Source organism: Oncorhynchus kisutch, linkage group LG7 (assembly GCF_002021735.2).
Source record: "Oncorhynchus kisutch isolate 150728-3 linkage group LG7, Okis_V2, whole genome shotgun sequence".
Taxonomy (NCBI): Eukaryota; Metazoa; Chordata; class Actinopteri; order Salmoniformes; family Salmonidae; genus Oncorhynchus; species Oncorhynchus kisutch.
The window spans coordinates 35,369,493-35,497,950 of record NC_034180.2 but is presented as its reverse complement, the minus strand read 5'-3'; the positions used below and the strand labels follow the sequence as shown (position 1 = coordinate 35,497,950).

At 42.4% G+C, this 128,458-nt stretch overlaps 4 protein-coding genes and 1 long non-coding RNA gene across 16 annotated transcripts; 2 read left to right on the top strand and 3 right to left on the bottom strand.

The window, feature by feature from the left end:
• Nucleotides 1-5,106: 5,106 nt before the first annotated feature.
• On the top strand, nucleotides 5,107-7,864 carry LOC109894538 (uncharacterized). The gene is made up of 3 exons (XR_002255883.2): nucleotides 5,107-5,183; nucleotides 6,294-6,427; nucleotides 6,546-7,864. It is a non-coding gene; the product is annotated as an uncharacterized LOC109894538 (long non-coding RNA).
• LOC109894537 (inverted formin-2) lies at nucleotides 7,495-37,116 on the bottom strand. Of its 10 annotated transcripts, none has more exons than XM_020488096.2 (23): nucleotides 36,905-37,116; nucleotides 28,444-28,855; nucleotides 22,149-22,264; nucleotides 21,484-21,643; nucleotides 18,794-18,827; nucleotides 18,413-18,554; nucleotides 18,155-18,287; nucleotides 17,413-17,979; nucleotides 17,124-17,266; nucleotides 16,944-17,005; nucleotides 16,758-16,860; nucleotides 16,567-16,652; nucleotides 16,254-16,354; nucleotides 15,340-15,410; nucleotides 14,365-14,472; nucleotides 14,153-14,223; nucleotides 13,926-14,046; nucleotides 13,628-13,792; nucleotides 13,366-13,468; nucleotides 13,092-13,244; nucleotides 9,042-9,827; nucleotides 8,703-8,762; nucleotides 7,495-7,875 (listed from the first exon to the last, which is right to left on the bottom strand). In XM_020488096.2, exons 2-22 carry the CDS (start codon nucleotides 28,838-28,840, stop codon nucleotides 8,704-8,706), a joined length of 3,681 nt encoding a protein of 1,226 aa, XP_020343685.1. In that variant the 5' UTR covers nucleotides 28,841-28,855; nucleotides 36,905-37,116; the 3' UTR covers nucleotides 7,495-7,875; nucleotide 8,703. The 10 variants fall into 10 exon arrangements, 8 of the variants coding, with proteins under 8 accessions (XP_020343685.1, XP_031684868.1, XP_031684867.1 ...); XR_004210642.1 differs by having other exon boundaries at nucleotides 7,648-7,875; nucleotides 13,148-13,244; nucleotides 36,905-37,106; XM_031829008.1 differs by lacking the exon at nucleotides 8,703-8,762 and having other exon boundaries at nucleotides 36,905-37,103.
• An 11,859-nt stretch (nucleotides 37,117-48,975) lies between these two features.
• LOC109894534 (dnaJ homolog subfamily C member 17) lies at nucleotides 48,976-104,893 on the top strand. Of its 2 annotated transcripts, XM_020488092.2 has the most exons (11): nucleotides 48,976-49,202; nucleotides 67,638-67,707; nucleotides 72,288-72,346; nucleotides 72,449-72,536; nucleotides 72,717-72,793; nucleotides 74,676-74,802; nucleotides 78,000-78,049; nucleotides 80,619-80,696; nucleotides 83,379-83,459; nucleotides 84,142-84,279; nucleotides 104,504-104,893. In XM_020488092.2, exons 1-11 carry the CDS (start codon nucleotides 49,119-49,121, stop codon nucleotides 104,621-104,623), a joined length of 972 nt encoding a protein of 323 aa, XP_020343681.1. In that variant the 5' UTR covers nucleotides 48,976-49,118; the 3' UTR covers nucleotides 104,624-104,893. The 2 variants fall into 2 exon arrangements, with proteins under 2 accessions (XP_020343681.1, XP_031684865.1); XM_031829005.1 differs by lacking the exon at nucleotides 80,619-80,696 and having other exon boundaries at nucleotides 49,003-49,202.
• LOC109894535 (cdc42 effector protein 3-like) lies at nucleotides 92,079-96,303 on the bottom strand. 2 transcript variants are annotated; one of them, XM_020488094.2, is made up of 3 exons: nucleotides 96,031-96,303; nucleotides 95,793-95,920; nucleotides 92,079-93,493 (listed from the first exon to the last, which is right to left on the bottom strand). In XM_020488094.2, exon 3 carries the CDS (start codon nucleotides 93,412-93,414, stop codon nucleotides 92,800-92,802), a length of 615 nt encoding a protein of 204 aa, XP_020343683.1. In that variant the 5' UTR covers nucleotides 93,415-93,493; nucleotides 95,793-95,920; nucleotides 96,031-96,303; the 3' UTR covers nucleotides 92,079-92,799. The 2 variants fall into 2 exon arrangements, with proteins under 2 accessions (XP_020343683.1, XP_031684866.1); XM_031829006.1 differs by having other exon boundaries at nucleotides 95,793-96,303.
• Nucleotides 104,894-106,957: 2,064 nt separating the features above from the next.
• gchfr (GTP cyclohydrolase I feedback regulator) lies at nucleotides 106,958-109,433 on the bottom strand. Its single transcript, XM_020488095.2, has 3 exons — nucleotides 109,246-109,433; nucleotides 108,358-108,452; nucleotides 106,958-107,994 (listed from the first exon to the last, which is right to left on the bottom strand). Exons 1-3 carry the CDS (start codon nucleotides 109,279-109,281, stop codon nucleotides 107,865-107,867), a joined length of 261 nt encoding a protein of 86 aa, XP_020343684.1. The 5' UTR covers nucleotides 109,282-109,433; the 3' UTR covers nucleotides 106,958-107,864.
• Nucleotides 109,434-128,458: the final 19,025 nt, after the last annotated feature.

Sequence of the window (128,458 nt, the reverse complement as noted above, 5' to 3'; positions counted from 1 at the left end):
ATTCTGGTTAGAGACAGTTTGCAGTGTTCTGTGAAGGGAGTAGTACACAGCTTTGTACCAGATCTTCAGTTTCTTGGCAATGTCTCGCATGGAATAGCCTTCATTTCTCAGAACAAGAACAGACTGACGAGTTTCAGAAGAAAGTTCTTTGTTTCTGGCCATTTTGAGCCTGTAATCGAACCCATAAATGCTGATGCTCCAGATACTCAACTATAGATTTTTTAAATAAAAAAATATAAATATATATACTTCACCTTTATTTAACCAGGTAAGCTTGTTGAGAACAAGTTCTCATTTACAACTGCGACCTGGCCAAGATAACGCAAAGCAGTGCGACAGAAACAACAACACAGAGTTACACATGGAATAAACAAGCGTACAGTCAATAACACAATAGAAAAAAAGAAAGTCTATATACAGTGTGTGCAAACGGCATGAGGAGGTAAGGCAATAAATAGGCCATAGTAGCAAAGTAATTACAATTTAGCAGATTAACACTGGAGCGATAGATGAGCAGATGATGGTGTGTAAGTGGTGATACTGGTGTGCAAAAGAGCAGCAAAGTAAATAAAAAACAATATGGGGATGAGGTAGGTAGATTGGGTGGGCTAATTACAGATGGACTATGTACAGCTGTAGCGATCGGTTAGCTGCTCAGATAGCTGATGTTTAAAGTTAGTGAGGGAAATGTAAGTCTCTAGCTTCAGCGATTTTTGCAATTCGTTGTGGTCACTAGCAGCAGAGAACTGGAAGGAAAGGTGGCCCAAGGAGGTGTTGGCTTTGGGGATGACCAGTGAGATATACCTGCTGGAGCGCGTGCTACGGGTGGGTGTTGTTATCGTGACCAGTGACCTGAGATAAGGCGGAGCTTTACCTAGCATAGAATTATAGATGACCTGGAGCCAGTGGGTCTGGTGACGAATATGTAGCGAGGGCCAGCCAACTAGAGCAGACTAGAGCATACAGGTCACAGTGGTGGGTGGTATAAGGCGCTTTGGAAAACAAAACGGATGGCACTGTGATAGACTACATCCAATTTGCGGAGTAGAGTATTGGAAGCTATTTTGTAGATGACATCGCCGAAGTCGAGGATCGGTAGGACAGTCAGTTTTACTAAGGTAAGTTTGGCGGCGTGAGTGAAGGAGGCTTTGTTGCGAAATAGAAGGCCGATTCTAGATTTGATTTTGGATTGGAGATGGTCGATATGAGTCTGGAAGGAGAGTTTACAGTCTAGCCAGACACCTAGGTATTTGTCCACATATTCTAGTCTAAAGAAGGCCAGTTTTATTGCTTCAGAATATGTAATGTTCGTCGTGGGTTGAAGAAGGTGAGGACCAATGCGCAGCGTGGTAGGTGTCCATATTGTATTTAATACAAATACTGAACACTCGAACAATAAACCGACAAAAAAACTAACAGTCCAGAACAGTGCAGCAAAACACAGAACATAAAATAATCACCCACAAATCAAGGGTGAAAACAGGCTGCCTAAGTATGGTTCTCAATCAGGGACAACGTTTGACAGCTGCCTCTGATTGAGAACCATATCAGGCCAAACACAGAAATACCAAATTATAGAAAAAAGAACATAGACTGCCCACCCCAACTCACGCCCTGACCATACTAAAACAAAGACAAAACAAAGAAACTAAGGTCAGAACGTGACAGAATAACAATTTTCAGCTGTGCTAACATAATTGCAAAAGGGTTTTCTAATGACCAACTAGCCTTTTAAAAAGATCAACTTGGATTAGCTAACACAGCGTGCCATTGGAACACAGGAGTGATAGTTGCTGATAATGGGCCTCTGTATGCCTATGTAGATATTCCATTTTAAAAAATCAGCCGTTTCCAGCTACAATAGTAATTTACAACACTAACAATGTCTACACTGTATTCTGATCAATTTCATGTCATATAAATGGACAAAAAAAATGTATTTTCTTTCAAAAACAAGGACATTTCTAAGTGACCCAAACTTTTGAACGGTAGTGTATATATAGTACCAGTCAAACGTTTGGACACACCTACTTAATCCACAATATGAATTAACACATATGGAATCATGTAGTAACCAACAAATCAAAATATATGTTAGTAGCCATCCTTTAAAAGCCACCCTTTGCCTTGATGACAGCTTTGCACACTCTTGGCATTCTCTCAACCAGCATAACCTGGAATGCTTTCCCAATAGTCTTGAAGGAGTTCCCACATATGCTGAGCACTTTTTGGCTGCTTTCTTTCACTCTGCGGTCCAACTCATCCCAAACCAGGTCACTCCATCACTCTCCTTCTTGTCAAATAGCCCTTACACAGCCTGCAGGTGTGTTGGGTCATTGTCCTGTTGAAAACAAATGATAGTCCCACTAAGCGCAAACCAGATTGGAATGGTGTATCGCTGCAGAATGCTGTGGTAGCCATGCTGGTTAAGTGTGCCTTGAATTCTAAATAAATCACTGACAGTGTCACCAGCAAAGCACCCCCACACCTCCTCCTCCGTGCTTCACGGTGGGAACTACACATGCGGAGATCATCCGTTCACCTATTCTGCGTCTCACAAAGACACAATGGTTGGAACTACAAATCTCAAATTTGGACTCCTCAGACCAAAGGACAGACTTCCACCAGTCTAATGTCCATTGCTCATGTTTCTTGGCCCAAGCAAGTCCCTTCTTCTTATTGGTGTCCTTTAGTAGTGGTTTCTTTGCAGCAATTCGGCAATGAAGGCCTTATTCACACAATCTCCTCTGAACAGTTGATGTTGAGATGTGTCTGTTACTTGAACTCTGTGAAGCATTTGTTTGTGCTGAAAGTTCTTGCCATAATATGGACTTGGTATTTTACCAAATAGGGCTATCTTCTGTGTACCACCCCTACCTTGTCACAACACAACTGATTGTCTCAAATGCATTAAGAAAAAACGAAATTCCACAAATGACATCTTAACAAGACACACCTGTTAATTGAAATGCATTCCATGTGACTACCTCATGAAGCTGATTGAGAGAATGCTGAGAGTGTGCAAAGCTGTCATCAAGGCAAAGGGTGGCTACTTTGAAGAATCTCAACTATAACAAATATTTTTTAACACTTTTTTGGTTACTACATGATTCCATATGTGTTCTTTCATAGTTCTGTTGTCTTCACTATTATTCTTCAGTGTAGAAAAGAGTAAAAATAAATACATTTAGAATTTTAAATAAAAAAATTAGTAGGTGTGTCCAAACTTTTTACTGGTACTGTATATATTATTTTGCATTCCCTCACTAAGCTAACTACCTTCACAACCAATAGGACATAGATGAACAGCCTTTGGTAAGTGTCCTTTTGTGTTGTCATTTCACATTTGGAAGGTGCATGAAACTATTAGCATGACTTTATCATTTCTAGCACAGCCAGCTATCTAGCTAGCAAGCTATATGAATGATGAACTGAAATTAGCTACTCTTGAAGGGATCACTATTGTAGCTAGTTATGAATAGCGATAACTTGATAATAATGGCAAAGTTGTTTCCTACAAAACATTTGCCTACTTTAGCAATGTCATCATATGTCCATGCCCCTATAGTGTAATTTAGATGAAACAGTCATTAGCCTCCGTCTATCACGACTTTTGGGCACCACTATGGCGCCGCCGGCAGAGGGCGGCTTGAAAACGTTCATAACAATGGCATGACGTACCCAGTGACGGGAGTGCAAGCTATGAAAATACTTTTATGAAAACCACATTTTCGTACCCCACAAAAAGAAATTGAACTGTATTTTAAGACGGTTAAAAGCTCTACTAACAAAAGCGCTGTTAGAATTTTAAGTCCCATACATATACTTACAATTCTAACAGCTTTTCTGTTAGTAGAGCATTTAACCGTCTTAAAATACAGTGCAATTTATTTTTGTATTGTACGAAAATGTGGTTTTCTGTTTGTAAATGTAAATTTGTGTATATGAAATTTGGCCAAAAGAATAATGAAATGAATTACATAAAAATGTTTCAGCTTTCAGATTTCTATTGTATGTAAAGAATCCAAACAGTACATCTCTCCATAATAGTGTAAAATCTTCATAAAAGTGTTCAATTATAAACCTACTGATGTCTTGCCACAGTTGTCTTACATGCAATGAAATGTAATGAAACAGCAGGGAGCTCGATCTTCGAGCTGGAGGTCCGGCGCGCTATCGACTGTGCGGTAAGAGCATGCTCGAACGGCAGAGTCGATTTCCGCGCTTATAAACCCAGGGTCGTTACACTACTCCCTCCTTTCAAAGAGCGCGCTAGCTTGCGACTCTACGTCTTACAGGAACTCGCTCACCGGACCAGCACACGCACTGTCGTGGATGCGAGGTCCGATCACTTCTGACACCAATGTAATGGAACAGCAGGGAGCAGGTCTCGAGCCCGAGGTCCGGCGCTATCGATTGTGCCGCAAAAGAATGCTCGAACGGCAGAGTCGATTTCCACGGTTATAAACCCAGGGTCGTTACAATACAATGGCAAAAAAGATGCAACATTACAAAATGTTACATTACAAAAGGAGCAATTTGAGTTGTTTTCCTTAAATTTCTTCATATAGTGGTTGGCAGGATAATAATTATGAATAATTTAAAAGGAAACTTCCTTAATTTGGTTAACATGTAGGTATGTGTGGCAACATCCAAACTTTTTCCAACAGATATTATCAATAAATCCATTCCAATAAGGCACAACATCCTGCTGAAACAAGGTTCGTATCGCTCTGTTGTTGAATGGACCAAATGAGAAACAAATCTTTCCTACTGATGAGTCAACAGGGTCAATAGAAGGTAGGCTCTGAGGGTCAGGTTTTGACACGTTCCTGAATAACATAGCAACACCTGAGGGAATGGCATCTAAAACAATTGCAAAATCTTTAGGTGTTACAGGGACCTTGTAAAGTGATAAGATAGACAAATGTTGCTATTTTGCCCAGCTCTCAAACTGTGTGTCTGTCTGTAGGAGTTCCTACTGGAGGAGTGGTTGCAGTGTTGCCAACTAATTTTCAGGGTAAGTTGCTAGAGGCAGGTTGATTTGTTGCTAAAAGTTGCTAAATGACGTTGTGATGTCATTGCGTGATAACGTACATTTGCGTCATTACGTAGAATATACATTAACGTTACTCAAATTGACTGGCCATCTCGGCGAAAAATGTGATTTGACATTTGTTCAGGTACAGACTCCCACTATTTTCAGTACTTCTGGCTGTGCATTTTTGATTGATGTAAGTTCTGACCAAGATCAAACATTCGTGACCAACTATATTAATAATTGGGTTTGGCTCGTAGAAACCCGTACTATTGCTGCAGTCAGGCAACAATGACTTGCAATTTGCTGCTGGCCTGCTGCTGCCTGTGCACGAGCTAAGCGCCTGCTGCTGACGTCAATCACAACGCACTTTTGCACACAGGCATGTGTGTTGTGACTGAGTGTTTGACAGAGAAGATCGTTTTGTGTCATTTAGAGGTAAAATGCGTGCATTTCAGCGTTTGAGACACTTTTCAAAAGTTGCTAAAAGTTTAAACAAAAATTTTAAAGTAGCTAAATATTTTGCTAGGTGCTGTTTGAAAAAAGAAAGTTGACAGGGTAGTCTGAAAAGTTGCTAAATCTAGCAACAAAATTGCTAAGTTGGCATCACAGAGCCTTGGAGGGCAACTTTACTGGAGCACATGTGGGTGCTCATTGTCATTGAGTTAATCTAATGCAGGTGATACAAGTAGGTGTCACATGTTAGCTAATATGCCTGTGCAAGCTAGCTAGCTGGAACATATGGATTTACAGTACTAACTCATATTTCATTAATGTACACGGTTCACTGTGACCCAAGAGAACACGCCAGACTAAGAATTTTCAAAAGAGGTGGAGGCCGGTGGGAGGATCTATAGGAGGACATGCTCATTTTAATGCTGAAATGGTATGGAGTCATACATGGTTTACATATATTTGGTGTTTTTGATACCATTCCAGCCATTACAATGAGGCCATTCTCCTATACCTCCTCCCACCAGCCACCACTGTGCTAAAGTTAAGATCATAATGAATACTATATGGACAGAGTCGACCTGATCCTAGATCAGCACTCCTACTCTGATGGTAAATTATCTCACTCATCCTTTCTATAACTTTTTGACCCCCTGTTCTATGATTAGTAGATGTGGGTGAGTGGACATACATCTGGGACTAGCCTAGCCACAGATGTTCTTCTCAACTATTGGCAAGGAGTAATTTGACACCTAATCACCATTAAATATGCTTTATTCTGCATTCAACACTTCGATTGCAGAAGAGCTGAGCACCTATCAGATCCTCTGCTGTCCTTCACCCCTTGGTGCAGTCTGCTGACCATCGCTGGGGCCAGGAAAAAGTCTGTCAACCGAAGTAGGAGCCAAGTGTATCACCATGCAACACTCTACCGAGGTAGACTGCTTTGAGTAGCAACTGACGCAGGCATGCAGAGACACACTCAAATTCGACTTGACATTATCTTGACAGAACTTTACTCAGATACCCCCACTCTATTTAATCTCCACCCTAGGTTCCGGGTGATCTCCCATCTTCTTCATAGTGGCCTCGGCTGGACTCCACTGGTCAGCTGGAAACCCACCGCATAACCTCTATCCAGGTGAATCAAGAGCTTCACCAGAGACGGAAGAGGAAGCGAGACATCCTGGCCTTCCTACGTCACCGCCTTATCTGCTTGTTGCCCTAGCACAGTGTTTCCCTACTCCAGTCCTCCATCAGTATACATTTTTATTGTAGCCCCAGACAAGCACATCTGATTCAACTTGTAAACTAATCATCAAGCCTTTGAGTTGAATGAGGTGTGTTTGTCTGGGGGCTACAATGAAAATGTGTGCGGTTAGGGGTACTTGAAGACCGGAGTTGGTAAACATTGAGGGAGTTCTATTAACCTGAGCCACAGTGCACTGGTCTATGACCCATGGCGTGAAAGGGACAAATCTGTGAGGGAGGAGTGCCCTTCTCAAATCTAACAGTAATTTGTGCCACTCTCATGTTGTCGACAAGGCAGCATGGTGCATCTTTCAGAAATATTTTTTCCCTTAAAATGTTAGAATTTTCAAACTAGTTTTCATTGTGATTGCAGATAATGCGTTTTTATCAAAAGCAATCACTTTCACATGTGAAAACACGGACCTACTCATTACTCCATGTGCTTAGTCTAGCCTACAGTAGGCAATCTCTTTTAACCCGCTGCAAACTGCTCCCAGTGGGGAAACCCGGGCCAATAATCAAATTCCTGCTCACATTTTAAGCCCTAACAGAGGTGCTCGACCCTAAACACATGTGGACTGACTACAGGTTATAAAGAAGCAGAGGGCATGAACTGCAAGGCGAAAGACAGACCATAGTTAAAGGGATACTTTGGGATTTTGGCAATGTGGCCTTTTATGTACTTCCCCAGAGTCAGATGAACTCAGCTGTTCAAATAATCCATAATGTAAAAATAAGGGAATTTTATATTATTTTCAACATATCATTCATTTATTTCAAAAGTGACAGTAGGTTTGCTGGGATTGTGGCTGTGCAGAGACCACAGACAGTAGTAGCCTAATGGAACATAACAGGCTGCATGGGAACGTGTTCATGACTCAGCTTCTTGGTCGGCTACAAATCAACCTTGCCAGGGAACAATGGCAGCTTTTCAGTTGATTTCAATATTTTTAAGAACTCTAAATCATCCAAAGGAAGAAAGAACATGTCGATATCATCTTGGAGGAATCAATTTAGTCCAATATAACGTAGACCTAGTCCATTGCAATGTGCACAAACCATGTATGGGAGAAGAAGAAAAAAATATCATCTCAACAATTCCTTCCCTCTTGACTTCCTCTTCCGGGAATCGCCTAGGGAGAGGACAGACTGAAATTAATAGATTGAAGGAATAAAAATGACATACCAATGACTTTAAAATAGTATGGCGATAATATCCCGACATTTGTAGTTACGATTGCATTTGATGGATCAGAAAGAGGCTTGGCAGGGGTGAGAATGGACTTTTATTATGTTTCTTATGCCATTTCATTTCCAAAATAATCATATAGTGCTACTGGTTGCATCAATCTCTAGATCATTAAAGCGCTAAATTAATTTAAATTAAAACATCTTTCAGCAAAGACAGACTTACAAAACGACACAGTTTACAGGAAGCACAAAAAAAAGTAGTTGTGTTAGTAGGTTAAATAATCCATTTAGCTGTTTAGGTTGTTGTGAGGTTGGGCAGTTCAACAACATATGGGTACGGAGGTACAGGAAACAAAGACAAACTCCTTCAAAAAGATTACACACAGAGCAGAAATGCTAAGCAAGTTCTTCCTACTGAGGTATGACATTGAAGTGTACTTGGATATAAATGATAAATGTTCAACTGTGGCGTTTGAGGTGTCAGGTTGATCTTAAGACTTGTCAAGATATAAGATTCAGGCTGACAAAAGGGCATAAAGTAGCAGCCAAAATGCCAGACAAAGTGGTTTATCTTGAATCATTACAATTTGTTTACCAGGGATTTTAAAGATTTTTACTGAAGAGGACAGTGTTAACAGGACAAGACAATCAGATTAAACCAGATCCTGGTTAGACTGTTTGTTAATTGAAATTATGGCTTGGTGCTGATGGGTTGAATAAAAATGTCCCTCTTGCACCAGTTAGTTTTCCATCCAGTCGTTTGACCTACCTCACTGCAACACACACCCCTTTTTACATTTAGGGTGTCGCTTTCCAGTGTTACCTTGTGCTTTAGAGAGAGTCAAAGAAAAAACAAAACACGAAAAACAAACTATTTGATCATGAAAGGACTCAATAAGATGTAAATGGGAATCTTTTAAGATCGTTTTCCAAAAACAGTACATTCATGCTAAAACTTAACTTTTAAAAACAGCACCAAATGATCAGACACTATATATAAAGTAAAATGCAATAAAACCACATAAAAAAAGGGGAAAACATCTCCCTTTCATACACGTCAGGAGACCACAGTTCCAAACATCTTTATTAGAATGAATTAATACATTACCTTCATTACTCTTATTTTTGTTTCTTCTAAAGAGCTTCTGCTGTTTTTTATCCTCTGGTGTTAGGGGTCCCGACTCAAAAGAAGGCAGAGCTTCGGATACCGATGAGAGCAGATCTTTAGAGTCCACTCCAATGCTTTGCACCGCACTGACCAAACACTTGTTGCCATTGGTGTCTGTGTTGCCATTGGTGTCTTGTTGTCCGTTAGTTACACCCATATCCTGTGCCACCATCTTCACCACCATGTCATCCCCAGTCTCAACTGGTTTAAGAGTCTTTACCATCATGCTGCTGCTCTCACCTTCAACGTCATCTTGGCCAATGGTTTTTCCCATCAGCTTGCGCTCTATAATCATGTCCATATCAGCGACAGCCAGTGTGCAGGCTCCATTAATTTGACCCTCTCCATTGCTCTGTGAGCACTCAGGCATCAATTCCTCCGTCACCAGGCCACTGTTGACATTCTGGTTGATTTCAGGCAGGTCTGTAAATAACACCCCAACACTTGGGGTGTTATTTAGGACATCCATTCCTAGTATTGCCGGAGGTAGCAAATTGTCTGTGGGGAGGCTTCGCAGAGGCTCCCCTCCATCCTGGGATTCAGCTGGGAGCTGGTTAGTCTTTGACAAAGCTGTTTTTTGGGGGTATATTTCTTTGGGTATGCTGGGTAATCCGTTCACTCCTTCTCTTGGTGCCCTCTCCTCTGCCTGGGGTTGGGTGGGAATGGGAGTGCTGGAGACTGAGACAGAGGCTTCGACATCTTCTTTTACAGGCTTGACACTTGATCCTGCAAGTGAGAGGTTCTGTTAATGCTTGAAGAGAGGAAGAGCAGGTCTACTGTACCAGGCATTCCTAACATTCCATCATTCTTAATTAAGCAGGCAATGTTTAAATCTGGCAAGTGCTGTTAAATAAAATACACAAAGAAGCACAACCAAGCACACATTCTTGATGAAATTAAGCAGGTGTAATTGGTAATGGCTTCAATAAAGCTCAAATGTAAGCACAGAGGATTATTTAAAAAGTAAGAGAGCAATAACTCTTAGCAAAGATGTTTCTTTAATTTACAATTTGTAGAAACTTTTTAGAATAGAAAGGTTCAGAACTTTTGTGAAACATCACAGAGTTGAAAAATATGAATCAAAACTAGATGGTGGTCAGAGAGAGTGGAGGGGCTGAATGTTGCTGAAGGGATTAAAAACAAAAACTATTGTAAAATATACACTGTCTGTAAAATGTATATAGTATGTACATGCTGGAAGTAGAAGCCTAAGTGGTGTTGTCCATTAGTTTACTCCAATTAGGGGAGGTATGGTAGGGTTAAGGGAAAATATATGGGAGACTGGAAATGAAGCAGACAATTACATTGATGGAAGCCACAATATTAAAGCTAATATACAGTACCAGTCAAAAGTTGACACTCATTCAAGGGCTTCTTTATTTGTACTATTTTCTACATTGTAGAATACTGAAAACAAACTATGAAATAACACATATGGAATCATGTAGTAACCCAAAGAAAGTGTTGAACAAATCAAAATATATTTTATATTTGCAATTCTTCAAAATAGCCACCCTTTGCCATGATGGCATTCTCGCAACCAGATTCATGAGGTAGTCACCTGGAACACGTTTCAATTAACAGGTGTGCCTTAAATTTGTGGAATTGTTTTCCTTCTTAATGCGTTTGAGGCAATCAGTTGTGTTGGTGACAAGGTATTGGTGGTATACAGAAGACAGCACTATTTGGTAAAAGGCCAAGTCCATATTATGGCAAGAACAGTTCAAATAAGCAAAGAAACGACAGTCCATTACTTTAATACATGAAGGTCAGTCAATGCGGAAAATTGCAGTCGCAGAAACCATCAAGCGATATGATGAAACTGGCTCTCATGAGGACCGCCACAGGAGAGGAAGACTCAGAGTAACCTCTGCTGTAGAGGATAAGGTCATTAAAAGTTAACGGCACCTCAGATTGCAGCCCAAATAAATGCTTCATGAAGTTCAAGTAACAGACAGCAACTGTTCAGAGGAGACTGTGTTAATCAGGCCTTCATGGTCAAATAAACTACTAAAAGGACCAATAAGAAGGGACTTGCTTGGGCCAAGAAACATGAGCAATGGACATTAGACTGGTGGAAATATGTCCTTTGGTCTGAGGAGTCCAAATTTGAGATTTGTGGTTCCAACTGCCTTATCTTTGTGAGACGTAGAGTAGAGTAGGTGAAGTAGGATGATCTCCGCATGTGTGGTTCCCACCGTGAAGTATGCAGAAGGAGGGGTGTGGAGGTGCTTTGCTGGTGACACGGTCAGTGATTTATTTAGAATTCAAGGCACACTTAACCAGCATGGCTACCACAGCATTCTGCAGCGGTACGCCATCCCATCTGGTTTGCGCTTAGTGGGACTATCATTTGTTTTTCAACAGGACAATGACCCAACACAACTCCAGGCTGTGTAAAGGGCTATTTGACCAAGGAGGAGTGTGATGGAGTGCTGCATCAAATGACCTGGCCTCCACAATCACCTGACCTCAACCCAATTGAGATGGTTTGGGATGAGTTGGACCACAGAGTGAAGAAAAAGAAGCTAACACGTGTTCAGCATATGTGGGAACTCCTTCAAGACCGTTGGAAAAGCATTCCAGGTGAAGCTGGTTGAGAGAATGCCAAGAGTGTGCAAAGCTGTCAAGGCAAATCTGTCAGTTCGCTGGTCATCTGAGACATTCTCATCAATGATAAGATGACAAACTACAGTGGAAAGTCTACACAGAGTTATCGGATTCACATAGAATTGTGGTTCGATTTAAATGTTTGAATATGGGATGGGATGAAAATGTGATTTTAGCTTCTAAAATGTGAGATTTGGGTTTTCATAAGGTAGGGCTCTGCTCAATCAGTGGAAGGCCCATGTGAAGGGACATGGGCTATAAAACTTTTCAAACACGCCCTCCTCTCCCTTCCTATATAGGCCCTTGACCACAATATAACCTCCTGTTCCGAGGACGTGAGGACGACGGTCCTATGTCAGAATGGTTCAGATAATAACTACAGAACGAAGCCAACATCAACGTGAGCTTTGGTTGCGAATGGTATGAACTTTGAACTCTTATTCACTACAGAAGTGATACCTCCTAGCCGTTGAGTTAACAGCAGATGCAAACGAGGGTTAGGAAGGAACAGACAGAGTATCCCGTTTATCACACAACGACGTAACTACAACGTAACCAATTGACCACCAGAGACATTCTTCAAAGGACAAAGGACTCGGTTTGGCAACACGGCCTTCCATCTACCACCAACCTACCGAAGCGCAGCTCAGAGTAAATATTTATTGCATTTTCCTTTTCCAAATGGGCGGTAATTTAGAATGCATAAAATACTGTATTTACAATAGCACAGCTTCGGCCTTTGTTCCTCAGTCTTCCCGCTCCTTCACTCAAACCCAGCCCCTTTTCTTTTGTGTAACAAGCTGTCATATCTGTTCCGCCCACCAGGGACGTTTTCCTTTATGACGTATTTGTAATCAAGTTATGATTTAATTATGTGTAATTAGTTAGGTATTCAGTAAATAAATAATTAAACCCAATTTTGTATTGCTGATTCAACTTGTTAGCCAGGGTTTGTGCATAACCAAGAATTTACAACTTTCAGATCAAACTGAATTAAGATGACGATTAATATTGACTGCTATTGATGTAAAATATTACTAGGTCTTTAAGAGTTTATTCAGAAGATAACAGCTCTATAATTATTATTTTGTGGTGCCCGACTCTCTAGTTAATTACATTTACATGATTAGCTCAATCAGGTAATATTCATTACGGAGAAATTACTTTATAGAATAGCATGTCATATCACTTAATCCGCCATAGCCAAAGACACGACAGATGTCTTCACTATTATTCTACAATGTAGAAATTAGTAAAAATAAAGAATTGAATGGTGTTTCCAAACTTTTGACTGGTACTATATATCGGCGAAGCCTGGTTATGTTTCAGTATAGGAGTGAAGCTGGAGACAGGACAGGGTCAGAGTCGTCTTGTCCTTACCAGGCTGGCCCGTATCCCTATTCATTGCACAAGAGAGGGGGCTATCCGTTTCGCACCTGGGCCGGGTCTTCCTGAGATGAAAGCCTTTCCGGATATCATTAAGGAGGTGGTCGATAATACATCCATCGTCCTGTGGTGGGGGTCCTTTCCGGACTGGTGACAGAGGATAGAGAGATGTATTAAGATACCACATGGCAGGCTACTCTATCGTCTTAGTGAAAATACAAAACAGACTCCTGACAGACAGGAGATATGGACCATCAGAAGAACTCACTTATTTTTCCGTTCTCCCCCTTCTGTCTCTTGGATTCCTCCTCCTCAAGCTGCTTCTTCCTTTTCTCCGCCTTCACAGCCTGCTCTTTTCTGCTCTTGTTTTCCTGTGCATAGAACATACATAGAACATTGAGAAATACGATTTGAGGCAACTTCATAACCAAACCTCTGTTTTCAATGTACTAGTGATGGAAATCAGTATGCATTATCAACATTTATCAAAACTTGTGGAATTCCGTCTATTAGTGATGTGCTCCTCTGACCTTTAAGGCTTTGATGAAAAGCCCCCTGAAGGTCTTAATGGTGCCGAAGAGCTCTTCCAGGGAGAGTTGGTTTGCATCCTCACACAGGTAGAGTGCCAGGTCACCCTTCTTCCTCACAATCTCTGTAAACCGCTTTTCCAAATTCAGGCAGGCCTCCAGGTTTTCCTTGGGGAGGGAAACAAGGTTGAACCCTTGCCTTTTAAAGAACACTAGTGTATAGTTGACCTCTAAAATAGTTTTTTTTTTAAGTCATTTTTGGGAGGCAACCACAATAGAATACAATTTACTGGTTTCATACCTCAATGACCTTTTCGAACTGCTCCTTTACATCGTCCACAGAGTTGGTGACTTTCTTTGCCGCTTCTTTCAGTCGTTTTACTAAGGCACTGGCTTCTGCCTGAATGGAGTCAAGGTTGACTCTGATGGATAAAAGGCAATATTTATAAATGTTTTAATGTAATATAAATCATTTGTTTATCAATTGCAGAGCTCATAACAATTGTTTGAATAACAAGGGTTTTATACCCAGCTGCCTTTTCACAAATCTCAATGTCGTCAGGAAGGTTCAACAGCTCTGGGTGGTTCAGCTCTGTCTCCTGTAAACAAGTCATGAGTTTATTTATGATTTTGATTTCATTGTCCATGTGAAGTATGTTTGGTTTCTGTGAGGAGAACTGACCAAAGTTGTTTTTATCCTCAGAAAAGCACTAAAGCGCTATTATTTATGATAGGGTTACCTCCAGAATGTGATGGAGCAGGGTAATGCGGCTCTTGTTGGCCTTAGTCTCAGTCAGCTTCAGCAGAGAGCTGATCTTAAAGCCCTCAGCGTTCCCTGTGTGGCTTCCCTGTGAGCAAGCAGAGAGTCAGGAGTTAGAGCTTTTCAGACTGCATAAGTGTCGCATGTTTACGGGTGAGTGGAATGTCATCATCCTTCATCGGTGGGGTTTAACGATTGTTGACATTCAATATTAATGGTACATTACCACCACCAACTGGACTGGAGTATAAATCCATTATACTTTGTGATGCAAAAAGAGGAAAGAGGGAAAAAAAAAAAAATTAGCCTGCCAACTAACCCTACATTCATTAAAAACCCACCACCCTATTTGATCGATGGTCTGGGAGAACGGGACACTCCCATTCAACACTCCCTGTAACTCTTCTGCAGTAAAGTACTTCTCTGCAGCTGCTACAACAAAACCAATTTTTTGTGATTTACGTTCCACTTCAGCTTTACAGTTGATAACCATGGCAATGAACACCAAAAAGCCAGCCTTACTTGAAGCACATTTAATTCGTAGACCTATCATTCTGTACTGGCAAAAGTCTACTACCCACTGGGAGCCTCTTATCATCCCTCAACATTGACCCATCTTCCTCTACTTTCTTCACTGCCTCAGGATACAAACGCCTTCAGTACGTACAACTGACTGACAACCTCAACCGGTCTCTCTCGCACCGGACACTTCTGATCCTCAGCAACATGGGCACCTCTATAGTGAACACATACCTTTTTTTCACCAATACTACACATTCCTTAGTCCCATGCCCTCCTGCACACATCTAGGAATCTCCCTACCAACTGCAAAATGACCATAAACTTGGCACCTGAAACACTTGTGGGTTCGGCACGAAAGCTATTACAGGCTAACTGATATCCTAACATTACTTTGTCAGGTAGGAATGCCATCCTTTGGAGAGTCCTTACTTACATAGTTGAGGAAGTTTCCCACATCAAGGATGAGCCTGCAGAAACTAGGCATGAGAGTGCTCATTCTGAGACCTGGGGAGATTTTCTTTTTAATGAAACATTCTACGCAAAAAAATGCTCTTTTAGACATTTTGAAAAACCAACACTTGAATAGTTTAAACATTTCCAGCACAATTTGTTCTACATAGAACAGCATATAATAGTTACCACTCTTGACAGTTCTAACAAACACAATTATTCATAATAAATCTTACTGTGTCCTCTGCTAGCTTACAAAAATATGCAATGGATTCATAAGGAAATCATTGTAACATGAGTTTCAGTGGTGTAAAGTACTTAAGTAAAAACACTTTAAAGTACTACTTAAGTAATTTTTTGGGTTCTGTATTTTACTACTTATATTTGACAACTTTTACTTCACTACATTACTAAAGAAAATAATGTACTTTTTATTCCATACATTTTCCCTGACACCCAAAAGTACTTGGTACATTTTGAATGCTTAGCAGGACAGAAAAATTGTCCAATTGACGCACTTATCAAGAGAACATCCCTGGTCATCCCTACTGCCTCTAATCTGGCGGACTCACTTAACACATGTTTTGTTTGTAAATTATGTCTGAGTGTTGGAGTGTGCCCCTGGCTATCCATACATTTCTAAAAACTGTACCGCCTGGTTTGCTTAATATAAGGAATGTTTTACTATAGATCCTTACGTATATCTTAGAAATGAAATGTACTTTTTATACTTAAGTATATTTAAAACCAAATACTTTTTCTTTAGTAGTTTTTTACTAGGTGACTTTCACATTAGTCATTCTCTATAAAAAAGGTATCTTTACTTTTACTCAAGTATGATTATTGGGTACTTTTTCCACCACTGCTGTTTATACAGGAAAGTTGGTGTTGACTTACACTGGCATGCTGATTCAACCACGTCTGCTTTGGGCTTGAGCATGTCCAGTACTGAGGTGGTCTCCTCACACAGCAACATACAGTCTATCCTCAGCTGGTAACTGTGGGTAGACACGAGAGCGAGGATACGAAGTAGGGATGGTATGGCAGGGAAGAGAGATACCATTGGGAATTAAGAAAGACAAGTCATGGAAGTGCCAAACAAAAACAGACACTAGATTCCGTTAACTATCACAGCCAGAGATTCTTCTCTACATCCAGTTTCCAGTGAGGTGCCAGGAATTATGAAAATGAGAAAAGGAACAGCAGTTACCATGGTACAGCCAGGAGAGAGATGTAGAATCGGTCTACATTGGCCAACTTTAATTTTTCTCCCAGGAAGGATTTCAGGTTATCTATCTAAATTGAGACAGAAAAGGGAGGCTCTTTAGTCAGACCACCATGTTTGCTGTATTAATAAAGGTGATTTGCAAACATTGTGAAAGTCTCTGGTACCTACAGTACCTCATGTTTCTCAGGTAAGAGTTTAATAAGCTGCTTCAAGACCTCCACATCGAACTTAGAGCGATCCCCACTCTGAATCAACACCACAAACTCATCATGAGAGCTAGATAGAGAAGCATGGAGAAAAAAAAGGAGGCTCAATGGGGTATCAACATTGATATCAATACCGACTTAATGACAAATTACCATTTGAATTGCTTGAGAAATATGTTCAAATTCAAGTTCTTCTTTGCGTCAATAAAGGAGATCTGTAGAGAGAAGAGGGGAATAGACATTTTGTTAGGGAGGTTGTTTTAGGATTCATAATGAGCCATGTTTCTGGTGTGCTCCAGATACGAGAGCTGTAATGAGTGTTGACCAGTGCACCTCTTTAGGCTCCTTTTTGACAGGAGCAGCTGCCCCCTTGTCTTTGTGTTCGGTCACTGGGAGACAGAACAGCTGTTCAATGCTGGAGTAGTTGGGCTCCAGAGGAGCGTCTTTCTGAGCTGAAGTCCACATGGAATGACCATCTGTGTGTATGTTAAAGGAGGGACAGAATAACCACAACACATCTGGAATTACCTCACAAAAAAGTATCCAACCAGACAATCTTTTCCCATCCTCTGTAAACACAGGGGAGGATCATTAAAGAGAGATGCCAAGGTTTTCCACTCACCAGTGACAGCTCTGAGTTTCTGCCAGTTGAGCTTCTTCATCCTCAAGGTGGGGCAACGGCCTGCCTTGGAGGCAGCAGCAGAGGCACACCCCAGGGACTGGCTACTCTGGGCCACCACAATGCCCCCTATGCCAGGGGGAGGTGGTGGTGGAGGAGGCAGGCCTGGCATACCGGGCAAGGGTGGGGGTGGTGGAGGTCCTCCACTGCCCATTCCTGGTGGGGGTGGAGGAGGGGGAGGGCACCCTGGGGGCACCTGCATCCCTGGTAGAGGAGTTGGTGGTGGGGGTACTCTACCTCCAATGTGTTGTAATGGTGGAGTGGGGGGTGGAGGAGGGGGAGGTGGGCACTGAAGGGGACCTGGTCCCATCAAATTGGGATATAGGAAAGGTGGAGAGGACACTTTTGTGGAGCATTTGGTCAGTCTTTCTTGGTCGTCGTCCACCATGTCGGTCTGAACAGCCTTATCAATCTTCTTGGGTGGCAGACCATCCACAGCATCGACACCAGCTGTCCTGCGCTTGGAGAACACCAGGCGTTGCATAATAATCTCACAAGAGTCCATATGAGCTGGAGCACAGAAATCACACACAAACACTCAAATCTACTGAATTTTGTTGACATGTAACCAAGACAAACATTTTTCCTACGCACGCTGTTCACCCAGACTGCAGTCCTTTGCCCATAACTCTCTTAGAGGTCAGCTTATTGAACTATTGAATGTGTCAGGAGCGTGATGACTCACAGTCTTGATCCAGCAGAATGGCCCGGTTAGTGATAGCCTCCAAGGCTTGCCAGATGTCAGCCCTCTCGGGCCCCAGCAGCAGCAGGGCTTGTAGGATGGACAGCAGCTGGCGGGACGATGGAGAGCTGCTCACCTTGAGGTTGAACAACACACAACCAAACCTTATTTTGAGTGCACTTATAATTTTGTTGTTTGCGGAACTAGCCATGAGTAGGTGACATGCAGTGTTATGGCAGTGCAGCTGACAGCTGTGCTCACTTTGTTGAAGAGGGTGATGAACACCTCCTGGTGACTGCTCATGTCTATGCCTCCATAGACCCTCAGCAGCTCCTCCTCATCCTCAGACATGGCCTCTTCAAACGCCTCACACTGAATGATCAAGTCCTCATCCTCCTCATCTCTGTCTCACACACACACACACACAATTAAAAAGGGCCTATTGAACAAGTAGCCTGTTTACAATGTTTGTTTCCCACTTGCACATCAAATCAACAAAATGATTGACAAATGTGCAGGTAACAAAGGTTTTGTTTAACATTTCACTCAAACTATATTGTACTTGACCAATGCATGGGCATTTCTTATCTGCACATGACAAAAAAGTCACAATGAAACGAGGAAGTAAGTCAAGGCACTCACCTAAATTTGGGCAGTATATCAAGTAATTGTAATCCTATAAAACAGAAACACTGCATTTAATAAAGACAGTCACAAAAACAACGATCCAACTCCCAATTGATCAGTTTCCTACTTTGTAGTAGGTTATTAAAAAGTTGGAACACTGTGAAATATGATCTGGAATCAGCGAGTGAAGTCGATTGCAGGTGAGCGATTAGGACATAATTATGGTGTGTTCAAGACAACTCGGAAATCTTCGACCTCAGACTTCAGTGCGTTCAAGACAACTGGGAACTCGAGTTGGATGACCAGCGTTCAAAACTATTTTTCCCAGTCAGAGCTTGTTTTTTCCAACCCACTAAAGTCGAAAGTCTGATATTTCTGAGTTCCGAGTTCCCAGTTGTTTTGAGCGTGGCATACACATCGAAAACTCAGACATCATATCAGAGCTTTGACTTCTGCTGCATTCATAACCAAGTGGAAAGTGGGAATTTACCAGTTGGATGCATTCAGGTGGTTGAATTCATTGAGAAACACTGAATGGCAAACAAGCTGTGTAAACCATAAACTAAAAGTACAGCTATCATGCTTGTAAACAAATTATAGTGTTAAAAAATCATATTAATAGATTGCATTTTATAAATAATGTTTTGTTGCTGCATTTAACTGCTGCATTTAACTGCCAGAGGTCATTTCCTTATTAGGTGACGTCAGAGGTCAGCATCTGGGAGAAGTGGGAACTCAGGATGATAGATGAGTTTCCCACCAGTAATTACCAGTTGGAGGTCCGTTCAAAGGAATTTTCCCAGTCGTATGTGGTAAATTCCCCTTCCCACTTGGTTACTAATGCAGCATTCTCCTACCTGAAGATCAATGACTTCTCAATTTCTCTCTATGAGCTCGCTTTTTTTGAGTTCCCAGTTGTTTTGAATGCATCAAAAATCTATTTGCAGTAGAGTGGTGATGTGGAACAACTTTGAATAGGCTACATTTACAGAATTATTTGAAAAAAAAAAAAAATGTATTTCACATTTACCGTGAATAGCAAAATCACAAAGAAAGGGAATGGCGACTTGACTTCAGACAAGCTTTTGTTAGACTGCCGCCAATAGGCCATTATAAAAAGGTAGGCATAAATCAAAGCCTGTTCATAGAGAATAGCCTACTTAGCCCAATATAATGGTGCTCTCAAGACAACTGGGAATTAAAAAAAAAAAAAGGTTAAATCATGGCGTAAGTGATCTTTAGGTTAACGCTCTAGAAAGATGCTCAAGTTTCTGACATGGAATTTCGAGTTGGATGACCATTCGGAGCTAGTTTTTTCCCTGAGTTCCCAGTTGTCTTGAACGCACTGAAGTCAGAAGTCGGAGATTTCCAAGTTTTGAGTGGTGAGTTCTGAGTGGTTTTGAATGCGGCATTAGACCGCTTTGGAATGATCTTAGACTTCTTCTTATTAATTAAATAAATAATCAGAGGTCTAATATTGAGATAGACAATACTGTAACCTGTCAAGAACCATAATATTATGCATAGCATAAGTTTATCAAGTTTATCAAAATGTGATATGCCTACTATGCCAATATTTCTTCAACAATTTCAGCACACAAATCTACAGCATACTGTAGCTAGGCCTAATCTTGATTTCCCCTTCATTAAAACACATATTTTTCACAAAAAAAAAAAGATTAATGTAACACCATCTATGCCAGACACAAATGCATAATTGTATCCCTGAATATGAGGTTTGCACAAGATTCAGGTGTTTGGGGACAAGATAGGGGACAGATTGAGGACAGGCATATACAGTAGCTAGAAGGACCTAGTGACATACACTACATGACAAAAAGAATGTGGACAACTGCTTGTCGAACATCTCACTCCAAAATCATGGGCATTAATATGGAGTTGGTCCCCACTTTGCTGCTATAACAGCCTCCACTCTTCTGGGAAGGCATTCCACTCGATATTGGAACATTGCTGTGGGGACTTGCTACCATTCAGCCACAAGAGCATTAGTGAGGTCGGGCACTGATGTTGGGAGATTAGGCCTGGCTCACAGTCGGCATTCTAATTCATCCCAAAGGTTTTCGATGAGGTTGAGGTCAGGGCTCTGTGCAGGCCAGTCAAGTTCTGCCACACTGTTCTCGACAAGCCATTTCTGTATGGACCTCACTTTGTGCATGGGGCATTGTCATGCTGAAACAGGAAAATGTTTTTCCCAAACTGTTGCCACAAAGTTGGAAGCACGGAATCGTCTTGAATGTCATTGTATGCTGTAGCGTTCAGATTTCCCATCACTGGAACTAAGGGGCCTAGCCCGAACCATTGAAGAGGAGTAGGACAACATTACACAGGCCACAATAAACACCCTGATCAACTCTATGTGAAGGAGATTTGTCGCGCTGCATGAGGCAAATGGCGGTCACACCAGATACTGACTGGTTTTCTGATCCACGCCGGTACCTTTTTTAAAGTTATCTGTAACCAAGAGATGCATATACGTGTTCCCAGTCATGTGAAATCCTTCGATTAGGGCCTAATGAATATATTTCAATTATAACTCAGTAAAATCTTTTAAATGGTTGCATGTTGCGTTTTATAGTTTTGTTCAGTATACATTTTGTCATTAACAATGTGCCACTGTGTGACCTTGCAGATGAACTGAATCTCTGCCAAGTGGCTGAGTAGTGAAGATAAACAATGCGCTGTACCAATAAATTCCTTGCGGATCTTGTCTCTCTGTTGCAGGTCGTCTGTCCCAAAGATGATGGCGTTGATGACACTGAGGAGGGTGACCATGTAGGGCATGTTGTCTGTGGCCTGCAGCTCGTTCATGATCACACTGAAGCGATACAGCTGGGTCTTCACACCCTACGGGACAAATGAACACATTAGACATACTGTATATCATTCACTCACACTGTGTGAGGACAGCCCCACCCCCCACCCCATACACGGAATGGTTTAATATTGATCAGAAAGTAACATTAATCAATGTATTGACAACTATGGATGTAACTAGATAACAGAATTAAGTTACTTAGGCAGTCTAACATCTGTACACTAGAAGACATTTCTGGGGGCTAAGTCATATGGTTATTCAGTAATGTTTGGAATTAATAAAAATTACTTTAATTATCCTATTTAATGATATTTTTTTGAGCTGAAATAGCATGTAACATTTTTTTTTGTCATATCTGATTTCTGTCAGCTTTCATCAAAATCACACATACTGTTATGTGTACTTTCCCCCCAGTATTTTTCTCTCATTATCCTTCCTAAATCACAATCAGGCAACGTATCCTGTAGATGAATGGTATATATTTCCATAGCCTCTATCCATTAGTGAAAGCTTGTCTGGCTGTATGACACTTGCCTTGTAATGGTCCAGGGCATCCAGGGCCAGACGGTACCCATCAGAGGAGAACATGCTCAGGGCAGCAAGCAGCTCAAACACTTGCTTCTTCACCATGGTATTGGACGTGTCCAAGGCTGTGGTAAGACATTGTCACAGTCAGTGTACACATAGGGTGTATTCATAATGTTGACCGTGTTGCAAAACATTTTGTCTGTTGCAAAACCGAAATGGAACGGAAAATGTTTTTCATTGAAAGTTTCTATTGGACAAATTCAGGTAGGTCCCTCCCTGTTTTGTTCCGTTTGCTCTGTTTGGTTCTGTTTGGTTTGATTTCAGTTGCAAGATGTAATGAATACAACCATGGTTATGGTCCTCATATTACATCCTGCCTCTATCTTTCTCACTTGTCTGGTGACCTCTAGAATGTTATGGCTTAATTTAAGGAAACGTGACGTGAACTTTGCCACTTTTCTGAAAACATTTTGTGTTTGTGATAAGTGTGTCAGTGTATGTGAAGATGTTGCAATGCACTGTCTCTCCACACAGTGTCTCACTCCATACACTTTGTCTGACATAATAGCCTATATCTGACCTGAATTGTTCCATGTTGCCATTGTACTCCTAAATCTACAACTGAATAAAAATGTTATGTATGTGCATTTATGCTCACTATGGCCTTTACATTATATATACAGTACCAGTTAAATGTTTGGACACACCTACTCATTCAATTCTTTATTTGTACTATTTTCTACATTGTAGAATAGTATTGAAGACATGAACACTATGAAATAACACAAATGGAATCATGTAGTAACCAAAAAAGTGTTAAACAAATAAAAATATATTTTATATTTGAGATTCTTCAAAGTAGCCACCCGTTGCCTTGTTCCAGGTAGTCACCTGGAATGTGTTTCAATTAACAGGTGTGCCTTGTTAAAAGTTAATTTGTGGAATTTCTTACCTCCTTAATGCGTTTGAGCCAATCAGTTCTGTTGTGACAAGGTAGGGGTGATATACAGAATATAGCCCTATTTGGTAAAAGACCAAGTCCATATTTTTGCAAGAACAGCTCAACTAAGCAAAAAGAAACGACAGTCCATCCTTACTTTAAGACAAGAACTTTTAAAAGTTTCTTCAAGTGCAGTCGCAAAAACCATCAAGCGCTATGATGAAACTGGCTCTCATGAGGACCGTCACATGAAAGGAAGACCCAGAGTTACCTCTGCTGCAGAGGATAAGTTCATTAGAGTAACCAGCCTCAGAAATTGCAGCCCAAATAAATGCTTCACAGAGTTCAAATATCAGACATCTCAACATCAACTATTTAGAGGAGAATGCATGAATCAGGCCTTCATGGTCAAATTGCTGCAAAGAAACCACTACTAAAGGACACAAATAATAATAAGAGACTTGCTGGGGCCAAGAAACATGAGCAATGGACATTAGACCAGTGGAAATCTGTCCTTTGGTCTGAGGAGGCCAAATTTGAGATTTTTGGTTCCAACCGCTGTGAGACGCAGAGTAGGTGAACGAACCTTGCTGTTAACACTGTTGGTAATTTATTTAGAATTCAAGGCACACTTAACCAGCATGGCTCCCACAGCATTCTCCAGCGATACGCCATCCCATCTGGTTTGCGCTTAGTGGGACTATCATTTGTTTTTAAATAGCACAATGACCCAACACACCTCCAGGCTGTGTGAGGGCTATTTGACCAAGAAGGAGAGCGATGGAGTTCTGCATCAGATGACTTGGCCTCCACAATCAACCAACCTCAACCCAATTGAGATGGTTTGGGATGAGTTGGACCACAGAGTGAAGGAAAAGCAGCCAACTAGTGCTCAGCAGATGTGGGAACTCCTTCAAGACTGTTGGAAAAGCATTCCAGGTGAAGCTGGTTGAGAGAATGCCAAGCGTGTGCAAACCTGGTTGGCATACCAGTGGAAGTATACCAAATTTTTTTTGATATACTCAGAGGACCAATATTAGCAAGTTTTAACCACTCCTATATAAACAACAGATTATCGGACACGCAACAAGAACGTCTGATTTCATTATTACTGAAACAGGATCCAAGTGGTATATATAAAGATCCAGTCCATTTAAAAAATTGGAGGTCTCTTAAACTTCAGTGTTGTGATGGAAAAATTCTAGCTAAATGCTTGGCACATAGAATTTAAAAGGTTTTTGTCAGATATTATTCATTCTAATCAGACAGATTTTTTACATGGACGATACATTGGAGATCATTTAAGACGAGTACTGGAAACAATAGAATACTATGGATTATCTGGGAAACCAGGCATGGTTTTGTCACTCCCTGACCTTAGAGATCCTTTTTATGTCTCTATTTTGGTTTGGTCAGGGCATGAGTTGGGGTGGGCATTCTATGTTTTGTGTTCTATGTTTTCTATTTCTGTGTGTTTGGCTGAGTGTGGTTCTCAATCAGAGGCAGCTGTCTATCGTTGTATCTGATTGAGAACCATACTTAGGTAGCCTTTCCCACCTGTGTTTTGTGGGTAGTTGTTTTCTGTTTTGTGTCTTTCTGCACCTGACAGGACTGTTTTGGTTTTCGTTCATTCTCTTTGTTATTTTAGTTATTTCAGTGTTCAGTTCAAATAAAAGTATGAACATGTACCACACTGCGCTTTGGTCCACACCTTCTTCCACAGATGATCGTTACAGAACTACCCACCACCAAAGGACCAAGCAGTGTGGCCAGGAGAGGCAGCCCCAATAATTTATTTTGGGGGGGCACATGGGACGGTCGGCGGAGCAGAGGATGGAACCAGAGCCAGTCAGGGTGAAATTGGAGGTGAGCGACGACAGCAAAGCAGAAACAGTGAAGGAGTTGATGGGGAGATTGGAGGAGAGAGGAATGAGAGAGTTGCTGTGTTGGTGCATGAGGCACGACATCCGCCCGATGGAGCATGTCCTCGATTTGATGTCACCTGAGTCAGCTCTCCATTCTCGTCCTGAGGTGCGTGCTAGCCGTCTGGTGAAGACTGTGCCAGCCCCAAGCACCAGGCCTCCTGTGCTCCTCCCCAGCCCTGCACGTCTTGTGCCAGCTTGGCGCTACAGATGTCCAGCACCTGGTGCTCTACATTCCAGCTCCCCACATCTGCCAGACTAGGGTGAGGATCCAGCCAGGAGGATGGTGCCAGCCCTGCTCTCCAGACCTCCAGTACGTGTCCTCGGGCCAGGATATCCCCCGCCGGCTCTAGGTACGGTTTCCCCAGTTCGCCAGGAGATCCCAATGCAGCCTGTTCCAGCTCCCCGCACGTGCCGGGCTAGAGTGGGCATTCAGCCTGGAGGAGTGGTGTCAAGGCTACGCACCAGATCTCCGGTGCTACCCCACAGCCCGGTCTGTCCTGTGCCTCCTCCACGGACCAGCCCTCCTGTCCGGAGCTGCCAGAGTCGCCCTCCTGTCCGGAGCTGCCACGCTGCACTTTGGTCCACACCTTCTTCCACAGATGATAGTTACAGGTTTTCATAGCTGATTTTGAAAAGGCTTTTGATAAAGTACGACTTGAGTTTATATATACAGTTGAAGTCGGAAGTATACATACACTTATGTTGGAGTCATTAAAACTTGTTTTTCAACCACGTTCGAGAAGTGCAAATCAATCTCAGAACAACAGCAAAGGACCTTGTGAAGATGCTGGAGGAAACAGGTACAAAAGTATCTATATCCACAGTAAAACGAGTCCTATATCGACATAAACTGAAAGGCTGCTCAGCAAGGAATAAGCCACTCCAAAACTCCCATTAAAAAAAGCCAGACTACGGTTTGCAATTGCACATGGGGACAAACATCGTACTTTTTAGAGAAATGTCCTCTGGTCTGATGAAACAAAAATAGAACTATTTGGCCATAATAACCATCTGGAGGAAAAATGGGGATGCTTGCAAGCCAAATAACCCCATTCCAACCGTGAAGCGCGGGGCTGGCAGCATCATGTTGTGGGGGTGCTTTGCTGCAGGAGGGACTGGTGCACTTCACAAAATAGATGGCATCATGAGGGAGGACAAGTATGTGGATATATTGAAGCAACATCTCAAGACATCACTCAGGAAGTTCAAGTTTGGTCACAAATGGGTCTTCCAAATGGACATTGACCCCAAGCATACTTCCAAAGTTGTGGCAAAATGGCTTAAGGACAACAAAGTCAATGTATTGGAGTGGCCATCACAAAGCCCTGACCTCAATAGAACATTTGTGGGCAGAACTGAAAAAGCGCATGTGAGCAAGGAGGTCTACAAACCTGACTCAGTTACACCAGCTCTGTCAGGAGGAATGGGCCAAAATTCACCCAACTTATTGTGGGAAGCTTGTGGAATGCTACCCGTAACGTTTCACCCAAGTTAAACAATTTAAAGGCAATGCTCCTAAATACTAATTGAGTGTATGTAAACTTCTGACTCACTGGGAATGTGATGAAAGAAATAAAAGCTAAAATAAATCATTCTCTACTATTATTCTGACATTTCACATTAAAATAAAGTGGTGATCCTAACTGACAGAAGACAGGGAATTTTTACTCTGATTAAATGTCAGGAATTGTGAAAAACTGAGTTTAAATGTATTTGTCTAAGGTGTATTTAAACTTCTGACTTCAACTGTATATGTGTAAATGTCTGAATGCTTATGTGTCTATATATACATAAATATATATTTTAAAATGTATATGGTGGATAGGAAATGATGCAGACAATTACATTGATGGAAGCAACAATCTATCAGCAATATTAAAGCTGATCCACCCCCTAATTTTTTTTTATACAAATAACAAAAAAAGAGTGCAAACCTGTCATCAAGGCTAAGGGTGGCTACTTTGAAGAATCTCAAATATAAACTGTATTTTCATTTGTTTAACACTTTTTTGGTTACTACACGAATCCATGTGTGTTATTTCATAGTTTTGATGTCTTCACTACTATTCTACAATGTAGAAAATAGTAAAATAAAGAAAAACCTTGAGTGAGTAGGTGTGTCCAAACGTTTGACTGGTACGGTATATACACTACTGTTCAAAAGTTTACTTGTTTTTGAAAGAAAAGCATTTTTTTTTGTCCATTTAAATAACATTGAATTGATCAGATATACAGTGTAGATATAATTAATGTTGTAAATTACTTATGTTGCTCGAAATGGCATATTTTTAATGGAATATCTACATAGGCGTACAGAGGCCCATTAATAGCAACTATCACTCCTGTGTTCCAATGGCACGTTGTGTTAGCTAATCTAATTTTAAAAGGCTAATTGATCATTAGAAACCCTTTTGCAATTATGTTAGCACAGCTGAAAACTGTTATTATGATTAAATAAGCAATAAAACTGGCCTTCTTTAGACTAGTTACGTATCTGGAGCATCAGCATTTGTGGGTTCGATTACAGGCTCAAAATGGCCAGAAACAAAAAATAATAATCTGAAACTCGTCAGTCTGTTCTTGTTCTGAGAAATGAAGGCTATTTCATGCGAGAAATTGCCAAGAAACTGAAGATCTCGTACAACGCTGTGTCCTACTGAGCAAGAGGACAAGTACATTAGAGTGTCTAGTTTGAGAAACAGACGCCTCACACGTCCTTAACTCGCAGATTCATTAAATAGTACCCGCAAAACACCAGTCTCAATGTCAACAGTGAAGAGCCGACTCCGGGATGCTGGCCTTCTAGGCAGAGTTGCAAAGAAAAAGCCATATCTCAGACTGGCCAATAAAAAGAAAATATCAAGATGGGCAAAATAACAGACACTGGTCACCAGATCTCAACCCTATCGATCTGTTGTGGCAGCAGCTTGACCGTATGGTAGGTAAGAAGTTCCCATCAAGCCAATCCAACTTGTGGGAGGTGATTCAGGAAGCATGGGGTGAAATCTCTTCAGGTTACCTCAACAACTTGATAACGAGAATGCCAAAAGTCTTCAAGGCTGTAATTGCTGTAAATGGAGGATTCTTTGACAAAGCAAAGTTGGAAGGACACAATTATTATTTCAATTAAAAATGGTTATTTATAACCTTGTCAACATCTTGACTATATTTCCTTTCATTTTGCAACTCATTTTATGTATGTTTTCATAGAAAACAAGGACATTTCTAAGTGACACCAAAATTTTGAACTAACACAACGTGCCATGTATACTGTATATATATTTTTGTTTTGTGCACACATACTTGATATCCTGTTTCATAAGCCCATACGGGCTGGGCACCAATTGGTGTACGAGGCGGAAATAAAATAATTAAATCATCAGTGGAACACATTTTTAAACACTGCATTTCTCCTCATTCCTAGGTGATGTAGAACCTTGAGAGAGTTTGCGGATGTAGCCCTCATTCTCCACGATAAAGTGGATCCCAGCCGAGGAGTTCATGACGGCCCGGACACAGCTGACACAGGTAAGCTGCAGCAGGGCATCTGTGATGCGGGAGCAGCCCCTCCCAGATAGCCTGTCCAGGGCCTCCAGCAGCAGGTCCAGCCCACTCAGCTCCAGGAACTGGACCATCCAGGACTCCTCGCTGCCCTCCAGACGACGCTTCAGCCCAGAGTAGTTGACCACACTGGGCACCTGGAGCATGCGGATGCACAGCTCTGGGTCGGCACTCTCCAGGTTGGCCTCCAGCTGGGTGTCTGAGTCCTGGGAGGAGCCCAGATGGCCCCTCACCGCCGCCCACTTCCTCTTCCCATCCGTCTTCACTGACATGGTGATGGAGAGGGTCTGTGGACGGAAGTTAAGGTAGTTTAATTAATTAAGGGGGCAAGAGGTTCAGTTCAGCATCATAGTGAACATAAACCTGTTTACTATAAAGTGCTGAAAAGGGTGAAAAGTGAATTTTCTTTTGCCGTTCATAGTCAAACTGTTATTGGCATCGTTTTGTGCAAACAAGCCATTAACTATTTGACCTGCAGATGGACTTTTGCATAAATATGCAGGACAACTAGTCCCCATTAGAATTGTTTCAGGGCATTCCTGTCTAAAGGATGCAAGCCTTTATCACAACATAGCACATTCATAAGAAATGACAGCTCTGCACATTGTGGGACAAGTGAATGATATGTCAGCAGTCCTGTCGTCATTAGTCCTGCCAAACATCCAAACTTAATCCTGCAGTGAAAGGGAAGCGACTCGCTGTCAGCTAATCAACAGCAAACACAAAGACAGGCATGACAAAGACTGTGCATATTCATGGGAGATATTATTCTGTGTATATACTCTATTTTCAATTACATCCAACCGTAAACAAGGTTTTGAGTAATAGTATCACTGTGAAGAGAAAAATACCACCCAGGATATTAATAAGCTCATCTGATCTCAGACCGTGAGTGGCACATTTTGATCACACAAGTGACCTTTTCTGGGATAGCCCCAGAACACTGCTCCCTCACAGTACCATGCACCACTACCAGATACGCACAACATCTCTTGCAATGTGTAACCAGCAGAGGAGGCTGGTAAGAGGAGGATGGCTCATAATAATGAATAGAATGGAATTAATGGAACCAGGCGTTTGGTGTGTTTGAGACCATTCAATTTATTCCGTTCCAGCCATTACTATGAGCCCATCCTCCTCTTACCAGCCTCCTCTGCTGGTTACACATTGCAAGAGATGTGTGCCACCAGCCACCACTGGTAATCGGTGTATGCAAGCGCCCACACTGACTGGGTAGGGATTGAGTCTAAAAAAGGGCGAAATTCCCAGAAATACTTCATCTGTAGTTGCAAAGTGTGACGTGATGATCTAGCAATCTAATGAACATATTAGAGGTAGAATTTTCCTCCCAAAATGCCTTTAATTATATCACACTTGCCAAGACTAACCTAAAGAGATGGTATTGGAGAGGATAAATATAAACAATAAAATTGCAGCTCTGGATGCAGCTCTCCAACACATGGCCTTAGCTAAGGAATCTGGGCTATGTAAATAATGTTTCTGTGTTGAGTTTAATGTAAAAGGCTCTCGAACAATCTACGCAGAATAACAAAGGGGTAAAAACACTGGGTACGGATGATAAGATTCCACCACAGTGGGAATTTAGATGGAACTCAAGTCAACCCTGAAATGCAAGAAACTGTAAACTCCTACAAATTGGATTTCCATTCAGTTCTCAAGTTCCCTATAATTCAACAGGCAAAAAAAGGAGCTGTTCTATTCCAGACACGTTTGTGGCGTGGCTGATTCCACCCCCCGATTTGGGCTGCCAGTGTGACAATGTTACCATGGCAGCCAGGCCTTCTCCTCCTCCGTCAAAAAGCTCTGTTCATTAGCTACAGAATGGGTAGAATGTCTCCTGCTTCACTGGCTGCTTTCTGATATCTAATGATATTTATACTCAAGCATTTGAACACCTTACAAGGATCTACAATCTATTCAACTGTACAAAGTGATGTACAGTAGGGTCCATGGTAAATAGAAGGGTTGTTTCACCAATTCTGTGCCTTTTCAGTAGTTATATTTTACATTTTTTATTTCACCAAATGTTACCATTCTGTCATAAAACGCACATGTTCAATAAAAAAAAACGCATTTCAGTAAGTGCCTATTAAGTGCCAAATAAAGTAACAGAGTTGACGACTTAAATCATCCACAAATCCCCTTGTGACAGGGGGAATCGAAAAATGTATTATTGTTTTATTTTTATGCTGCTGCAGTGGATAGTGGCCATTTTACGGGCTCCTGACCAATTCTGCTATTTTGTTTTTAATGCTAATCTGACATTTTTTTGTACATAATGTCTCTGCCATCACTTCCTATGACCCAAAAGGCTTCTGGACATCAGAACAGTGATCACTAACCTCGATTTGGATGAAGATTTCTACTTCAACGAGTTGGCAGCTCTGGACGTTTACTCCAGACCAAGCTCTAATCCCCGGGACTCAAAAGAGGAGGCGGTAGCGAAAAAGAGGCAGGTGAGGCGGTCTCCTAACGAGATTAGTTCGGCAAACAAATAGACCGCCATTGACCTGTGTTCTGTTGTCGAATGTGCAGTCACTGGAGAACAAACTGGATGAACTCCGTTCGAGACAATCCTATCAACGGGACCTGAAGAACTGTAATATTATTTGTTTCTCTTGGCTGAACAAGGACATGGATAAAATATATCTTGCGGGTTTCTCCATGCATTGTCTAGACCAGACGGCAGCCTCGGGTAGGTAAGCATAATGGGTAGGGGTGTGTCTCTTTGTCAACAGCAGCTGGTGCACAATCTCTAATATTAAGGAAGCCTTGAGTTTTTGCTCGCCTGAGTTAGAATACCTCATTATAAGCTGCAGACCATATTACTCACCAATTTTTCGTAGCTGTCTATTTACCACCACAAACCGATGCTGGAACTAAGACCACACTCAACGAGCTGTATAGGATCATAAATAAACAAGAAAATGCACATCCAGAGGCGACGCTTCTCATGGCCGGTGATTTTAATGCAGGGAAACTGCAGGGAAATGCAGGGAAATAATTTTTACCAGCATGTCAGCATCACCTTTACTCCACACACAGAAATGCATAAAAGCCTCTCCCTCACCCTCCATATGGCGAATCTGACCATAACTATATCCTACTGATTCCTGCTTAAATTCAAAACAGGAAGTACCAGTGACACGCTCAATTCGGAAGTGGTCCGATGAAGCGGATGCTAAGCCACAGGACTGTTTCACTAGCACAGACTGGAATATGTTCCGGGATTCATCCAATAACATTGAGGAGTTTACCACATCAGTCACCTGCTTCATTAATGAGTGCATCGACGACATCTTGCCCACAGTGACCATACGTACATATCCAAAACTGAAGCCATGAATAACAGGCAACATCTGCACTGAGCTAAAGGCTAGAGCTTCCGCTTTCAAGCTGTGGGACATTAATCTCGATGCTTATAAGAAATCCCGCTACGACCTCCGCCGAGCCATAAAAACAGGCAATGTGTCAATAGAAGGCTAAGATCAAATCCTACTATGCCAGCTCTGACACTTGTCGGATATGGCAGGGCTCGCAAACTATCATGGATTACAATGGAAAACCCAGCCACGAGCTGCCCGGTGACATTAGCCTACCAGACGAGTTAAATACCTTCTATGCTCTCTGAGACAAGCAACACTGAACCATGCATGAGAGCACCAGCTGTTCCGTACGACTGTGTGATCTCACTCTCTGTAGCCAATGTGAGTAATACCTTTAAACAGGTTAACATTTACCACGGGGACAGATGGATTACCAGGATGCATACTCAAAGCATATGCTGGTCAGCTGGCAAGTGTCTTCACTGACATTTTCAAACTGTCCCTGATCCAGTCTGTAATACCTACATGTTTCGAGCAGACTACCATGGTTCATGTGCCCAAGAACACCAAGGTAACATGTCTAAATTATTATCGCCCTGTACCACTCACATCTGTAGCCACTGTTGGGTTATGAGAATATGAAATATACTTATTCGTGTCACTGAGGGAGTGCTTAGGTTTAGAGGGTCTACACCAGAAGTTAATGGTTATCTGTAGGAGGAAGGTATATAGTGTGTGCAATTAAGCTTGGAATGTGCTGAGTGCATGGAAGCGATCACATGTGGCAGGCATTGATAAGGGGAGAGAGCCATAGATTAGTGATGAAGGGGGGTTGAGGTCAGGTCAGGTCACATTAAGGGAGAAAGAAAAGTTTATGGCCCAGATTATTTAGTGTCCTGCAAAGTAGTAAAGATACAATGTTTGTGCAGATGTGTAGGAGGTGAAGGGTTAAATATCAGTGCTTGTGTGAAAATGTTTTTGCTAATGCAGCTGTATTAACCCTCTGGGATGAATAAACTTGGTCTAAAGCTTTCATAGTGCCCGTTGAGTTTTACTCTGAGAATTAGAACCTAACACCACGAAATGCTTTGAAAGTCTGATCATGGCTCACATCAACACCATCATCCCAGACACCCTGGACCCACTCCAATTTGCATAGCGCCCCAACAGATCTTTAGATGACACAATCTCTATTGCACTCCACACTACCCTCTCCAACCTGGAAAAAAGGAATACCTATGTGAGAATGTTGTTCATTGACTACAGCTCAGCGTTCAACATGACACTGCCCTACAAGCTCACTAAGCTCAGGACCCTGGGACTGAACATCTCCCTCTGCAACTGGATCCAGGACTTCCTGACGGGCCACCCCCAGGTGGTCAGGCTAAGCAACAACACATCCACCGCAATGACTCTCAACACGGGTGCCCCACAGGAGTGTATGCTTAGTCCCCTCCTGTACTCCCTGTTCACCCACGACTGCGTGGCTGCGTACGACACCAACACCATCATTAAGTTTGGATGAGAAAGCCTTTAGGGAAGGAGGTCTTCCATTCAGATTTATAGAATTGTCCATGTGGTCTATAATAAAGGACACTTTAATATAACAGATTTTTCAAATTCAATATTTGTGCACAATTTCTACTTAAAATATCAAATGAATGCAAAATAAACTAATTTCTTGGAATGACCCAGAATGATTTAGTCTATGTGAATTCCACAACATCAGTCATGAACACAGTCATGGAGACATCAGAAATCCATGAACATCATGTAGGGTTCCCTACATAATTCAGCAGGACTTTCCAACATGGGTCATGCAGTTTTCAGTAGGAATTAGGAAGGAAGGGCATTTCCTGAGACAGGAAACACAAGAAAAACATGCTGCCACAGCAAGATTTGGTGTTCCTCTTTTTAAAATGTTGTTCCTCACACAATGCTGACCTGATCTCAGTTAGAGAGAGAGAGAGCTTATGTTTATAAACATACATCTGGACCAGTTGTGGGTCATCTAGATAAAAAGGGAGAAAGGGGCATTCTTTTTTAGCTTGTTGCTTCTGCACATTCTTTATGCTCAGTGACAGCTCCCACATAGCCACACTCACATTGGCTTACTCACTGCAGGTCAGGAATACACTCATATGGTACTCAAGGGAAGCAGCCTACATTAAAACAACTCAACCCACTATTCTACTGTAAAAACTAAGTTCTATTATATAATAAAAGATTATCCCAATTGATTTCCTTGTAAGCACTCAGCTCATGCATACAGCGTAGATAAATCTGCCTCTATTTTCAAAGGAAAGATTCCAACAATCTATGAGTTTGTTCTTATCACTTTGAGTGCAGGTATTTTTTGTGTAAGCCAAACAGAAGAAAGTAAATAAACTACAACATGGCTGGGGTAAGAATTGAGCCACATGAAGCCCAGTGTTTATGGAATGTATCGTATTTGTTGTCACTGGAATGCCAGACTTGACCATGAGTGACAGACCCAGGTCATCTCAGAGCAAACATTGCTGCCTACAGTTAAGTTGACTGTAGTGTTTCCATAATGCAGACTTAATCCACTAGAAAAGCTAATTCAAAAATATATAACTCTAAAAGATCAAGATGGATTACCTGGGATTATCTCTATGTTGTTTGAGCATCTCCAATCAGCCTGCTCAACATAATTGTATCTGTGACTTATTTTCCCCCCCAAAAATAATGTGTTGGCGATGTCCATCTCCTCACTTGCACTACTAGGAGTAGTAATGAGAGATTTCACATCTGGTATTAATTTTCTAGAACTAGTAGCCTGTAATAAATGTATCACTATCTTCATTGATGTTGCGAATTTGAAGAGGTTGAATTTAAACCTTGTTCATGTTATTGACTTCAATGTTAAGACCTGTGAGTTCAGAGCAGATGTCTGAAAGGAGGAGTAACAATCGTCAAGAATTCTTGATGAGCTAATAGCGCAGGCGTTGTGTTGATAAAACTTTGGTAGCGTTTTCCTCAGGTTTCCTTGATTAAAGTCCCCAAGCTACAATAAATATTGTCTCAGGATATGCGGTTTCCAGTTTGCACAAAGTCCAGTGTAGTTTCTTGAGAGCCATCGTGGTGTCGGCGTGAGGGGAAAGATACACGGTTGTGACGATAACCCGAAGAGAATGATCTGTTATGGCAATGCATTACAGTGGGAATTTGAGATCTGCAGTAAAGCTATGTGAATACTATAGCAACCCACAGCTGTGAGGATGAGAGAGATTATAAGAATGCTGCTGACCTGCAAAATGACTAACCAAAATCTAAAACTGACCCTTTACCTAATTTTAACCAATACTAAAATGAAATGTTGGTTTGCAGGTCAGGAGTGTCCATATAGCCTTTTCCTTTGAGGGTATGCTGTGAGTCACATAGCCCTGAGTGGGCTGCTTTTGCTTAATGGCAATTACACATAGTGATATTTCAGTGCCCTCTCATCCTGATTCTCAGGACTGGCGCTATAGCTTTTTGGGGACCCTGAGATTTACTTGGAGGGTTCCCCACCTCGTGGAAAAACAGTGCCCCCCCTCTTGACATTTATTTCCTGCAATTATATACATAATTGCTCTGGGGTGTAGAGAAAATGTTTCAGATTTAGAACACATTTTCTGCAATTCTACACATGTTGCAATGAGGTGGAGAGAAGACTTTGCAATTACATAACACCTTTCATGCAAGTCTACTCATTTTGCCATGGGGCAGAGAGAGGAAAGGTGCAGTTGTATAGATAATTTCCTGCAATTCTACCAAATTTGCCATTTGGGGGAGATTTTTTCCCCTCCATTTTAAAGAAAATGTTCTGCAATTTCACACATTTTGTAATGACTTATGCCATGTTAATATGATATCTGAGTGGGAATGACGAAAAAAATCTATGTGGGCCCTTTGGAGGTCAGGGCCCCTGTGCACGTGCCCTGTGTGCCTGGTCGGTATTCGGCCATGATTACTACAAGTTTAGATATCTGGCTAGACTAATTACCAATCTTAAAACTGTTAGCTGACATGGCTGATTAATTCAGTGACTGGCATAACACGAGAGAAACTGCTGATGCACAAGGAAATGTAATTCTATATTTATTTATATTATTTTGGTCAGGGGCCCCCCTTATGCCTAGAACGGGCCATGCTGGTTATAATGATGGCGTTGAGCATGCCTTGCCTTGAACAATAAATTCATAGAGGTGCATACAACATTCCTGAGATCATGCTTGCATGAAAGGGCCACCAGAAGGTGATGTTAATAAGCAGAGCCTTATAAAAACAGGGCTAAGGTCTCCAACTAAATTTGGACAGTGTATCCCAACCTGGTTACTGTTAAACAGTGCAATGCACAAGCATGATTTTATTAGCTGGATGTGAATATGTTAAAAATGCATCATAGGCCATATGTAGACCACATCAGTCTGTGTTTCTGTCAAAAGGGACCAAAGGACTCCATTGATGTAACTTGACCTGCATCACCCACAAGCAGTCCTCGTGACTATGGGAAACATTAAGGAGATGTTTGACAATTTCCAAAATGCATTATGTCAGGATATTCACTCTTGTAATAATCTGTTAAAAATAAAAAAGGGATAATGGGGGATGTGATGTCCATTAGATGAATTGCCATCTGTTAAATATTTATCAATACAGGTAGGCTAGACTTATGTCAGTAATATTACTCTTTCGAACAGATGTGAAAATGTGTTTCTGTTTGATAATTAAGTGAAGTAAGTACTCTAGTGCTACGGATTCCAATGTTGTGGAACTGTCTTTATTTTGCGCTCTCGACGGCTCCCATTTTCATGGTGTCACTGGGAACATAACGGGAAAACCTATCACCGGCTTATAATGTCGAATTCAGATAATTTATCGTTAAAGAAATTCACTTCGTTGTCTGAAGTTCTCATAAATAGCCCACCGATGAGCTAAAAGACAATTCCCCTTAAATCGCGCGTTTCCAGCTGCGCTGCTTACCTGATCTTATGCCAAAATAACCACTTGAAGAATCGCGTCCTCCGATTGCGGACAGACAACGTATCTTTCCAGCTTCCAAGCGCCTTTTTTATTTCGTGCTTTACCAGGATACCTCTGTACAATGTATGTAGAGGTTAAGTGGAGAATGAGTGAGGATGGTTAGGGGAATTTCAGTTTGGTCGTGGACCTCATCGTGAGCACAATGCACAACTGGATGGCCCCTCCCACGCCCTGCTCTATTGTGTCATGGGGTTTTAAGATAGGCAGACCTCACACAAATGTAGAATGCTTGGTCATTGTTATTACACAAGTGGAATAGAGACAAAAACAACCTTATACCAACAATTATTATTATTACTTAGAAAATAACATAATATTGGTATACATTATCTGAGAACTCCAGAAAGCTTTGCATGCTTATTTTCATCTCTTCGAAGTTACTGAGATTTTATTTGATCTAAAAGTCTCACTAAACTTGGTCCAAGCTCACGTATGTTGCGGTGGAAGAAAGGCTAGATCAGGTGGCTGCCCTGCTCTTGCCCTTAGTTTGCCTCCTGCCCCTCCTATCACCTTGGGTACACTTTCCTGAAAACAATGACACTATACTTTGCTTAAAGCTATTTGTGGTGACATCAAAATGAGGGGTGTTGTTGAAAGCAAAGTCATCAGACATTGGATCATCTCGAACAAATCAGAGTATTTAAGCCAATTCCGATAAAATAAAATAAAACTTGTTATACCCATGTGTGTTCTGGCTCTGGCCCTGGCCCAACCCAACGGTTTCTGGGACTAGATGATCTAGAATGGTTTTCCATTCTAGAAATCGTTGGGGAGGTACTCAGATCCAGACTCATTGCAGAGAACAAACTAACATCTGTGGCGTGGCATAGCGTTTGGCCTAGTGTTTGGCCGGAGCAAGGAGTTCAGGTAGCAAGGCTAATGAATTTAAGGACTGACCATCCATACGATTAAAATACAAATGTCCACCATGTTTTAAAGCTATACAGCGGTTGTGTACCATTACATTGTTAACAAACAACAGTGTAAAAAAAAGCTTGTTTTGGGTTTGGATGGGGTATGACATTCGAACTAAAGTCATCAGTTCGATAAGTTCTATTCTTTAAGAATCAATGGGTATATATAATTAATTAAAAAGTCTGAAAATTGACATAGTTATTGCAGATGGACCCTTTAAAGATTAGAATATTCCAATGCAGTTAGCCAAAAAAAGATGACAAGATAGGTCACACATATTTCTTCCAGGGTTGCTATAAACCACATGAGGCTGGTGGCACCTTAATTGGGGAGGACGGGCTCGTGGTAATGGCTGGAGCGAAATAAGTGAAATGGTATTAAATACATCAAACACATGGATTCCATGTGTTTAATGCCATTCCATGTGCTTCATTCCAGACATTATTATGAGCCATCCTCCCTTTAGCAGCCTCCACTGCAATAAACAGATATCCCACATTTCTGGTTAGTCCATAACTTGTTTCCTGCTTGAGGCAGGGCACGTTTACAGCAACACAATCTCACACTCAATTTGTGTAAATATTTACAAAAATATTTCAGCAGATTTTGTGCGTTTCTGTTTGGCTTAATTCGTGTGAAAATACACACAATTTTGTGCGACTTAATTCGTAGAAAAATATATTTTGGGAGCAAACTTCAGAACAATCTTTTGAAAGTTTTTGGATCAATGCATTTTGGGCAATGGTGTTCTACACTGACTTTTTTGTGTCCCACATTTATTTATATAAAAAACAAAGATGTTAACAAGCCAATATTGTTAATGTCGTGGAAAATTCAAATCAAGTGAGAAAGACTTTTCATTTCTTCCTCGAAAACAATCCTGTCTCGGAGCTCTACGGACAATTCCTTCAACCTCATGGTTTGGTTTTTGCTCTGACAGTGCTGTGGGACATTATATAGACAGGTGTGTGCCTTTCCAAATCATGTCCAATCCATTGAATTTACCACAGGTGGACTCCAATCAAGTTGTAGAAACATCTCAAGGACGATCGATGGAAACAGGATGCACCTGAGATACATTTAGAGTCTCATAGCAAACGGTTTGAATACTTATGTAAATGAGGTATTTCTGTTTTTTTGTGTGTTTTTTAAATACATTTGCAAAAATGTATAAAAACCTGTGTTCCCTTTATCGTTATGGGGTAGGTAGATTGATGTGGGGGAAAAAAGGTGAATAAGGCTGTAAGGTAAAATAATTTGGAAAACGTCAAGGGGTCCGAATAATTTCCGAATGCACTATATATCAAATAACCTGACAATGATCCACATCATATGGGTAGACAAATAATGCAACTATTGCTAATCGAGGATGCAAACCAGTTATATGAATCACTGTTGATCCATCCTGTTTTGATCTGATGATATGGATGTAGGATTTTCTACGGCCTAGAATTGAGGCCTTTCACAGACATGAAGGATGAAGCTAAGCCACTCTTGGTTCTAATTGGCGAAGACTGAACTCAAGTGTTAGACTCTCCGATACCACATTGCCCAACATGCGGCTTGGAGGTTGTAAATAAAACCTTCTTTTTTAAAAAATGTTGTAAAACAAATTACCCCGTTTTCGCGGTATCCAATTGTTTAGTAGCTACTATCTTGTCTCATCGCTACAACTCCCGTACGGGCTCGGGAGAGACGAAGGTTGAAAGTCATGCGTCCTCCGATACACAACCCAACCAAGCCGCACTGCTTCTTAACACAGCGCGCATCCAACCGCCACAGGAGTCGCTGGTGCGCAATGGGACAAGGACGCGGGCGCGGACCCAGAGTCTCTGGTAGTACAGCGCCCTTAACCACTGCGCCAACCGGGAGGCCGTAAATAAACCCTTTTTAAGGTGATATAACTTGTATCATTATTATAGGGCTGTGAAACCCATTGCCGAATGGCCTTAGACCGAGCATTTCTTACTGGAAATTGCTGCTGACATTGAACATAGCTTACTTAGGGTTACGGTATTTAATTAATTTCAGACTCTCCTATACCACTATTCCCAACATCTTAGGTTGCAAATAAACCCTTTTAAGCTGATTTAACTTGTATCATTATTATAGGGCTGTGATATGTTATATGCTGTGATATGCATAAAAATGACTTCATAATAACATATTACATCAGTGTATCATCATTTATCTACCTACACCATATTTGGCAGGATATCAAAAAAACGTTAAAAACATTTTTCGCAGTTTTGCTGTTTGGATAGTTACTGCTCTTCGTTTTTCTAGGGCAGTATAGGCCTACACTACGAGCTGAATAATTAATTCATTTTAATGCATTCATAATCAAGGCAGATGGTCATATAGACTATGGTAGGCCTACAGTAAACAGTTAGGTTGAAAGAAAGACAGTGGGGCTCATCACAATACAATGCCTTAGGCTAGTGATGCCCAGCTCGCTACCTGGATAGACACGAACAGAGCCTCTTCCATTTAAATACACATGGTATGGAATCAGATCAAATCAACTTTAATTTGTCACGTGGTTTAGACCTTACCGTGAAATGCTTACTTACAATCCCTAAACCAACAATGCCGTTTTAAGAAAAATAAGTGTTAAGAAAATATTTACAAAATAAACTGAAGTGACATTAGGTACTATAGGTACTGTCATCCTAGGAAAGTTGGACTGGACTTTCAGTCCGTTAATACAAGACTGGGTTTTTAAACTATTCACTGGATGTTTCTAAGAATTACATGTTAAATTTGAAGAGCATCCCTTGGGATTTTGGGTCTGAAAGAAGACTGACAACATTTTCCCAAGTATGTTCTGAAGTGTTTGAGGGTGCATGTTTGGGTTCTGTTCCAGAAAATGAGAGGTTATTGAAATGACTCTACCATGTCAGGACTAGTTCCTATTACACTAGCCCATATTAGACTCCTCTTATCACCTCTCAGCCACTCAGGAAATGCTACAACAATGGGATTTACAGGAAAATGGATGCATTATTTTCCCCTGCAAGCCCACATCCGGATATACAAAAGTGAAACCAGAGCATATTATGCCATAATAAACCATATGAAATGTTCATGAATGTTCCCACTCTGTTCGAAATCAAATGTTATTTGTCACATGCGCCGTGTGTTAAGTGTTAAGAAAGTATTTACGGAAATAAACTGAAGTAAAAAATAAAAATATATAATTAACAAATAATTATGGAGCAACAATAAAATAACAATAGCGAGTCTATATATAGGGGGTACAAGTACAGAGTCAATGTGCGGGACATCGGTTAGTTGAGGTAATTGAGGTAATATGTATACTACCGCTAAAAAGTTTGGGGTCACTTAGAAATGTTCTTGTTTTTGAAAGAAAAGCACATTTCTCATTTTTCCCCCAATTTTTTGTCAGGCTTCTTTAAATAGTATCCGCAAAACACCCGTCTCAATGTCAACAGTGAAGAGGCAACTCCGGGATGCAGTTGCATGGTTTTCTAACTGCCTAAAAGGCCAAAGCTCGACAATCTCTGCCTCATTATAGCATGATCAACTGTATCAAAATGTCACAACCGTGTGCAGAGAAGGACCAAGGCGCAGCGAATGTTGAGTTCCACATCATTTATTAATAGTGAAACTTAACAAAAACAATAAACGATCAACGAACTGTGACTACAGCGGTGCTACATACACTTACACAAAATACAATATCCCACAAACACAGGTGGGAACAAACACTACTTAAATATGATCCCCAATTAGAGACAACGATTGCCAGCTGCCTCTAATTGGGAATCATACAAATCACCAACATAGAAACATGAAAACTAGAACACACACATAGAAATAATAAACTAGACTAACCCTCCAGTCACGCCCTGACCTATTCCACCATAGGAAATAAGGACTCTCTATGGTCAGGACGTGATGCAAAAGCCTTAGCGACATCAATAAAAAGAGACACAGTGCTGTTTTTTGTCAAGAGCTTCAGTGATATAATTTAAAACCTTCATGGCTGCTGTAATTGTGCTATGCTTCTTACTGAAGCCTGATTGGTACATTGATAAAATGGAGTAAGTATATAAAAACTGTTAGCTGTTCACTAACAAGAGTTTCAAGTTTTTTTTCGCCAGGGGTGAGTGCTTTGAGATTAGCCTATAATTATTTAAAAGAGTTGGATCCCCCTTTTTAAAAGAGGTAGGACAAATGCTGATTTTCAAATCTTTGGAATTTCATTACATTCCAGGGTTAGATTGAATAGACATTTCAGCTATGAAATCAACTGCCAGTTTTAAAAAGCAGGGATCAAGAAAATCAGTACCGGCAGGCTTTCTCTGATCTAAGGATTTCAGGGCTTTATGTACCTCCTGCACTGAGAATGGCAAAAAGCTAAACGTTTGACCAGCTCTCACTGGTTCATCCACGCAGGGTTGTACAGAGACAGAGGACACTGAATCAAACAGCCTACCAGATGATACAAAGTGCTCATTAAAACAATTCAGCATTTCAGTTTTGTCATATACAGAAACAGTTTTCTTCAATACACATGATGGTAATTAATTAACATTGCTGTTACCAGACAGACTTAATAGCCTTCCAAAACGTTATAGGGTCTTTCAGGTTATCAGTGGTAACAGACATAAAATATTCAGAATGGCCTTCCTGAGAAGAAAATAACACTTGTTTCGTAACTGCCTAAAAAGAAGCTAATCTGCATCAGAACATGATTTCCTTGCTTTAGCCCAGGCTAGACTACATTTATGAATACTACTATGGTGTTGAACGCGGAGCTGTAGTTATTATTTATTTTTTATTTTATTTCACCTTTATTTAACCAGGTAGGCAAGTTGAGAACAAGTTCTCATTTACAATTGCGACCTGGTCAAGATAAAGCAAAGCAGTTCGACACATACAACAACACAGAGTTACACATGGAGTAAAACAAACATACAGTCAATAATACAGTAGAAAAATAAGTCTATATACAATGTGAGCAAATGAGGTGAGATAAGGGAGGTAAAGGCAAAAAAAGGCCATGGTGGCAAAATAAATACAATAAAGCAAGTAAAACACTGGAATGGTAGATTTGCAGTGGAAGAATGTGCAAAGTAGAGATCGAAATAATGGGGTGCAAAGGAGCAAAATAAATAAATAAATAAATAAATACAGTAGGGGGAGAGGTAGTTTCAGAGATTTTTGTAGTTCGTTCCAGTCATTGGCAGCATAGAACTGGAAGGAGAGGCGGACTAAGGAAGAATTGGTTTTGGGGGTGATCAGAGAGAAATACCTGCTGGAGCGCGTGCTACAGGTGGGTGCTGCTATGGTGACCAGCGAACTGAGATAAGGAGGAACTTTACCTAGCAGGGTCTTGTAGATGACATGGAGCCAGTGGGTTTGGCGACGAGTATGAAGCGAGGGCTAGCCAACGAGAGCGTACAGGTCGCAGTGGTGGGTAGTATATGGGCCTTTGGTGAGAAAACGCATGGCACTGTGATAGACTGCACCGAATGTATTGAGTAGGGTATTGGAGCCTATTTTGTAAATGACATCGCCGTCATTTAGGCAGGTTACCTTGGTGTTCTTGGGCAAAGGGACTGGGGTTGCAAAGGGTCGGAAACTTTTTTCTATAATTTTTCAATACATTTTCCATGGGAAGTTAAGCCTGGGAATTTGGGTTATTTTACTTAAATTCATCAAAAACATTAGCTTATCACAGTGAACCTTTTTTTGTGGGATACACATAAGGCAATTCTAGGTCTTGTGGCATATTTTGGTTAAACTATATCCAATTAAAATTGGAATTGCAACCCTTTGCATGCACAGTGTATTCTTCCATCACATGTACAGCTGGTTCTCAATATCTTGCACACTAATGAGAAGCTATTGAGCCAACAACTACTACACTGTCTGAGCCAAGGACTACATGCTTTCTGGTAAGTTTTGATTACAATACTGGGTGGGGTGAATATATTTTATATGACATACATTCTTTTTTTTAACTAGTAAATAGTAGCCTAGAACAAAGTGTGTTTAAATCATTTCTAACATCTTAACAATTTCTACTAGTTCGTTTTTGCTACCATGTGGGTTTTTAGCTTGCTTGAGCCTGCTAACTGAGGAGTGTTAATTGAAATGTTTCCATACTGTCATGGATTTCCTCCTCCTCTTCCGAAGAGGAGAGGCGAGAAGGATCAGAGGACCAATATGCGGCGTGGTAAGTGTCCATGGTTCTTTTAATATGTAAACTTACACATGAACAACTGATACAACAAAACAAGACACGTGTGAAACCCTAAACAGCCCTGTCTGGTGCAAACACAGAGACAGGAACAATCACCCACAAACACACAGTGAAACCCAGGCTACCTAAGTATGATTCTCAATCAGAGACAACTAATGACACCTGCCTCTGATTGAGAACCATACTAGGCCGAAACATAGAAATACCCAAATTATAGAAAAACAAACATAGACTACCCACCCAACTCACGCCCTGACCATACTAAATAAATACAAAACAAAGGAAATAAAGGTCAGAACGTGACACATACATGTTCATTTTAAAACATTTCCCTTACAAAGGAGTTGTTTAATCTAACTTCTTAACTATTTATATGTACATGGAATAGTGTGTTGTTGTTTTTTACACATTTCTTTCTAATCTTTACAGGAAAATGCCACGGGCACTATCTGATGTGTGGAAACATGTCACTGCAGGTAATATAGAAGGAGAAGCTGTGTACATTTGCAAATACTGTGCCAAATCATATGTGAAGAATGCAATAAAGATGCAGAATCATCTGGCCAAGTGCATAAAGTTACCTCAGCGCTCACAACAAGCAACCTCTGACAAAAGTCCCTCTACTTCTATTCGAGGTGAAAATTATGAATCAGACACCTTATCGATAGCAACAGCTCATGGTCCTCCTGGAATCAGAAGTTTTGACTCAATGGAGGAACATAGTCATAGAAATGCTGATGAATGTCTTGCTCGAGTTGTGTATGCAACTGCTTCACCTCTGATGCGCACAGGCAATGTGCATTGGAAGAGATTTCTGAATTTTCTTCGCCCAGCATACACCTCTCCAACCAGACATGCTTTATCTACTCATTTGCTGGATGCAGAGTTCAACAGAGTTCAAGTGAAGGTCAGGCAAATCATATAGAAAGCAGACTGTATTGCAATCATCTCTGATTGGAGGTCGAATGTTCGTGGGCAAGGAATAATTAACTACATCATCTCCACCCCTCAACCAGCATTCTACAAGAGCACAGACACAAGGGATAACAGACACACCGGTCTCTACATTGCAGATGAGCTGAAGGCAGTCATCAATGACCTTGGACCACAGAAGGTATTTCCACTGGTGACATACAATGCTGCGAACATGAAGGCTGCTTGGTCTAAAGTGGAGGAGTCCTACCCTCACATCACATCTATTGTCTGTGCTGCTCATGCACTGCATCTGCTCCTCAAGGACATCATGACACTGAAAACAATGGATACACTTTACAAGAGAGGCAAGGAAATGGTTAGGTATGTGAAGGGTCATCAAGTTATAGCAGCAATCTACCTCACCAAGCAAAGTGAGAAGAATAAGAGCACCACATTGAAGCTGCCCAGCAACACCCGTTGAGGTGGTGTTGTCATCATGTTTGACAGTCTCCTGGAGGGGAAGGAGTCTCTCCAAGAAATGGCCATATCACAGTCTGCCGATATGGACAGCCCCATCAAGAGGATCCTCCTGGATGAGTTATTTTGGGAGAGAGTGGTAAGCAGCCTGAAACTCCTGAAACCTATAGCAGTAGCCATTGCATGGATTGAGGGAGAAAATGCCATCCTGTCTGATGTTCAGCAGAGGAAACTTCAGATCTGAAATACATCAAAAAGCATGAAGACTTCTGCCTTCAAGCACATACACGCCGCAGGGTACATGTTGGACCCCAAGTATGCTGGCAAGAGCATCCTGTCTGTTGCAGAGATCAGCAAGGCCTATGGTATAATCACTACCGTGTCCTGCAACCTTGGCCTGGATGAGGGCCAGGTTCTTGGCAGTTTGGCAAAGTACACTTCCAAGCAAGGGCTTTTGGATGGAGATGCAATATTGCAGTCGTGCCGACATATCTCATCAGCCATGCTTCCATCTTCCAAATCCCACCAACATCAGCCGCCTCAGAGCGCATCTGGTCCTTGTTTGGGAACACACACACCAAAGCATGCAACAGGCTGACCAATACAAAGAAGAAATTGGTGGCCATCTGGGCAAATTTGAGGCTTTGAGCCTGACAACGAGCCATTCTCAACAAGGTTGGAAAGTGACAGTGAAGATGAGGTTTCAGTCTGATGTTCAAGACGTGGACATTGAGGAGGTCCAGGGAGAAGACATGGAAGCCTGAGAGGAAGACAACCAAAGCTTTAGTTTCTAGGCTATCATTTTACAGATGTACAGTATTTTGAAAATGTTTTTGGGAGATGCGATGGATCTTTGGGGATCATTCAATATTCCCTCACTTTTGTTGTAAATCATCCATGTGAAGAGTTGACTTGTTTGATTAAAGTTCAATTCGTAACTAAATTGTTTTTAAACATTTCTATTGGAAGAATTTAATCATTTGCAATTATGTCTACTTATGATAAGGTAAAATGTTTATGTTTCTGTCTCCATATGATATGGTAAATATATACAATGCAAAAAACATCTACATTTAAATGGTATTAATATTAATTTGCATATATTTCCATTAATTCCCATACATTCCCGTTAAAGCCCATTTATTCCCGCTAATTCCCGTGAAAAGTTTCCACCTCTGAATATTCCTCAAAATGTGCAACCTTAACAGAGACTATGGTGGTCTGCTTGAAACATGTTGATATTACAGACTCGGTCAGGGACAGGTTGAAAATGTCAGTGAAGACACTTGCCAGTTGGTCAGCGCATGCTCGGAGTACACGTCCTTGTAATCCTTCTGGCCCTGTGGCCTTGTGAATGTTGGCCTGTTTAAAGGTCTTACTCACATCGGCTAAGTAGAGTGTGATCACACAGTTGTCCGGAACAGCTGATTCTCTCATGCATGCTTCAGTGTTGCTTGCCTCGAAGCAAGCATAGAAGATATTTAGCTCGTCTGGTCGGCTTGTGTCACTGGGTAGCTCGTGGCTGTGTTTCCCTTTGTGGTCCGTAATAGTTTGCAAGCCCTGCCACATTGGATGAGCGTCGGAGTCGGTGTATAACAATTCAATCTTAGTCCTGTATTGACGCTTTGCCTGTTTGATGGTTTGTTGGAGGGCATAGCGGGATTTCTTATAAGCGTCCAGGTTAGAGTCCTGCTCCTTGAAAGCGGCAGCTCTACCCTTTAGCTCAGTGCAGATGTTGCCTGTAATCCATGGCTCCTGGTTGTGGTATGTATGTACGGTCACTGTGTGGGGACGACGTCATCAATGCACTTATTGATGAAGCCAGTGACTGATGTGCTGTACTCCTCAATGCCATCTGAAGAATCTCAGAACTTATTCCAATCTGTGCTAGCAAAACAGGCCTGTAGCTTAGTATCTGCGTCATCTGACAACTTCCTTTTTGAGCGAGTCACTGATACTTCCTGCTTTAGTTTTTACCTGTAAGCAGGAATCAGGAGAGTAGAGTTATGGTCAGATTTGCCAAATGGAGGGCGAGGGAGAGCTTTGTACGCGTCTCTGTGTGTGGAGTAAATGTGGTCTAGAGTTTTTTCCCCCTCATGTTGCACATGCTGGTAGAAATGAGGTAAAACGGATTCAAGTTTTCCTGCAATAAAGTCCCCTGCCACTAGGAGCGCCACCTCTGGATGAGCATTTTCTTGTTTGCTTACGGCCTTATACAGCTTGTTAGTGCCATCTTAGTGCCAGCATTGGTTTGTGATGGTAAATATACAGCTACGAAAAATATAGATGAAAACTCTCTTGGTAAATAGTATGGTCTACTGCTTATCATGTGATACTCTACTTCAGGTGAGCAAAACCTTGGGACTTCCTTAATATTAGATTTCATGCACCAGCTATTATTTACAAATAAAATAATAGCTGGTGAAATATTCTGCTTTTACAAACTGTTATGCTGTTTTCAAATGAAACACAATACTTTGCTCTTGTTAAAGCTTTTAGAATGTATTAGTTTTTGCTAAGATTCTTGTCTTACCGGAGGCAACTGTTCTATCTTGCCGATGGATCGAAAACCCTGCCAGCTGTATGTTATCCATGTCGTCGTTCAGCCACGACTCGGTGAAACATAAGATATTACAGTTTTTAATATCCCATTAGTAGGATAGTCTTGATCGGAGCTCATTCATTGTGTTATCCATTTATTGCACGTTGGCTAATAGGACTGATGGTAGAGGGGGATTACTCACTTGCCGTCGGATACTTACTAGGCACCCCGACCTACGTCCCTGATATCTCCGTCTCTTCTTCATGCGAATGACGGGTGTCTGAAGAAAATCCTTCATGTCCGACTCGTTAAAGGAAAAAGTCTTTGTCCAGTACGAGGTGAGTAATCACTGTCCTGATATCCAGAAGCTATTTTCGGTCATAACAATTGGTGGCTTATTTTGTACAAAAAACACACACACACACACACAATAGCACAATTGGTTATGAGCCCGGAAAACATCAGCCATCTCTTCTGGGGCCATCATTCTGTTACCGTTGTTTTACAGTTTTTTCAAATGTATGTTAATATAATATATGCCATTTAGTAGACACTTTTATCCAATGCAATTTACAGTCATTTGGCAAACATTTCACATTCAGGTGGTCCCTGGAATCGAAACCAATATCCTGGCATTGCAAGAACCATCTTCTACCAACTACCATACTGTACCAGACTGACCAATATAATATTACTATAATGGCCAGTCTGGTACAGTTTACATATAACACATTTTTTCATTATTTTCAAACTTTCCACATAACAATGATATCTGAAACTGATCACATTAATGGCAGGAAAATTATTTGAATATAACAAACTAAAAAACATATAATCAAAATGCTTGCAAAGGTCAAAACCTACAATTATATTTCACAATTATCATGCGAGTCCGTAATAAATTGTTTAGTGCACTTTAACTACACCTCCCATGATGCATTGTTTTCAGGAAGTGGATGCGTCCGAGTTGAAAGTTCAAAACGTCCAACCCAAATGCTACAACAACAAACATCTTCAGGACGTTGATATTACGTTTATTTTGGCATTTTATTGTAATAAATAAAGATAAAATGACAGGAAATAAGGCGAAAGACCTTTTGCAGATGGACCTGTATGGTCTACTGGGTATAGAAGGCACAGCGACGGCGAAAGAGGTGAGTGATAGCTAGTTAACTTGCTAAGATTCTAACTACGCTAGCTAGCTAACGTAATTGAAAGTAAAACACGTAACTACACGTTCATCATTATACACAATGAGTAAAACGATAATTTGGCTATATACACGGGGTACCATTACCGAGTCGATGTACAAGGTATATATGGTCATAAAACTAGGAATAAAGTGACAGATAATGAACAGTAGTAGCAGTCAAAATAGTTAGTGCAAAAATGGGTCGGTCAATGCAGATAGTCTGGGGTAGCTGTTTGGTTAACTATTTAGCAGTTTTATGGCTTGGTGTAGAAGCTATTCAGAGTCCTGTTGGTTCTAGACTTGGTGCATCGGTACAACTTGCCCTGTGTGTTCTACGAGTAAAATATCTTCGCACGGCCACTAAGTGGCAGCATAGTACCATTCACAATTCTATGTTTTTTAAATGTAAATTTTTTTAAATTTTATTTTTCAATTCATTATACAAAAATCAACTTACAGTGCTACATAAAACATGTCTAACAAAACAAAACACAGGTATTAACAAGAAAATACTCAAACATACAAAAAATATCAATAATATAATACAAAAAAACTCAACTGTTTTAGTGCAATTGTATTCACTCTGAAAAAATCTTATTATAATGATTCAGGAAGATGTTATTCTTGTTGTTATTAACTAGGGTTAATGTTTTAATAAGATAATTAAATTCAATCAGAAAAATGTGTAATTTTGGTATAGAATTTTGGAATTTTTGTTTGTGTATGAAGTATTTGGCAACAAGAATATAAAAATAAATAAAAAATTCAGTGGTCTTGTTATCATTGCAATAGTAACATTATATCTTTCATGTCAAAAACATAGACAGTGTTCATAATGGTAAATATGGATTTTGCAATGTTTTCCCAAAATTCTGACACAAATTTACATCCAAAGAACAAGTGAGACAGATTCTCACCTTCTTTTTCACAGAAAACGCAGATATCATCAATAGCCACAAATTTGGATATCATGGAATTTCATAGATATATCTTATGTAAAATTTTGAAGTGCACTTCCGTAACTTTGTTTGGTATACAGTATTTGTAAGGCCTTAATCATGCATTTTTCCAGACAATATCGGGAATAAGCATGTTCCAGAAAAACTTTCCTCTCAGTGTAAATTGGTTTTGTGAATGAAGAATTTGTCTTATATATTTATTACAACAAGATCTCTCAAGTAAGCCCACGCCTTCCAATCTGAGTTCTGGATAAACTTTGATCATTCCCAAAATTAAGATGACTTTTCATAAGTGTAGTTAGACCACTGGGAACGGCGTTGATCACAGAAATAAACTCTCTGAAAGGTATTGGAAACTCTTTCAATGTTATAAATTGTTAATATGTGAGAATATTACCCTTGTTGTCGAAAATATCAAGAACAAAGTTAATATTCCTCTCATGCCAGCTGGGGTATAACAATGACTTATTCCTTCCAGTTATGTCTGAATTATTCCTCAAAAGAGCTTTATGTGGGGAAAGATTGTGCAGGAAACATATTTTCCAGGCCATTAAAGCTTGTTGGTGAAACCTAGCCAATTTAGCAGGTAATCTTTCAGGAATATAATTACATTTCAGTAAAACTTGAAGACCTCCCAATTTATTAAACACATTATTTGGAATGAAATACCATATTGAATCAGCATTGATCAAAAAATAATTCAACCAGTTTATCTTGAAAGTATTATTTATGTCAACAAAATCCAACCCTTCTAGACCGCCTCCAGCTCTTTTGTTAGAAAGGACAGATTTTTTTTAGTTTGAGACTTATTTTTCCAGATTAAGTCAAGAAAGGTCTTATTGATCTCTTTACAAGTAGCTGGATTTACACCTAACGATAATGAGGGGTACACAAAACGAGACGGTCCCTCTGCCTTGGACAGAAGTACTCTTCAAAGTATAGAAAGATCTCTTTGTAGCCAATTATTAAATATATTTTTAGTTCTCTTACATTTAGGAGAGAAATTCAAATGTTGTCTGACTAAGTGTTTTTTTGACAGATGTATTCCTAAATATTTAACAGTCCTTTACAGGAATATTTTCTATTTCTTTATCATCAGAGTCAAATAAACACAAGATTTCACATTTAGAAACATTCAGCATTAATCCTGATGCAATAGAAAATGCAGTTATAGCATTAAGGGCATGGGCGACCTTGTCTTTGTCTCTTAAAAACTTCTTAGGGCTGAGATCCCGTTAACGGGATCGATATGACAACAGCCAGTGAAAGTGCAGGGCGCCAAATTCAAACAACCATTTAAAGGTAATCTTGTTGTTTAATCCCACCACAATGTCCGATTTCAAATAGGCTTTAGGACCACAAACGATTATGTTATGTCAGAGCCAAGTCACAGAAAAACACAGCCATTTTCCAGCCAAAGAGGGGAGTCACAAAAATCAGAAATAGAGATAGAATTAACCTTTGATGATCTTCATCAGATGACACTCGTAGGACTTCATGTTACACAATACATGTATGTTTTGTTCGATAAAGTTCATATTTATATAAAATAAATTGCAGTATCCATTGGCTCATATGTTCAGTAGCTCCAAAAACATCTGGTGATTTTGCAGAGAGCCACATCAATTTACAGAAATACTCATTATAAATGTTGATGAAAATACAAGTGTTATATGGAACTTTAGATAAACTTCTCCTTAATGCAACCGCTGTGTCAGATTTCAAAAAAGCTTTACGGAAAAAGTAAACCATGCAATAATCTGAGTACGGCGCTCAGAGACGCAACAAGCCAAAAAGATATCCGCCATATTGTGCAGTCAACAGAAGTCAGAAATAACATTATAAATATTAACTTACCTTTGATGATCTTCATCAGAATGCACTCCAAGGAATCCCAGTTCCACAAGAAATGTTTGTTTTGTTCGATAATGTCCATCATTTACGTCCAAATAGCTACTTTTGTTAGCGCGCTTTGTTAAAAAATCCTAAGTCACGAAGCGCGTTCACTAGGAGCAAACGAAATGTCAAAAAGTTAGAAACATGTCAAACGATGTATAGAATCAATCTTTAGGATGTTTTTAACATACATCTTCAATAATGTTCCAACCGGAGAATTTCTTTGTCTTCAGAAATGCGATGGAATGGGAGCTACCTCTCACGTGAACGAGCGTCACGAGTTTGTGGCACTCTACCAGACCACTGACTCCAAGAGCCCTTATAAGCCGCCCCTCCTTTACAGTAGAAGCCTCAAACAAGTTTCTAAAGATGGTTGACATCTAGTGGAAGCCTTAGGAAATGCAACATGACCAAAAACCAAAATCAACCAACCTCAGATTTCCCACTTCCTGGTTAGATTTTTTCTCAGGTTTTTGCCTGCCATATGAGTTATGTTATACTCACAGACACCATTCAAACAGTTTTCGAAACTTCTGAGTGTTCTCTATCCAAATACACTAATACTATGCATATAATAGCAACTGTGACTGAGTAGCAAAAGATTCAGTATCAACAGAAGTGTACGACAGGGATGCCCAATTTTGCCATTTTTATTCATTTTGGTTGGTCATTTTGGAACTAAGGGGCCTATCCCAAACCATGAAAAACAGCCCCAGACCATTATTCTTCCTCCACCAACTTTACCGTTGGCACTATGTATTCGGGCAGGTAGAGTTCTCCTGGCATTTGTCCGTCGGACTGCCAGATGGTGACGCGTGATTCATCACTCCAGATAATGCGTTTCCACTCCTCCAGAGTGAGCTTTACAGCAATGGCAGTGAGCTTTACAGCACTCCAGTCGACGCATGCATTGCGCATGGTAATCTTAGGCTTGTGTGCAGCTGCTCAGCCATAGAAACCCATTTCATGAAGCTCCTGACAAAGTTATTGTGTTGACGTTGCTTCCAGAGGCAGTTTGGAACTCGGTAGTGAGTGTTGAAACCGAGGAAAGATGATTTTCACGCACTAAGTGCTCAGCACTTGGTGGTCCCGTTCTGTGAGCTTGTGTGGCCTATCACTTCACAGCACCTACAGTTGACCGGGACAGCTCTAGTACAGCAGAAATTTGACCAACTTACTTGTTGGAAAGGTGGCATAATATGACGATGCCATGTTGAAAGTCACTGGGCTCTTCAGTAAGGTCATTCTGCTGCCAAATCAAATTTGATTGGACACCTACATGTGATTAGCATATGTTATTGTGGGTGTAGTGTAATGCTTGTGCTTCTAGCTCCGACAGTGCAGTAATATCTAACAAGTAATATCTAACAAATTATACAACATATACCCTATACACACATCTAAGTAGGAATTAATTAAGACTATATACATATGGACAAGCGATGTCAGAGCGGATCCAGCGGATCCAGATAAGCGGATCCAGATAAGATACAGTAGAATAGAATACAGTATATACATATGAGATGAGTAATGCCAGACATGTAAACATTATTAAAGTGACTAGTTTTCCATTCCTTAAAGTGGCCAGTGATTTCTAGTGTATGCCTAATAGGCAGCTGCCTCTAATGTGCTAATGATGGCTGTTTAACAGTCTGATGGCCTTGATAGAAGCTGTTTTTCAGTCTCTCGGTCCCAGCTTTGATGCACCTGTACTGACCTCGCCTTTTAGATGATAGCCAGGTGAACAGGCAGTGGCTCGGGTGGTTGATGTCCTTGATGATCTTTTTGGCCTTCCTGTGACATCGGGTGCTGTAGGTGTCCTGGAGGGTGAGTAGTTTTCCCGTGGCAATGCGTTGGGCAGACCACACAACCCTCTGGGAAGCCTTGCGGTTGCGGGGGCCCCAGTGTTGAGGATCAGCGGAGTGGAGGGGATGCTTCCTACCTTCACCACCTGGGAGTCGGCCCGTCAGGAAGTTCAAAACCCAGTTGCACAGGGCCAGGTTCAGACCCAGGGCCTCGAGGTTAATGATGAGCTTGGAGGGTACTATGGTGTTGAATGCTGAGCTATAGTCGATGAACAGCATTCTTACATAGGTATTCCTCTTGTGCAGGTGGAATAGGGCAGTTTGCAGAGTGATGGCGATTGCATCATCTGTGGATCTATTGGGGCGATAAGAAAATCAAAGTGGGTCTAGGGTGGCAGGTAAGGTAGAGGTAATATGATCCTTGACTAGTCTCTCAAAGCACTTTGATGACAGAAGTGAGTGCTATGGGGCGATAGTCATTTGGTTCAGTTACATTAGCTTTCTTGGGTACAGTAACAATGGTGGCCATCTTGAAGCATGTGGGGACAACAGACTGGGATAGGGAGAGATTGAATATGTCTGTAAACACACCAGCCAGCTGGTCTGCACATGCTCTGAGGACGCGGCTAGAGATGCCGTCTGGGCCAGCAGCCCTGCAAGGGTTTTACTCACGTCTGTCACGGAGAAGGAGAGCCCACAGTCCTTGGTATCGGGCCGCGTCGGGGGCACTGTACTATCCTCAAAGCGTGCAAAGAATGTGTTTAGCCTGTCCAGAGGCAAGACGTCGGTCTCGGCGATGTGGCTGGTTTTCCTTTTGTAGTCCGTGATTGTCTGTGGTCCCTGCCACATACGTCTCGTTTCTGAGCCTTTGAATTGCGACTCCACTTTATCTATTTACTGACGTTTAGCTTGTTTGATTGCCTTGCAGTGTGAATAACTACAATGTTTATATTTTGCCATATTACCAGTCACCTTGACATAGTTAAATGCAGTGGTTCATGCTTTCCTTTTCATGCGAATGCTACCATCTATTCACGGTTTCTGGTTAGGGTAGGTTTTAATTGTCACAGTGGGTACTACATCTTCTATACACTTCCTTATAAACTCAGGCATCGTATCTGTGTATGTGTCTAGATTATTTTTGCAAGCTACCTGGAACATATCCCAGTCCACGTGATCCAAACAATTCTGAGGCTTGGATTCTGTTTGGTCAGACCAGTGTTGAATAGTTCGAAGTACGGGTACTTCCTGTTTTAGGTTCTGCCTATATGACGGGAGGAGCAAGATGGAGATGTGGTCAGATTTGCCGAAAGGAGGTCGGGGGAGGGCCTTGTAAGCATTCTGGTGGTTACAAGCTGGTGGTTCCTTTTAACATGTCTTCAATAGTCCCAGGTAAGAAGTTTTAGGTTGTAGTTATTATAGTAATTACAGGACTATTTCTCTCTATACCATTTGTATTTCATTAACCTTTGACTATTGGATGTTCTTAAAGGCACTTCAGTATTGCCAGTGTAACAGTATAGCTTCCATCCCTCTCGCTGGGCTCGAACCAGGAACACAACGACAACAGCCATCATCGAAGCAGCGTTACCCATGCAGAGCAAGGGGAACAACTTCTCCAAGTCTCAGAGCGTGTGACGTTTGAAACGCTATTAGCGCGCACCCCGTTAACTTGCTAGCCATTTCACTTCGGTTACACCAGCCTCATCTCGGGAGTTGATAGGCTTGAAGTCATAAACAGCGCAATACTTGACGCACAACGAAGAGCTGCTGGCAAAACGCACAAAGTGCTGTTTGAATGAATGCTTACGAGCCTGCTGCTGCCTACCACCGCTCAGTCAGACTGCTCTATCAAATCATAGACTTAGTTATAACATAATAACACACAGAAATACGAGCCTTAGGTCATTAATATGGTCGAATCCAGAATCTATCATCTCGAAAACAAGACGTTTATTCTTTCAGTGAAATACGGAACCGTTCTGTATTTTATCTAACGGGTGGCATCCATTAGTCTAAATATTTCTGTTACATTGCACAACCTTCAATGTTATGTCATAATTACGTAAAATTCTGGCAAATTAGGCGGCCCAAACTGTTGCATATACCCTGACTCTGCTTGCAAAGAACGCAAGAGAAGTGACACAATTTCACCTGGTTAATATTGCCTGCTAACCTGGATTTCTTTTAGCTAAATATGCAGGTTTTAAAATATATACTTCTGTGTATCGATTTTAAGAAAGACATTGATGTTCATGGTTAGGTACACATTAGAGCAACGATACGCACCGCATCAATTATATGCAACGCAGGACACGCTAGATAAACTAGTAATATCATCAACCATGTGTAGTTAACTAGTGATTATGAGTGATTGATTGTTTTTTATAAGATAAGTTTAATGCTAGCTAGCATACTTACCTTGGCTTACTGCATTCGCGTAACAGGCAGTCTCCTCGTGGAGTGCAATGAGAGGCAGGTGGTTAGAGCGTTGGACTAGTTAACTGTAAGGTTGCAAGATTGAATCCGCCAAGCTGACAAGGTGAAAATCTGTTGTTCTGCCCCAGAATGAGGCAGTTAACACACCGTTCCTAGGCCGTCATTGAAAATAAGAATGTGTTCTTAACTGACTTGCCTAGTTAAATACAGATTAAATAAAGGTGTAAAAAAAATAATTAAAATAAAATAAAATCTGCAAAATCCGTGTCCAAAAATACAGATTTTCCGATTGTTCTGAACTTGAAATCGGCCCTAATTAATCGGCCATTTCGATTAATCAGTCGACCTCTACACTCCACGTATCAAGCACTGTTTGAGGAGCATGATCTCGCTGCCCAACTGTTGATATTCCGCCCACTCTGTATGTCATGGGCTTTCAAATCTTGTTCCTGCAGCTACCCAGTGCTTAATTTGGGAAACCAATTGAAATCTGTTCGGGAACATCAATAGTAACAAGTTTTTGCAACCAAACATATTTCACTAAACTGTTTCAATCCGTCTGTGCGCTGAAGAAGGATATAAAGGAGCGAGAGGAGGAGATGGAAATGCATGGTGGTGAGATTCTGTATAGCTGAAGATGATGTGTCACTCAATTAATTCTGAAAATAAAAGTCCCTATTACCAGGCTACTCTAAATCAAATACAAATTCACTAATTGTAGTCTTAACAGTAAGCCACCCTGCATAATCCATAAACCAACAGCATCGCCTAGGGCCATGTCCTCTACCAGACTCATGGATATTCAGTATGCATAATAATGCAGTCCTCACTCAAAGGAGATGAGTCAAATTTGTTTAATTTTGGAGTATAGGCTAGACCAATTTTGATTTATGTTTTTCTTCCATGCATAATGTGCGGTAGGCTATGTATTGTATAATGGCACAATCATAGTTTTAATTCAGTTTATTTTGGGGCTTGGGCTCATAAACCTTGCATATGCATAAGCTCTAATATGCATATGGATGTTTTTTAAAATTAATTATCACCTTAGAAAGCACTGTTGTGTTAGGCTTCGAAACAACATCCACAATAACCATGTTATACACTGTTTCAAACTGCTGTTGAACTTCTTTCTTCAACTTGATTATCACAGTGAGGTGAGTTTAAAAAGTATGATAGGCCTACTGTTTTGATAATTTTTTGATGTGAATGTCCATTGCATTGATGTCAGAGTGCTTCCTTGGAGGGACAATAGAGCCCTGAGTACCAGACTTAGGACCCGATGGTAGTTAGCAAGTTGGGGACTACCAAAGCATGTCCAGAGTGTGCAGAAGGAGATTATCATGACTCAATGGTAACGTGCAATTTTACTGCGGTCATGACTGCCGATGTGGGGGTAATACAGTCTCCGAAACAGCCTAAGGGACCTACCTGAATTTGTCCAATAGAAACGGTTGTTTTGCTGTTTGCTTCCATTTGGTTCTTAAACGGTTTCCGTAATGAATACACCCCTGGCATAGCATATGAAGGAAACATACAGATGCAGGGCAACACCACCTGGACCAGATGTCTTTTGAAATAATAAATCATGCTTATAAACCTAGCCAATACATCATGTTGCCACTGTCTCTGGCAGCACTATTCTCTCAAGTTATTTGAAAACAGGACTGGTTGAGCCAGAATTTGGATCAATTAAAGAAACAAATGATCTGCCTCAATATCTTTTGTTTGCAGATCATAAATTGTACTGCAATCTGCATGTTCAACAAGTATCATGTTTGATTGCTTGCTCAAGGAAAAGGCTGCTCCACCCAATTGAAACAGAATGTAACAGGTTAGTATGATTTGATTTGTATGTGCAGACATGGGTATTGGGTTTACTCTGTGAAGATTCCCCTTCCCTTGTCCCATTTTAGCTGCTCAGATTCATGCTCCATGGGTGATAGGCCTACATGGGTGTCCCTAAATCCAGTAATTTTCACAACCACCTTCTTGTTACGTTTCCAGCTCTCAAAATCCGCAGGCCAGAAGAAAATTAACATTGCTGCCAAATTGAGGGAAGAACTTAATTTCTTAATTGGATTTCAAAGTCCCATCCGCCCCAGAGGAGTATGTTGGGGAAGTTAGTGGTTGTGGCTTTGACAGAAAGAGTCCCCGAAATGGAGAGTCAAGTTTTGTGAGGTCTACTGATGGTCAGGATAGATAGTTTGCTGTAGTGTGTACACAAGGGAGTGTGTGGAGACTGGAAGGCCTTAAAACTAAGTGGTGAAATCTATGAAGACAGCTACTTTGTCACAGTTGTTTTTGCCCAATGATACACCAGCAGGACTGCTGTTTATCATTGAGAGAGGAAATACCCCTCCAGGAACATGTTAATGTGGGCTTACCACAACTTGTAAACCATTCCCTGACGTATGCCGGCTTCCTGTTACTCCTCCTGGTTTGAATGATCTGTCGTTATCTCTGGTATCGAAATTCCTCTCATTTTGGGTTCCTGATATTATAGCCAGGGACCTGGAGTTGGTAGCTCGGAACCTGTGGTTTATGCACATCACTGAGTGACTCGTTATCTGGAACCAGATAAAAACATTTTAAAAACGTTCTCCCTAGAATTAGTATATTACCGTAATGTTCTTCTGTTTGAGTGTCCCGTTTTCTGAGGGTTAGGATAATATCCCATCAATGTCCCACCAAACATACACAGAACATGGTTGCCATGATCTTAGAATGTAACATATTAATGTTCTAGACACGTTTCATGGGAATGATGCGAGAACATTTCTGTGTATCAGTTGTCAGGACTATACCTGATGGTCCCAAAGACCACATGACTAACATGTCATTGTAGATTTGCAAGCACACAGAGATAATTTCACACAAGCACAGCTACATTTTGAGAGAGCACAGGCAAGTATACCGAGAAATGGGAGATGCTGTGCTCTACACTTTACTTCTTGCTCTCAATTCCACTTTCTGGCCAATCAACATTTGTGTCTGAGCACTCAACTATCTCTGTTCCTCAACATGATCCTCTGTGCCCTTAAGATTTTTATCTGAACTTAGAACCCTCTCCACCCGCGCTCAACATTATTTTCCACGTTCTTGACATGTCCCCATGCGAACTTCAAATTGTGAGACTGAAATGACACCATAGTTTTCGCTCACAAGACTGCCACTGACTGGATGTTTTTTGTTTGTCACCCCATTCTTGGTAAACCCTAGACACTGCCGTGCGTGAAAAGCCCAGGAGGGCAGCCGTTTCTGAGATACTGGATCGTTTTGCCCATTCTAACATTCAATCGAACAGTAACTGAATGCCTCGACGCCTGTCTGCCTGCTTTATATAACCAGCCACGTGACTCACTGTCTGTAGGAGCGATCCATTTTCGTGAATGGGGTGGTGTACCTAATAAACGGTCCGGTGAGTGTATAGTGCTAAGAATGTGACAATAGGGTGACTCCCTTAGCCTGTCTCGAACCCAGGCCACCAGCACCAATGACTAACGCCCTAACCACTTTCCCAATAAGGGATATCTCTAGGGCATGTGCTTATTAGGCCAGTATAGTTAGGTACTGTCCAGAAGAAACCCTAACCCCTCGTCCTTGGGCACTTGTGTAGATGTGAAACAACTTGATAGATGTAAGTAATAGGGAAAATGCACTTTGAAGTGTACTTTTAACAGAGCTGAGATTTACTTAGGGAAATATTTTATTTATAATAGTGATTCAGGAGTATTATTAAAACAGGTTGATATGCCCCACCAACATTGGACAACTATACAGAATTCCCTTAAATTGCTGAAATAAGTGAATAAAATCAATGATGAGAGTATAGTCAGATTTAACTGATACCTTACATGGTGGCGTAGCAGGAAGTTCAGAGTACCATGTACCATGAACCAAGAGGTTGTGAGTTCACATCCCAGGCGAGGACATGTTGAATAATAATTATTGATTAATTGAACATGCAAAATGCAATCATGTATATCAAAATGTGTAAAATATGTACATTGAAAACACTGTATATTAACCACTGTGTGTGTGAGTATCAATAATCCTTGCTAACAGAAAAGACTAATGAATGGATCATTGGTTCACCAATCAGGGCTTTTATTGGCTCGGCAACAGTAACAAGACTGTGTGTGTGTGTGTGTGTGTGCATACATACTACAGTTCAAAAGTTTCGGGTCACTTAGAAATGTCCTTGTTTTTGAAAGAAAAGCACTTTTTCTTCCATTAAAATAACATCAAATTGATCAGAAATACAGTGTAGACATTGTTAATGTTGTATATTACTATTGTAGCTGGAAACGGCTGATATTTAATGGAATATCTACATAGGTGTACAGAGGCCCATTATCTGCAACCATCACTCCTGTGTTCCAATGGCACGTTGTGTTAGCTAATCCAGGTTTATAATTTTAAAAGGCTAATTGGTCATTAGAAAACCCTTTTTAGCATAGCTGAAAACTGTTGTTTCTGATTAAAGAAGCAATAAAACTGGCCTTCTTTAGACTAGTTGAGCATTAGCATTTGTGGGTTTGATTACAGGCTCAAAAGGACCAGAAACAAAGAACTTTCTTCTGAAACTCATCAGTCTATTCTTGTTCTGAGTAATGAAGGCTATTCCATGCGAGAAATTGCCAAGAAACTGAAGAACACCCGTCTCAACGTCAACAGTGAAGAGGCGACTCCGGGATGCAGAGTTCCTCTGTCCAGTGTCTGTGGTCTTTAGCCCATCTTAATTTGTATTTTTATTGGGCAGTCTGAGATATAGCTTTTTCTTTGCAACTCTGCATAGAAGGCCAGCATCCTGGAGTCACCTCTTCACTGTTGAAGTTGAGACTGGTGTTTTGCGGGTACTATTTAATGAAGCTGCCATTTTGAGCCTGTAATCAAACCCACAATTGCTGATTATTCAGATACTCAACTAGGTCAAGAAGGTCAACTACTCAATAAGGTTTTCAGTTGTGCTAACATAATTGCAAGCGGGTTTTCAAATGATCAATTAGCCTTTTAAAATTATAAACTTGGATTAGCTAACACAACGTGCCATTGGAACACAGGAGTGATTGTTGCTGATAATTGGCTTCTGTACACATTTGTAGATATTCCATAAAAAATCATCAATTTCCAGCTTCAATAGTCATTTACATGAACAATGTCTACACTGTATTTCTGATCAATTTGATGTTATTTTAATGGACAAATTTGATTTTCTTTCAAAAACGAGTGATTTCTAAGTGACCCCAAACTTTTGAACGGTAGTGTATATTTTTTTATAAACATGCTTTTGAAACTTTCCCAAGAAACGTGTCTATGTTCTGTTTGTGTTTGGTTGGACATTGATGGAATATTCTCCTAATCCTCAGAACTGGACACATGAATGTTCTTGCCATGTTCCCATGAAACGTGTCTAGATTTATTAGGATCCCCGTTAGCCGACACCAATGGCGACAGCTAGTTAATATCTTAAGTTCTGAGAACATGTTAACCACGTTCTGGATCATTTCAATTGGACATTAAGGGAATGGTCTCTTGTAAACATTCCTAGCACATCACCGGAACATTCCTATGAAATTGTTAATTAATGACCTAATGTGACTCTTAAGGGAACATTCTCTAAAGTTGTGGGAATGTTCGTTGTTAGCTTGGGAGTTCCTTTTGCGCCACTGAGCTATCACTTTCAGCCACATTGTCATGCATATCAGCAGGGATAAACATGTGGCTGTTTTACTTACTAAGAGAGCAGAAGAAGGGAAAGACTGGACCCATTTTAGGCACAAACAAATTCAATAAGATTTAGCTACTGTATGTGGCTTGCTGGTGCTATTTCTGTTGGCTAATAAAGCACAATATAGCGTGACTGTTTTATATGTAGACACAATCTAGCTGTCTGAGTTCTGTGCAGACATTCACCAGCAGATGTCTTTGTGGACGTTATCATGACACGCAGCGATTGCATGTGGAGCTCCTTCCTCTCATTCCTATCGCTCTTCGTGTCTGGCGCCCTGACTGCAGTAACATTTGGGCTCCATGGCACAAACAGCTGTAACTCATGGTACTGTAGCGTAGCTAGCTGAGGGAGTGCGGGGGAATAGAGTGACACTTATCCTACCCTTGTGCTCTGCTGCCTGCATCCATGCAGAAGAAAACACTTTCCTTGGGTGGGTAACTTAGCTGGCCTTTGGCAGGCCCCACTCACGCTAATTGTATCACTGTCCCAAACAAATGTTCCTGTCAGGCGAGCTATGCTCGCTCAGTGTGCATTTTGGGAGCTGAACTGCAATTATATCTTACTAGGCAGACGCACGCACACACACTTTCCACTCTATACCCCCATGCTCTGTAGCTCTTATCATTTTGTTTTCTTTCTCCCTTGTACTCCTGCTCCTTCTTACCCTCCCTCTATCTTTTTCTCTAGCTGATCATTTCATATAAAGGCCAGATCAGTGTAATTAAGGAGGATGGCCCAATGGCAAAGCAGGCAGCTACCAAATCAACCACCCATGTGGGTTCTGTTGGGGCCCTGCTGGGGCAGTGCTGTGGTTGCTGGGGCCAGTTGTCAGCTGTAATAGTCACCACAGACTGGGGTAATGAGGACAAGGTGTGGGCATGCAGTAAAGCCTGTGGCAGAGAGAGCTTGATTTCATCAGGCACCAACCATTGGGCTACTTTGTGCCTGCTGGTACTGCAAGTAAAGTACAGTAACCCACTGCTTAGGAGTGAGGGATGGGCTTGATTCTAGCTTGGGCCTCATTAGTCTTATGGTTCATTGGATCCTTTAAGAGGTCTTTCTCTCATAATTGATTTAGGATATCCAGCACTGGAAAAAACTGTAATGAGCGGTTGGCACAGTTATTGACCCTCCTCATTCAGGGAGGACCTGCCACTCAACCTGAGATTTCTACTCTCACTTAGCACTGAATTAGCAAACTCTAAACTTGGATCCTGGTTCTACCTCAATTAGGGCTTGCGTGTTACTGCATTGATGGGAGCAATCATGTATTATTTAACTAAATTCCGAGCTGGGGGAGCAGTATTCATGTGCCAGCGGTAGATGAGGGATAGAGAGATGAGGCAGAGGGGGGGGGTATGCATTCACCAAATGGGCTGTTATTAATACAGTGGGGATCTCTTCCTCCCCCTCCCCCAGGGAGGTGAGGTAGCCACTCTCAGAGGGATTTGATTGACTGACGGTGTTACAATTTCTAGCTTGAATGCTTTTCAGCACAGCGGCCTTGTTGACTGGTTGCACTTGTTTAAGAGCTCTTTAGATGTCCATACAGCTGGAGAAACTTACTTTGACCTTACACAATGACAGAGACACGTAATCCTATTAAATTGGTCTGATGAAGGCAAACTCTGCTATGTGAGTTGAAGACACGACCTGACCTCTTCAGCTGGCCGGGTGTTTCTCTTGGGCAGTGGCAGTGCTGTGTAACTCAGGAGCTCCTCATGTCGCTCATCTCGCTGCTCAACAGGACATCTGCCGCTGACTCACTCCTCAGCTGAGGCAATGTGCTGAACTCTGTGAAACAGATTATGAGGAGAGGAGGGGGTGGTCCAAGAGAGGGGAAGAGACAAAAAAGGCAGCAGACCAGAAAGTGACTGACTGATAAGTAGAGGAGAGGAAAGGAAAGGTAATTGTAACTGGAAGATAGAGCTGGGTGATATGGATGAAAATAAATCAATAAATTGTCTAAATTGATGAGATAATGATAAATAGAATAACTTTAAAAACATTATTTTGCATCTGTTTAAAAAATTGTATTATCCTTTAATTAAACTACTACTACTAGTTTGATGGTTGTAGCCATCAATTGTCCCATTAACATCACACACATTAGCAAATTTACTTAATTTCAAGCTTCACATTTCTCTAGTATAGGCTACTTATTGTAATGAATGATATCAGCAAAATGCCTGCTATAAGTGGTCGGTGTCGATAGTTTTCAGTTTATCCCAGTTTTACTGGAAGTCCAGAGTCTGAGGTTTAGGAGGCTGAGGGGGAAGTGTTGCTGCTTGAAATAGTTCCACAGACCTGCATATTACTGTATGTAGTATGCTCTCCTGAATGAAGGGCTGTAAGAATGTGTGGCTTCATAACGCCATCCTACTGAACTGGTTCAAAAGTCACCATTAGGAGAGAGATGCACATATGCTGTTCACTCTGTCAGCTCTGCCAGCTCTGCCCCCATCCACCTCTGGACAGCACACCAGGTCCAGGTCAAACCCAGACTACCTCAGGCCAGGGGAGGCTCATATCAGATAGTTAATAAAATGTCTTCTCTAACTGCTGATGTAAACTCAGCAAAAAAAGAAACGTCCCTTTTTCAGGACCCTGTCAAAGATAATTTGTAAAACTCCAAGTAACTTCACAGATATTCATTGTAAAGGGTTTAAACACTGTTTCCCATGCTCTTTCAATGAACCATAAACAATTAATGGACATGCACCTGTGGAACGGTCGTTAAGACACTAACAGCTTACAGACGGTAGGCAATTAAGGTCACAGTTATGAAAACTTAGGACACTAAAGAGGCCTTTCTACTGACTCTGAAAAACACAAAAATAATGATGCCCAGGGTCCCTGCTCATCTGTGTGAACGTGCCTTAGGCATGCTGCAAGGAGGCATGAGGACTGCTGATGTGACCAGGGCAATTGCAATGTCTGTACTGTGAGACGCCTAAGTGAGCGCTACAGGGAGACGGGACGGACAGCTGATCATCCTCGCAGTGGCAGACCACGTGTAACAACACCTGCACAGGATCGGTACATCCAAACATGCGGGACAGGTACAGGATGGCAACAACAACTGCCCGAGTTACACCAGGAACGCGCAATCCCTCCATCAGTGCTCAGACTGTTCGCAATAGGCTGAGAGAGGCTGGACTGAGGCCTTGTAGGCCTGTTGTCTGATGAGGACCTGCCTTACATCACCGGCAACAACGACTTCTATGGGCACAAACCCACCGTCGCTGGATCAGACAGGACTGGCAAAAAGTGCTCTTCACTGACGAGTCGCGGTTTTGTCTCACCAGGGGTGATGGTCAGATTTGCGTTTTTCATCGAAGGAATGAACGTTACACCAAGGCCCTGTACTCTGGAGCAGGATCGATTTGGAGGTAGAGGGTCCGTCATGGTCTGGGGCGGTGTGTCACAGCATCATTGGACTGAGCTTGTTGTCATTGCAAGCAATCTCAACACTGTGCGTTACAGGGAAGACATCTTCTTCCCTCATGTGGTACCCTTCCTGTAGGCTCATCCTGACATGACCCTCCAGCATGACAAGAATGAACCTCGAGCAATACTGCTTGTTCTGTGCGTGATTTCATGCAAGACAGGAATGTCAGTGTTCTGTCATGGCCAGCGAAGAGCCTTGATCTCAATTCCATTGAGCACGCCTGGGACCTGTTGGATTGGAGGGTGAGGACTAGGGCCATTCCCCCCAGAAATGTCCAGGAACTTGCAGGTGCCTTGTACTCCTTCTCCTTCTTACCCTCCCTCTATCTTTTTCTCTAGCTGTTAATTTCCTAAGGCCAGATCAGTGTAATTAAGGAGGATGGCGGAAGAGTGGGGTAACATCTCACAACAAGAACTGGCAAATCTGGTGCAGTCCATGAGGAGGAGATGTACTTAATGCAGCTGGTGGTCACACCATATACTGACTGTTACTTTTGATTTTGACCCCCCCCCTTTGTTCAGGGACACATTATTCAATTTCTGTTAGTCACATGTCTGTGGATCTTGTTCAGTTTATGTCTCAGTTGTTGAATCTTGTGTTCATACAAATATTTACACATGTTAAGTTTGCTGAAAATAAACGCAGTTGACTGAGAGGACGTTTTTTTTTTTTTACTGAGTTTATTACCATATCCTTTTCAGTTCACTAACAGTCAGTCAGTCAGTCGGTCGGTCGGTCTGCACAGTATGTTCTGGCACATTCCTGTTAGTGCAAAACAATAGACACACAGGGAAATGTTGCATTTGCCGGAGTAGATGGCATCCAATGCAAAAGTTCCAGGCCTGCAGAACAGAAAGGAGTCCCTGATCTATCCAGTTCCAATGGATGGGATCTGATTGATTGGCAGCAAGGGTGAGAGGAGGAGGAGGTGAAAGGGGGGAGGTGAAAGCATGCAGAATGTTGGCAGGGCTGATTACTAGTGACGTCTGTACTGAGGATAGAGGAGTGGTTTGAAAAGCTGGGTGCTCTGCACTTCCTGTCTGTTCAGAGAGCTGCTCTCTCTCTCTCTCTCAATGTGCCCTACTTCCTCGCTGGAGGAGTAGACTTCGCCTAATGAAAAACATGTCATTAACTCGTGCAGAAGGGCCGAAGAAACGCGGTTAACATTCCAGAGAACAACAGAGTTAAAAAAGAAAAGAAAAAAGGACTAAAACCTCACTTAAGATTGCAATGCTCCAAAGTATTGTTTTGTTTCCTAATTTGGTCGCTCATATTTTAAAATGTTTTGGCTTGAGACCCAAGATATGAATGGCTGCCTTCCCAATTTCGTGATGACAATGGCACGCTGTTTGCATGTTATTGTAACTTTTTTTCCTGGCCCCAATGAAGCTAATCTCATCCTCTCCTGCCGACACAGTCCACATTTATCCTCCTTGAAAAAGCATTGTCAGCATAAAGGTGACAGCAGTCAAGTCAATCTTTATTTAAAGTACATTATCACAAGCACAGCAAAGGATGGGTGCAGATATTGATGGGGCCCCCCAGTGAAACTGAACCTAAACTCCCTATCAACCACTGAACACTTTTCCACCCCCTGTAGTTTTATCAATCTTTGACTATTTTTATTATGTTTCCAGAGGACCATAATTTTTATGCACATTTGCGTTTCGTGCCAGTGATGGCATGCAAAAGAGTAATTGGTGTTGGAGATATATTTCAGCGATTCTAGATTGCCAAGCTGCATACAGCGGTTTAGAATATTCAGGAAAAACAACCCTGTAGGCGTTATTTTGAAACAACAACAGTATACAGTCGCTACCACAAAGTCAAACCAAGCTGAAAAAAATGAAGAACTAACTGTATGCATCTACAAAAATATTCATCCACTCTAGGGACAGGTTTTTTTCGCTTGAGGTTATTGGACAAGGGTGACTTGTTTTTTGACTGGAAAATTCACCACAGATAAACATTTTTATAGTTTCAATAGACATCTGAACATAGTGGACTGGGACATAACAATGAGAATAATAATGTGCTGACCTAAGTCCATGCATACTGAAAAAGTAAATACTCGATAACTCTGATTTAACTTTCCCATTTTCTCCTGTAGATCAAGAAAGCCTACCGACAGAAAGCCTTGACATGCCATCCAGACAAGAACCCAGACAACCCAAAAGCAGGTTAGTGAAAAAGACATGGCACAAGTAAAGCTTAGGTACAATGCCCATTTCTCCTCACCTTGTATGTCGGCTTTCTTCCTCTGTAGATGATTGTAAAACCTGAACACCATCACCACCAGCCACATCCATGATTCTGACCAGACGCACATTGAGAGAATAGCGTGTGTTCAGTGTCTTGTATTACTAGGAGGTTAAGATGGATATTCATGTCCTGTGTGCAGTGTCCCTGTCAACAGGGACCATGCTGAAGTCTCCTCTTTAAAGCCTCACCCTAAAGGTGTCATCAAGCTTCATTTCGGCTGGTGCCTAGCCAAGCTCAGCAAACCGAATGACTCGTTTCCTTGCAGACTCCCTTAAAAGACCTTGCCTTGAAAAACGAGAAAAAAGTGGCAATAATAACGTTTGTCCAGTTTCAGACGCCGTAGCCAGTATCCCCCTCATCAAAATAGTCAGAATTAATAACCCAATAAATCTGTTATTAATCTTGACGTTTTTTGCTGAGGAGATCTTGGTCGTGCAATTTTGCATCCAACTAGGATGTTTGGTGCAATATTTCTCAAGTGAAAAAATGTGCATGAAGATGAGTTGTCTCTTGTTGAATGACAACAAAGATTTAATTGAAGAATCCATACCTTTTGACCAATCGCCGATAAGGGGGCTTAGACTTCGGCTACCGACCTTGGCTTAGTACAATAAAAAATGTAGTGTGCCCGAACGGCTGAAAAACCCTTTGTCGAAGTCCAATACTAACAAAAACCACAAAATGTTGTCATAATATACAGTGCCTTCAGAAAGTATTCAGACAACTTTTTCCCCATTTTGTTAGGTTCCAGCTTATTCTAAAATGTATTAAATTGTGTTTTCCCCTCATCAATCTACACACAATATCACATAATGACAAAAAATGTTTTTTAGAAATATTTTCTAATTTGTTAAAAATAAAAACTGAAATATCACATTTAAATAATTATTCAGACCCTTTTACTCAGTACATTTGTATGCACCTTTGGCAGCAATTACAGCCTTGAGTCTTCTTTGGTATGACACTACAATCTTGGCTCACCTGTATTTGGGGAGTTTCACCCATTCTTTGCTCCACAGCTATTTTCTGGTCTTTCCAGAGATGTTCGATCGGGTTCAAGTCCGGACTCAAGGACATGCAGAGACTTGTCCCGAAGCCACTCCTTCTTTGTCTTGGCTGTGTGCTTAGGGTCGTTGTCCTGTTGGAAGGTGAACCTTCGCCCCAGTCTGATGTCCTGAGCACTCTGGAGCATGTGTTCATCAAGGATCTCTCTGTACTTTGCTCCATTCATCTTTCCCTTGATCCTGACTAGTCTCCCAGTCCCTGCTGCTGAAAAATATCCCCAAAACATGATGCTGCCACCGACCATTCTTTACCGTAGGGATGGTGTCTAATTTCCTCTAGACGTGATGCTTGGCATTCAGGCCAATAGTTACATCTTGGTTTCATCAGACCAGAGAATCTTGTTTCTCATGGTCTGAGTGTCTTTAGGTGACTTTTGTTAAACCCCAAGCGAGCAGTCATGTGCCTTCTACTGAGGAGTAGCTTCCATCTGGCCACTCTAACATAAAGGCCTGATTGGTGGAGTGCTGCAGAGATGGTTGTCCTTCTGGAAGGTTCTCCCATCTCCACAGAGGAACTCTTGAGCTCTGTCAGAGTGACCATCGGGTACTTGTTCACCTCCCTGACCAAGGCCCTTCTCCCCCGATTGCTCAGTTTGGCCGGGTGGCCAGCTCTAGGAAGAGTCTTGGTGGTTCCAAACTTCTTCCATTTTAAGAGTGATTGAGGCTACTGTGTTCTTGGGGACATTCAATGCTGCAGACAATTTTTGGTACCCTTCCCCAGATCTGTGCCTCGACATGATCCTGTCTCTGAGCTCTACGGACAATTCCTTCGACCTCATGGCTTGGTTTTTGCTCTGACATGTACTGTCAAATGTGGGACCTTATATAGGCAGGTGTGGGACCTTATATAGGCAGCCTTTTCTAAATAATGTCCAATCAATTGAATTTACCACAGTTGGACTCCAAGTTGTAGAAACATCTCAAAGATGATCAATGGAAACAGGATGCATCTGAGCTCAATTTCGTGTCTCACAGGAAAGGGTCTGAATACTTATGTAAATAAGTTATTTGTGTTTTCTAAAAACCTGTTTACGCCCTGTCAGTATGGGATATTGTGTGTAGATTGCTGAGGATTTTTAAATGTATCCATTTTAGAATATGTCTGGAACAAAATGTTAGTCAAGGGTCTGAATACTTTCCGAAGGCACTGTATGCACAAACTGTTCCGAACTATTTTGTTTGGGAAGCATGAGGACGCCTTAACCCTTGACTAGACTACGTAGGGCGGCAGGTAGTCTAGTGGTTAGAGCGTTGGACTTGTAACTGAAAGGTTGCAAGAACGAATCCCCGAGCTGACAAGGTAAAAATCTGTCGTTCTGCCCCTGAACAAGGCAGTTAACCCACTGTTCCTAGGCCGTCATTGAAAATAAGAATTTGTTCTTAACTGATTTGCCTAGTTAAATAAAGGTTAAATAAAAAAAAACTCTACAGTCTGCTCCCCTCTGTGCCATGCTGCCAGACAGGCCGGCCACAGGCCTCTACAGACCGGCTAAGCAGAGCAGAGCCTTCCCACAAGCTCTCCAGCTACCCGGGCCAGTCCCAGCCAGACAGTATGACCAGTATGTTTGGGACAATATCCAATATCGCGATACTCGTTAGTTTTGTGACAAGGAAACAAAACACTTCGGATTTAACTTCTTCTTTTAGAAAAACAGCCCTAAAAAACAGCCCTAATGTTGGAAACAAACATTGTCACATTTATTTTCCAAGCTATAGCACACTTTTAAATACAGCAGGTTTTTAATGGACCAAAACTTTTTTCATTTATGCCATGGAAGAAGTATCGTTTCCCCAGTCAGCCCCCTGGCCCATCGCGGCCTGTCACCAACAAACATGTCAACAATCAGTTTTGGCCATTTCTATATAATTCTATGTCAGGTGAAAAAAGAAAGGCACCCTGGAAAAGGCCCATTTTGTGAGGCATGTTTTCAAGTGAGGTTTGTGCGGTTGCTGGATGCCTTTTAACTCTTCCTGATTTAAGTAATAATCGGGAAACAATGGGGTAATAGGGGACTGAGTGGCATAAAATCGCTCTGTTTCACAGAAATGAAAAGAAGATGGTGAGGAATATGCACTTTCACATCACATGCAGTGATTTATCCACTCACATGAGAGGGTAAGAGCCCTGAGACTATAGCCCGAAGTGGGATGGCGGGGGGGTGTTGAGGTGTGGTGGGGGTCATCTTCCATCCCCACCCTTATATATGCACCCCCTGTGCTGTGACAGTCTGAGCTGCACAGGCCAATGATTCAGCTAGCTCTATTCCATGTGCGTAGGTAAGTTGACCCGTCCACTTGCCACTTTCCTCACAGGGAGTAAAAGTATATGCCTGTTAGATAGAAGAAGAAAAACCTCCCATAAGTGAGTGATTAAGCTGGAGCAGTAGAGTGCGGTAATGGGGCCGGTTATGGGCTGGGGGTTTGCGGTTCTAGGTCTGGGGCTGGAAGGTTGGATAGAGGCGAGCACCGGAGGTTTGCGTGGTACTCTTGATTTGCCCCGTGTCCCCTTAGGGCTCCCTAATGGGAGATGGATTGAGAGGCCCGGGTGGGTTTGTGGGAAAAGTGCGGGTGGATCATTAGAGGAACCTGATTTCGTGAGACTCCAGGCACATTTTAATGCAGGAAATGTCTCTGTTTATCTCAGCCCCGGGTCCCGCGTTGGCACAGAGACACCACACAGAGCACACTCCACCAAGTCTCTCTCCCCTCCTCTGACCTCCCCCTGCGTGTTAGCACCTCACTAAGATATCATTACCTTGTATTGTTAGCCTTTGTTCCATTTGGTTGTTGTTTTTAAAGCTAACATTCTACACAGTCCCCTCGATCACATCTTACCTTTAAGTCCTCACTGAGCAGGAATATGAGATTGTATATGTTTCTATGTACAGGTAACTGACAAAATAAAGGAAACACCAAAAGTGTTTATATAGGGTGTTGTGCCACCACAAGCTGCCAGACCACATTCATGGGTGCCTTGGCGTAGATTCTACAAGTGTCTGGAACTCTTTTGGAGGGATGAAATTCCATAATTTGGTGTTTTGTTGATGGTGATGGAAAATGCTGTCTCAGGCGCTGCTTCAGAATCTCCCATCATACACACACACACACTTTCATACCCCTATGCTCCTTTGAGACCCCTCTTTCAAAGTCACTGAGCTCTCTTTTTCTATCCAGTAATGGGTAACTAGCCATTTTTATACATTACCCTAAGCATGATGGGATGTTAATTCCTTAATTCATTCAGAAACCACACCTGTGTGGAAGCACATGCTTTTACTCATTTACTCAAGTGTTTCTTTTATTTGTCAGTTATCTGTAAGTACAGTATGTATAAATGAACATAGAAAGCAAAACAATCACTTATAAAAAGCCCAGCTAAAAAGGTGGCTTTTCGAAAGTGATTTATGACAGTGTCCTTGGTGTTTCCTCCCCAGCTGATCTCTTCCACCAGCTGTCCCAGGCCCTAGAGGTGCTGACTGATGCTGCTGCCAGGGTAAGACTTCTGTCCTTTCCATCCATACCATCACCAGACCCTCTTTCTCTCTTCTCTCCAACTGTTCATCACATCAAACTGTCCTCCTCTCCTCTGTGTCAGGCTGCTTACGATAAGATATGCGCTGCCAAGAAACAAGCGGAGGAGAGAAACAACAAGCTAGATGCTAAGAGGAAGAAGATCAAGCTAGGTGAGCCCTCAGACCTGTGCCTACTACAACTCAACAACTCTTCCCCTAAAAACACAAGACTGGCTATCAGTATGATGCTAACTGTGTGTGTGTGTTACTGTGTGTGTTACTGTGTGTGTTACTGTGTGTGTTACTGTGTGTGTTACTGTGTGTGTTACTGTGTGTGTACGATTTTCACAGACTTGGAGGCCAGGGAATGCCAGGCTGAGGCACATAGTGCAGAGCAGTTCCAAAACACCAGAACACTAGAGGAGGAGGTAAGAAAGACGCAACTTCACAGCATCCTGGTTTCCTACTCTGACGCCAGAACAGATCATACAGGCACGGTTCACTTTCAATGTCAATCCCTCAACCAGACACATGGGCCTAGAGCAGTGAGGTGGATAAAACCATTCCAGGCATCCTGGAGAATGGATAAAGTAGAACGGATGCTTAGCCCACCCTAACTCCAAAACGCTGCACCACACACAGTCAGCCCTAGAGTACAACTGTTCCAATCACTGGCTTAGTGAAGGTAAGACATACACTGCCACCTGTATTCTCCTCGACCCTCTCACACAGCCACCTCTACTCTCCTCGACCCTCTCACACAGCCACCTCTACTCTCCTCGACCCTCTCACACAGCCACCTCTACTCTCCTCGACCCTCTCACACAGCCACCTCTACTCTCCTCGACCCTCTCACACAGCCACCTCTACTCTCCTCGACCCTCTCACACAGCCACCTCTACTCTCCTCGACCCACTCACACAGCCACCTCTACTCTCCTCGACCCACTCACACAGCCACCTCTACTCTCCTCGACCCACTCACACAGCCACCTCTACTCTCCTCGACCCTCTCACACAGCCACCTCTACTCTCCTCGACCCTCTCACACAGCCACCTCTACTCTCCTCGACCCTCTCACACAGCCACCTCTACTCTCCTCGACCCTCTCACACAGCCACCTCTACTCTCCTCGACCCTCTCACACAGCCACCTCTACTCTCCTCGACCCTCTCACACAGCCACCTCTACTCTCCTCGACCCTCTCAAACAGCCACCTCTACTCTCCTCGACCCTCTCACACAGCCACCTCTACTCTCCTCGACCCTCTCACACAGCCACCTCTACTCTCCTCGACCCTCTCACACAGCCACCTCTACTCTCCTCGACCCTCTCACACAGCCACCTCTACTCTCCTCGACCCTCTCAAACAGCCACCTCTACTCTCCTCGACCCTCTCACACTGCCACCTGTACTCTACTCTCCTCGACCCTCTCACACTGCCACCTGTACTCTACTCTACTCGACCCTCTCACACTGCCACCTGTACTCTACTCTACTCGACCCTCTCACACTGCCACCTGTACTCTACTCTACTCGACCCTCTCACACTGCCACCTGTACTCTACTCTACTCTCACACCCTCTCACACAGCCACCTCTACTCTCCTCGGCCCTCTCACCGCCACCTCTACTCTCCTCGACCCGTCTCAGCCCTCAATTGATTAACCTTTTATAACGCACGCTTTCACAGGTTTCCTTTGATTGACCTTGAAATTCACTAAAGATTCAAGCAAATAACGTCCAAATCGGAAAGATGGGTAGGAGCAAGCCCATGTAATGCTTTGTAGGTTAGCAGTAAAACCTTGAAATCAGCCCTTGCCTTAACAGGAAGCCAGTGTAGAGAGGCTAGCACTTGAGTAATATGATCAAAAAAAAATTGGTTCTAGATTCATTGCCATATCATTATTGATACACTTTGCTCGTGAAGTCAATGATAAATAAAAGGTTTGGGATGCTTTTCATTTGAGTCATGATGACTTGCACTCAACCTGTTAAATGCATGCAATTATGGACCATGTATTGTGACTGACTGGGAGTGATCACCAGTGGGTGGCAGTATTCTATTCTAACTATAGTAATGAACTAGTGGTACTGCACATAGGCTGGTGTTACTGCAGTTCATATGGTCGTGGATTACTGTCCAACCAAGTATAGGTATAGTAAAAGCGCTGATTCATTATGATTTAAAGGACAAAATGTATCCTAGATCACTACTCCTACTCTGAGACACTTTGTAAATACTGGCCCAGAACCTATCCTTGAGAGAAGGATGTTCCTTGTTGTTAACCATGAGGTAATTGTCCTGTCAGATTGCCCGTCTGCGAGAGGAGGGCTCCAGGCAGCTGCAGGAGGAACAGAGGCTGATCAAAGAACAGATCCAGATGGAGAGAGAAGCACAGCTCCACCACACAGGCACAGCAGACTACACAGCTACAGGTACACTACTCAACCACACCAGTCACTCAACATCGCAGTACATTTTACTACCTTGTTACCCACAGAGTTTGGATTACAATGTTCATTCTACTTCTATGGCTGGCACACTTACCATATAACCGTGTAACCGACGGTTATGGATGAAGACTGTCATGAAAATAAAATGATAAAATCAATATTTTTGTAACGAATAGCTGACTGAAGACGGGACGACCAAGCATCCGTGCCGTTGAGTCCGTTTCTGGAATAACACTCTTAACAACATGATGAAAATTTGTTGCTCCTTGCTGAAACAAGCAAGGTGTTGTAGCAAATGATTTAATAGAATGGGCTTGGAACCTCTCACCCTGGCAAGGGCCACCCACCAAAAAAGGCATTCTGTGACTAGGGCTGTTTCGGTGACCGTATTACCGACACATCGGAGGTCACAAGTCATGAAGGCAGTCAAATTCCACATGACTGTTTAGTCACGGTAATTAGGCTTCTCCAAGCTCTGATTCTGCTGCTGGTCATTAGTAGCCTACCAAACTTGCTAACCGTCTAGTACTCAGCACTCTATTGTCCCTCAAATCACTCTGACATCAACCCAAATGTAATCGGAAATCTAATCAAACACTTCATGAGACCCCATGAGCTCATATTGCACAACATTTCTATAGGCTATGTAATTGTGGGAGAAAACGGCGTGATGGCTGCTAATAAAAAAACGAGGATCTCATCAGCTTTCTATAGGCTAGGCCTACTATATTTATTTATTTCTCAACACTCCTAATATTAAGCACATTGCTTATCTTTACAACATGAGTACAGCCTACCTGGCTAACATAAACCATGGGGAAAAGCTTCCTCCATTTGCTGTTTAAGTGCATATATTACATATTTTTTCCCCGCTGCCCCTGTTTCGATACAGGTGCATGATAATTGTCTATTCTAAATCAAAACAAATGTCACACATATATATTGTTTAGTATATATAAATACCAGATTAAATCAAGAATAGTCTGATGGGTGACAATAATAGCCTATTTTTTACTATTTATTTATTTATTTTAATTTTATTTGACCTTTTATTTAACTAGGCAAGTCAGTTAAGAACAAATTCTTATTTTCAATGACGGCCTAGGAACAGTGGGTTAACTGCCTGTTCAGGGGCAGAACGACAGATTTTTACCTTGTCAGCTCGGGGATTTTAACTTGCAACCTTCCGGTTACTAGTCCAACGCTCTAACCACTAGGCTACCCTGCCAAATGATATATTATCACTTGTGAATGATGCCCAGCATAAGAAACAAAGCCTTTTTTTTCTTCTTCTTTTTTCTCTCCCCAAATAGTAGTCGCACATCCTCCACATCTCATGGAGCCTAGCCTATTTTCAAGTTTGGGGAAGATCAATTTCACCATAAATGTTCCTTTTATAATAAAAGCATTATATGCATACTTGCATTTGTGGTCACTTTTGATAATGGTGTGTTCCGCCAGTGGAACATTCCTGCTTATAGCCTACTACCATGTGCGAATTGCTGCGCTTATAGTGTGAAGAAATAGCCTAATAGTTTATCAACATTTTATGCTAAACGTTCTGATCGGTTTCATCAACCACATTGCATGAAAAAGTTTTTGTTGATGCTAGTGGTTGTATTAATTTGGGATCTATCATATCCCACAACTGTCCCAGACTATGTTTGGAATATTTATTTCTTGCACAAAATAGAATAGGTCAACTTTTGTACTATGGGGGATAGTAGATTGACATAGGCTAGTGCTTTTGCTGTTCTTTAGGCCTACTCATCTTGTTGACTGACAAAAAGTAAATGTGGACAGTTCTTCCAATATCTTCAATATGCACCTCAGAATTGGATAAAGACGTGTGCAGTTGGATCCCGGATGTGTCGGTCTTCACTTGTAGCCTGAGAGAGACCCGATCACGTGAGTGAGAGACGTTTCTGATTGTGCAGCACACTCAGGGAACGGGGTTTAAAAAAAAAAAAGCCTGGGTTAAACAAAAGGCCCGGGTTAAACGAATAAGAATTTGTTCTTAAACTGACTAGCTTAGTTATATAATTATTTAACTAAGCAAGTCAGTTTAAGATCAAATTCTTATTTGCAATGACGGCCTAGGAACAGTGGGGTAACTGCCTTGTTCAGGGGCAGAACGATATATTTTTACCTTGTCAGCTCAGGGATTTGATCTAGCAACCGTTCGGTTACTAGTCCAACTCTAACCACTAAGCTACCTGCCATCAACCCCTTGAACGGCTATTACAGAGACCAAGGTCATTTGGCTGGCCAATTAATGTTATCCAAAATTCCATGACTATCACCGCCCTATCTACTACCTCTAATTATATGCTGTTGCACATGGTGCTGTCTATCAGACCCACTGCTAAGTCTGTCTACTGAACTAGGCCAGTCAACAGGGCAGTGAGCGGCCAGTTGGCCAGATATTACACAGTACACAGCTCGTCTGGACAGAACAACAATGGCATGTTCTTTGACTTTTTTAATGTTATGTTGCTTAGGAACACAACTGTTTGGACTATTTGTAGGAAAGGCCTATTTTTGTTCATTAGCAAAGAAATAACCTGGCTGCATAATACAGATCTGACAGACTCATATTGCGCTTCATCATCTGGTCCACAAGGTATCCTTTTACATCTTAATATCATATGCATTTGGGGGAAAAAATATGCTTGTTCTGGGCTGGAGCCATGAGAAACCATGGATGGTCTAGTAAAGGGTGATGGGAGTCAGCGTTGTGGGAGATGAGGTCTTGGCCTGGCCCCCCCATTGCTGCTGCACATTAAGTCAGGCAAGTTCAGCACGTCGTCACTGAGATCTTCTCTGCTCGCACGCTATTGGGCCTCTCCAGGCCTCTGCGGCGAGGCCTTCCTGGAACAACGCCCTGTTACGGCTCTCGAGGCACCCGGCAGGTCTGCAGGCTTGGGGTCGGGGCGAGTACAGTACTGCGGAGAGATGAACAACCCAAGACTGATCATGTATGACCTGCGGTGATGCGAGACAACCGATCCTGTCCGTCTCCCAACGGAGAGACAACAATGTTTTGACCACTGTGAGAGAGCCCTCCCCGTCCTCGACCAACTGCACGTCTCATTCGTCTTTTGAGATTTTTTTCTGCTTGAATTATATATATATTTTTTGTCTTTCTCTCTCTCTCCCTTTCCTTCACTGTCTTCCAGACGCAGCATTTGGAAGGCATTCCAAGAGCAATGTGACCCCCAAATTAAAAGTAAGTTATAATATTGCTTTTAGTCAGGGGATTGGAAGAGGGGTCAGTATTTAGGGTAGAGATTTTTGGCGAAGGAACAAGAGAGTAGGGGGGAGGAGAGGGAGAAGAGTCTTCATACTGGTTTCCTCCTGAGGAATCTCTGAAGTGAGTGGCTGGAATCTCCTAAGGTATTTAATTTGTAAGTGGTTTATGATGGAAACCAAGACAATTGAGATCTAATGGAGAGTACATACACTCCTCCTCCTCCGCCCTGTTCCTCTCTTGTACTGTAGGCCATCGTCAGGAGTGCTGTAACTATGTAAAAAGAGGGTTATTAAATTTCCTCTGGAAACTATTCAATCCCCATCTATTAAAGGAAACTGGGGATGTTAGCTAATGTGTTTCTGTATTTAATATTGTTAAAATGTCTGATGCCCATCAAGAGCAGTATATCCCCCAAAGAAGTTTGTGTGTTCAGTTAGGAAAACAAACGTCAGGGCTGAGTGTTGAGACTGGCTACGGTATTAAACAAATTGTATTCATGTACTGTGCATGTGAATATTATTCCATACATTACTCTGAGGGGCAGTTGTGTCTGTTAGCTGGTAACACGCAATAATGTCAATATCAAAGTCAGCCTTCAGTTAGTAATGTTGTTATAGAACAATATTGCTAGATGTAAATGAATGACATCTGTGTCTTTTTTAAGCTACAACATTCAAGCGGTATTGTTCCTGGCCCTAGAGCGTTGTTCTTTCCCTCAGTATTCTAATACAACAGGCTCAATTCTGGCTATGTTATCAGTCCTTTATCTTTCAATCTGAGACAGAAAAAAAATTGCTTCATATTTTAATTTCCCCACAACAAATGTAATCATTTTCACTACTATTTTCATATTTTATTTTGGGGTGGAATAAAGTCCAAAACTACTGGGGGACATTGACGCTTACGTTTCTAACGGTCCTCAAAGAGTAGATTTCAACAGTGCTATTTGGAAGTTGACCATACACCATTCTTGTCCTCCCCAGTGTGGGGAGAGAGAAATATGACCTCTGATTATGCATTGTTATTTTTTGTGTAAGGGTATTTGTTTTTGTTCTTACATCTTTAGGTATTTGTGTCTTGCAAGTGTGGGCATTAAATGTAGCAGAGCAGTTGGGTACTGCCAGGGAACTCCAATCTCGTATAAGTTGTTTAGAATGCCAGTAACGTACACCGTAGCAACTTGCTGGAGTGGCCTGAACATTTGGGTATCACCCAAGATCTGCTCTGCCTTGTTAGAAGATTAATGGGGTACAAGGTTATCGTTGGGTAGAGGAGATTGGCCTTGGAAGGAGAAAGCACATTTTGGAAATAATTGTTTAAAAAAGGTGTGGGTGGGGGGTGCAATTCCCAGAAAGGCTCTCCCTGACAGTGAACAGAGTTCTGCCCTGGTCCGGTCACTCGCTGCTTGCCATTTCTAATTCTGCTCCATTAGTTAGCGAGATACGGTCTTGACACTGCTGAGTTATGAATGAAATTAACCTGTTATGTAACATCTTACTCCGAGAGCTAGACGCTGGGAAGAAGAACCATTTACAATTTTAAATGCTGTAGCGTTAACTTTCAGCTGTCAGCCAACATTAGAGATCATGGCTTTATTACATGGTATTGGCTAACCAGGAGTTAACCAGAATAACTCTCACATATTTCTGTATGATTGAGTGACCCTCGCGTTAGCTGCGTGCCACACGTATTTGTCTAGCAGCAGGTGAGTCAGTCTGGTGTCTTCGGTCCAGATCCCAGTCTGACCTGTCTTAATTGTAGCCCTCCCCTAAGCACGTAAAGCTGACTGGAAATTGACTGCAGGTCTCCCAGGTGGTGGTGGTGGGTATGCTCCAAGAGCTGAACAATGTCCCCCTGGAGCGCTGCTCTGCTCCTCGGCCTGGCACGTGCTCAGTCCTGCTTAATCTAAGCTTGTCATCAGAACATATGTTTGTTTGTTTCTTTCTCCTGGGGGCTGCAGGAGTGTGTGCTACACCACTGACTATAAATTAAGTATAACTGTAAGAAATCTAAGATATATCGGGAGCCCCGGATATACCCTATATATCCAGTTCCGTGCTTCAGCATTGTTTTTAGTTTGCTTTCGTGCTAGCTAAGTGGCTAGATGTAAAGATCAAGCTTCTTGGTTATAGCAGAGATATTCAATCCCCTCTTGGATCAAGATCCCTGTTGCCCCAAAACGATTTTGTTTAAAAAAAATTGCGCCCCTTGTGTGCACTTCCGGTAATACCGTATACCCCGGTATGGTACAGAAACGATATGACAGTATGAAAATCTAGATACCGCCCAACCCTATCCATAACCCAAAACTGGCAGCTTTGGGGAACATTAGTACAGACTCCATGTAAGTAGGATCCATAACCCTAGACTGGCAGCTTTGGGGAACATTCGTACAGACCCCATGTAAGTAGGATCCATAACCCAAGACTGGCAGCTTTGGGGAACATTAGTACAGACTCCATGTAAGTAAGATCATAACCAAAGGTGGGTTATCTGTCTCTCTCGGTTTTTCTTTCCCAACTTTTTTTTTCTTCTCTCTTTTCAGTTGAAGTGGAAGTGTAAAAAAGAGGATGACACCAACGGCGGCTACTCTCAAGACTTTATTTTTAGCCTTCTATCAAAGGTGGGTGATTTGAATTTGAATCACCAAGTATCACCACTTGGCTATGATTCAAAAGGCCATCGCCATTAAGTTGGCACACAGTTTATTTCTGAGAGCAACAGTTTCTCACACCTGCATCTCTTGGAAGGAGATGTGAGGAGAATGAGTAATGTCGCAGAAGAGACACTGGTTATGTAATCATACTTGTAGAATATAGCTCTCAAGCTATGTGGTGTAAGACTGTCTGTGAGGGCTTGTCCCCTGCTGCATCACAGACCTGTATCTGTCTGTGAGGGCTTGTCCCCTGCTGCATCACAGACCTGTATCTGTCTGTGAGGGCTTGTCCCCTGCTGCATCACAGACCTGTATCTGTCTGTGAGGCCTTGTCCCCTGCTGCATCACAGACCTGTATCTGTCTGTGAGGGCTTGTCCCCTGCTGCATCACAGACCTGTATCTGTCTGTGAGGGCTTGTCCCCTGCTGCATCACAGACCTGTATCTGTCTGTGAGGCCTTGTCCCCTGCTGCATCACAGACCTGTATCTGTCTGTGAGGCCTTGTCCCCTGCTGCATCACAGACCTGTATCTGTCTGTGAGGCCTTGTCCCCTGCTGCATTACAGACCTGTATCTGTCTGTGAGGGCTTGTCCCCTGCTGCATCACAGACCTGTATCTGTCTGTGAGGGCTTGTCCCCTGTTGCATCACAGACCTGTATCTGTCTGTGAGGGCTTTTCCCCTGCTGCATCACAGACTTATATCTGTCTGTGAGGGCTTGTCCCCTGTTGCATCACAGACCTGTATCTGTCTGTGAGGGCTTGTCCCCTGTTGTATCACAGACCTGTATCTGTCTGTGAGGGCTTGTCCCCTGCTGCATCACAGACTTGTATCTGTCTGTGAGGCCTTGTCCCCTGCTGCATCACAGACCTGTATCTGTCTGTGAGGGCTTGTCCCCCTGCTGCATCACAGACCTGTATCTGTCTGTGAGGCCTTGTCCCCTGCTGCATTACAGACCTGTATCTGTCTCCAACTCGCCTGTGATGAGACCTGCCTGGTGTCCAGCTCGCTTTTGAGCTCTGCATGACATCAGTGTTTTAGATGGTTTTATTTTTCCCTTTACACAAGCCCCATTAAGTTTTGTAGCAGTGAAAGGGCTTAGGGCAATGCAGTGCCCTCTTAGTGGTGCACGCCATTGTTAGTGTCCCTGCTACTGGGCGGGTTTAGCAGTGCCAGGGGAGTCGCTAGGAAATGTGCTCTTCTCATGCAACCGTGTACCACCTCGAACTGCAACCAGCTAATGGGAGTTTTGGTGGGGCGTAGGTCGTGCAGGAATGAGGATAGGTCAAGTCCAAGTGTCACTGACGTCAAACGGAAGGAAAGCTTTGAATTTCTCCTCCGCACGCACTCAATGTACAGTCAGGCGTGGGAGGCTGGGTCAGAGGATTGTGGGAAAAGGAGTGTTGTTGTTTTTGCTAAAGTAAAGAGTGACATTTAAAGAACAACCTAACGCTATTTGCAATGGCAAGCTTCTCCGATGAGTGGCAGGTAATGCTTGAGTAGGAGTAGCCGCCCATGTGTGGGAAAGGGGACTGTGTGTGTTTTGGACTCACGCAACCTTACGACTTCTCTGGAGGGGAGAAAAAATACATATTAAAATATTTGGATTTATGAAATAGGGGTCTACAGAGACTCTCGTTTGTCACTGTTGGCACGCTGTAGAGTGTCCACGTCCATTAGCATTCCTGGCCTGTCCTTTTCCCAGAGAAGCAGATTCCTGGTAATGGGATTCTCAGAGGCCTCCTTGCTGAGACTGCTCTCTAGACGTGGGCTTAATGAGAGCGGCCCTGTATTTCAGGTGACATACTGTATCAGCCGTGGGCCCTGTCTCTGCTGCAGGCCTTTACCCAGAGGAGCCCAGCCTCCATCAACCTCAATCAGCCAAGAGCCTCTGTAATTATAAGTGCAGCTGAGAGAGATCAGCTTTTACTGCTGTCAGAGACCTAGTCCAAGTCCTGTCTCCACTCTCCAGCTCCTCTCTCTGTCTTTGTCTATCTCTCCGTGTGTGTGTGTGTGTGTGTCAGAGGTCAGTGGTTGACCCAGGCTGGACTGTTACTCCCCTGCATCTGACGTACTGGCAGGCAGCTGGACAAGGGCCTTGGCTAATTTCAGTTTATACCAAAACATGTTTTTATAGAGTTTTCTCACCACACATAGAGTAGACTTACTGAAGAAGTCCAGGATACTGTCTTGATACTTGGAACATGCTAAAAGTAGTTTATGTTGACGTGTCCCAGACATTTCTGCTGTGGTAGAATGTTACTGAGGCCGATATTTTTCTGGAAATGAATCATTAAAAAAAATACATTAGGGTTCATGAAATTTTTTAAATCACATTTAGGGATGATGTTTCTCATTCTCTAACAGTATGGGTCCCTCCCACTATCTCTCAAGGGACCAAATCACAGGATGTCCTATGTATAGTTGTTATTGTGTAACTTGAAAACTCAGCCATTACAAGTGTGTACTCTAACATTGTCATTGGAGGTGATGGTCCATAAACTGATGTGATGGAATTTAAGCTTTAGAGTCCTGTCTGGTCATCTGTTGGGTTTTTCTTGCTGATTTAATGATGCCCATTTTTCTGGTTCTGTGTTCTACTTTGAGAATACATTGTGTACTAACTGTCTGTGTTTCTGTGGCTCTTTCAGTATGGCGACGTTTTAAATGTTCTCATATCAAGGAAGAAGAGAGGAAGTGCTGTGGTAGAATTTGAAACCGTAAAAGCAGCTGTAAGTATTCTGGTTCATAAATTATATACACTCATCTCATTTCCTTTTGAAAAGTCACTGAAATCAACCAATACCCACCAGATTTGACTGATTGGCCATTTCTTTACCATTTGGTTTGCACTGAGCATTATGCGTCTCAACAACTTCCCAGCCCAAGGCCCCTAGTTTTCCACACACATGATGACATTCTCATCATCTTGTAGTGTGTGTCTGTAACAGAACAGAGGAGTTGAAAGAACAGAGTGTTCTGATGGGAACCAGGAGGACAGAAAGGCTGAGCCGCCTCATTGTTCAGACCACCTGAGTCCTCTGCTCCTTTGCTGTCACATGCTGTTTTGTTGTGGGCTCTGGTGCGATGTGTGGTTCCCCTCAACAGAACATTTCTGCTGTCCCCTGGGGAGCCAGACTCTGGGCCTGCGGTCGCCTTCTTGCTGTCTGGAGATCTCGGGGTCCCTACGCTGCTTGGGGGGGTTGGGGTATCTAAAGTTCACCCCACATGTGCGTTTCAAATACACAAGGCAAAACCCCACACAACGGCTGGGGTGGAAGACACAACTAACTCTATAGAGCTGAGAGGAGTAGAGAGGTTGATGTAGCTCCATTAGTGGTGCTGGGGGAAAAATGGCCTGTCAGCAGATCATGTCACACTGGGGTCTAACGTTACTCTGTTGTTTCTCTCCAGGAATTGGCATATAAGAACGAGAGTGGCCTTACAGCAAACCCACTGAAGATCTCTTGGCTTGAGGGACAGCCTGAAGTCATCACCCCAGTGGTGTCGCAGGTTCAGCAAACATCTGGACAGTACTTCCCACCTAAACAGGTATGTAACCAGGGGCAACCGCCACCACAGGTAGGGCAACCTCTCCCCAATGTGCTTAGTCCTAATTCTCCTTCACTCCCATCAATGATAATGTAAGCCCTATGTTGCCAAATATCTCCACGTTGTTGGCTTCCAATCCAAATAACATTTCCTAAACACCATCCCGCAAAGAGAGGTATGTAAACTTCTGCGGTTTTAATTTTGTATCAGTGAGAAAATATTGCCCATGCACTTGCACTCTCCTTGCCTGGCCCAGAAAAATGTGTTTGGTTAAATGGTCTTAGGTTTGTTTGGCTTGGAGAAGCAGTGTGTTGGCCCGGCGATGGCCCGATCCCCTGGCCTGTCCCGCCTCTCATTAAGGCCTGACCCACCCGGGAGGCCAATGGAATGCCTCACTCCATGAGAATCACACGGTAACCCAACATGACCAGCGTGCAGGCTGGCACGAGAGGGCTTTCTCTCTACCCAGAGTGGTACTCACCCCAGTCTGCCCACCTTTTTGCTAACCTCCTGGTCAGCTTTCATAACATGCATACTGGCAGTTTAGAGGCCTTTTCCAATCAGAATAATGTTGTAGCACAGTTGGGAAATGTAGGTGGACGATGAAGGTGATCTGAGTCAGTTTGAGGAGTACAGGAAGTTTTAAGCTTCTCTCTGGTCATGAGCTAGACATGATTCAGTCTGTCTGTGTCCATAATCACCATTACTTAGTTTCCCTGCTGTGGTCATTTAGGCCTAATAATAATAATAATAACGCTGACTTTGTTTATAAAGAGCTTTTCCATACATTTGGTCTCGGGTATGCATGGATGGACTGTTTCACCTCAGCACAGTAACTCAGGCCCCTCGTCAGGGTTAGCACGCCATGCAGGGTTCACAGCCCGGCCCGCGCATTGGGACTTGTCAGAGTAATGTTATTATGGTAACCGGTTTTACCGGTTAAAGCTATCCAATGCAGATTGCTTCATCTCTCACAGAGGTTTTCAGGGCAGGGAACGAAAACAAAATGATTATAGCAGTGTAATTTTCACATTAGCCCTCAGTGAGAATGCTTCTCACTAAAGAGGCCCACATGACATAATGGGGATCCAGTGAATATTGGTAATATTGTCCCACATCTGGCCTGGGGTCAGTGGATACTGGAGAGAACCATGGAGGTCCTGGGCAGACTGTCTGGCCTGGGGTCAGTGGATACCCCAGGCCATGTACTGTTACAATCTCCACCCGGCACAGCCAGAAGAGGACTGCCCACCCCTCAGAGCCTGGTTCCTCTCTAGATTTCTTCTTAGGTTCCTGCCTTTCTAGGGACTTTTTCCTAGCCACCGTGCTTCTACATGCTTGCTGTTTGGGGTTTTAGGCTGGGTTTCTGTATAGCACTTTGTGACATTAGCTGATGTAAGAAGGGCTTTATAGATACATTTGATTGATTGGGGAGAACCATGGAGGTCCTGGGGAGACTGTCTGGGATCCAGAACACTACATCTCCCTCTTTCTCCCTCTCTTTTTCATTCTGATTCCTCTTTCACCCTCCCCTCATTTTCTAATTTTCCCTCTCCCTCAGTGTGACCTGCTGCGATCACAGAGGAGCAGCAGTGCTGATACCTGCCTCTTTAACCTCCATCAATCCAGCCCCAGCAAAGCAGGGAGCCCAGGGACGCACACGCCTGACTTCACACTATGCGCCACTCTGTTTAACAAGAGCATCTGCTTACACTGGTCTGGGACCTGCTGCTGCACCTGGGCCCCCAAGTCCCCACAGGCCCATGGAGATCCCTAGTATCACACACTGTAGCAAATTTGGAGAGACATGGATGAGCCCTGTTGTACTCCTGTGCTGAGTGATTCTCTAAGTTTGTGAATCAAATCAAACCATTTGTCATGTGCCGAATACAAGAAGCGTAGACCTTACAGTGAAATGCTTACTTACAAGCCCTTAACCAACAGTGCAGAGAAGAGTTAAGAAAATATTTACCAAATAAACAAAAGTATAACAATAACGAGGCTTTGTACAGTGGGTACCGAGTCAGTGTGCGGGGGTACAGTGGCAGAGAAAACAGTCTATGACTAGGGTGGCTGGAGTCTCTGAAAATGTTATGGGCTTTCCTCTGACACCGCCTATTATACAGGTCCTGGATGGCAGGAAGCCTGGCCCCAGTGATGTACTGGGCCGTACGCACTACCATCTGTAGCGTCTTATGTTCAGATGCCGAGCAGTTGCCATACCAGGCGGTGATGCAACCGATGGTGCAGCTGTAGAACTTTTTGATGATACAGGCCCTCTGTCAGACATGGGTGTGTTGGGTCAGGCGTTTCACCAGTAGGGACACCATGCAGAGACAATACTGTAGGGGTGGTGGTCCATTCACAACGTTCTTCTAAACATAAATAACCAAGCAGGGTAAGGAACAGAGGCCCTGTCCCAGCCGGGCCATGGTGCAGAGAATTGCTCCCTATGCTCCAGACTAAACTCCCTTGTATTTCGATAGGATCTAGTTTCACCTCCTGAGTGTGCTATGTTTTGTATCACTGCACTGTGCCATAATAAATTATCATAATGAGAGGCTGTAAAATATGTATGGTAAATCATTCTGTGCTTGTGCTGTTTTTCAAACAGTCGTTCTCTGTTGACATTTGATGTCAAGTTTTATTGAATGTCAGTGTGATGTACACAGTCAGCTGTGTGTCTGTTCCTGAAATACTGAGTGGATTACGTAATCTGTTAAGAATCGACTATACTGTCCCTACATAGATGGAATGGTGGTTTGCATGACAATGCGAAGTCCACAGTTCAATTACGGTGGATGAGGTGTTCAAGCTGTCCCCCAGAACTCTTCACATTGCTGCCAGACTATATTCACACAGTGTCAATATGACTCATAGTTGTTAAGCCCTTACCTCCCAGAATCTCTTGAGTTTGGGGTCCACATCCAACCATCTGTATCCTCCCTATCAGAAGAACCTGCAGCATAATCATGTCTTTGGAAGTCATTGCATCCCCAATTTAGAACAATCGTTTAGCATATTGTCTTTTTAGAGTATTTATTCTGATCAAGACGTATCGCAATACTTGATACGACTCTGTTTATTTCATCTTTGAGGAAACTTAGACTTGGAGCCTGTCACAACATGAACCAGATGTAGCTTGTCATCTGTTCTAGGATGTTTTTTACATCATATCGGACCGGCTAGCTTCCTTCTGCTAAAGAAAGAGCACGCTCACCTACAATAGCCCCCGAGTCTGTCTGGGTCCTGGGATGCTGCGCATAGTCCTGCTACAGTTGGCAGCTGGCTGCAGCACTGTACTCTTTCTGGACGGAGATAACAACTTCTAGTGTTCTGACTTCCTGGAAGAGTCCATTTAGCAGCGAAAGGACTAAAGTAACAGATTGTTTAATTTACAGCTGTTGCCAGCTGTTATCGGCATCAATTAATTTAACTGGGCTTTAGCTTAGACAGGGAATAGAGAAGGTGGTAACAGGACTATCTTAACACGAGGACTGGGAGAAATGGAGACCACTGCATTTTTCTTCATGGGACAGTTAGAAGGAGTAAAAGGCCATGGGAGACAGTTTTTACATTGCTGACTCAGTGTTTTTCCTCTGTGGACTGAAGTTGAATTGAATCTCCTCAGACTTTTGTGCTCCTCTTCGATCTACTGTAACACATTGCATATGAACTTGATCAAATAGCTTGCTAGTTTTAATCAGCGGATGTTAAACTTTTGAGATCTTTTGATGGTTTTGTCGTCTTCTCAAGGTTTTATGATGCCCAAGTGTATCATGGATATCATGCGAAGCAGTACTATTGTGAGCTACCTTGGCCCTAAATGTGTTTTTAAATGGGGGAGAAATGTGTGAACCGGTGGCTCTGTAATGTGTTCTGACACGATGTAGAGTTCCATAAACAATATCAGTTTCAGAAACGGAATGTCTCGCTTGTCAAAACAATATTTCCACCCCCCAAAAATGTCAGATTTATTTTTGTTTTTTATAAAAACCTCTTGTCTTTTGTAAGATGGCTTTCGTGGTATTCTGTATGATGGTGAGTTTGGAATTTGAGGGAAAAGTGGTCCCAGATATGATGGGGTACCTCACAGTTTTAAATGTTTTGCCAGTTGGCACTGTGCCAAGATAATTTGTCTTCCAATTACTCTTCTCACATCAGCCTTGTGAGTTTGGGCGCTTGTTGAGGATAAATTTATGTGACTTCTCGTGTGGAGGAGCCCAGTGCAGACGATGGGGTGTCGTACGGTCCAAGGACAGTCTGCGTGTGTGTGTGGGTGCTCTGTAGTTCTGTCTCTGAGCTCTGTCTGGGACAGCGGGACATTAGTCCCACTGTTCCAGAGGCGTGTTATGTCATTGAGGAGAGTCTGGGTAAGCGGTAATGTAGATTTAGGCACCAGGTTGGACAATGAAGTTGTGGATGCTGATGAAGCATACGAAGGCTTCATCACGTGGGCTTTCATAGGATTAGGTGAAAGGTGGGAAAGGAAGAGCTATCTTTTCCGGGCTTTGACAAGAATAAGAAACCATAATGTATGGTCCTCCTTTCCTGTCCTGAGCAAATTATATCAAGACTCGTTAACCTAGTAAGCCAAGATGTCAATCTGATAAGGCCCAGGAAAACTGTCCGTTAACGTTCCTTATGAATGGATTACTTGTTCTGCTGGTTCAGGATAAGTGGGGAATAAAGGTTGACTTTATCAAGCCCAACTTCATCTATTTAATAACTTTGCTGTGATGCAGGTGTGGCCAACACTGTGCATCATAACCATTCAGTACTTCCCTCAAGCTCCAATTCATTGTAATAGCAGTAACTTTCAAAGTGAAACCTGTGAATGAGTAGATGGTTGATTTGGCTTGGAATGTCTGTCCGTACGTGCCCATGTGTAAGTATCTAACATGGACTACTTTACCTCCAGCTGTCTCATGTAATGTCAGGGTGTAAATTCTCTTCAAACAGTAAGTGTAAAATGTGACAGACGGGGCTTTAATATGGCCTCTATGGCACCTCATGACTGTTAGAAAACCAAACATATGTCAGTCCATCAAAGTGTGTAAGCAGTATTATACAAGCCATCTAAAATGTTGATGCGAATCACTGATCTTGGAATTTGATCTGAATTTGGTCTAAAAGAGTGTTTCACATTGTGTTATTATTCTCATAAAACATACAATATACTGAAAGCCATAATTCGTTTTACTGAAAGATGTACAAAACATATGCAGTACAGATGTACCCACAAACATCAGTGACTCCATTAGATTAACATGCTATTGCTAACTCTGTTTAACTGTTTGTTAGCAGCAGGACACTCATGATTAGTGAAATTCTCTGTAATGCCTCAAGGATCCCTGGAATGTAACAGCTTTTAGCTTTGCCCCACTGCTTTCCTTTCCTGACCGCCCCCTGCTGTGGTGCTGGCTGTGGCTTTCTCCCAGCTCCCCTTGCAGGTGGGTAAGTGGGCCCAGGACTGGGGGTGGTGGGCGGCGCATCAGGCCCTGTTTGTTCAGCAGGTAGTGTTTAAACCCTCATCAGGAGCCTTGCTGGTAATGGATGGCTGTGGTCCCCAGCCTTCTTGGCTCCAGCAGCACGTGGAAGGATCACATTACCCCTCGCCACCTTCCCCTCTCGCGCCACTCACCAGAGCGAGGGACTCCAATTAACATTTAAGAAAACGGCGCTGGGGTTTTGGGGCACGGACCTGTGGCCTGAGTTGCAGCCCTCCAACCACTGACTTTATTGGAAGCAGAGCTAAGTGTTTGTTTTCATTGTGTTGTTGGAAAGAGAGACGGGGCTGCCTTCGTGCACCTTCAAGTGGGGCCTCTGAGATGCGTGCGGAAGAGAGATTGCCCTCCCCACACAACGGAATGGCAAGGACGCCAAGTCGTCACAGCTTCAGGACCTTGGAAAACTAAGCCCTCGTTCTTTTTTTTTTCTTTAACATAACATTCTTAAATTGAACAATCCTCTCGAGCTCTGTAGGAAGGAACTGGGTTTAAACTAAGGTGAAAAAGCAGCCAACTGAAAATGCCCACTTTACTTTGAACAGCTTGAGATAAAAAAAGGTGCTAAATTATTAACTAGACTATGTAACATTTTATCTAATGCTGCAACGGGTAATGCTAGAAGAACATGAACTTTGCCCTTTAAAGTGTATGCAGTTTAACCCTTCAGAGGGAAGAATTCCAACGTTAACTCTTTAACGTTAGATAATATACACTCATACTGATTCTATTGCTGTATAATAGAAACAACAGATGGATATGATCAAAAATTATTCAACAAATTAGCGTATAACTCAAACATGACGTTCTGAAATGATAATCTACTGTAAATGAGAGAAGGGATAAGTTGAAACAGAAGTCCATGTACTGGCTCTTATTGTCCATGGTTTAGATCAGTGTTTCCTAACCTTTTTTGGTTACTGTACCCCAAATCACATTTTGATTTGACCGGAAAACCCACAAAGTACCCCCTCGTGCATTTTACCAGTAGGCCAATGGTCCTTTGAGTCTTCCCCACGTACCCCCTGTGGATAGCCCAAGTACCCTGAAGGGTATACCGTGCATTCAGAAAGTATTCAGACCCCTTGACTTTTTCCACATTTTGTTACGTTACTCCCTTATTCTAAAATGGATCAAAAAAAAAAAAATGTCCTCATCAATCTACTCCCAATACCCCATAATGACAAAGCGAAAACAGTTTTATAGATTCTTTGGGGGGGGGGGGGGCAAATTTATAAAAAATGAAAAACACATCTTATTCACAAGTATTCAGGCCCTTTGCTATGACACTTGAAATTGAGCTCCGGTGCATCCTGTTTCCATTGATCATCCATGATGATTCTACAACTTGATTGGAGTCCACCTGTGCTATAATTCAATTGATTCGACATGATTTGGAGAGGCACACACCTGTCTATATAAGGTCCCACAGTTGACAGTGCATGTCAGATCAAAAACCAAGCCATGAGGTTGAAGGAATTATCCATAGAGCTCAGAGACAGGATTGTGTCGAGGTACAGATCTGGGGAAGGCTACAACAAAAATGCTGCAGCTTTGAAGGTCCCCAAGAACACAGTGGCCTCCATCATTCTTAAATGGAAGACGTTTGGAACCACCAAGACAGAGCTGGCCACAGGAAAAGGCACATGACACCACGCTTGGAATTTGCCAAAAGGCACCTAAAGACTCTCAGACCATGAGAAACAAGATTCTCTGGTCTGATGAAACCAAGATTGAACTCTTTGGCCTGAATGCCAAGCGTCACATCTGGAGGAAACCTGCCACCATCCCTACAGTGAAGCGTGGTCATGGCAGCATCATGCTGTGGGGATGTTTTTCAGCGGCAGGGACTGGGAGACTAGTCAGGACCGAGGGAAATATGAACAGAGCGATCCTTGATGAAAACCTGCTCCAGAGTGCTCAGGACCTCTGATTGGGGCTAAGGTTCACCTTCCAACAGGACAATGACCCTAAGCACACAACCAAGACAACGCAGGAGTGGACAAGTCTTTGATCGAACATCTCTGGAGAGACCAGAAATAGCTGTGCAACGACGCTTCCCATTCATCCTGACAGAGCTTGAGAGGATCTGCAGAGAAGAATGGGAGACGCTCCCCAAATATAGGTGTGCCAAGCTTGTAGCGTCATACCCAAGAAGACTCAGCTGTAATCACTGCCAAAGGCGCTTCAACAAAGTACTAAGTAAAGGGTCTGAATACTTATGTAAATCTGATATTGGTTTATTTTTACATTTGCAGAATTTTCTAAAAACCTGTTTTTGCTTTCTCATTATGGGGTATTGTGTGTAGATTTTTATTTATTTATTTATTTATTTAACCTTTATTTAACCAGGTAGGCAAGTTGAGAAAAAGTTCTCATTTACAATTGCGACCTGGCCAAGATAAAGCAAAGCAGTTCGACAGATAAAACGACACAGAGTTACACATGGAGTAAAAACAAACATACAGTCAATAATGCAGTATAAACAAGTCTATATACAATGTGAGCAAATGAGGTGAGAAGGGAGGTAAAGGCAAAAAAGGCCATGATGGCAAAGTAAATACAATATAGCAAGTAAAATACTGGATTGAAGGGGGGGAATGATTTAATCCATGTTAGAATAAGGCTGTAACGTAACAAAATGTGGAAAAAGTCAAGGGGTCTGAATACTTTCCGAAAGCACTACGTACCTCAGGTTGGGAACCACTGGGTTAGATTACCTCACATGAAATGGAGGAGGATCTCTTTGTAGTTACAGTTCTGTCTACATCTCATCCATTACTCTTTGAGTCTATTGCATTTGATATAATTCAGCCACAGACAGCTAATCCAAAGATTGAGATTATATCCCCATGGTGTTTCAAATGTTCTGACATTGTTTCTTTAAGTCAAGAGTTTTTTAAAATGTCAGCTGTTCATATCCTAGGACAGTTTAGAGTGTTCTAATGCCAGTCACATATAATTATGTCAGTGAAGTCTCTTGCTGAGGACCCATGTTTGTCTGGCTGTTCCTCTAATAGTGGAGCCTGTCCATGACCTGCAGCACATCATCCAGGATGGAGGGGCCCAGGTCCAGGCTGAAGGAGAAGCTGTTGTCCACCTCATCCAGCTGCAGTGTGTTCTCATGGCAGGTCTGAGTGGAATCTCCATCCCTGCCAGAGCTCAGACTGCCCCGGCCAGGACTGTGGCTACTGACCATGACCCCGTGGCTGGTGCTAACACTGGCCTCGATCGCCCCCTCGCCCTCCTCACTGTCCAGCATGGGCAAGGATCGGTACTCCTTCCTCCTCTCTGAGGTGCTGTGGCTCAAGTGGGCCCTGGTCCACTCTGGGATCTTTAGGGCCTCGGCCTCACCCAGGTTAAGTCGTGGGGGTTTGGGTGGAGGGTAGCAGGCCAGGAAGAGGTTATGTTCGCTCTGAGAGCTGTGCAGTATCAGGCTGTGGCCCCCCTTCAGAAAGGACAGGTCCCCGAAGCTGTCACTGCTGGCATTGTTCCCGATGTGGGCAACGTGGCAGAAGTCGGCCAATGGGAGGCTGATCATGTTGACAGAGAGCACCTCCCTGCGCTTCTGGGTCCTAGACCAGCGGGCCGAGGCTGGCTTACGGCACAGAGACATCTTCAGTGGCATCTTACCTGGTCCTGTTGATGTCCTTTGGTTCACTTCTGAGATTAAGCCTAAATGCAGTCTACCATCTTAGAAAAAAGCTCTGTTTTGGAAAAGATAAGAAACAAAATCATTTATTTAAATTATTTCACTTTGAGGTTAGATTCATGTCAGATCAAATGGTTTCCCATCAAGAACATATCATACATCTCTGATATAAATGTCCAGGTTTACTTTCATCATTCTGCAGCATACAGGATGTGCACTATTTGTTTCCCTCTGCTTTCCAACAACAGATGTAACCTTTGGATTATGTCAAGTTTGATGTGAAAAGGCAGCAGCTATTATTTAGAGAATTCACCTGATCTGCTTGGTTTTGTATTAATACAATTCTTCAACATTTGGCTCCTGGGAAATAGTCCAACATGTGCTTTGAAGTGTTTGATTTTAAATGTTTACTTTTCAAATCCAGTTTATTCCCATAAATGTAGGTGTGGTCTGCTGAATGCACTAAAGGGATGTCTTAGCCTGATTCTGACTTTCAGTATCTGTGCACCAAATATGCACATTTTAGAGCAGACCCAACATCCTGTATAGAACTCGCCAGCTTGTAGTTCTAAAAAACGGAAATGAGTTAGCCATGTTGGTCAAAGCCTATGTGGAAATTAATGTTTTTTTTTTATAGAGTTTTTGAATAAACATTCAAAATAAGGTCTGAGGTTAGCATAGGCTTAGGAGATCTGATACCTTTTGTTCTATGAGATAATATCATTCAGCTAACACCACCTTTATGAATTATTAACCTTTTAACGTGTTTTGTGTGAAGAGGCGACTCCGGGATGCCGGCCTTCTAGGCAGAGTTGCAAAGAAAAAGCCATATCTCAGACTGGCCAATAAAAAGAAAAGATTAAGATGGGCAAAGGAACACACACTGGACAGAGTAACTCTGCCTAGAAGGCCAGCATCCTGGAGTCGCATGCTTCACTGTTGACGTTGAGACTGGTGTTTTGCGGATACTATTTTAATGAAGCTGCCAGTTGAGGACTTGTGAGGCGAAACTCTAAACACTCTAATGTACTTGTCCTCTTGCTCAGTTGTGCACCAGGGCCTCCCACTCTTCTTCTATTCTGGTTAGCGCCAGTTTGCGCTGTTCTGTAAAGGGAGTAGTACACAGCGTTGTACGACATCTTCAGTTTCTTGGCAATTTCTCGCATGGAATAGCCATCAGGCAACTACAACTACAGGCTTCACTCTTACTTTTAATCAAGAGTTATTTTATGAATGGGGTGGAATTTGCTACATGTTGAGACAAAACCCAGATTCTTTCAGACACAGTATGCAAATTAATCTTGTTTTATTTGTCTTTAACTTTGGATCTGTTGAGCTGGTTTACTGGTCACAGACAGTTAGTCAGCCTTTCCTGTTTAACATGCTGGATCCAGAAGAGATCACATTCCACAACTCTTATTTGAGAGAGGTGTGGCAATACCTGACATGATTTGTTATGATGGTAATGTATGTAGAATTTAACTGGAATATGACTTTCACATACTGTAACTGGTGTCAAACTGGTGTCGATTTTGGTCATTTAGAAGTTAATCTGTACAGTTTCAATCTCAGTTAGCTGTAAATGTTGAGCCTTGAACAGCTACCACCCATTTAGAAAGCAAGGGCAGAAAACCTTTTACCTAAGACAACTGAACACACTGAGGAAAGTGTGGCTATGAAAAGATTAAGTCCATTATAGTTCATGTAAGCTCTAGGCCCAAAGCGCAAAATAAAATGCTCCTTATTCTAATCTAGTTGAGTATGGTTCCAGTAACTTAGTCATTTTATTGAGTAACACAGAATGCAGTTCATCTCTGGCTTGTCAAATGGACAATCTCAGTGGTCTCTGTGATTTTTACGGGCTCCTAACAGCTTTGCCCATATAATATCTGTGTTCGTGACTTGAAACACTCACTCTGTAAATTTGTAAGGCACTATGGCAAACATGTTTTGTTGGCCCATAAAGGTTTTACTGGCACTTTAGTAGCAGCGGGAGATGGGGAGAGTGTGGACACAACAGCATTCCTTTCCAAACATGTCAGTTGGACGAGGGCGTGTTAGAATTGTAGCGGTCATTATCACGCTAAGGAAACACTTATCTTCCAAGTCCAAATTAAAGAAGTAAAAACTGCTTTGCCATTTACAGTTACTAAATAAACTTCCTCGTCAAACTGCCTTTAGCCGAACACGTTTGATGGAGACTTTCAAAATGAGTTGGCCACCTGTCCAAATGGAAATGCCTAAAGTATGTTCTCAAGAGCAGGTGTTGGTTAAGTCTCTTAAAACTAATACTTTTGATTTGGTTGATCAATAGAGTTTGTAACAACATGTATGATAGATCTGTTAGCTCTTACCTGTACTGCTGTGTACACAGGGCATCTGTATCCCACACCCACACGTCTGTCTCTATCAGGAAGCCAGGCTAGGGCTGATACCTGTAGACTGTGACACTGTTTCTCCTGACATGATGAGGCTTGTTCAACTGCAGCGGGAGAAGCACCGTGAACAACCTTGAGAGAGCGAACTGGTGCCACTTCCCCAGAAAATTCTCTAAATCCTGGATTTAACAGCCTAGCTACTCTTGTCTCTTACCTGAGTCTTATAATCCTTATCAGTAGAGACCCTGTCAGGTTTGTTGGTTGAGAAAGTGTCCTCTGTAAGTAACCCAGGTGAGGTGAGTGTAGAAGAGGGTTAAGACGAGCAGGTGGGGTTTTGTGTTTTTTCTCCCTACCTAACGGCAGAGAGTGTTTGCCCTCTGGTGATGTAACTCTTCCTGCTGTGTGAGTCTGAATCATGGGCGTAAATCCCGCTGGCTGCACCCACTACCTGAAGGAGAGGGCAGAACAGGAGCTGTCAGAGTCCCCACTGATTTTACTGCTTGTAACACGGATGGAATTGAACTCGGGAAAGAGCACAGCACATTCCTCACACAGACAGGGCCACAGTGATGTGTGTGTGTGTGTGTGTGTGTGTGTGTGTGTGTGTGTGTGTGTGTGTGTGTGTGTGTGTGTGTGTGTGTGTGTGTGTGAGGGGGGGGGCTACTCACACTCCGATGGGGTTAACCGATCACTAATCTCCATGGCATTGTCTCTACTCTACTGATTTCCTGTGCTCTGTTAGCTTGTGTAAAGCCCCGGGGCCAACGTAGGCCGTTCTGGCTGAGTGGAGGCCAATAGGCGGTGATATCGGATGAAGCCACTGACTAGCATACAGATATGTATGTGTAGAATGGCTGAGTTGCACAAGATAACTTGTTGCCGTTCCAATTCTCACGCCTCTAGCTGCATGCTTGTTTTTGTTATTGGAATGTTGTAGGAATACTGTAGTCATAGTAGAATATGAATTGGCTTCTCAGTATTGCTAGCCTCCAGTCAATGCCACTATAGGCCCAAATGTAAATGTCTTGCTTGTAGTGTCTGTGTGTATTTTTGGCCTCCTTAGATGTCTACTGTAGTGTTCTGTAATTTAACCATTATGCTAATTGATAATCACCGTTTGTATGCTGTGGGTTTATGCTATTGACAGACTTACTTTTCCCTTCAGAGATAAAGCTTTAGCAGTGGCCAGAGGCCTACACCCCACTCTGCTCAGCTTTTAGCTAGTGTATACATGTCTCTGGGATGGTCTACATCTGGTCTCAGCAGCAGTCATACTCTGTGCTCCACACCAGCATCCTCCCAATCATTGTGCCTCGTCTTTGACCTTGAGGAAACGTTAGTGGCCATCTGTTTGTCTCCAGACAACACAACACTCTGCTCCAGGGTTTCTGAGATGAAACATCCTGTAAAACAACACATTTCACTGCACTTATCCAGTGTATGTGACAAAAATAATTATGCATAGATAGATGGATATATATACAGTGCCTTCGGAAAGTATTCACACCCCTTGACTTTTTCCACATTTTGTTATGTTATAGCCTTATTCTAAAATGGATAAAACAAACAAACAAATCCTCAGCGATCTACACACAATACCTCATAATGACAAAGCGAAAACTGTCCAACTCATCCCAAACCATCTCAATTGGGTTGAGGTCAGGTGATTGTGGAGGCAGGTCATCTGATGCAGCACTCCATCACTCTCCTTCTTGGTTAAATAGCACTTACTCAGCCTTGAGGTGTTGGGTCACTGTCCTGTTGAAAAAGAAATGATAGTCCCACCTAAGCGCAAACCAGATGGAATGGCGTATTGCTGCAGAATGCTGTGGTAGCCATGCTGGTTAAGTGTGCCTTGAATTCTAAATAAATCACAGTGTCACCAGCAAAGAACCCCCACACCATCACACCTCCTCCATGCTTCACGATGGGAACCACACATGCGGAGATTATCCGTTCACCTACTCTGCGTCTCACAAAGAGACAACAGTTGGAAACAAAAGTCTTAAATTTGGACCAAAGGACAGATTTCCACCGTTCTAATGTCCATTGCTAGTGTGTGTTGGTCCAAGCAAGTCTCTTCTTCTTTTTGGTGTCCTTTAGTAGTGTTTTCTTTGCAGTCTCCTCTGAACAGTTGATGTTGATGTGTCTGTTACTTGAACTCTGAAGCATTTATTTGGGCTGCAATCTGAGGTGCAGCTAAATCTAATGAACTTATCCTCTGCAGCAGAGGTAACTCTGGGTCTTCCTTTCCTGTGGCGGTCCTCATGAGAGCCTGTTTCATCATAGCGCTTGATGGTTTTTGCGACTGCACTTGAAGAAACTTTCAAAGTTCTTGACATTTTCTGGGTTGACTGACCTTCATGTCTTAAAGTAATGATGGACTGTTGTTTCTCTTTGCTTATTTGAGCTGTTCTTGCCATAATATGGACTTGGTCTTTTATCAAATAGGGCAATATTCTGTATACCAACCCTACCTTGTCACAACACAACTGATTGGCTCAAACGCATTAAGAAGGAAAGAAATTCCACTAATTAACTTTTAAGAAGGCACATCTGTTAATTGAAATGCACTCTCGGTGACTACCTCATGAAGCTGGTTGAGAGAATGGCATTAGTGTGCAAAGCTGTCATCAAGGCAAAGGGTGGCAACTTTGAAGAATCTCAAATATAAAATAAATTTGAATTTGTTTAATACTTTATTGGACACTACATGATTCCATATGTGCTATTTCATAGTTTTGAAAAACCCTTGATTGAGTGTGCGTCCAAACTTTTGACTCATACTGTATATACTGAATTCGGTCTCTAAGATTACTTTACTGATCAGATCTTTTAAAATGGCTCCAATAAACAAATTCCTGCCACCCTTCCTTCCCCATTAACTCCCTTAACGCCAGAACAGACCTTTAACAGATGCAATTACTCACGCAAATATACGAACTGCCTTATCATAACATTTATCCAAGACTGGAACTGAGCATTTCAATAACTCCCAATTCAGTATTTTTTTTTCTTTTTCTCCACCCCTACCCCATCTACTATTTTGTTTTGTTGGGAAGCCATGGTTTCATGCAAGCAGACCGTCAAGGGAGAGGATAGCGTGCTTTATCTGTGGTGATGTGGTCACACAGGGCTAGGCTTGCATAATTCTGGGAACTTTCAATAAATTCCTTGGGGTTCCAGGAAACCTGGTTGGAGGTTTCCAGAGTTTCTGCTTGTTCCCTCCTCATTCTAGGATCCCCCAACCAGGACTTTGTGAATACCTGGGAATTTATTGAAAGTTACAGGAACTTTGCAACCCTACACAGAGCTCACCATTAGACCAGGGGTTTGAGGTGTGTTTACTCTCATGTTTGTGTTTAGTACATTGTCCAGACTGGGGTGATTACCATAAGAGTACCATTGTCCATAAGAGCAGAATGGGTGTCTGACTGCCTTCTTCTCCATCTCTCCCTTCTCAGAGCAGTGTTGGTACTGTGGTCTTTCTGGGCCGACTATGTTTTCCCTCAAACCTAGGATGCTGCTTGTTTTTGTAATAGAAAAAAGTCCTTACAGGTACTGCTTTGACTGGCTCTATAAAGCAAAATTGAGGCTTTTGTGGATATTCATTTGGGCCTTTTGTTGTGTGTTCTTGTCTTGTGAACCAGACAGAGCAGTGTTTCACTGTGTTAAGGTGTTTCCTCTCACATGGAATACACAGCAGTTCAGTTGTGGCCCTGATAGTGTATGATGAAGATCTGTACAGGATTGAAACAATGGATGCAAACCAGTAAAATCCATCACTAGACCGTGAGAGAGCCTGTGTCGTAACTGTCGCTCTACAATGATGAGTGAGTCAGACAGTGATGAGCTTTGTGGCAGAGCTCCAACTGAAACTCACCTGACTGAATGGATAGACCTCTGTCCCTCAGGATAGGCAGTTTAGTTGCATCTGAAGAAGTTTCATTGTGTAACATGACAAAGTTCTCTTGTCTTCATGTACAGTTGTGGACCAAATTCCAGGGGTGGTCTTATACCATCCCATACATTTTACCTAGGCAATCTTAACAGATAAGTGACGTGAATTACATCATGTCCTCTAATAAAACAGTCTGTTCCATTTCAAATCCTTGTATTGTTATGATTGGAACACACACTGACTTTTTCCCCACTGTGAGATTTGTAGAAGTAATGCTTCATTGCCGTGTTTGCAGACTAGCAGACCAGACGTGTGTGCGTGCCGTTCTCCGTGGGAGGTCAGGGAAGTCTGAGAATGTTTACCTGCTTGTGTCTCCTGGCACTGAATTATTTGTAATTATTAAATGAAGGGTTTGATATCTAGGGTTCTTTGAATGTCTGGGCTCTGAAGTAAACAGTGTGTGGACTGCTGCATTCCAGTTGCTGTTTGTTCAGCACTTTAAGCAGATAAGGAACCATAACACATGCTCAAAGCAGCAGTACAGACCTCTCATCAGGCGGCACACCAGACACACACAAACCACCAGCTTACTCAGACGCACGCACACACAGTAGAAATGTTTTATGTGTATTTGTACTTTAACCTTCGTTTCACTTAATTTTTTGTCATGTCTCTTTTGGGATATTGAGGGTTTCAATTCTACATTGTTGCTGGTTTAGTGGCCCCAGTGTTTTAAAATCAAATCTGTTGCAATCAGAGGGCTTTTCCCAGAAGGCCCTGATGTGAAAGACATCATTCTGGTATTACAAAGATGTATTGTTGGATATTACATAGCTGAACAGCCCTCTCCCCCATCTCTCTGTCATAGAAACCCCCAACACATCCATCATACAGGGAAATGCCAGAGCACAGGGAGTTCACGTCTCAACTTCCATTTCTCTTTCATTTTGTTTATTTCCTTTATGGGTTTCCAAATGCACCCTCTCTATCCAGCAGGCTCAAATCCAGCCCTATACAGCCCCCTGAATCCAGTGGTGACTGGCTCTTCCTTCACACTTTACACTATTCACGGACCAGAGCTTTCACCTAGACACCAATACCTCTTCATTTAGCTTACGACCACCTGCACACAGCTTACTCAGTCGGTTGTCACATGCTGCTACAGTAGGTTTTAGTAGTTATTCCGTGGTTTGGCCCTGTCAAGGCTGTTAAACCTCATTCAGAGAAGTCTATTGTCTTCTCGCTACATTTGAGCAGTTATTAGGGCATTACATAAATACAGTATGTTCCTGTTTCTATAGGTTAGCTTTCCTTCTCAGGGAAAAGGGCCTTTGCCTGTGAATGGCATCCATAAACCATGTTTTCAGGACTAATTGTGGAAATTACTGAACAACACAGGAAGTAGACTTGGAGCCTATTTCAATAGCTGTTATTGCAGTATTATGAGTTAGTATTTGTTCCATCATTACAAGGAGTCGGTCTGTAGATCGTTTTGTCTGTCCTCAAAAAAATTATTGATCTTCTCCCTGAATTTACTCTTGTGAGGAATCTTAGTTTGGCTGTGGCATATGCAATCCTCCTGCCCAGTGTGTGTTTTTTTGAGTTAGCGGGAGCATCTGGGCATACACTCGCACAAATCAAACACACCCCTAATGATCTCTAAATAAGTGTTTGGCTCCTATAAATCACCGGCTCCATAACCCACTGACACACACACACACACACACTGCAGAGAAATGGCCCCTTGATTAGTTTCATCAGACGGCAGTACCGTCTGTATTATTGTAGACCTAGCAGTAATTTACCTGGACAACCACTATGGTTTGGTAGAAGTACCGTAGTCTATAGGAGGAGCTGTTGTAAAGAGGATAGTTCACACGTAGCGTTTAAACCTATTTGTCTCAGACACCTTGGAGCAGGATGTCTCGTTGCTTGCAGTGGATCTTGGTGAGAGGGGGAAAGCAAACTGGAGCGAGGCGATGTGGATCAGATTGTTCTGCAAGAAGCTGATGGCTTAAGGTCCTTTTCAGGGTTGTCTAAATCATTCAAATACTTCTATGTTTATCAGTACTGTACACAACCACAATAACTCCTTTTAAATCTCTATTTAAGGTTAATGAGGGCTGTCGGCTGATGGCTCCTAGTCTGTCTCTGGACAGGCAGTTAGGCGTGCAGACCAGCTCCGTCTCAGGTCCATGACACATAATAGGCCTTCATGACATCATCAGGTCCTCATAGCCCCCGGGAGACTTACTTCTGTCATGAGCTGGGGAGAGAGTGATTTTAGGAGGGGGAGAAGAAGAGCTGGAAGTCTCTCTTTCTCTCTTATCACCCCCATGCTAGCTGTGCATTGGCCATCTGACTGGGGATGTAGATAAAGCCAACATCTTGAACTATCACTTTAAGGGGCAGCAGGGTAGCCTAGTGGTTAGAGCGTTGGACTAGTAACCGGAAGGTTGCAAGTTCAAACCCCCGAGCTGACGAGGTACAAATCTGTCGTTCTGCTCCTGAGCAGGCAGTTAACCCACTGTTCCTAGGCCGTCATTGAAAATAAGAATTTGTTATTAACTGACTTGCCTAGTTAAATAAAGGTAAAATAAAAAGGAAGGAATACAGTCCTTGTATGATCATTTGCCAGATCAGATACTACTTTTCAACAAAAGTGAGAGAACTGTGTGTAACTCAAGACAAACACAGAGAGACAGGTGGGTCTAATGTAGAGCAGATCTCCTGATCCCATCTGTCTGTGGGGGAAAATACTGTGCCTGGCCACCAGCAGCATAGCCTGCCGTCTGCTGTGGAGCACCCTGACTCACCGCCCTGCCTGGCGTATGGTGCTGATGTTACGGCTGGCCTGGTGTCAGGTTGTAGCATGCTGTTGGGAGGCTCCGGGCCGTGAGTGATATCAGTGCTGTTAGTCAGCCCTGAGCGAACGAGCATGGAATGGAGCAGTGTGTGTGTGTGTGTTTGTCATCCTGCCTCTGTTCTGGCCTGGTCCTCTTTGTTGTGGGCCCCATTATTTATCTTATGTGGTTTCCCTAGTCTCTCTCCAGCCGCTGGTGTGTTTATGGAGCAACACACACACACACACACACAAACACACCTCCCCAAGTGTTAAGTTAGTCAGGGATGCACAGACTAAATGCGTACGTTGAGTGTGAGCCCACCAGGCAAGGAAACGGCTCTCATCTATGGAGAACTGTGTCACTCTCCTTAGACCCCTGTTTGTGTTCAGAGCTCACCTCCTACATGGGAAGTGAACCAATAGAATCTCTATTAACCTTACATGGGAAATAAATAGAGACATACAGTATTAGTGTCCATATAAGTTTTTCATATCAGCATTTCAGAGAATGGCCAGTAGAGGTCTGTGTGGAGTAAAGGTGTATGGTGGGTGGAAGGGGGGGACTGCATTCCCTCCGGCCCACAGTTACACCCTTTGTTTTGTTTAATTGAAGATGCAACAGTTGTTTATTTACTTAAGTGAGCTTGCGTGATATTTCATGGTTACATCTTAGACAAGGACTTGATCTCACATTACTGGAATGATAATCACAGCTGTCTATCCAACAGCATGGAGAGGGAGCCTGCCTCCCCACGCCATCCCTCTTTCTCTTCCTCTCTTCCTACCCCTCTCTCTCGTACACACGGGTGGATGCTGGAGTCCCAGTGATCTTTTCCAGATGGTTTACCTCGCCGAGCCACTCTCTAACCCTCCTTCATTCTCTACACTTTCTCTCTCTCCCCCTTTCTCTTCTGTGTCCCACTCTGTCTCTCTCACATTCACTTCTCTCTGCTCACTGGCTTGTTAGGGAGACACTTCCTTGGCACAGCAGACTTCCTCCATCTAATCCTATAAAACAGGTTTATTCTGTGGACACTCCGCCTCCCCCCCTCTCCATTGAGGATTAGGGGCGGTGCGTGTGTCTGACTGTGTGTGTGTGCACATGCATCAAATCAAATTGTATTTGTCACATCCGCCAAACACCACTGGTAAGCGTGTCTTTGCATACTTGTGTGTGTCAGCCCCTAGTGCTTACCGTGCAGCCTAGTGCTTACCGTGCAGCCTAGTGCTTACCGTGCAGCCTAGTGCTTACTGTGTGTCTCTGTCTGTCTGTCTGTCTGTCTGTGAGACTGATCAACAACTACAGGAAGCATTTGGTTGCAGTCATTGCAGCTAAAGGTGGCACAACCAGTTATTGAGTGTAAGGGGGCAATTACTTTTTCACACAGTGGAATTGGGTGTTACTTATTTGTTTTATTTAATAAATTATGCATCTTTTTGGGGGTAAACTCAGGTTTCGGTTGAAGATCATAACATTCAGTATCAAAAATAGAGAATCAGAGAGGGGGCAAACTTTTTGGCACTGTATGTCTGAAATGGTCCTCCCTCCCACACACCTGTCCTGTCCTCTCCTCCCTTCCCCTCACCTGTCCTCTCCTTCCTTCCTTCCCCTCACCTGTCCTCTCACCTGTCCTCTCCTCTCTCTGGTCCTGTCGTGAAAAAAACAGACAGCAGCCGCGAGTGACAGACAGTTATCATTGGGTCCATGCTCTGTTGCACACTTATGTCACATGTAGAGCTTGTTTTTGTATTTGCACTGTGTTATCCCATTATTAATGCAATGGCCTAGCATTGTTTGCTTCTTCATATTGATCGTTTTACACTGGTAACTAAGGTAAAGGTGGTGAAATGACTATGGTAAAGATCACAGGTTGTAAATGCTTTGTACCTGTCCTCTGCCTGGCTGTCCCTGTTGATCTGATTGTTTGTCTACCCTTACAGGGCGCCCTGAGCAGTGAGCGGGACTATGAGAGCGTGGTGCTGATGAATATGAGACGAGCATCAGAGAGACAGAGACTCATAGAGGAGATGCAGAGAGAGGACGAGGAGGATGCAGCATAGTACCAGCCCAGATCTAGTCTCAGACCGGGATTCAATCCAAGGTAATTTCCGTTTGAGCTGACATCTGCACCCTATACTGTGAATGCGATCTCCGCGCTTCAATGTACCTTTGAATGAATCCTGGTCCCAGACCCAGTCCAGCTCTTCCCAGCCACAACTAAACTACAGTTTACTATACACCTGATGCTTTAGTTTCATAAAGCACATCTCATCTGTGTTTAAAAATACATTTTAAAAAGTATCTGTTGAATAAACATATTTTTTAAAGAACGGGTGTGTTTCTGGTTTGTCATTTACTGAATTACTACTAATGTAAACTCAACCAGTGTACTTTTTAATCCAAACCACTTGTAAGATGAACAGGGGAACAAGAAGTTTATACTAACAAGGAATGTTATCATAACGTATTGCAAAAGACCCCAAAGAGATGGGCCATCCAACATCTAAATGATGCAATCATGTAATTTGCATCTGTCAGTATCACTTTCTCAAACTGTAAAACATTAGGGTAATGAACAATCTTTGCAGCAAAGAGACTGAGTCGTTTCCCTTTAATGCAATTTGAAGTTGTCTTCCAACAGTGTAAACCACAGACCATGTGAAAAGAAGATGGGGAAATCATGGCTATTACATTTGTAACTGCCAATCAGCCTGGGATGGGAGTGGTAGTACTGTAGGCATGTTTTCAAGGGAATGTTTGTGGGCCCACGTGATGAAATGGGAATATACTCTAGAGGCCCTTTATTACAGCAGTGGTGGTTATGATTGTTTTGAGTTTTGTTTATCGAAGGTACTGTACAACTTCAAGGCTGATACTTGATCTGAAGACTTTAGTACCACCCTGCACTGAGCTTTTACATTGTAGTTAGTGTTCAAAATATGCCTATTCTAAGTGCGATTCACCCTCGTCTCCTCTGTAAATAAATACATCTGTTCCTTGAAAGTATCATGAAGAGATAATCTGATGACTAGTTGGTCATCCCAGTGAAAACAACTGAACTGAAAATCAAATGTACACGTCCCGTAAGTCATTGGCATTCATGAAAGATATATTCATACAGTATCATGACCGTTCCTCTCTTGCCTGAATGTTGTGGTTTCAGATGAGTTTCCCAACAGAGGCTGTTAAAGGAGTTGCTCATGGAGGAAGAGGTCTCCTGATGTCACAGCCGAATGCTGGGATGTCTGGGCCACTTCCATTTAGGACCTGACACATTGAGCTAGGCTACAGTCACTCTGACCAGAGAAACAAACATTTGGAACAGTGTCCTCTCCATGGGACATCCAAAAACAAAATAGATGTATGTTGTCCCTCAGGGGACTATGGTATAATGTAGATTATGGTATAATGTAGAAGTTTCTTCCTGTCATCGTGTTATTTTGGAGACTCATAGCCAGCTGGTTGGTCCAACCCAGTGATCCATCTCCCCGGCACTCCCAGCCTGCCGCAGCTCTCTTACACAACGGCCAGCTGTGGTGTGGTGTGAGCCATCGTGTCCCTACACTTCTCTCCCCACACTCTCCTCTTCTACTGCAATATACACTAATCAGATGGTTCTATTTATGCATTTGATGGACGGCCTGTCATACCCGAGAGAAAAAAGCTGAACATTGAGTCCAAATTACAAGAGGGAATACAATTACAGTTCCAGGAACATATCCTGACTGTGCCCAGTGCCAGCAGATTGTGCTGCATGCAAATGAAACAGGAAGATGTGGCGTCCCAACAAAAGCCATTCAATCAACAGGAGAAGCCTCCGGCGGCATCTTCACAGCATCCTCTTCCTCAGATCCTCTGTCCGTGTGGAAGCTGGCAGCTCCTCAGATGCCAGCAGAACCTGGAACCGACCACAGTTGCGCCCGCATGGAGAAATTAGGGGCCCTTTTGATATTTAGGTGTAAATTGTGGCCAAGTCACGGCAACAGGCCTGGCGAAGGCTTGGTGAACTGGGGTTAGCCTCAGACATGCGCTGGCAGCCCAGAGACTAATGAAACCACCCAGTAGCAGCGGAAGTGCTGGCTCAGATGGTCTCCACCAGGCATGCCTGCAGCACACTCGTCACACTTACAGGACCCGACTAACTTCCCCCTATGTACAGAGGTCTCACTGGCCCACTTTGAGAGTCTAAAAACCACTGCAGACGTGCCATATTTCCCCTCAACCTGAGGCGTGAAGGCACAGTTCCAAAGGCTTGTTTAGAGCTTTTTTTTTTCAGAGAGCATGACACATTTGTCCAACAAATGTAATGCTTACCATATTGTACTGACAGATGGCAGACAGGGAGATCAGACTTCCAACCTCTACCTCCTTGAGAGTTGGGACATGCCACGGAACAAATATCAAATCACCTTTATTATTTCTTCACATGCATCTAATTATATTACCAATGATATGAAAACTAACATTCTCACACAGCTCCTTTTTACACCAACTTTTGTCAGTTTTATCTGTCACTTATTTCTTAGTTGTATGTACATATCTACCTCAATTACCTCATAACCCTGTACATTGTACTGGTACCCCTTGTATATAGCCAAGTTATCATTATTCATTGTGTATTTATTACGTGTTATTACTTTTCTATTTTCTTTCTCTGCAATGTTGGGAATGGCCCATAATTAAGCAGTTCACTGTTAAATCGACACCTGTTTACAGAGCATTTGAGAAAATGGAATCGGATTCAGGATAGAGGAATATTTGCTTGGCCTAAAGGCAATGTAAAACTTTGGAACTGATTCAACATCATACTCTTGACATTCAGGTTCAGTTAGTAATGAAGTGAACTACATTCCTCTCTGGAATGTAGTTTTCTTGACATCGTCCTGTTTCACTGAAGTCTGTAAACCCATTGCTATGATAGATTATGAACAAGCCACTACACACATTTGGTAGCTGCTCCATCACATTGGAGTGAGTTTGAATGGGAGTACAAAAGATTTTGGACAAGTAGTATCATTATACAAATTCACACATTTGCTAACGAGGCAAATAACGATCTGGAGAATTGATCATTTGAAATTCAGTCATCTGCACCCCTTGCTAAAAAATAAATAAATGGAAGACAAAGGACCATTACATCACAAAGAACAGTAGCAAAATGAACGTATAGAGTCCATCCTTGATTTTTGATGTAATACGTACAATATAGGTTTTTAGCTCCTGCTCCTCATTGGACAGAACACTACCACCACAACCTTGTGGCCCAAGACACACTATCAGTGTCATTGATCCACAGTCAGGTCACTCAGTCTCCTTGTGCATGCACCACACCAGCGTTTGTCCCACGCCTGTCATCGTCACCATGCGGAAGCCAATCTTCTCCAACTTGTCCAACACCAACCGTGGAGGTTCGTCCACGTGGTACTCCGAGCTGCAAGGGGCAGAAAGTTGAGTTTTTTCTCAGATGTAAAATGTCAAACTCATTCTGTGAACTCTGTCAGGAATGCGAACACACGCAGGAGAACTCAGCTAAATGAGCCAGGATTGTGTTTGTGATTATTCCCTCCACACCTTGGTTCATTTCCCAAAAGCACTTGTGGCAGATCCGCAATGACAACACTTCCCTGTTGTTCGATCAGCTCTGCTTGTCTGCTCCCAAACTACAGAGAAACAGCCTATGTCCTGCTCTGGTTCAACTTATACCACTACTACACCATTCTTCCGTCGCTCAGAGGTTTGTCATAATCTTGGCCGTAAGGATGGAGACATACAATGAGATATACTCAACACTCACAAATTGTTCCCCAGCATGGTGGTTTTCCTGGCTCCCAGGTAGTTCATTATTGCTGGGTCAGAGTATACATCTCCGACCATGGTTGGCCCAGTCTCCTGAAAAACAGATATTCAGGTGTGTGCACAAATGCTATATGCAGAGTGTACAAAACATTAACACATTACTAATATTGATACACAATATTAGGAAGGACCTTTCTTGATGCACACAGGAAACGGTTCAGTGTGAAAAACCCAGCAGCGTTGCAGTTCTTGACACAAACCAGTGTGCTCAAAGGCACTTAAATCTTTTGTCTTGCCCATTCACCCTCTGAATGGCACACACACACAATCCATATCTCAAGATTTAAAAATCCTTCTTTAACCTGTCTCCTCCCCTTCATCTGCACTGATTGAAGTGGAATTAACAAGTGACATCAATAAGGGATCATAGCTTTCACCTGGATTCGCCTGGTCAGTTTGTCATGGAACGATGTTAATGTTTTGTACACTCCGTTGCATTCTTGAAATACATTGACAAACACCGAAAATATGCATGGCATGCCATCCACAATCTCTATAACAATTTACCAGTTATGCACAGAAATAGGCCTACATACTTTATCTGACTGAGCAGTGAACGTGTTTTTAATTTGGTGTACTGAAGAAAAAGAAACGAGACGCGAGCTGCTATGCACTAGTTCGAATTTGTTTCGCTTCCATGTTTGCAAATGTTACAATGTTGCAAACATGGACATAGCTGATACCTATGTAATAAGCTACACGTCAAAATCGGCGACATTGTTGCAGAGCCTTCCTTTACAAAGTCTTTAGTCTCTATAACATTTCGGCGTGCGCGTCAACCGCAAGGATGCAGTCTGTATGCTATGACGGGAAGAGGAATACTAACCAGCCGGATCTGAGTACTAACGAGTACATAGGGCATCCTGGATCTCAACCGTTTAACGGGTAGTCCCCCGGGAATGGATGATAAGATAGTTACTTAAGAGAGACGACAGTGCGCTTTCCAAGTTACACTCGCACTGACAGCTCACAACAGAATGCGGAAACACCCATCGCAATGGACCAATCATAGCTCTCTCAGCTACTTGTCAACAATGCTGGTGCATGCACAGTGCGCGTGCTTGTCCAATATTATAGTAAAAGAAAAAGCTATTAATTTAGGCACACAATATTGCTTATTTTACGCATCAAACTGGACAGAATGTGAACATGTTTTATATTAACGGCATATCTGATGTCATATGTATGGCTTTTTTGTCAGACCTATTAAAATCAGGGCCACTCATAAATGTAGCACCTTGCACGCAATGACGTTATCAAGCTTGTGACTGCAAATTTGTTGGATGCATTTGCAGTTTTTGGTTGTGTGTCAGAGGATGTTTTACCCGATAGGAACTAAATGGTGAATAATATAATGTCATCTTGGAGTCACTTTTATTGTAAATAAGAATAGAAGATGTTTCTGAACACTTCTACATTAAGTTGGATGCTACCATGATTATGGATAATCATGAATGAATCATGAGAAAGTTACAGAGGCACAAAGATCATACCTCACCCAAAATGCTAACCTTCCCTGTTATTGGTAATGGTGAGAGGTTAGCATGTTTTGTTGTAGTAACTTTCTCACTCTATCCGGATTCATTTAGAAGTGTTCAGAAACATCTTATTGGCTCACTTAGAAAGAAAATGACTCCAGTCATCATTCACCATTCAGTTAAAATTGGGCATTGGGTAATCATAACCCAAAACACATACTAAACCTTTGGCTACTTTAATACACTATAGGTAGGGGGGTGGGCTGCTTTTATTTCTGAAAGTGCTTTCATTTCTGAACAGTAAAACATATGTATGATAAATACCCTCAAAGAAAAGCTGACATGCTGTTGTTTTGCCTCATATTCATAATTTAATCTCAAATGTGAACTGTTGGAGTACAGAGCCAAAAGTAAAGAAAATGCTTTACGTCCAATCTCCATTGTGTATAGTGGCATGAATATTTGCCATGTTCATGGTTTTCTCGGTTGGGCTCAGGTTTATCTTTTAATTATGTGGCTTTGAAACTGTCCATTATGTCCACTGAGGTTTCAGCCAAAACACGGATGTGTAGCAATCTTACATATGTGAAGAGCTTCTTTAGGCTACAAGTAAGTTATCTCAAATAACTGGCCGAGTTCTTCTGGTTCTTTTTGTTGTTGTTTTTTTAACCTCTGTCTCTCGTGATTTTTTGCTTTTTTATATTGGGAAACATTCCATGGTCAAACACTCATTATCGCGATAGACTTTGCTGCTTTCAGTATCCCATCACTGTATTGATGAATGGTGACAGTATTTCCAGGTGCTAAGTATGGGCTATTATGTTGCCTTTCCAGTTTTGTTACAAATGACTTTTTGGATTCAACCCACATCACGTGTTAATACACAGTCCTATAGTATATACTGTGATTTTGTATGCATGCAGAACTCAACCATATTTTTACAGTCTGGAACTATGATTTCCTTTTCTGAGATTTATTCATTTCCCTTTCAGTGCAGCAAAAAATAATTTGGATTAGTCTTTTGAGGCTGTAGGGGAAATGAAAGACATAACCCATATCCTAACAACAATGGAGGGGACATTGATTAAATCAGCAATATGAATGTAATGTCCTTTTGATGCCAAAGAGGACTTGACAGACAATCAGTTTGGCTTTGAATGTTATGCTCAGTGGGGCTGGTAATTTATAGTGTGATCACAGCTTGATATTGCTCTGATGGGAAGAGATATGGGAGTAAACCAGACCTTACTCATGGTACACAAAACCCATTCCATGCACTTTGATACACCAGAGTTGCAGACAATTTGTTTATGTGGTTTGGAAGTTCTTATTGTGAAACACATACTCATTTTGGTTTCTGATTTTATGTGATTCCTGGAAATACATTTTATTAGCATGTGTCACTTGTATGGTACATCAATCACAAATTATAATCTTGCTGTTAAATAACGACTGTCTTTCTCAAGCATAATTTATGGCTTTATCAAATCATGTTTTCTACACTGCACTACACAGTCATACAAACTCTTAACAAGCTGATAAGTACAGGCTATGCGTTCCCATTGACACAGGTGGGAGGTTTGGTGAGAAGATTGCCACCTGCTGGCTTTGTAGACCAATGTCACCAGTAGGCTTCTTACCCACTCATCTGCACAAAGGAAGTAAAAAAATAAATGTAAAAAAGTAAGGGTAGTTTCCCAGAAAGTGTCTTTTTCGTATTTTTATCGCCACCCAAAGAGCACAGGAGACCTGATTCAGGAAAGAAAACAGGAAACCAGTGGAGCTGTCGCTGCTGTACTCCAAAAACAAATGAAATACCACTTCTGCCAAAAAAACACTCTCTTAGAATGTATTCCTGGGGCCCTCGGAACGTCCTGTGGTCCTCTGAGGAACTTCCTGATCTAGCTCATCTGCTGTGCATTATTAGAGCCCCAGGTCGCCTTTACAGTGACCTGGAGGGACAGCAGGGCTCATCCCCGGAGCAGCCAACCCAGCCACAGGAAGCAGTTTGCTGCTGTGACAAGGGCCTCTCCTTCACCTCACCACTGAGAATTAGTGATGACTTCAGCAACAGGGAGTTTAATTAATCAAAACAGCAGTAGCTCAGTCAATCTCTGAATACTACACACTCACACACACACATTCTCACTCACACACACTCAATTATGTTTTATTTGCTGAATGCACTGGAAATCCATATGCCACCTACAGTTCCAGTTTCTAAATGTGTCCCTGTGCTATGGTCGCAAAACACACATTTATGTTTTCCACCACAAAAAAATAAATACACCTCTGTCCTTTGCGGAAGTGTGATTTATACACAAGGCATTGCAATGATAATCGGTTGATAGTTGATTGCCTGCCGTTTTATAGTGTTCGGTTATAAGTATTGTATTGAATTAGCTAAACAGCCACTCATACCCAATTTATCATTAGATTGTTATCGCTATGTAAAATAATTGTAATAAATGCCTATTAGAATGCTCCTTCAGATTCCTGCTTTGCCTTGGACCCTAAGATGTCTCCAAATGAAAAGTCACAAGGATTGGATATAGGGAGCACTTCTATAGTTTCCTAACCTACCCTACAGACCTAACACAAAAGAATGTTGTTTCTTTCAGAAGCCTTCACTGATTTTTGTTCACCAGTCTAGGGGACATGGAGGAATAGTACTCTTTTGTATGAGTTTAACAGTTCTCTTTAATTGATTTCCTTCATCCTGGCATCTTCCTTTGGACAGAGGTCCCAGCAACCCACAAAAGGTATTGAGCAATGCATGAAGTTAATGGCCGAGGGATTTATTTGCTGTGAGGATTAGTGGGAGAGGACCAGAGACGAAGGTAACATACTAGAATTAGCTGCTAAAGCAATCTCTTTAAATCATAGAAGTATAGTGTGGGCTGGATGAATTATGGAAGACGTACACTAAGTTCTTACAGAAAGAGAAATCAAATAGTAAGCAATAAGAATCGAGCTGCCAGATAAGATATTCAGTTATGGTTGAAACAACTATGTTACCACAAAAATCTATGTGATGATGTTGAATCAACATGGAAAACTCATTGGGTTTGCAAAAAGTCATCAACGTAAGAGAACTTCATATTTACTTCACCCAACTTTTAACCTACATTTTTTTGTTAATTTCACTTTTAATTCACGTTAGTTGACAACTCAACCATCTGTGCCCAGTGGGGAGAGTACATGAGCAGGCAATCCTCCAGATGTATGGTGATACTCCCATAATTGGAGTAAAATAATGGACAATAATACGTAGGCTTATATTGACAGCTAATACATACTACAGTTTAAGTCGGAAGTTTACATACACCTTAGCCAAATACATTTAAACTCAGTTTTTCACAATTCCTGACATTTAATCTCAGTAAAAATGCCCTGTTTTTAGGTCAGATAGGATCACCACTTTATTTTAAGAATGTGAAATGTCAGAATAATAGTAGAGAGCTTTTATTTCTTTCATCACATTCCCAGTGGGTCAGAAGTTTACATACACTCAATTAGTATTTGGTAGCATTGCCTTTAAATTGTTTAACTTTGGTCAAATGTTTCGGGTAGCCTTCCACAATCTTCCCACAATAAGTTGGGTGAATTTTGGCCCATTCCTCCTGACAGAGCTTGTGTAACTGAGTCAGGTTTGTAGGCCTCCTTGCTCTCACACGCTTTTCCAGTTCTGCCCACATATTTTCTATAGGGTTGAGGTCATGGCTTTGTGATGGCCACTCCAATACCTTGACTTTGTTGTCCTTAAGCCATTTTGCCCAAAATTTGGACGTATGCTTGGGGTCATCGTCCATTTGGAAGACCCATTTGTGACCAATCTTTAAATTCCTGACTGATGTCTTGAGTTGTTGCTTCAATATATCCACCAATTTTTCCTCCCTCATGATGCCATCTATTTTGTGAAGTTCTCCAGTCCCTCCTGCAGCAAAGCACCCCCACAACATGATGCTGCCACCCCCATGCTACACGGTTGGGATGGTGTTCTTTGGCTTGCAAGCATCCCATTTTTCCTCTAAACATGACGATGGTCATTATGGTCAAACAGTTCTATTTTTGTTTCATCAGACCAGAGGACATTTCTCCAAAAAGTATGATCTTTGTCCCCATGTGCAGTTGCAAACCGTAGTCTGGCTTTTTTATGGCGGTTTTGGAACAGTGGATTCTTCCTTGATGAGCGGCCTTTCAGGTTATGTCTATATAGGACTCATTTTTACTGTGGATAAGGATACTTTTGTACCTGTTTCCTCCAGAATCTTCACAAGGTCCTTTGCTGATGTTCTGGGATTGATTTGCACCCTTTCGCACCAAAGTATGCTCATCTCTAGGAGACGGAACGCGCCTCCTTCCTGAGCGGTATGACGGCTGCGTGGTCCCATGGTGTTTATACTTACGCACTATTGTTTGTACAGATGAACATGGTCCCTTCAGGCGTTTGGAAATTGCTCCCAATGATGAACCAGACTTGTGGAGGTCTACAATTATTTTCTGAGGTCTTGGCTGATTTCTTTAGATTTTCCCATGATGACAAGCAAAGTGGCACTGAGTTTGAAGGTAGGCCTTGAAGTACATCCACAGGTACACCTCCAATTGACCGAAATTATGTCAATTAGCCTATCAAAAGCCATGACATAATTTTCTGGAATTTTCCAAGCTGTTTAAAGGCACAGTCAACTTAGTGTATGTAAACTTCTGACCTACTGGAATTGTGATACAGTGAATAATAAGTGAAATAATCTGTTTGTAAACAATTGTTGGAAAAATGACTTGTGTCATGCACAAAGTAGATGTCCTAACCGTCTTACCAAAATTTGAAAAATTTGTTTTTTAATGACTCCAGCCTAAGTTTATGTAAACTTCTGACATCAACTGTATATACATTTTATATTAGTTTTCTATTTTTGTTTTTTTGTTGTTGTTGTTTTTAGTCCCACCCTACAGCTACCCTCACCACTCCCATTTATCTCTGAAAACCATCCAGTTTTGATTTCTAATTAAGTGATAATGCCTGAGAGAGAACCCGGTGTTTAGAGGATATATTGGCCCAGTTGTTGTTGAGACCAAGACGAAGTCAATATATCCTCCAAAAACGGACTTTGAAGGCATTATCACTTTTATACAATGGGTTACTAACATATTCAAATAGTGATTTACATATTTTAATTAAAAACTTTATTTTGCTGAATTATTTTTACAATTTCATCCTTCCACAAGATATAGTCCCAATACGAATCTAGGGTTGCCACCAAAGTCGGCGGGTCTTTCGTTCTATCGGTTCGGTTGCTAGAGATGCGACCCAGTCATTCAGGCTTTTTGTTCTGTATCTATGGACGCGACCCAGTAGTTCGTTCTACATGTTTCATTACCATACTGGCTGGCACCGTTCTTACCCCTTGCTTGCTAGCTAGCCAACTAATAACAGCAAAGTAGCTGCATTTGCATTTGTTTAAGCTGTTTTCTCGTGACATTTATTTGGATACATCCGTCACAATGAGCTAATGATGCGCGAGTTCGCCTGGCATGGAAAATGTGCTCACTCGTCAGGACACTAGCCAACAACACAGAGGAGGAGCTAGCCAACAACACAGCTAACACAATCACTTCAAACTGAAGATGGAAAGACAGCAAACTAGCTGCAATTAATTTCATTTTACCTCTTTGCAATTGACATTTCTTTGTATATATCCATAAAAATGATGCCAGCTGATTCATGATTTCTGAGAAAAGCTGCCTGTCTGTCTCCTCCCAATTCCCGACATGTTCATTACCATGAGACAGCTGGAGATCGAATTTGAATATTGAAACAATGTTGCAAATGTTGGAGTGACAGACAGCAAGGTTTATACAAATCTCTTCTGTTGAAAACAAAATGTTAATCTAAAAGAAATGTGAGATAATGTCTAGATGCTTTTTATAGTGGAGATCAAGATTATAAAGTGCTTGGCTGGGCTGAAGAGACAGTGGATTGCACAGTCAGATGGAACAGAGTAAATAGGCATTTTAACATCATAAATTGAAGATTTAGCTGGTGATAACTTGTGGAATAGACACCGTCTGGAATGTGGTTTTAACCAATCGACATTTGGGATTATACCCGTTGTATAATTAGCATATCGTTCAACTGTGCTTTAATGTTTCACAAAAGTTCTGAACCTTTCTATTCTCATAGTTTCTACAGATTGTAAATTAAAGATTTAATATTTTTACTAGAAGTATTATTAAATTATTATTAAATAGATTGACTATGGCTTTTCAAGTCACCCAGCAGTGCTTTTTGCAGTTCGCTCCAGGTAAATGTTGCAATTCTTGAACATTCCTGAACCTGCAGCCAAACACAAGCTACATATGGGCAGTGCCAAAACAAGTGATCTAATGATTCTGTCTCTTCGCAGCAAATGTGGATGTTGTATCCCCCATATACATGCAGTGTCTTCAGAAAGTATTTAGACCCCTTGACTTTTTGTTACATTATAGCCTTATTCTAAAAATATATATATTTTTAAATCCTCAGAAATCTTTGCACAATACCCCATAATGACAGAGTGAAAACAGGTTTTTAGATTTTTTGCTAATTTATACCTGACAGAGCTTGAGAGGATCTGATGAGAAGAATGGGAGGAACTACCCAAATACAGGTGTGCCAAGCTTGTTGCGTCATACCCAAGAAGACTCAAGGCTGTAGTCGCTGTCAAAGGTGCTTCAACAAAGTACTGAGAAAAGGGTCTGAATACTTATTAGCAAACATTTCTAAAAACCTGTTTTCAATCTGCCTTTGTTTAACCAGGTAGGCTAGTTGAGAACAAGTTCTCATTTACAACTGCGACCTGGCCAAGATAAGCATAGCAGTGTGAACCGACAACAACAGAGAGTTACACATGGAATAAACAATAAACAAGTCAATAGCACAGAAGAAGAAAAAGTCTATATACAATGTGTGCAAAAGGCATGAGGAGGTAGGCGAATAATTACAATTTAGCAGATTAACACTGGAATGATAAATGATCAGATGGTCTTGTGCAGGTAGAGATACTGGTGTGCAAAAGAGCAGAAAAGTAAATAAATAAAAACAGTATGGGGATGAGGTAGGTAAATTGGGTGGGCTATTTACCGATGGACTATGTACAGCTGCAGCGATCGGTTAGCTGCTCAGATAGCAGATGTTTAAAGTTGGTGAGGGAGATAAAAGTCTCCAACTTCAATGATTCCTGTAGACAAGGAGAGCTGGTTCACTCCATCCACTGCCGGCAGCCATGGTGCGGAACTCAAGGGCATACTCAGTGGTGGAGCAACGGCCCTGTCGCAGCTCACATAACAGGTCCCCGGTGTGACGACCTGAAACTGAATGGTCAAACCTCCTTGAAGAGGGCATGGAAACGTGATTGAGGACAGATCAGAACTTTGAGGGGCCCACAGGGCTGTGACCATATCCAGAGCTTGGGAGATAACAAAGTCCACCCTGTCTTTGTCAGAGGTGAAGTCAGCGGGGTGATGGTCTATGAAAAGGTTACATTGCTTGAGAAGTCCTGGACATTTCCCTGGGGAGCCGTCGTATTTATTAGGCATGGATATGGGGGAGATCAACGAGAGGAGACTGTGGCACCTGATATCGGGCTAGATGTAGCTGCAGCTCCGCTGAATCCATCTGTTGTTTTTGGTGAGGTAATCTGTAATGAACACGATGAGAGACAGAGAGCTGGTTTCAAGTGCAGGTGTTTATTTGTAAAGGACCACAGGAGGAGGAAGGTAGCTAGGTCCAGGGGCAGGCAGAAGGTCATACACAGAGGGTCCAAAAAGGCAACAGTACAGGCAGGGAAAAGGCTAGTAAAGTCGTCCAGGAGATCAGGCAATAGGTTGATAACAGGAAATCTAATAGGCTAAGGTACAGGCAGGGAATAGGCAAAAGGCATCGTTAGTGATAATGACATACAGGTGTGTGAATAGGTGATCAAAATTCAGGTGATTGGGATCTGGATAGTGAGCTGCATTCAGGGGATCTATGTGTTGGAGAGTGTGAGTTGGAAGCCAACATTACAGTACTATTCTACTATATAACCCCCAACAGTAAGTTCAGACCCCGACTGAGTTCCTACATTTTAAAAATAATAATACAGTATTCATACCTATTATTTTGTTATGTTTATTTTTTGGGGTCGGGGGGCCTATGGGACCAATTATGTCGCATATGCTTAGGGAAATAATTTTTATAAAATCAAGCCTCCTTCATTGGAATACAGTTACGGTATTGGGAATAATGGCTGGCTTAACTACTGCATTTGGAGAACTGGTGAAGGTGTATAGTATCATTCTCTTCCTTCAGAATCTGTTCCCTCAGTATTCTGTGCCTATGTCTGACCACGAGTCTGGTCTGCATTCAGCAGGATTAATTATCAACAGTCTCCTGGCCCGAGGTGGTTCTTAGAGCACAGAGCACTGCTAAGATCCTCTTTATTATTTAAACACAACAGTCCCAGGAACCACTTCCTACTAATTCATTAGTTTTTATTTCCCCTCAAAAGTACAGAATGACGGCATTGCTTCGCAGAAGGCAATTATTAAACAGAAAGGACAAATTTTAAAGCAAGACAGATTTTTTGCAATGATAGTTTGAAAAAAAGGGAAAATTAAACAAAAAATCGGCCAAACATTTATGGACAAGTAAACATTTCCCTTTCCTTAATTGCCTTAAAATCACAATAAATTTTAATTTAGAGAACAGTTGGTTTCCTTGAAGGCTAGGAAGTGGACTCAGTCTGTCCTCCACATTTGACAGTTGAGGATTGTGAATGGGTGTTAGTGTAATACATTTAACAAGCTGATTAGCCTGAAGTACCTCTTCAACACCTCAGCATGCCCAAGAGGAGATAAAAAAACACGTGCCACTAAGTGGTGAAGTCTTAGTTACCTAGCCACCACAGGATATTGGCATTGGGCTTCAGTTTGTTGAAGAGAGGAAAAAATTGCTTCTCATAGGAAGCCTTTGATTCAGGAAATACCAGGGAGCACATGACCGTTTGACAGGTGTGTGTTGACAGCGGGAAACGGTCCAGGCCTCTCAGCCTCTTGGTGAAGTTCTGACCCTGTAGTGCTCTAGTTTAGCTTCTCCTCCATCAAGGAGCAGATGAGACGGAGGAGGAACAGGGACAGAGGAGGAAGCCCGTTAACCTGGACACAAATTGCTGGGGTTTACATCTTGGTTTTTATTACAGTGCAGCATGCGGTTGTTGTTTATGAACAACCCTGCAGAGTTAATCTGTTCAGTGTATCGTCTCTGGATAGAAAATAGACAACAACAACAATCTGTAGAAAAACCCATAGCGACAGCTTGATTTTGTTAAACGTATAACAACAAGACAGCAAAATAGTTGTCCAGATACCCGCCCTTCCACAGCACAGGAAGCAGGGAGAGGTCCGATGGTATACAGTAAAATATGGCTGGCTGGCCACCATGTGAGGTGTTTTTACATGATGCCATTTTGGACAACAGCTGGAGCAACTCTGCTCCAACACAGCATGAGAAGAGGAACAGTAGTTTGAACAGAGGACCAAATAAATACAGGTTATAGAGGCAAAAGGGGGACAAAAAGTATTCTATCTTTGTGGGAAACCTCTTGATCTGGGGACGTCATCCGACCAAATGGTGTAATAGTCTAGTTACTTATGTCTGTGATAAAGTCTAGCTTCCCCTTGCGAGAGTAAGTGTTTGTGATTTATTAAGACAGATAAACCCTGAACTGATCTGCCAGCTACAGAGGCTGACATAAAATGGTTCTGCTCAACATGGCCTGCCCTTATTTTCCTTTAATAAATCATTGCAATCTGGAGTCCATTTAAATAATTGGCCTCTGGTTCATCTTCACTTAACAAAGACACCATTCAGTCTAAAAGTGACCTCATGGGAAAACAGTGGTGGTTGGTGAACCTAGATACCTGTGGCCCTGCACTGTGTGACAAATCAGATCTGTACAGAGAGTGAGAGAGAAGCTCACAGCAGCAGACTGTATTATGAAGTGAAAAAAGGCTTTCTAGCTTCAGCTCTCCACTTAGATGCAGAGAGGATGAGGTGAGAGTCAATTATATGACAATGATGTCAATGGACTACTGGCTTTGATGAAGTCCATATGTCTGGTGGGTTCCCATGGAGTTAGTTCTCTCTGGTACCTTTCAAATAAAACATATGTTCTTCCCCATCTAGAGAGAGCCAAGAGAATGTGACCACAGCATTACTGGAGAGAACCAACAGACCATTACCATAACCTCTGACCTCTGACCTCTCAACATGATACATATCTTTATGAGATTAGGTTAGAATATGCAGGTGGTAGAATTTCATAGATTAGAGATGTTTAGATTGCGCTACTACATTGTGTAGAATAGCGGTTCCATTCTGCATTACGCAATACCGTAGGCTGGGATTACTGACAATGACAATCTGTAAATGGTTCATTAAGTTTTTGTGGTGGGTAGTGTCGTGTTTTTGGTTATGCCGGATTAAGTGATATGACATGCTATTCTGTAAAATAATTTCTCTGTAATTAATATTACCTGATTAAGCTACTCAGGTAAATAATTAACTAGAAAGTTGGGGCACCACGAAATAATGTTTATAGAGCTGTTATCTTCCGAATAAACTTTTAAAGATCTGGTAATCTTTTACATCAGTAGCAGTCAATATTTAATCCTCACCTTATTTACAAAAAGCAGAGAATTGACAATTTCCTGGGAATTTATTCCTTCACATGGTAAATTTAGGGATTTAGGGGTCTCATCGGAAAGTTGTACATTCTTGGTTATCTTCTTATGGCTGCAGGGGCAGTATTGAGTAGCTTGGATGAAAAGGTGCCCAGAGGTGCCCAGAGTAATCTGCCTGTTCCTCAGTCCCAGTTGCTAATATATACATATTATTATTAGTATTGGATAGAAAACATTCTGAAGTTTCTCAAAATGTTTGAATGATGTCTGTGAGTATAACATAACTCATATGGCAGGCAAAAACCTGAGAAGAAATCCAAACAGGAAGTGGGAAATCTGAGGTTGGTTGATTTTCAACTCAACCCCTATTGAATACACAGTCTGATATTGGTTATGTTGCACTTCCTACGGCTTCCACTAGATGTCAACCGTCTTTAGAAACTTGTTTGAGGATTCTACTGTGAAGGGGGGGAAGAATGAGAGAATATTGAGTCGGAGGTCTGCCAGCAGTCATGCGCATTTCACATGAGAGCTCCTTTGCTTTTCTGAAGACAAAGGAATTCTCCGGTTGGAATATTATTGAAGTTGTATGTTAAAAACATCCTAAAGATTGATTCCACACATCGTTTGACATGTTTCTACGGAAAGTAACGGAACTTTTTGACATTTCATCTGCAACTAGTGAACGCGCTTCGTGACTTTGGATTTGTTTGCCAAACGTGCTAACAAAAGTAGCTATTTGGACATAAATGATGGACATTATCGAACAAGTCAAACATTTAATGTGGAACTGGGATTCCTGGGAGTGCATTCTGATGAAGATCATCAAAAGTAAGTTAATATTTATGTTATTTCTGATTTCTGTTGACTCCAACATGGCGGATATATCTATTTGTTTTCTGAGCGCTGTTCTCAGATTATTGCATGGTTTGCTTTTTCCGTAAAGATTTTTTGAAATTTCAAAAAGGCTTTACGGCGAAAGCACACCTTACGATTACGCCAAGTCACACAAAAACATACAGCCATTTACCAAAGAAGGAGAGGTGTCACAAAACTCAGAAATAGCATTAGAAATATTCACTTAACTTTGATGATTTTCATCGGAATGCACTCCCAGGAATCCCAGTTCCACAATAAATGGTTGTTTTGATTGATAAAGTCCATCATTTATGTCCAAATTCCTCCTTTTTGTTCGCATGTTTAGCCCAGTAATCCAAAAGCATAGTGCGCGAGCAATTAGTTCAGACGAAAAGTCAAAAGAGTTTTATTACAGTTCGTAGAAACATGTCAAACTATGTATAGAATCAATCTTTAGGATGTTTTTAACATAAATCTTCAATAATGTTTCAACCGGACAATTCCTTTGTCTTTAGAAATTAAAAGGAACGCAGCTAGCTCTCACGGTCGCGCGCCTGACTGAGCTCATGGCATTCTGCCAGACCTCTGACTCAAACAGCTCTTATTCTCTCCCCCTTCACGGTAGAAGCCTGAAACAAGGTTCTAAAGACTATTGACATTTAGTGGAAGCCTTAGGAAGTGCAATATGACCCCATAGACACTGTATATTGGATAGGCAAAGACTTGAAAAACTACAAACCTTAGATTTCCCACTTCCTGGCCGGATTTTTTTCTCCGGTTTTTGCCTGCCATATGAGTTCTGTTATACTCACAGACATCATTCAAACAGTTTTAGAAACTTCAGAGTGTTTTCTACCCAAATCTACCAATTACAGTGGGGAGAACAAGTATTTGATACAGGTGAGAGGTTTTTTGTGAGGTTTTCCTACTCACAAAGCATGTAGAGGTCTGTCATTTGTATCATAGGTACACTTCAACTGTGAGAGACGGAATCTAAAACAAAAATCCAGAAAATCACATTGTATGATTTATAAATAATTAATTTGCATTTTATTGCATGACATAAGTATTTGATCACCTACCAACCAGTACGAATTCCGGCTCTCACAGACCTGTTAAGAAGCCCTCCTGTTCTCCACTCATTACCTGTATTAACTGCACCTGTCTGAACTCGTTACCTGTATAAAAGACACCTGTCCACACACTCAATCAAACAGACTCCAACCTCTCCACAATGGCCAAGACCAGAGAGCTGTGTAAGGACATCAGGGTTAAAATTCTAGACCTGCACAATGCTGGGATGGGCTACAGGACAATAGGCAAGCAGCTTGGTGAGAAGGCAACAACTGTTGGCGCAATTATTAGAAAATGGAAGAAGTTCAAGATGACGATCAATCACCCTCGGTCTGGGGCTCCATACAAGATCTCACCTCGTGGGGCATCAATGATCATGAGGAAGGTGAGGGATCAGCCCAGAACTACACGGCTGGACCTGGTCAATGACCTGAAGAGAGCTGGAACCACAGTCTCAAAGAAAACCATTAATAACACACTATGCCGTCATGGATTAAAATCCTGCAGCGCATGCAAGGTCCCCCTGCTCAAGCCAGCGCATGTCCAGGCCCATCTGAAGCTTGCCAATGACCATCTGGATGATCCAGAGGAGGAATGGGAGAAGGTCATGTGGTCTGATGAGACAGAAATAGAGCTTTTTGGTCTAAACTCCACTCGCCGTGTTTGGAGGAAGAAGAAGGATGAGTACAACCCCAAGAACACCATCCCAACCGTGAAGCATGGAGGTGGAAACATCATTCTTTGGGGATGCTTTTCTGCAAAGGGGACAGGACGACTGCACCGTACTGATGGGAGGATGGATGGGGCCATGTATCGTGAGATCTTGGCCAACAACCTCCTTCCCTCAGTAAGAGCATTGAAGATGGGTCGTGGCTGGGTCTTCCAGCATGACAACGACCCGAAACACACAGCCAGGCCAACTCTTAAAATAATTCTATATAGATGATTAGAATCCACCCCTCCCCCCCGGCTTGCACAGGGTTTAGACTGTTATGGGTTAACATGTTGGGACACTGGAGGTATATAACTGTCATGGGTTAGTACTGTCATTCCACTTCCAGGAATGACAGTACTAATGTGATTTTACAAAATGATGCATGCTGTTGAGGCCAGAGTCACAATCTCAGATAACAGTGTTGGGAGGACTGCGCTGTCCCAACTGATCCAAGACCAATACCTCACGGACACTTATCTAGTTCACAATTTGCTCCCATTTTACAAATTCTAAGTGAGGTGCAAGGTCATGGAGAACACACACACACACACACACACACACACAATATTGTAATGTGTTGAGACTGGGGAGGTGGAGTAATGAAGATCACGATATTTGGCCTCCATTTCTTATCTCAGCCTGTCCTCCTCTTTTCCCTCTAACTCCTTGTAGGTATCACCTTCCACATTTCACTCATGGGAGAGACCACGTTGTCTTTAACAAATAATGGTCCTCTTGTTGTTTCAGACAGCAATGCATTCCATTGTGTCATCATTCAAATGCTACTCCTTGTCCTTGCTCCATTTCAGTGCATGCTGTCTGAGGTGAGCAAGTACACAAGTATTCACATACCCCCACGCCCTTTATAACAGGAACCTATGGTTGATTAAATAACCACCATGCCTCCACAAAGCCTAAAGACAGAATTTATTTTGGCCTACAGTATCTGTTGTCCTGACCAGCAACAACTGTGGGCCCACGGGCCATAGAGCCTGAAGTTCTTCCTGATCAGATAATGTGGTGAGGTAAAACTCCTGTTCCTGTGTTAATGCAGCATGCTGAGTATTCCTGTGGTTTTCCAGGAAAGACGAGTCTGTCCCTGAGCGTGGAGAGAGCTGTTATGTAGTTGACTCAGCGCCATAGTGGCCCCCTCCCCTCCTTCCCATCCCTCCTTTCCTCTATCCCTCACTTCCCATCCACTCGTCACAGAACACACGCTCCACATGCACCAGCCTGGGGTGAGCGGCTGGTTCTGATTCTTAGTAATGGCGATCCAACCTAGGCCACAGCCTAATGAATCATTTCCTCCAACATACATTGAGAATATCACTTTCAGAGTTGTCGGTTAGGGGACTGATTCAGCGTGTAGCGCTCTCCTCTCTTCTCCTCCTCCTCGCCTTCCTGTGAGGATTAGCCAATCAGCATATCATGTGGTGAGATGCAATACAGTTCCAACAAAGCAGAGGAGGTCATCTGATGTCCTTTTGTGTGCGGTGTTGTCCCTTTGATGGCACAAACTTGTTAAATACGGTACTCAAAAACCAAATGAGCATGCGAGTGTGATGTAATTTTTTTCCTTCTGTCCTCTCTAATGGTGTGCCCCCCCCCTTCGAGCCCCCCCCCCACCCCCTCCTACAACAAACACACATGCACCCTCCACACACCACTCTCCCTCCCTCCCTCCCACAGACACCTCTCCCTTCCCTCCCTCCCACACACACACACACACACACACACACACACACACACACACACACACACACACACACACACACACACACACACACACACACACACACACACACACACACACACACAGCAGCAGCCTGCTTTCTGTCACGTACCATCTCCCCCTGGGCTCCTGGACCTCCCTGCTGCTCAAGCTGTGTGACTTGGCAGCTCTCTCTCTCTCTCCACATTACACAGCACCCGGGAGGTCACCATGTGTGTGCGTGAGTGGTGGTGGGGGGATGGTGGGGCTACACACTATAAAGGATGCCGCCGAAATGCGTACATTTGTTTTGACCTCTGCTGCTAAAAAAGAAGATATTAAAACATATTAATATTTCAGTGAGTGTGGGTTTTTCCTTTCTTCCAGTATACGCCCTTTGAACCCAGCACCCAAAGATTTTTTGGGACTACAAATATTTTGAGCTGAGCACCCCAATTTCTCTTTCTATGGCTACACGCCACAGCACAGCTCCATGACACAGGTGGCCGTATGCTGTACATCAGTGTGTAACCAGGTTCTAACTCCCAGTGCTGGGGAATATTCCTGAACATTCTGATTCTCTCCTCAGATTCTCATTAATGCTGTAGTGGTCCCTGTTCCCCTATTGTCCATGTTAACTCCCCTCCACAGCCATGTATTGGTTCCTCACACACAGTCCCTTACAGGGGCCTTGTCCTCTGCCTCTCTGGGCTGTTTGGCTTGGCAGCCTGCCCTGTCCTGATCTGTGCAGTTGTGTCCCAGTCATCACAGTAAATTGTTAGGACTATTTATGTTGATGCTCTGGAATCCCTCATTTACAACCCCCCAGCCCACTTTTCAACCTCAGGAGGCTGAAGAAATTCGGCTTGTCACCAAAAGCACTCACAAACTTCTACAGAGGCACAATCGAGAGCATCCTGTCAGGCTGTATCACCGCCTGGTACGGCAACTGCTCCGCCCACAACCGTAAGGCTCTCCAGAGGGTAGTGAGGTCTGCACAACGCATCACCGGGGGCAAACTACCTGCCCTCCAGGACACCTACACCACCCGATGTCACAGGAAGGCCATAAAGATCATCAAGGACAACAACCACCCGAGCCACTGCCTGTTCACCCCGCTATCGTCCAGAAGGCGAGGTCAGTACAGGTGCATCAAAGCTGGGACCGAGAGACTGAAAAACAGCTTTTATCTCAAGGCCATCAGACTGTTAAACAGCCACCACTAACATTGAGTGGCTGCTGCCAACACACTGACTCAACTCCAGCCACTTTAATAATAGGAATTGATGTAAAATATATCACTAGCCACTTTAAACAATGCTACTTAATATAATGTTTACATACCCTACATTATTTATCTCATATGTATACGTATATACTGTACTCTATATCATCTACTGCATCTTTATGTAATACATGTATCACTAGCCACTTTAAACTATGCCACTTTGTTTACATACTCATCTCATATGTATATACTGTACTCGATACCATCTACTGCATCTTGCCTATGCCGCTCTGTACCATCACTCATTCATATATCTTTATATACATATTCTTTATCCCTTTACACTTATGTGTATAAGGTAGTAGTTTTGGACTTGTTAGCTAGATTACTTGTTGGTTATTACTGCATTGTCGGAACTAGAAGCACAAGCATTTCGCTACACTCGCATTAACATCTGCTAACCATGTGTATGTGACAAATAAAATTTGATTTGATTTGATTTGATTTAACTCTGTCTCAATGTAGTCCATGGAAGGCAGCTGCGCCTAATGGATGAGGCAAATGTGAAACAAGAGATTTGCTTAATGCTGCTGTCCTGTTGCTTACCCTGGCCAGGACCTGGACCCTACTGCTCCAGTCAGAGAGTCAATGTCATCATGGTCCACCAGTAAAATGGGCCTGTAATTATCTCACTTCAGTCCAACAACCAACCAGATGACTTAACCGTATCAAGTAACTGACACATATTTATGTATCTGTTTCAGTAGAAAAAAGGCAAGCATATTTCCTCTACATTTGTATGACTATATCAAAATTATAGCATTTTTTACTAAAAACTTGAAAGTAAAGGCATTTTGGATTTTGAGCCAAACACAACAGCAGACCAGCAAAACCTCCTGGAATTTGCTGTGCAATTGCTGACTTAACTGCCAGCTACTGAAGATCACTGCATATTTCTGCTGCTTTTTGAGCATTCCTACATTACCAATATGAAGATCTGCCAACATGTGTGCTTCAAGTTTCTTTATTTTCCCCCTTTGCAAGCGAGCGTTCCTCCCATGCCCTATGCCACAATTCGCTGCCTAGTCATTTACTAGTTTTGGCACCACACTCCTGTTCTGGAAGCGAACTTACCTTGTATTCAAATCAAATCAAATCAAATTTATTTATATAGCCCTTCGTACATCAGCTGATATCTCAAAGTGCTGTACAGAAACCCAGCCTAAAACCCCCAACAGCAAGCAATGCAGGTGTAGAAGCACGGTGGCTAGGAAAAACTCTCTAGAAAGGCCAAAACCTAGGAAGAAACCTAGAGAGGAACCAGGCTATGTGGGGTGGCCAGTCCTCTTCTGGCTGTGCTGGGTGGAGATTATAACAGAACATGGCCAAGATGTTCAAATGTTCATAAATGACCAGCATGGTTGTATAATAATAAGGCAGAACAGTTGAAACTGGAGCAGCAGCACGGTCAGATGGACTGGGGGCAGCAAGGAGTCATCATGTCAGGTAGACCTGGGGCATGGTCCTAGGGCTCAGGTCCTCCGAGAGAGAGAAAGAAAGAGAGAATTAGAGAGAGCATATGTGGGGTGGCCAGTCCTCTTCTGGCTGTGCCGGGTGGAGATTTTAACAGAACATGGCCAAGATGTTCAAATGTTCATAAATGACCAGCATGGTCGAATAATAATAAGGCAGAACAGTTGAAACTGGAGCAGCAGCACGGCCAGGTGGACTGGGGACAGCAAGGTAGTCCTGGGGCATGGTCCTAGGGCTCAGGTCCTCTGAGAGAGAGAGAGAAAGAAAGAGACAATTAGAGAATTCACACAGGACACCGAATAGGACAGGAGAAGTACTCCAGATATAACAAACTGACCCTGGCCCCCCGACACATAAACTACTGCAGCATAAATACTGGAGGCTGAGACAGGAGGGGTCAAGAGACACTGTGGCCCCATCCGAGGACACCCCCGGACAGGGCCAAACAGGAAGGATATAACCCCACCCACTTTGCCAAAGCACAGCCCCCACACCACTAGAGGGATATCTTCAACCACCAACTTACCATCCTGAGACAAGGCTGAGTATAGCCCACAAAGATCTCTGCCATGGCACAACCCAAGGGGGGGCGCCAACCCAGACAGGATGACCACATCAGTGAATCAACCCACTCAGGTGACGCACCCCTTCCAGGGACGGCATGAGAGAGCCCCAGTAAGCCAGTGACCCAGCCCCTGTAATAGGGTTAGAGGCAGAGAATCCCAGTGGAAAGAGGGG

What these genes read in the sequence shown, in the direction of transcription:
- LOC109894537 (XM_031829007.1), bottom strand. Translation starts at nt 28,840, where the DNA reads ATGTCAGTGAAGACGGATGGGAAGAGGAAGTGGGCGGCGGTGAGGGGC. An exon ending in GATATACTGCCCAAATTTAG is followed by an intron (nt 18,555 to 18,793) that starts GTGAGTGCCTTG and finishes TGTGTGAGACAG; the next exon opens with AGATGAGGAGGATGAGGACT. An exon ending in TCTTACCTGAGAAACATGAG is followed by an intron (nt 16,653 to 16,757) that starts GTACTGTAGGTA and finishes GTCTCAATTTAG; the next exon opens with ATAGATAACCTGAAATCCTT.
- LOC109894534 (XM_020488092.2), top strand. Translation starts at nt 49,119, where the DNA reads ATGACAGGAAATAAGGCGAAAGACCTTTTGCAGATGGACCTGTATGGT. An exon ending in GCACAGCGACGGCGAAAGAG is followed by an intron (nt 49,203 to 67,637) that starts GTGAGTGATAGC and finishes TTTCTCCTGTAG; the next exon opens with ATCAAGAAAGCCTACCGACA. An exon ending in AGCAGACTACACAGCTACAG is followed by an intron (nt 74,803 to 77,999) that starts GTACACTACTCA and finishes ACTGTCTTCCAG; the next exon opens with ACGCAGCATTTGGAAGGCAT.
- LOC109894535 (XM_031829006.1), bottom strand. Translation starts at nt 93,414, where the DNA reads ATGCCACTGAAGATGTCTCTGTGCCGTAAGCCAGCCTCGGCCCGCTGG.
- gchfr (XM_020488095.2), bottom strand. Translation starts at nt 109,281, where the DNA reads ATGCCCTATGTACTCGTTAGTACTCAGATCCGGCTG. An exon ending in TTAGTACTCAGATCCGGCTG is followed by an intron (nt 108,453 to 109,245) that starts GTTAGTATTCCT and finishes TCTGTTTTTCAG; the next exon opens with GAGACTGGGCCAACCATGGT. An exon ending in ACCATGCTGGGGAACAATTT is followed by an intron (nt 107,995 to 108,357) that starts GTGAGTGTTGAG and finishes TGCCCCTTGCAG; the next exon opens with CTCGGAGTACCACGTGGACG.